Below are 144,179 nucleotides of genomic sequence, written 5' to 3'. Positions count from 1 at the left end.
TTGCTGCAAACTGCAAAATTTAATATTTTTATGGCTGAGTAATATTCAATTATATACATATCTTCTTTATCCATTCATCTGTCGATGCACACGTAGTCTGCTTCTATATTTTGACTATTGTAAATAACGCTGCAGATAACATTGGTGTGCATATATCTATTTTAATTAGTGTTTTTATTTTCTTCAGTTATATACACGAAAGTGGAATTGTTGGATCATATGGTAGTTTTATTTTTAAGTTTTTGAGGAACTTTCATAATGTTTGCCATAGTGGCTGCACCAGTTTACATTCCCACTAACAGTAAACTAGTTTTTCTTTTCTCCTCATCCTTGCCAACGATTATTACTTGTTGTCTTTTTGACAATAACCTTTCTGACAGGTGTGAGGTGATATATTGTTCTGGTTTTGATTTGTATTTCCCTGATACTTAGTGATGTTGAGCATGTGTTCATGTGTCTGCTGGCTACCTGCATGTCTTCTTTGGAAAAATGTCTATTTAGGTCTTTTGTCCATTTTTAAAATTAGATTGTTTGTTTTTTTTGATATTTAGTTGTATGAGTTCTCTGTATATTTTGGATATAAACCCCTTATCAGACATATTAATTACAAATATCTTCTTGTATTCAATAGTCTGTTTTCTTGTTGATGTTTCCCTTTGCACTGCAAAAGTTTCTTAAGTTTAATTAGGTCTTATTTCTTTATTTTTGCATTTGTTTCCTTGCCTGAGGAGAAGGATCCAAAGAAATATTGCTAAGACTTAGATCAAAGAGCATTCTACCTATGTTTCCCTCTAAGAATTTTATGGCTTCTGGTCTTACATTTATGTCTTTAATCCATTTTGTGTTTATTTTATTGCACAGTGTGAGAAAATGTTCTAATTTCACTGTTTACATGCAGCTGTTCAGTTTTCCCAACATCATTTATTGAAGATACTTTTTCCCATTGTATATTTTTGCATCCTTTGTCATAGATTAATTGATCACATGTTCATGGGTTTATTTCTGGGCTTTCTCTTCTGTTCCATTGATCTATATGTCTGTTTTTATGCCAATAGCATACTGTTTTGATTACTGTAGCTTTGTAGTATAGTCGGAAGTCAGGGCACATGATATCTCCAGCTTTGTTCTTCTTATTCAAGGATGGTTTGGCAATTTGGGGTCTGTTGTGGTTCCATACAAATTTTAGGATTGTTTGTTCCATTTCTGTGAAAAATGCTATTGGAATTTTGATAGGGCTTGCATTAAGCTTGTAGATTGCTTTGGTATTATAAATATTTTAAAAATATTAATTCTTCAAGTCTATGAACATGGTATATTTTTCCATTTATTTGTATTATCTTCAATTTCCTTCATCAGTGTCTTATAATTTTTAGAGTATAGATTTTCACCTCTTGGTTAAGTTTATTCCTAGGTATTTTATTCTTTTTGATGTGCTTGTAAATTAGATTGTTTTCTTGCTTTTTCTGATAGTTTATTATTAGGTTATAGAAAAGCAACAGATTTCCATATATTAATCTTTTATCCTGCTACTTTACTGAATTCACTTATTAGTTCTAATAGTTTTTTTTGGTGGAGTCCTTAGGGTTTTCTATATATAGTAGTATGACATTTGCAGATAGTGAGAGTTTCAATTTTTCCTTTCCAATTTGGATGCATTTTATTTCTTTTTCTTGTCTGATTGCTGTGACTAAGACTTTCAATACTGTGTTATATAAATATGGAAAGAGTAGGCATCCTTGTCTTTTTCCTAATTTCAGAGGAAAAGCTTGCAGTTTTTTTTTTTTTAACCACTGAGTATAATGTTAGCTGTGGGTTTGTTATAAATGGTCTTTATTGTGTCGAGATGTGTGCCCTCTACACAAGCTTTGTTGAGATTTTTCATCAGGAATGGACAATGAATTTTGTCAAATGCTTTTTCTGCATCTATGAAAATGATCATGTGATTTTTATCATTCATTTTGATAATATAATATATTACATTGATTGATTTGCAGATATTGAACCATGCTTGCATTCATGGAATAAATCCCATTTGATCAAGGTGTATTATCATCTTTATATATTGTTGAATTTAATTTCTTAATATTTTATTGAGGATTTTACAAATATATTCATTTGTAGAGTCTTTGTCTGGCTTTGGTATCTGGGTAATAGTGGCCTCATAGAATGAATTTGGGAATATTCCTTCTCTTCAATTCTTTGGAGTAGTTTGAGAAGAATAAATATTGACTCTTCTTTATATGTTTGTTAGAATTCCCCTGTGAAGCTGTCTGGTCCTGGACTTTGCTGGGAGTTTTTTGATTACTAATTCAATTTCTTTACTAGTAACTAGTCTGTTCAGGTTATATATTTCTTTCTGATTCAGTCTTGGAAGGCAGCTGTGCTCACCACTATACCATCAACCCTGCACTTCCTGATTCAGTCTTGGAAGATTGTAAGAATTTATGAAATACTTTCAGATAAATCTGATAAAAGTTGTGCAGAAACTACAAGATATTGCCAAAAGATATTAAAGTAGATCTAATTAATGTAGTGGCATCCCTTGTTGTTGACTGGAGAAAAAGAGGGTTTTCAAAGAGGAACATGAGGAATTTTCAGTAGGTGATGGATATATTGACTATTTGATTATAATGATGGTTTCATAGGTTTATACATACATCAAAAGATCAAGTTGTATAGTTCAAATATGGGTAGTTTATCCTATGCCAGTTATACTTTAATAAAGTTATTATTATTAATTACAATCAGATTTCTTCATTGAAAGACTTGCCTTAATCACTGGAGACCAGAATTCAAAATGCTGAAAATATCCACCCTTTACTGCCAAATTCTGACACTACTGACACTCTTTCAAAGTAGCCTTTGGTGCCATGAGTAAGTGGTAAACTCAGCTTTGGATAGTTGACAATTTATTCTTGTGGTCATTTTGAATAACAACCTTTTGTCTATTATGTACATTGCAAATATTTTCTTCTAGACCAGGGACTGCGAATATTTTAGAGATTGTAGGCTATGTGGGTTTGGTCACAATACTCAAGTCTACCCTTGTTGAAAGCAGCCATCGACAATATGCCAATGATCAGGTGTGGCTGTGTTCCAAAAAAGCTTTATTTACAAAAATTGACAGCCAGTCCATGGGCCATAGTTTGCCAACCTGTCCTAGAATATTGCTTTTCTTTTAACTTTATTTATGGTGCATTTTATCATATAGTTCTTTAAAATTTTGTGGTTGAACTTTTTTTTTTTTTATCATCCTAGGTTTAGTATCTTTCCATTTATAAGACTATGTAAATATTTTTCTATAATTTTCAGCATTTTATATATTTTTTACATTGAAATTTTTGATATGGTAATAATTTATTTGAAACTCTATCTTTTCTCCAATGATCCAACAATGTTTATTAACCATATATTAACCATGTATCCCCACATTAATTTAAAATTTCACATTTTATATAATACATTCTATATATGTGGATTTATTATTGGAATCACTATTTAAGTTCATTATCTTTCTATCCATTTTTATGTTTTTCATTCTAATGGGCTATTTGAGGTTTATGAAAGAGCTACTGATATCTATTCTAAAAAGATTAAACATGGCACACTCTCTCAGATGTTTTATCAGTTATTTAATCATTTTACAGGATTTTTTTTTTAGGTTGACAATAGTATCATCTACAAATATTGAGAGTTTTGTCATCTCTGTAGATAATTACAGCTTCTGTCACATCTCCTTTTTTATGTATTGCTTTGGCCAGAATATTTTCAACAGTAGTGGTGATAGCAGCCTTGCTTTTTCCTATTTGTTATAATTCCTTTAATATTTCTTTACTACAAATGTTATTGGATTTTAGCCAGCTCATAATAATTTTAAGAAAAATTCCTTCTCTTTCTATCCTAATAAAGATTTTAAAAACATGGTTGATATTAAGCCTTAAAAATTTATTGAAATATTTATTTAATAATATTTATGGAGATAATTATGTGTTTTTGAAAAGCTTTGACCTATTGATAACATATGTTCTCTGAATTGATTTCTTAATTTTGAGCCATCTATCTATATTTTTAAATATTTTATATTTGGTTATGTTTTGTTTTCTACTTAATAAACTGTCACATTAGATTTGTATGATATTTTATCAGGCACTTGTGTCTGTATTTTTTAATGAAATTGCTCCACAGTTTTCTTTCTTGTGCTATATTTGCCAAGTTTGAGTATCAAAGGTATGTTAATTTTATAACATGATATGGGAAGTTTTCTACTTATTATTATGGAGCAAAATAATTTTATTATATTATTTGTAGTTTGTGTCTCTGGGTAACATGTATACGTCAGATGAAGACTGTTTTGTTTTTTCTCTTGAGGTTGAAGATTAATTATTTTGACATTGAAATTGAAAGTCTATTTAACTTGAGGAGTGCCTAAGGGATTAACATTTTGCCTGGAATTTTGTTTTTAACTTTTTTTTCCTATAATTTTAGGCCTTGAGAAATAACTGCCCTCTTGATGGTGAGGGTAATTTCAGTATTTAAGAGTCAGGTGAAATGTTAAATATTCATTGAAATATCTTTTGCTAACTCATGGAAATCCTTAGTTGAAATGCTTACATAGACGTTGGTCAAAGTTGACTCAGTCATTTTACTTAAGCCACTTTAAAATGTTGGTATTTTGACTCATTTCAGAGATAGAGGCCTAAGTCCTCTTTTGAACTGGCATTACCTATTTTATTGGAAGGTCTAAGTGTACCCATACATGTTATACTTAAATATGTTTTGATTCTTTGACCTTTGTGGTTAAGTTTTGTTTTGGGTTGTACATTTCAGACCTACAGACCTTCTATATTATCCTGAGAAAAAAAAATTAAGGTGTTAAGGTGAGATAATATGAGATATAAGATACAGGAATTAAATTTATAAAATTAACATTTACTGTACATGTATAACATAATTAAAGAATTATTAGTTAATATAATGTGGTTAATACATGTAATTAACTATACTTGTATGAAAATAATTTAAAGGGACCTACATCCATCTTTCCCTATTATAAATTTTATATATGTAAGAAGTAATGAGAGCTTCCTTATCAAAGGGCAAATTTTAGATATCATTAAGCTTTCAAGAGAAACTTTATTTATGATTTTAAAGTTTCACACATCAATATATGCAAAATAAAATATTTCTTGAAATACAAAATGATTTGAAAAGCAAATATCTTAGTATGCTTCTGTGGCTGCTTTTACTTTGCTGTGATTCCCGAAAAGAAACCAGCAGGAGTTCACCAACGTCTTAGATTTTCGGATATGAATTTTGTCACAGAGTGGTTGATCTCCAAATTTATCATTTGATTTGTATTACTCAGTGAAAAAATTTTCAAAATAAAACAGCCTTTTCATGAAGGGGCTAACTATCTCTGTTCCAGTTCCAATTCTCAGTCTTATCTCCAAAGATTGCCAAGGTATAAGTAGCAGCAAAAAATCAGCAGTACTAACTACTTTGCTACACAGTAACTCTATCTTCGCTTTACAATAGCAACTGACAAATGCTCCATTACTGTCAGAAGGGAACGTTTTAAAAGCATTTCTTAACTACATTCATTGAGGATTTTGAAGGTAATCAGATTTATTTTTCTATTCTGTTTAGTCCTTAATCTATAGTCTTTAGGGATGTGCCAATTATAATTTATCTACTAACTGTTGTGAAACCTGGATAATAAGATAATACAAGTAATTAACAAGGTTTGTACACTACAGAAAGATATTATGTTTCCTGACATATTTAAGCTAATAGAGTGAAGTTACACTGATAAGATTCTATTTCTGTTTCATCCCTGAGGATGATAAGTATTCTTTTCTAATCCTGTTTAGATCAGGATGAAGTTCACTAGTTTATCCCAGACATTTATATATACAAATGAAATGGAGCTTGGTTTGGATTAGCTCTCCAAATCAAGGTTTTCATATAGAGAAGAGCTTTGTGAAGAGAAAATCTCCCTTTGTCTACCAAATCTTTTTCTTGTCTCCCCACTTTTTCTCAGTATAATTGCTTTTTCTTTCTGTTCATCAATCCAACCAGAATAAAATAAGATTTGTTTTCTATTACTCAGTGTTTGGACTAAAACAAGATTGAATTATATAGAACCATAAATAAATTTTCCAATTTCTCTTTTTCATGAATCTAAATCTAGAATACATTTTAATTCTTCTTAAGATAAGGAATAGCCAGTTCTTAAAAAGAGAAGCAATAGCAAAAGTTTTTGAATAAACCGCATTTAGTTAGTCAAAATAGTCCTTAAGATGATTCTGCACTTCAGTGTAACTAGAGTTATTCAGTGTTCAGAATAAGTTGTGGTGCAGAAAGAACTTGAGATCTCTGTAGCCATCCAGGCCAGGGGTTGGGGTCAATGCTTTCCCTTCTGTTGTAGCCTTGATGTCCTTTGCCTCTGAACCTAATATGACGTCAACTGTGGATTTATTTTTTCTTCTCTTTCACGTGGTAGGAAAAATAAATAAATAATAATAAAAGTATGAAAGACAAGTTGCTTACGAATTTTTCAACCTTTTAGTTTCTCTAAGGAGATTCTGATTCTTGCAAATAAATGGTACCCAGTAATACACTTGTCCTTATACCAGTGTGTCCTCAAATAGGGAGGGAAAAAAAGATTTTGTTTTTAGTTAGAAAATAATCTACCCAAACACAGCATCTTAAAATGAAACTAATTTACATCTTCAATACTTTTGGGTTATTGTATATATTCCATTTTAGCATCTTCTTCCCTAGCATCTTTCTTCCTTTTTAATTTTTATGGAGGTTAGACTTTGCTTTAATACATTTTTTACTTAAATAATATAGACATCCCTCCACTCATAGACTTAACAAGGACTTATAAGGTCAATATTTTAACCTTGGTAACTTTGCAACTTACCAACTGTTTTAAAGTCAACATGGCTGCCTCTTTCTTCCCAGGTAAAGAAAATTAGTGATATTTAGACTTTCTGGCAATACATCACTTGAGTGAACTCCATGTGTTTCCTTTTTCAAGGAAAAAGGTCACCTCGTGAAAAGTTATTTCTTTATAAATAGAGTTAATGGTAATTTCTAGGATTTTTAAAAACTCTTTTTCATATTTAATGCTGGTTCAATCCTCCATTGCTGTTTGCTTCTGAACTTGATGAGATGGTTTCTATATGATCTGACAAAAATTAGGAGAGATTTAGTTGAGTTTACAAATGCATGCTGCATGAATTTCTGTTTTATTGGCTATCAGTGTGGGGGAAGAAAAATAATTTTACCTCTTTACCTTCAAAGTTCTTGGTTGAGACCCTTCCCCTGTAATAAAAAGTCATCCTTCTCTTCCTGGTACAGAGAGGGAAACACCCTTACAAATGGAAATGTCCCTTATAAATGTAAATGCCTCTTACAAAAGTGTAACTTCTACCTGAATTTCAGAGCTTTTCCCATAGCGTCTGATTTTTTGTTTGTTTGTTTGTTTTGTTTTTGTTTTTGTTTCTTAATAACAGGTTCAAAGTAATCCTTTTGACCAAGAGATATAATCTGGGGTTGCAAATTCAGCTCCCTTTTACTAGCTCATTTGACAGAGCTGATACACCTGAACAAAGGCCCTTGTTTCTTGATTTGAACAACAACACAATAAACAGTTTCACAAATGAGAATCAGAGGCACAGATTTATCTGTTTGGTAAACCCAAACTCACTTTTAAAACTTTGATCCATGGGATATGGAATCTTTCCTTATTTGATGTAATAAATGTTAACAAGATGTCATAGGATACAGAGTTAAATAAAAAAATCACTACTGTTAATTTCTATTTATGAATGCTTTTTTCATTCCAAAGGTAAATTGCTTTATATATATACACACATACACACCCATGCATCTTATGTTATTTATTATATTATTTTTATATTACTATGGTAAATCAATAATCTTATGTTTTTGTTAATTGCAATGCTTGGAAACTCCTCTGTGCAAGAGGACTTTGAAGAGCAATCAACATTTAAATGGAACTAAAATTGTGAAGTCCCAATAAGGTAAGACAAGTTGATATAAAGAATAAATGAAGATGACTCAGATGGATCTGATAGGGTCAATATTTTTATTTCTTTGTAAACAGTTTAAGAGGGTAGGTGGTTAAGTGATGATAATGACAACTGAGCACGAGTGCTTTAACATTCTCCCCAGGGTGACTAAATTTTAGACAGGGCCCTGACCTCCTTTTTCTTAGAGGATTTACTTTAGAAAACTTGTAATTATAAATACTTTTTCTGGCCAATTTAGATATATGTAAGACTTCTTAAAAGATTCTTGCTAATTTTACAACCCAGGAATGCCTTTCCCAAGGACCTAGGACCCATCCATTTAAAATGTAATCATCAAGAAAATAGCACCCCTAACCTCCCTGTCTACCTTCAATGGGAGCAAATTAGCAAACACAGATGGATTAATCAAAGAGATTTGCAAATTCAGGAATAACTCAACCTGTTTAACACTGCCCATTGATCAACCTTCCCCTCCTAACATCCTCCAGTACTTTTCCCCTAGTTACTCCAGCACTTAAAAACCCTCTCCCTTTTGTTTTAGTGAAGTTAAGTTCAGGCCAAATTCTGTCCTCTTTCCTCTATTGCAATAACCTTGCATCTTAGTCAGTTCATGCCATCCTAACAAAATAGACTAGGTGGTTTACACAGTAGAAATTTATTTCTCATGGTTCTAGGGGCTGGGAAGCCCAAGATGAAGGTTCCAGCAAGTAGGCTCTTGTTCTGGCTTGCAGATGGCTGCCTTCTCCCTGTGTTCTCACATGGAAGAGAGAAAGAGCAAACAAGCTCTCTGATGTCTCTTCTTAAAGGGCACTAATTCCTTTATTAGGGCCCTACCCTCACAACCTCATCTAAACTTAATTACTTCCCAAAGGACCCATCTCCACATACTGTCACACTGGGGATTAAAGTTTCAAATATGAATTTTGGGTACCTTGAATAAAATTCAGTTCATTGTACCTTTTTTTTTTTTTTTGTGGTATGCAGGCCTCTCACCACTGTGACCCCTCCCATTGTGGAGCACAGGCTCCGGACGTGCAGGCTCAGTGGCCATGGCTCATAGGTCCAGCCGCTCCGCAGCATGTGGGATCCTCCCAGACCGGGGCACGAACCCGTGTCCCCTGCATTGGCAGGCGGACTGTCAACCACTGTGCCACCAGGGAAGCCCAGTTCATTGTATCTTAAATAAAATCTTCCTTACTGTTTAACTTTGTCTAGTTCAATTTTTGCTTTGATACAACCAACTGGCAGAATAGAGCAATTTTTTCATAGATGAAAATAATCCTTCACTACCTGTTCTTGGTGTCACATTGAGAAGAGAGTAGGCAAAGGAAAGAGATGCACTGTGCTTTTCTCGGGTATTTTATATTTTCCATAGGTAGGGCAATTCTTGAGTAAAATTATGAAGAAGAACATTTTCTTTGGTGACCATTCATCTCTCCTCTTTCATTCTACTCTTCTCTTGTATTCACTCCAGTGGGAGGGAGGTGAGAAGTCAGGAATCAAAAATAAATAAATAAATAAATTTATTTATTTATTAAAAAACAAATCCCAAAGATTCTGGAACCTTTTAGTATTCTGATTCTTATCCTGTCAGACCATAGAACATGAAAATAACAGGATACACAGAAAAATACACCATAGATTTTCTATCTCTCTCTTTCTGTTTTTCTCTTTCACATTCTCCCTTGTTTTCCCACATGATTCTCTCTATCTCTCCTAGACCAGAAATAACAAAAAATTCTCTCTCTCTCGACTTACTTGTAGAGCAGTGGTTCTCAACCTTGGCTCCACTAAAATCAATAAGGAGATTAAAAAATTCCCTACCTGCACTCTAGACCAGTTCTATCAGAATCTGGGTGGGAATCAAATGCCGCAGGATCCGAATAAGCAGCTAAGATTGAGAAACACTGCTTAGAGATTAGCCAAATCTAGTCATCCTCCAGCCCTCACCTCTTTAAGAATTTACCTGAGAGAGCATGAAGGGAGTGGAAGTTAACCCAGTTCCCATTTTAATAGGATGTAGCCTTTTGATAAGTAACAACAAAGACACTTTCATTTATTCTTCTGAGTGGTTGTTGGAAACCCATATCTCCCCTCTAGAAAAAGTCTTTAGTGACAAAATAACAACTGTATATTGACTTTAACTACTAATTATACCAGTTGTCCACTTTAAAAATCTCTTCTCTTATGCTTACATAGTATCATACTCTAAATTTGTTTTTAAACCATCATGTCTTCATTTCACATTGGAATAAAGTGAGTTTTTGAAACCTGCAAAAAAACAAAAAGGAATTGCTCCCTTCTGTAGCTTCCTTTATCAGCAAAGTCATTTGTAGTCCACGTGTTTGCTTTAAAGTTTTGCTTATGATCCAACTTTCATGTCCCCATAAAGCACAGAATTCTCTTATTATCTTTCTCCTGAATGTTTAGCTGAGTACGTATTTATGGCATTACTTCAGTATTCACAGAAGGCTATGATGAGTAGGTAAAAACCATGCTTAATGTATAAATGTTGACAAAGCTAATGGATAGGTATTATAATATTGAATACATTTTCAAATATTTATTAATCTTTTTGAAAATATAATTAGGATGTCTATAGCCTGACTTGTTTCCTATGTGTCATCTCTTTTAATATTAATATGCAGTATAGAAGCACTTATAAGTAAAATGTACATTTCTTAGTGTTTATTTCTTCAAAGAATTTAATGTGTTCTTGAGTATTTACTTATCTAGCAAAAGTTTGATAATATTAAGAATTATAAAAATTCCTGAATCAGGTTTAAGAATTTGGAGAAATCACTGAAGAATGTACAAGTAACACCACAATGGAACAGAAAGATAGTCAAAGGCTCTTGGAAAATATAAGAATGGTTAGAAATGGAACAAAGAATGAATACCTTAACACTAATCAAATAGAAGTATAGTATGTGAACAATCAATAAGCTGCAATAAATTTGGAAATGCATAATCTAATAAATATATTTTAAATTGTTAGTACTGTACATAGAATAAATATTTTACTAATAAAAACTCTTAATATATGCTAGAATTAAGTATTTCTCATCTGGTACCAGTTGCTTTGTTTAATTTTTTTCTCCTGCACTCCTTTTTTCTACAAGAGTTACTGATTTGTGATGTGAGGTTATTGCTATTCTATTCTAAAATGAACACAATTTTGCTTTTTGATTGCTCTTTGTTGTGCCTATTTTCTATCCTCCTGACCTTTGCTAGCCACCCTGTTTTTTATCCCTTATTGTCATTTTCCTTCTTTTTAGGCAAAACTATTGTGGCCTTGGACTGGAATTACAAATTCTCCAATGATTCCTGGAGGAAGTATGCAATGTAAGAGACTTCTCCTCTCCTTTTTATGAGAAAACTCCTGGCTATTCTAGGTATTCTCCTGTTGGTTACAGTATGATACCAACTTTGTGAAAAAAATCAAATAAGCTTCCTCTTATTGGACATACATTATATGCTAAGCAGAGTTACACCCATACATGAGGTAAGGGAGACGGTTATGGGTAGAGGAAGCTACAAATTTTGTTGCAGCTAGTTTTAGCTATCAGTAGATCATAGAACATTCAATGCTGCTCTCACAACATCTTCTCCATTAGTAATCTTTGAAAAATTTTAATATAATGTGGAAGAATTTGCAAGGAAAGTCAATGTTATTTTTAAAAACAGTGAATAAATTAGTGTTTAGTACTTGCTTCTGGTGAAGTGAAAGTATCTCAGAGAAAATACAGACACTCAATTGTTAAAGAAGAAGATGATATCAATATAATATTTATTTATTTCAACTATTGAGGTATAGCTGATTTACAATGTTGTGTTAGTTTCAGGTGTACAGTAAGTAAACTCCACACTGTTCTCCATAGTGGCTATACCTATTTACCTTCCCACCAACAGTGTAGGAGAGTTCCTTTTTCTCCACACCTCTCCAGCATGTATTATTTGTAACCTTTTTGATGACGGCCATTCAGACCAGTGTGAGGTGATATCTTATCGTAGTTCTGATTTGCATTTCTCTAATAATTAACGATGTTAAGCTTCTTTTCATGTGCCTCTTGTCCATCTGTATATCTTCTTTGCAGAAGTGTATACTTAGGTCTTCTGCCCATTTTTTTGATTGGGTTGTTTATTTTTTTGATATTTAGCTGTATGAGTTGCTTGTGTATTCTGGAAATTAATCCCTTGTTGGCCACATCATTTGCAAATACTTTTCCCCATTCTGTAGGTGGTCTTTTTGTTTTGCTTATGGTTTCCTTTGCTGTGCAAAAGCTTTTAAGTTTAATTAGGTTCCATTTGTTTACTTTTGTTTTTATTTTCATTAATCTAGGAGATGGATCAAAAAAGATCTTGCTGCAATTTATGTCAAAGAGTGTTCTGCCTATGTTTTCTTCTAGGAGTTTTCTAGTATCCAGTCTTATTCTATTTAGGTCTTTAATTTATTTTGAGTATATTTTTCTGTATGGTGTTAGAGAATGCTCTGATTTCATTTTTTTACATGCAGCTGTCCAGTTTTCCAAGCACCACTTATTGAAGAAACTGTTTTTTCTCCATTGTATATCCTTACCTCCTTTGTCATAGATTAATTGGCCATAGGTGCATGGGTTTATTTCTGGGCTTTCTATACTGTTCCATTGATCTATATTCTGCTTTTGTGCCAGTACCATACTGTTTTTATGACTGTAGTTTTGTTGTATGGTCTAAAGTCAGAGAACCTGTTTCAAACATAAAATTTAGAAAGGAGAGGTATTTATGGATTTAAGTCATAATTTTTTTACAAGAATAAATACATTCAAAGTTATCAAAAGCAACAATAGTGTTTTAATGTTGTAAATGGGGTTGCTACATTCCTTAAAGTTGTGAAACAGAATTTTTTTTTTAAACTTGATTTTTATTTATGTAAGTTTTCAACTGACTATTTTCTACTCAGTTAGGCCATAGAACAAGTCTCATTAAATTTGAAAGGACTGAAATCACATAAATTATGTCTTCCAAGTATAATGGAGTGAAATCAATAAAGATATTTGGTAAATTAAGAAATTTGTGGAAATTAAACAGTACACTCCTTCATGACTAATGAGTCAAAAAGGAAATCACCAGGGAAATTAGAAATACCTTGAGGTAAATGAATGCAAAACACAATATGCCACAAATTATGGGATTCAATGAAAGCAGTACTAAAAGGGAAATTTAACACCTATATTAAAGAAAGAAGAAAAATCTAAAATCAATAGCCTTACCTTTCACATCAAGAAACTAGGCATATTTAAGATAGACAACCAACAAGCACCTACTGTATAGCACAGGGAACTCTGCTCAATATTCTGTAACAACCTAAATGGGAAAAGAATTTCAAAAAGAATAGATACATGTATATGTATAACTGAATCACTTTGCTGGACACCTGAAACTAACACAATATTGTTAATCAACTATATTTCAATACAAAATAAAAAATTTTTTAAAAAGCTAAGCAAAAAAGAGCAAACTAAATCCAGTCACATGGAAGGGAAAAAGTAATAAAGATTAGAAGGGAAATAAATGAAATAGAGAACATAAAAATAATAGAGGAGATAAAAAAATCAGAAACTGATTTCTTAAAAAGATCAACAACATTGTCAAAGATAAAACAATCAAAAGTTGATTTCTTAAAAAGATCAACAACATTATCAAATTTTTGGCTAAATTGACCAAGAGAATAAGAGAGAAAACTCAAATGACCGAAATCAGGATGATGAGACATCACTACTGGCCTTACAGAAATAAAATGGTTTATAAGGGAATATTGTGAATAATAACATTAATAAATTAGATAACAAATAAAATGGGCAAATTTCTAGAAAAAACACAAATTACTGAAACCAACTCTAGAAGGTGATTTTGGAGTTTTTCCAACTCATTCCATGAGGTCAATATTATCCTGACACTAAAGCCAGGCAAAGTCATCCCAAGAAAAGTACAGAACAATATCCCTTATGAATATAGACACTGTCAGGGAGAAAGAAATTTTCCTCTACTCTTCCAGGTTCTTCTGGCTAGTCTAAGTATTAAGTTGACATGAGATAGATTAGAAGGAGAAAATCAAACAAAAGTTTAATAACATGTATCCATGGGAGAGACCTAGGAAAACAGTAACTTGCCAAATGGCCAACCCACTTACCATAAGTACTACATTTAGCTAAAGACAAAATGAGAATGTTGGGGGTAGCGGTTTGAGACTTCAAAGGCAATTCTTGTGAAGATGAAAAAAGCAAGTGTTTGGTTAACAAATATTTACCATGCAATGAACATGGGACACAGAGTGGAGTCTGATTCTCCCCTGCCAACTCTACCCCAGCCCTAATTCTTTGCAGATATCTCTGGTGCTAGTTCTATTTGAGAAGCAGGCCCTTTATCTAAATTCCTTTAGGCAGTTAGAGAGGTAACAAGAAAAACTTCCTGAGTCTTCTGTTTCTTAAAAATAATCAGGTTAAATTAATCCTCATGCCAAAGAGATACATTTTAGGGTGGCAAATTTTGCTCCCCTACTACACAAAAATATTCAACAAAATACTAGCAAACATAATCCAGCAACATATGAAAATGATAATACACCATAAACAAGACAGAAATGCAAGAGTGGTTTAATATCTGATAATCAATGTAATACATCATATTAATAGAAAAAAGGGACAAAAATCAAATGGTCATCTCTCGGCCTGAAGAAGAGTCATCTGACAAAATCCAACATCCTTATGTGAAAAAAAAATTCAACAAACTAGAAATGGTAGAGATTTTCGTCAATATGATAAATAGTATCTACAAAGCCCCACAGCTAACACTATACTTAATGATAAAACACTGGATATTTTCCTCCTGAGAGCAGGTACAAGATAACAATGTCCTCTCTAGTCACTTATACTCAATATTGTACTGGAGGTTCTAGCCAGAGCAAATACATGAGAAACAGAAATAAAAGTTATCCAGATAGTAAAGGAAGAACTAAAATTATCTTCATTCACAGATGATGTAATTTTGTACACAGAAAATCATAAGGAATTCACTAAACCCATTTAGAACTAATAAGTGAATTCATCATGCTGCAGGATACAAGATGAATATACACATATAAATTGTATGTCTACACACTGCAGTGAACAAGTTGAAAATGAAATTAAGAATATAACTTTATTTACAATAAGCCTCAAAAATATCAAAATACTTAGGAACAAATTTAACAAAAGTAGCACAAGGCTCGTACACTGAAAAATACTATGTTGTTGAAAGAAATTTTTAAAAAGTTCGAAATAAGCTTATATCCCATGTTCATGAATTAGAAGACTTAATATTTTAAAATGAAACTATTCCCCAAATTGATCTAGAGATTGAACAGCATACCTATCAAAATTCCAGCTACCATATTGTTATTTGCAGAAATTGACAAGCTAATCCTAAAATTCATATGGAAACTCAAGGGACCCAAATAGCCAGAATAATCTTGGGGGGAGAAAACCCCAGCAAAACTGGAGTACTCACAGTTCCTGGTTTCAAAAAAAGCTACAGTAATTAATACAGTCATGTGGTAATGGAATGTAGACATGTAGATCAATAGAATAGAACAGAGAGTCCAGAAATGAGTCTTTACATTTATGCTCAATTGATTTTTGACAAGAGTTCATAGACAATACAATGAAGAATAAAGTCTTTTCAACAAATAGGGCTGGGATAACTGGGTATCAGCATGCAAAAACTAAAGTTGGACCCCTCTGTTATACTGTACCAACAAAACAGAACAAAAGCTTAAGATAAATAATAAACCTAATGTAAGAACTAAACTACTAAACCCTTAGAAGAAAACATAGGAGTAAATATATGTGACCAAATATTAGACAATAGTTTCTTAGATATGACACCAAGGGTACAAGCAGCAAAGGAAAAAAAATAGATAAACTGGACTATATCAAAATCAAAAATTTTTGTGTTGCAAATAATACCTCCAAGAAAGTAAACATACAATCTGCAGAATAAGAGAAAATATTTGCAAATTATATATCTGATAAATAACTGGTGTTCAGAATATATAAAGAACTCTTACAACTAAATAATGAAAGAGCCCAATTTAAAGAATGAGACAAGGAACTGAATTTCTCCAGAAAGGTATACAAATAGCCAATAAGCACACAAAAAGTGTGTCATCATCATTAGTCATTGCAGACATGCAAAGTGAACTATAATGAAATACCACTTCACACCTACTGGGATAGAAACAATCAAAAAGGTAGAAAGTAGGTGAAGAAATTGGAATCCTTACATTGCTGATGAAATTAAAAACAGTACAGTGCTTTGGAAAATGGCTTGGCAGTTTCTCAAAAGATAAAGAATAGAGTTAATTGTATGCCCAGCAATTCCTCTCATACGTACATTCCAAGTTAAATAAAAACATATATCCACACAAAATTTGCACTTTACTGTTAACAGTATCATTATTCATAATAAGCGAGATAAGGAAACAACCCAAATGTCCATCAACTGATGAACAGATAAACAAACTATGCTATATCCATACAAAAGAATATTATTTATTAATAAAAGGAGTGAATTACTGATACATGCTACATAATGGATGAACTTTGAAAACATACTAAGTGAAAGAAGCCAATTACAAAAAATAATATACTGTATGATTCCATTTATATGAAAAGTCCAGATAAGGCAAATTAATGGAGGCAAAAAGTAGATATAGTGCCTAGGGTTGGGGCAGGTATGGGAAGGGACTGTAATGGATACAGGGTAGTGGGGTGATGAAAATGTTCTAAATTTAGATTTTAGTGGTGGTTGCACTACTGAATTTAAATTTTCAATGAGTGAACTTTATAAATTATATCTTAATAAAGATGTTAAATATGTCCCTACTGCATAAATGCCTTAATATTTAAAGGTTCATTCCTCTTAATTTCAAAAAAGTTTATTCTTCAGAATTTTTCCAGTTCTATTGAGATATAATTGACATACATCACTGTATAAGTTTGTGTACAGCATAATGAGTTGGCTTACATATATCATGGAATGATTGCTGCAATAAGTTTAGTTAACATCCATCATCTCACATAGATACAAAAAAAAAAGTATTTTTCTCCTCGTGATGAAAACTCTTAGGATTTACTCTTTTAACACATTTCCTATATACCATACAGCCATGTTAGCTATAGCTAACATGTTGTGTATTATATCCTTCTTACTCACTTATCTTATAACTGGAAATTTGTACATATTGGCTACCTTCCTCCAGTTCCTCCTCCCCCCACCCCAGCCTCCCTTAACCACAAACCTGATCTCTTTTTCTATGAGTTTTTTTTCCAAAAATATATTTTTTAATGATTTTACTATGAGAAAAATTTAAAGGTAGTATTCTGGCATATTCAGCTTGCAAAGTGTAACTCTCTTCAAACATCATTTTATGTCTGATGAATTTTTCAGTTACTGCTAGTTCAGTAGGAGGGATATAGCAATTCAAATATATCATTGGTGAGAGTTATGGAAATGACTACTTTGAAATATAGCAAAAAATATATACTTTTACAGGTTGCTATTCAAACTCAAATTCATTTTCATGCATAAATATCTTCCTGATAGCTTCCATACATAGCTTCCTTTTTTCTGTTCAGACTGGCAAATCTGAATCAAATGATCTGTCCACATTTGTAAATTATAGCACAGATTAAAAAAACAAGTTTTTTGACAACATGTAATGAAAGCTCTATTTATACTTCATAATTAACATAGTTATGTCAGTCTTGTAGCTCCATTAAAGCATGTGGATAAAAGAGTATTTTTTCCCTTTTCTTAACAGCTAATCATTTAAGCAAGTGAGTTTAAAAGAAAATTAAAATAAAGAAAAGAAGTTTGGGAGGCTTTATGATAAAAGTGTCAAGTTAAAAGTTTAATTCTTCCTTCACAGAAATGACTAAGTGAAGATGCAAATGAAAATTAATTTGTGCATGTTTGAAAAAGAATTAAAATTACATAGCTAGGCATAAAAGAAAAGTGGCATTTGAAAGAATGTGTGACAAGGAAGGGATCATAGAAATATAAATGGAAGGTTAAATTGTGCAGATAAAGGATGGTAAGTTTTAAAGATGGATTTCATTAAATTTTGAAAAACATTATTATCAGTGAAATTAACATTTAGAAATGTGCTGATCAGATTTCTTAGCAGAACATCCAAGTTCTCTGTGACTTGATCTTTGCTTACCTCTTCAACTTTATTTCCTCTTTTCCCTATACTAACAGCAACAACAGTCATGATGACAGTGTTGACCATAATGACCATTTGCAATTACAAGGTATTTTCCATATGCCAGGAACTGTGGCAAGACTCTATAAAAGGCCATATATATTTTTTTCATCCTTAAAAAAACCTGAAGTGAATACCATTATTTTCATTTTTCAAATTGAAAAAAATGAAGTGTTGAAAATTTAAGTGACTTGATTTAAGTTACACAGAGAGTAAACATCAGAGCTAAGTTCAAATCCAGCTTTTCTGATGCCAAAATCTGTGGCTTCTGGGACTCTCTAAGTATGTAGAACTATTTACAGTTCCCTGAACAAGTCTTATTATTTCATTCCTTTGCACAAACTTTTATTTTGCTGTAATGCTCTTCCTTATCGTTCCCCTGATAGACTGAGACTTTCATCCTGCAAGACCATCTCATGTGTGTTCTCCTCTGTTAAGCTTTCCTTCATTCAACCAAGCAGAATTGATGATACTTTCCTTTCTACTTGCCTGGTCCTGGTCCAAACTGCCAAGGTGCCCTTACCCACTACAGGGTAATTATTTATATACACGCCTGTCTAGAGCACAGTGGACTTTTATAATCGAGTGAAGGGATGAACGAACAAATGCCCTTCCACCAGGAAACGTCAGGCTACTGTGACTAGAAACGTGAAATTACCACAGCACTCAGTGAAAACCTGCTAATTTTAATTTAGCTATAAGGTTTTAGGGCAGGTAAAATAGGGTCACAGAAAGAATTTATTCGCATCAGTGGGGGGTTGATTTATTAGCATAATTCTCTTTTGCTATGTTTTATTACAGATATTCTCTCTGTCACCTTGTCTAACTTCTTTCCTTCTCTCAACTTAGTGTCAATTGTGGATTAAAGACAAGAATATTTTAAAATGGAGGAAACAAGAATATAACAACCTTTTACATATTTGCACAGAATAAAAAAGTTGTTGGTTTGAGACTAACATTTGCCCACTTAGGATTCATACATTTGTGAGCCTGACTAGACGAATGAATGAGCTGGCTGTAAAGGAGCCTTCTTGGAAAAAAAATCATACTAAGGGAGGAAAGCATCAGGCTTCAACACATGACAGTTGCTCCAATTACAATGTCCAATATTCAGAAGAGAGGGAATAGCTTTGATAGCAGAATTCTAGCGCTCAGATTGATCACAATAGGCTCCCTGTTGTCTTTGTATGTGAGTCCTAGGTAGACTGAGGGTGGTAAATACAACCTGAGGAGGTTATTTCATTAAATACTCTGATTGGTATTTGAAGTACATGGCAGACATTTAATGAGAGCCAAGTGCTGTAGTAACAAAAAGGTGAGAGAAGGGAACAAAGAGAGAGACACAGAGATTCCCTCTTTGGGAGAAAGCACGACAGATTTTTCTGTTGTTCTTATTGTTTTTGACATTTCAAGGACTTCTAATACAATCACACTGCTGGAGCAACCAGATGTATCATAAGGATGCAGAGCACCTGGTGGAGGAAGTAGCAGTAGAGTTAGTGGACTTTAGTGGACACAGGACATAGTGGACCTCAAGATCTTAATGAGATTCAAGCTTGCATTTTCTGTGAGAGTTAAAGCAGTTGGTGTGCATGCAACTCTAGGTTTCATTTGGAAGTGGTACATAGACTCTTCTGGATCTTCAGAGATGGTGGGCATTAATAAAGAGAGTTCAAGCTGAAAAGGGGAAAATGGTGAGATTTTACTCTCCCTTTTTTTGGGAGTACCTTTTAAGGAAAAGACTAAAGAAAACAGGATGCCACATGGAAGCAGAGTGTATTTGTTTATATGGACAAATACCTGAAGTAGTGGTGTGGGGGATGGAAGGGAGATGAAAGGCACAATTCAAGTAATTTAGCTGTTCTGACCAGGAACAGATAACTATTGATGATACCATTAATAGTGATAACATGAACGTGGATTGAAGAGGCACAAATTACACATTGCCCTTACCCTCATTCTGCATATACTATTTATTATTTAATTTCAGAAAGAGTTCACATGTCTGGTTATTTTAGTGCAATCTGTAAGATCAAAAGGCCATAGACAGATTTACTCTAATAATAATGGTAATAAATCTTTGCCATTTAACATCTGTTTTACATTTATTAATTGTATCAGTGGCTTTCTTTTTGAAAGAATTTTATCTAAGCTCTCCTTCCTCACATATTTACTTCCTCCGTGTTTTCCTTTTCTACAATGGAATGAAGTGTTAGCATCATGATGTGAAAAGTTAGAGTGATAACTTTAGAAGGTAGTCAGCTAGTTCATTGCACCATTTTATTCCAGTGACAGAGCTCATCTTTGGTGGCTCATCATTAAGTTCCAACAGAAGAATTATTATGTCTTTAGGTCTCAGGACCCTAACCCTGCAGGATTTATTGTTTACTTTAGAGTAGTGACAGAAATCAAGTAATAAATACAGATGAGAAGAGAGAAGCATCTTAAAATATTTCCATCCTATCTTTTTAGGTAATCAGATATCCAATAGTAAAACTTGGGTAAAAGAAAAATAAATGGCACATCACACTCTTAAGAGGCTATATTGAAGATCAAGGGCTTTCAAGTGACTAAAATCTAATGTTTCATTCAGTGGTTTATTCTGACTTGAAAGCATCTCAAATTGGTAAGCACTGTGTCTCGACTGCTTGTGCTCTTCATCATCTTCCTATATCAAATTTTGCATGTTTTAGAAATGAGTTCAGATGCACTGTTGATTAAAAGGCAGACAAAAAATATGGAAGCACAATATTTATTCCATTTAATGTTTTATTTTGTTTTTGGCTCTTTTATCACTGACCGAACCTAAACCCCATCATACTTCATTGAATGCCATGTCTATAGGTGTAGCTCTACAGGTCTACTTACAAGGCAGGCATTGAAATGATGTGAAGATTCTGCTCGAAGGCCATGGAAACAAGGTGTATGCCTGGTATCTTGAACTGAAATCATTGAATATACTTTCCTATATGAAACATAGCTTCATCTGGTACCTGTGTTCTTTAACACTTGGGTCAGTATATTATGAGTTTAAAACAGTTTTAGTGAGCTGTCTTGTAAAACTATTACCACAGGAAAGTATTTGCCATTTTAAACATTGACCTTACAATTGTACTTCGGAGACTTCATTCTCTTATTAATTAGGGGCTTCCTGTATCCTGATTTTAAATTGCTAGCTTGTGTACTTCCTCGCTTTCTTTGGTTTTAATCAATTATTTTCTTCTTGTTCCCTCTTCTATCATGGAAATTATTGTATAGTTTTTAAATGCTTGAAAAAATGATTTGCTGTAAAATCTTAAAGGCTTTCTGGATACTGCATTCTGCTTCTAAGAAAATGAAAGCACATACGCCTTATAATTTAATGACAGTAAATTTTTTTTGTAGGAGGAAACAATTCCCCTTCACTACCTGTTTTTACTTTTGTGCAAGGAAAGCTAGAACTTTATGCAAGCACCTTCTTTACACTTTGGGTATTATTAAGACAATTATGTCCCCTCTGTAGTCATCTCTTCTTCTGGGATAGAGTTGCTAATCTGGAGACAACATGGCATTTATTGAGATGTTTATTAATAGGAAGATGTAATGACTTAAAGACTGGATTCCATGTTTTCCCTTCCTTTTTCACTTTCTATGCACAGAAATGCAAGACCCCTTTCATTTCCTTTCTCCATGTGGTAGTACATCCTGGTGTCTTAGATTTCTGGGAAACAGACTCCTCCAAGGCAGACTTTTGAGCAGGAGGTATACTGAGAAGCAGGATAGGCAGAGGAAGATGTGAAACTATGATGTAGCTGTCTTAGAAGCCTCACCTGAGCCTATGAATCTAGCTGGAAATGGCTCTGCAGAGTTGTCTGAAATCAAAGCAAGTTTTCCAGGCCTTTGCACCTCACTATCAGCCAGTCATTGAACACAACTGCTGGGAGAAAGCACAGTCTTGGACAATATGGCTCTCTTTGTCCAAGAGCAATCCTCAGAGAGAGACTCAACTCTGAACTGTGTGCCACAGGCACTACTAAATGTGAGAGCAATGAGGGTCTGGGTTCTGAAAGGAGGATTCTGGCAGCTCATTGTCCACTACATTCACTGTACTAGAGGCTGCCTGTTCATTCTCCTGTCTCTGTTTCCTATTTAGCTAGACAAGTAAATCAAGCTTGCCATCTTTTCTACGTCTTTGGTTGAATAGATGAATTCTGATCCCGCTTTGTAAACCTGGTCATCTCTCAGTGTACAGACAAACCTAAGCATGAGCATGCCAAGATTTAGTTAGGGTAGCAAATATGATATCCAGCACAAGTGACTTGAATCTCAATCACTTTCTCCAGTCCACCCTTTGACGGAAAGCATTGCACTAAATGTTATAGAGTACTTGCCAGGAAAATGTATTCAATAATTTCTTTCACACATAGATAGTGATACTCATGTAAATTCTGTTTTATTGGAAAGACCATTGTATAGTTTAATGTTACTTTAATATAGTAATTTGTAATTATATTGTGATATTTTCAGCAGTGTTCTGATATTTTCAGCAAAGAATGGTGGTGAAAATCATGGTTTGTGGAGTCAGAGTGTCTGAATTTGGATCCTGATCTCTCTGCTTTATTGCAGTATGAACTTTGAATTCAGTTTATAATTTTTAAATGGACATGAAACAATGTCTATTTCATAGGATAGTTTTCAGAATATGATGAGATTATCCATGTAATAAAATGGCTCCTGACACATAGCTTCTGACACAATGCTGCTCAATAAATACTGGCTAATATATTTATTATCTTCTAAATCATTTTGCTATCACTACAATATGGTTACAAAAATAAACAAAAATTTAGTAGCATGCAACCATAGGCATTGATTTAGCTCACAAAGCTCTCAGCTGGAAGTCAGCTAACCTAGGCTGGGCTTGGCTGAGTGTCTCTGCTGCTCGTGGATGTGTCTCCTCAAGCATCTGTGGATTGATTCTCTTCCATGTTTTCTTCTCTTCCTCCAGGAATCAGAGGGTTTGCCTGAGCTTGGTTTTCTCATGGGGATGTCAGAATGTAAGAGAGCTAACCCAACTGCTTGAATGATTCTCAAGTCTTTGGTTCCATTATACTCACTGACATTTCATTGGTCAAGGTAAGTCACGTCAGTGAAACCAAAGTCAGGAGTGGTGAAATATACTACTTTAGTGGTGGAACTGGAAAGCCACATAACCAAGGGCATGGATACAGATAATGTTAAAGAATTGGGACAATTAGGACACTCACCATATCTCCAATGGCAACAACACAAACCACTCTGGTACTGTCTCTTCCCATAGCTTCATTCCTACCCAACTCAGCCTGCCCTCCTTCCATATCCATTCTCTGTAAGCTCTTCTATAACCTCTTACACTGTACCTTGTGGATCATTTCATCATATCAACAGTTGCTTACAGCCTTGAACCAGTTTTTCCTACATGATTCCCTTTAACTGAGACTTGGCTTTCTCCTAATGTCACGAATTCCTTTCTGTTTCAGGTTCTTCCTTTGAACTCATTCGATGCCAGATTCAGGCAGTATATTCTTTACACCATTCATACATTTTTTTTAAAGGATAATTGTTGACATTTTCCACTTCTGTGTATCTCTTCTCAACTTAGAAGCTCAAATTCACCTTATTCCCTGCCAGCTTCAGAGTTTCAAATCCACTCCCTTGCCTTATGGTCCTTTTGTCCCTATAGTTTCTTAGAACTCCTTTCTAGACTTTCATATTAGGCATTATTCTATTTTGTTTCCCAGTTCTCAGGTTTCTCCTTTGTTTCATGTATGGGACATTTTCTTCCTCTCACCCTGTAAATATAAGGATTCTTTAAAGTTTTGTCTTAACCCTCAACCCATTTTTCCCTTGGTAATCTAATTTGTTCCCACAGGTTAAATTATCATCTCTACTGGATGAGTCTCAAGTTTATGTTTCCCACACTGGCTTCCTTCCCAAGATACAGCACTGAACTTTCAATATCCTCCTGCACTTCTTTATTGTTCACAACTGATCTGCATCTGTTTTGATGACCCCTATTTTCTTTATTCTATCTCAATCTTCCCAGGACATAGGATCAAATTTCATATATTCTATTTATTTTAATATATTTAGTCCTTTCTCTTCTAATCTAATTAAATCTTTCCACACTCTTGTGTATTACAGGGACCTCAAACCAGTCTGACAAGCATCTGTTAATTGCCTCTTCTGTGCCAATCTTTCAAGACAGGGTAGATAAAAATATGAATAAGATATGGACCCAGTAAAAAAAAAAAAGATATGGACCCAGACTTCAAGAAGCTTTATTAGAGGAGGCAGATAAACATTTGGCCATTAAAGAAAAGTAGGGGCCATTCGAGTGGCAAAAGCAAAATGCTGCAGGAACACTAAGAAGCAGGAAATTAATTCTGATATGGGGGTCTATCAGAGTAGCCTTCACAGAGTAGGTGACATTTGAGCTGTCTTTGAAAGATGAGTCAGACATATATTATCCTTAACATTTAAAAGTTTACAGTCTACAAAATGTCTGAACTGTATCAATGTCTGTAACAGGTGCTTTCCTGCCTGTGGGAACATCAGCGACACTCTTTAATATGTTCCTCCCCAGTGCAACAGTATCTCAGAAAAATTTGCCGGGTTTTGCCTTCTGAGTTTCTCTTTGTTCTGAGTCTTGATGTCAACCTTCAGATATGGTGCTTTGGACATTTCCTTTCTTCTTGTGCCTGCTCTTAGTAGATTTCAGTTCCCTTTTACTTCATGTTCTAAAGCTGCTGACAAGAACTGGCTCCTGAAAATCTAGCCACTTGCAGCATCTGAGACTTTTTCTCACTTTGGTTAGGTACACAGGTAATTCTGGGAATAAGACAGAGAAGTAAAGAACAATTGTATGAAACAATGTGGAAGATGGCATTAAAGAGTTTCACAATGTCATGGAGATTTAAAAGAATTCCTCACAAGTATGCCACCTTCTCCCCCAGATAACTCTGGACAGTCTCATCCTGATAGATTAATTTTTTGGCCATAAATATTATCTTTTATGCCTCCCTCTTTGGTTATCACAGAAGAGACTTGTGTCAGTGTATGAATGAGAATATCTACATGTTTATCCATGAAAATTTGCAAGTCTATCCTTACTTTATTTAATATGTCTATCTTTTTTTTTTTTTTTTTTTTTTCCGGTATGCGGGCCTCTCACTGTTGTGGCCTCTTCCTTTGCGGAGCACAGGCTCCGGATGCGCAGGCTCAGCAGCCATGGCTCACGGGCCCAGCCGCTCTGCGGCATGTGGGATCTTCCCGGACCAGGGCACGAACCCGTGTCCCCTGCATCGGCAGGCCGACTCTCAACCACTGCGCCACCAGGGAAGCCCTAATCTGTCTATCTTTTGAACAAGGTGTGTCACCGGAGGTAGTAGTAGCTTACCTCAGATGTCCTAGGCACTGGAACACTGACCATGAGTCAGTCCTAATATTAGCTCTAGCACTGTGCACACACCTGTGTGAGACAGCAATTCCATGGGACCTGAGTGCATGCATGAGGCTCATGCTTCTATGACTGGACTGGGATAATCTGAATCTGAGCTTGCTTGTCTATAAGTAGATATGGTCAGATGCTAAAATGAGAGTAATGACTATCTTAGATCAAATGAGTCTGTAATGGAAAATAAAACAAAATCAAACCAGGTCCAGTGGTAAGAAATAGTGCATTTTGGTGAAATAGTTGGGCAGGAGAGCCTAGGGTGGCTAAAAGTTCATACCAGTATGGATGGAATAGTAGAATTTCCTTCTTCAGGAGCCAACACCAACAGAGCTATGGCAGGGTCAAAATGAGGTTTTGTTTTGTTTTGTTTTCTGTGTTACAAGTTTTCTTATGGACTCAGTATTAAAACAAGTAATTAGATTTTTTTGTTAACTCTCAAAAGAATTACTTTGAATTGAATTTGCAAATGTATTATTTTCTATAAATGCATTGTCCATTGCTATCTTGTAGTAAGACTACATTTGATTAGTGTATAAGTAAATAATTTACCTAGAAATTGCTGTAGTAAGTGCCCAGTCAAAATACATATTAAAAGCTTGTAGATCTAAGCTAGTATGCAAAATATAAAGATTTTTACAAAATGGGCTAAATTATTAAAAATGTTGACAATATTGGAGCTTTGTAAGTAATAAGGGTAAAGGACAAACACAATATCATTATATTAATCACAAATATGAAAAATTTATAAAAATGATAAGCTACAACTCTCCAGAAATCTAATACTAGAGTAATTAGAATTACTGGATCCTAGTCTGTTAACTTTGTTGAAAATAGTCTGGACATAATATTCAAAGCTTTAAATGTGTATCTCAATCTCAATATTTTTACAAATTTAAAAAAGCAGCAGGATCACAAGATGCTACACTCCAAAGACAATTTCCTTTATTTATTTTTTTAAAAATAATTATGAGTTATTTAGAAAGAGACATTTTTGGTATATAATTAGTAGGGCAATATTGACAAGAAGGATGTGGCAAAACACACATGCTGTAATGTGTAAGGAAATGTAGTTCTCCTTAATGAAGCAATTTAAAACAGTAATGGAATTATTTAACAAAGGAAATTTTAATTGCATGCATTACCATAATTCTTCATATTTACTAGATAAATCAAAATATTACAGCTCTGTTTAACAAATAAAATTAACTTTTTCTTTCATCCCTCAGCATGTTTTAAGAATCTGAGAGGTTAGTTTAAAATTGTAAATCCTATGTAAATGGCTAAAGAGTCTGTAGAGATAGAGGGATTACCTTCCAGTACACATATTTATTCAGCACTAGCCACACTTTTCTAAGACCAGGAAGTTTAACTTTGAACTTCTGGGAGACAATAGATTGTAATTGAACATGAGCACCTTTGGAATTGAACATAACTTGGCTTGAGCTTTGAGTCTTTGGCAAGTTATTAAACCTGCACAAGTCTCCATTTCTTCATGTACAAAATGGGGAAACTAATATCTAATTCTTGGTGTTAAGATGTTCTAAATGATATCAGATATTGTGTCTGGCACATAAGGCGCTCAATAAATCAACTGTTCCAATTTTTTTTTTTTTTTTGCGGTACGCGGGCCTCTCACCGTTGTGGCCTCCCCCATTGCGGAGCACAGGCTCCGGACGCGCAGGCTCAATGGCCATGGCTCACGGGCCCAGCCGCTCTGCGGCATGTGGGATCTTCCCGGACCGGGGCACGAACCCGTGTCCCCTGCATCGGCAGGCAGACTCTCAACCACTGCGCCACCAGGGAAGCCCACTGCCACTTCTAATGCTACTATTAGCAATAATTTTTGTTTACTGAGCATCTGTTATGTAATCTGTATTGGGGCAGTGGCTTATATAAACATATTGAGCTATTTTATTGAGCCAGCTACTTTATATTATGTTCTCTAGATATAATTTTAAAATTAAGTTGGTCAGAAAGAAATTTTTAATGCAATTATGTAGATGAGAAATCCATATTTGGCTGGAATAGTACTGATTTCTTTGCTGAAAGACTAAAAGTGTTATAGACCTTTAGAAGCTTTATCACTTCCACTATCTTGTTTGAAATAACATCTCTTTGTAGTTGCTAATAGAGATTTCAGTAGCTCCAAGTAACAGCCGACACAACAAAGGTTCAATTAAATCGTGACTTCCCTGGATTTTCTTAGTAACTGTTAGAGCTGTGACTTAAATTTAGCTATTTTTAACCTTTAATTACAGTTTTCTTTCCCTTATACCATACCTTCTCTCTGCTTGATGATAACTTAGATACATTAGTAACTGTAGAAATATATTTTAAGGATAATGTTGACTAATTTTTTCTCTGGTTTTCTGGAGGTCAGGACAAAGGAGGTATGCCTATAAAGCAGTAGAGAAGGAGTTTAGAGTTTGGGATAAAAATTTTGCTTTTACCAGCTGTGAAACATTATATTGATGGTATTAAGGGTTATTTTTTGAAGACTTAAAAATATGGAAAAAAAAACTATATTTGGAGGAAGATGTGATGAGAATAGGCTAAATGATTCATCCAAGATGTTCTCCTGGCTTAAGATTGTAACACTTTTCATCATGTATATTAACCACTTTCCCATAAATTTCTTTCCATGCCCATGAAAGCAGATTTTGCTTGCCCTCCTTCGCACACTCATACGCCATCCAGACTCATACACCTGCACAGTACAACCCAGACACACATAAACCTACCTTTTAAAATGGATAATGGTAAACCATAGCATCTCCTTGATGCTTATCCTAGGTAAGTTATGTTTGCCTATTACTCAAAACAGTGCTCTGTGATGAAAAGATGATAAAACAGATGAGCAAGTTGGGTAGAAACAAGTTAGATGCTCCAGTACTTAGAGAATGAATAAGCCTAATACTTTTGCTGTGATTCTACAGACAGATCAGCTGATGCAGGAGTTGGCCACTTTGCTTTTCTCTTCAATACAATGAGGTAGAGATTTTAAATTCTTGCCACACACATACTAGGTAATTGAACCTCTTAAGATTGTCACAGGTGAAATGGAATGAAAACTTCTGTCATTGTCATCTTTAGGTTGTCCTTTTCTCTGCATCCTGTGAACTGAAGCTAATAATTTTCTAAAAGAGTTGCAAGTATAGCTATTACTCTCTTGATAACTTGTCTTATCTCTGGAATCAGTTTACCTGTCTTAAATGTGATTATTAAATACTTCCCATGCTGATCAATTTATTTGGAAGATACTGTTTGGGAGTTTGGAAATGTCAGTGGGCATTTCAAAGGTGTTATTTGACCATCTAAGAAAATTTCCATATATTGACATAATAGCATACTTATACTAACAAATGAAAACTATTAAATGTGAAAAGGAGTAATTATTCTAGCAACAATTTACGTTAAATGTTATTTTCTGTTCAGATGGCCATTAGTGATAATCTAGGGTTGTGGTACTCTCAGGACCTATAGAGTTTGCTCAGATTCTCCACTGAGTAGAAATTTGTGGCATTTAACTACTGCATTCCAGAAAGAACTTCTTCAAAAATAAAAACTGAAAATCTTGTGTTTCATAAATGTGTCTGCTCTTGAGCTGTGACTTTTCACCAGAGAGGATGTTCATATTACCTTTAGTTAACTATCTTTGAAAATTTACTTGTAATTCAGGACATAATGCATCTGGCAATGATTCTGCCCAGAGTTACTTGGAGCTTAAAATGGTTTTAAAAATGCTCCCCCTCTACTCCTAATCTGCAGTGTTTAGTTCATTACTCATCTCCCCTTGCCAAACCTAATACTGAGTCCTATCTGATAGGGAGAAATCTGCATAGTGATGGTCTCAGTAGACATTAAAGAATACAAATATCTCATCTTTCTGGTTATTTTTTTTTCATGGTAATATCCGAGCTATTCATTATGATTTCAAACTGACAATTCTATTTTTATTTTTATTATCTTCCTTTGAACTAAATGTATACACATGCCCCTTCTGTGTTTGTTCTTTTAGCTTTATATTGTTTTCAATTACTTTTTGTTTATTGAACGTTCAATGAAGTACAGGTCAACATGATTTGTTTTCTGTAATTTTTAGCCTGATAGGGTCTATACTTCTTTAAGGGAATACAATCTATTAAAAGATATTGATAGATTCTAACTTACTCAGAGAAGACTTTAGATGACTTTAACCAATGAGGTTCCCAGCTAGAATAAACACCTGGTCAGTGTTGAATTTAACTCAAGACATAGGTGGATTCTACTAGATTCCTTAGAAAAAGTCTATTATACTTCATTTTTTTTAAAAAAAAATAACCGTCTTTAGATTATATAATATTCTTTGAAGAATTATAATGCATTTCAAAAGAGGCTCCATCATTCAGAAATTATTCACCCTGCAGTGTTTTACCAAAATCATATGTCTGTGTCATATAGGTAACTTGGCATTAAAATGACAGCACTGCAGTTATCGCTGTGTATATGTATGCAGAGTGAACATAACCAGGAAATATGCACTCTAAGTGATGTACTCAAATGCAGAAATAAGAAATATCGTCTTGCAAGCTTGTCAGTGGTGTGCCGGATGCATTCTCATTTTTCTAATTTATGCTGCTAGTCTATAGCTTCTGTTGGAGTTGACAGTATATACTTGGGAGAATACAACATAAACCAGTAAGCTCTTTCTCTATACAGTAACAGTTTTACTCTGACTTTTTAAGTGGTATAAATCCTGAAAAGTCAAAGTTCTGAGCAGAACCAGGACAGAAATGCAAATAGCCAAACTGTCAAGAATTGTGACGAATCTGAGATTTTACCATACTTGAAGTGAACAAGTTAGCCTACCACCATTTCATGGATACTGGTAGAAGACGAGAGACTCCTCGGCCAGAGACAAAGGACTTTATTACTCACAGTAATAGCCATAGTCTCATCATTTTTTGTGCAAGTTCCCTGAGACCCAGTTTCCAAAAGGAGGTATGAAGAGGGCCAGGTGACACCCGTATATGCAGTGTGTTGTGTTATAGGAGAGAAACCCCAAACTTAGGGAGCTTAAATATCTTATAATGGTCATTAAGCATGCCCACCACTTGCTGTAGAGAGACTTATTCTACTATCCAAGGCTGTTTACTGTACAAATTCTGCATCAAAGGCAAGTCAGTGCCTCTGCTTTTAAGACATGCAGAAATGTAAGAGATCCATGGAGAACTGACACTTTCAAAGGTATTTGTACACATGTGGCTGATTCACTTTGCTGTACAGCAGAAACACAACATTGTAAAGCAACTATACTCCAATAAAAAAAAGAGTCCTTATCCAGAAGAGAAGCTACTTTTTGCCTAGGTTTATCTACCAGTTCCAGTATCTTGTCTGAGAAAGACTCTCTCTTCTATACAGCACCTGGTAAAAGAACTCACTCTCATTTTTCCATCTCCAGCTTACTTCTTAACCCATTTCTGTCTGAAACTGGTTTCACCTACAGCAGAACTTACTTCTTTGAGGATGGACCTTTCCAGCCTTCATTTTTCTTGGTCTCACAGCAAAGTGAGACTTTCTGAAGCAAAGTCTGTTCTTGGCTTCTGTAAAACTCCATCTCCCCCTTCATCACTTCTCAATTGTCTCTGTGCTTATCTCTTCCTTTAAAATCATTGATATCCTTTGTTGTTCTGTTCTTTTGTTTACACACTCTCTGTATGTGACATCACAACACTGATATTGCTGATTGTTCTCAAACTTAGTCCCTGTTCTGAACTCCAGACTCATATTACCACTTGCTTTTTGGATATCTCAATTTAGATGTCTTACTGGCATCTTCATTCACCAGTGCAAACTAAATATGTTAAACATTCCTCACACCCCCAGATCTCTTGACCCTTGGGTCACCTTATTCAAATTCACTCTCTAACTATAAACAGAGGAATAAAATGCCAATCTGATCCTGTCATTCAACTGATTAGAAAACTTTCTTGAATCCACTATCCCTTGAGATAAAATTCAAACCCCACATCAAGGGATAAAGGGACTTCAAATTTGGCCCCGCTGATCTGTTCTACCTCGTATCTGACCACTTTTTAGTCCAGCCATATCATCTCTGTTCTTAGATGAAGTCACTTCTCTCTTTTACCTTAGGACTTCGATACCCACCAGACACTGTCCCACTTACCTTTTGAACCAGACAAAAAGTCTATAGGGAAATTTCTTCAGATTCATCTTCACTGTCCAAGGTACCCCCATCGTCCCCTTAACCTTGTCTCTGAGTACTCATTCCCATGAACAGCAGTTGCTGGTTTAAATTCTGACTGTCCCTCTGCAGTTAGATCTATGAATGCAGGGACTGTTTTTCATCTTGTATATTGTATTCTCTAGGACTGAATACTATTCTGGGCTGAGTGAAGGTTCTCAATAACTATTTTTGAATGCATGAATAAATGAAAGTAAGATCTAGCTCTCTTCGTAGTGAATTATATCTTTATCTTGACAGGCCCAGATACCTGTATTTCTAATATAATAGAATAATGATACCATTTATATAATAGAAATTATACACATATAATAATACAAGTCATTTTTCCACATGATTTTATATGTTTGTAGGTATACATGTTTTATTCAGAGCTGAACAATACCAGTAATATATTCTGGCTTTCTGGCACATGAAATGCTCTCAGTAAATATTATAAGTTTTAATGAATTAATGAAAATAAGAACCAGCCCTTGTCACAGCAAATTTTGTCTTTTTCATGACAGATCCAATTGTATCTACTTCTTACATAATACAATAATGAAAGCACTTCTAGAATAGGAATTACACACATATAACAATGAAGACCATTTTCTCACAGAGCTCTTTATGTATGTGTCTGTGCTTTCCCACAGCTTATAATGTCAGTGACATAATTAGGAACCTTATAGGTGGATAAATAGATATTATCATTTGTATACAGGGTTGAAAACATGTAACTATTTTCTCTGAGGATATTCATGTACATACTTAATCATTTCTTCAGGGTGAGGTTCTGCTGGTGCAGGTGCAATCCTAAATAAGCTACATTTCCCTCTTTGAATATATCCTCAGTTCCTCACAGAATGGTGTGTAAGTCAGAGGAGTTAAGGATCTTATTTTAGAGTTGCTGCTGCCTTCTGTCTCTGATGACTGTTGCTCTTGCAGCCTTCTTATAAGTAGGGTAGAGGAGTAGCAAGCTGTGGTTGAAACAAATTAATACCTCTTATTCTTTCTCGATGAGAGAGGGCAACTGTAGCTGTTTAGTGCAATGAAGGACAGGCAGTGAGACAGCAGAACCTATGGGGGTGGGAGGCGTGATGCTTTCCTTAGACGCAGCTCTTCAGCTCATAAGAAATTGCCCTACAGTTCATGAAGTACTGGTATAACAGGTTATCATTAAGTCCATAGCACTCTGAAGTCTTTTGCGATTATACTAATTAAGTTAGCCTTTTGGCAGCCTCAGTGATCAGAATACTTATGATCTCTTTGTCATATTTTCTTGTGTATGTGTGTATTTGAGTGTGGTGTGTTTCTTGGAAAGTGTGTCTTGCGATTTCAGAGTATTTGTTTATTAGTTTGGAGCTTTTCCACGGCACACACTATGCTTTCCTTTTAGAGACAGTGGTAGTGCTTGCTACATTTGTTTATTATTGCTTTGTAGTTGTGCTTGGTTCAAGCTCTAAAAATATATATATGCTATTATTGCCTCCCAACTTTATTTTTAGCTTCTTAACAATATGCCTGCATTTTGCTCAAAGCTGCCTTTCAGTACACAGGCTTATATAATGTTAAAAGGCAAATAAAGCCAAAAACTTCTCATAATATTCTTAGAGAACTATACCTGCTATTAAAAGAAAGTTACTGCTATTAAAAGACTAAAGTGTCCTTCGATAATGTGTATACAAGAAAACTTATTGATTCTTTGAGGGCACTGTCTATCACAGTATGCTTTCTAATATCATTAAACACATTTTATAGACATTACATAAATTAAAATACTTTCCTTCATCCCTAGAACAGTTCTTGCTCCTTTTATTATAAAATTTGTATTTTATAAAAAAAACTTAATTCATTAATTTGCTTTTTTTTTTTTTTGGCCGCGGTACGCGGGTCTCTCATTGTTGTGGCCTCTCCCGTTGCAGAGGACAGGCTCTGGACGCCGAGGCTCGGCGGCCATGGCTCACGGGCCTAGTTGCTCCACAGCATGTGGGATCTTCCAGGACCGGGGCACGAACCCGTGTCCCCTGCATCGGCTGGCGGACTCTCAACCACTGTGCCACGAGGGAAGCCCCATTAATTTACTTTTTAAAAATTTATTTACTTATTGCAATTGGACCTAACTTGTTCTTGGTTTCAAGCTAACTTTGTATCTTGAAATTACTTGCTGTTTTCCCTCTAGATTAGAGATTGTGTATTTTGGCTTTAGAACCTGGATTAGACTAGCACAAAGGACTGATTTTATCTTTCCATAGCTCTGGTATGGAATCAATTCTGTAGATTGTTTTTATGGGAGGATGTTGACTTAAATTTTTATTTATTTTCAAAGGACTAGAGAGGAACAACATTTATTTAAGAAGCAATTTCTTTCTCATTTGTTTTTTTCTCTGTGTTTTATTGAACTTTATAATTTATAAGGACCATACTTCTGGAGCTGTAGCTTATACTTACACTTATTCAGCATGCTCTCCTCCAGAGTAGGAAAGAGTAGTCAGACAGCTGTTCCTAATGGCAAGTGAAGAGTGAAGAAATAGCAAACAAGCAGAAATAATATTACCAATGCATATAATATTCCCTGGGTTACATTTATTATCTCAAACTTTAAAAGACAGGCATTATCTCCACATTATAAACACTAAGGTTCAGTGAGCTAAATAATTTTCATAAGTGCGTGGAGCTAGTGAGTGGTGTTATGAAGGATGGTGAAGAGAATAGCTGATATATTCACTTCTCAGTAAAGCATGAGCACTTGCCCACAGCTTAATATTAGTCTATTTTCTTTGAAGGAAGCAGAAATTACATACTATTCCTTTTAGAAAAGAAAACATGTAACAGCAACACTTTCAACTGTTTACTCAATAGAGATAGATATAACTGGTTGTAATTTGTACCAAATTTAGCAAAATATCTTTGAATGATAGTGACACAAGTAAAGCATGGGGCAAACTTTGGGTGGGGAGTGGCAACTATTTAAGCATTATAGAAGTTCACAATTTTAATTGACATACTGGCATTCCTATACAAAACTCAAAACATCTTTGTTTGCCTTAGCTCTCAAATATGAATTAAAATGTTGAACGCTCTCATGTGTTCTTAACCAGCACTGTTCTTACTCATTGTCAGCTCATCCATCACCCTTATACTTCAATTTTGGAAAGACACTTAGATCTGCTATAGAAAGAAGGATGAAAATAATCTAATCATATCATATTTTACATAGTATTTTAGTCATATTGCATGTATTTTATCTCTCTAAGTGAATCATAATCCTCTTGAAGACAGGAATTAGGATATTTAAGTGTCTATTAAGGTCTTTCATACAATATTCTCGCAATACATGTACACCGAATAAATGAATTAATGAATCAAGCCAGAACACCTTCTTCAACTTCAAAGCTGTTATAATGACAGAATTAATCCTAAAGGGTCTTGTTTAAAAGGATTCATCAGGTACCTAATAAATATAAGGCATAATATTAGGTACGGATAAGCTTTTCTTTTTATTAAGTACTTTGAATCTCATAATAATCCTACAACGAAAGCACTATTATCACTATCTTATATATTAGAACACTGAGACTTAGAGAGGTTAAACAGCATGTCCAGGGACAACAGTTGAAATGGGAAAAACTTACAGTTTTTCATAGGCCTTTGACTCCAAAACTCTGTCTTTTCAGTTATACTATTAGTGAGTGAAAAGAAAATACCACTAACAATCTAGGGTGCTTAAGTCCTTTAGAGGGAGTGTGTGTGTGTTTCTAATAAATGCTAATGACAAATTCACTTTGGGAAGTCAACAAAATCTAATTTAGTAGAGTCAGTCAAGTATTATTCTCACTTGCTAATTAACTCCTTTGCTTTTTAGACGTCAGAGTTAAATCAGTGTCTAGAAAGTTATTGGTCTAGAATAGAACTGGATGTGGCTGTCGACAGCCTCCACTTTGAACACAAAGGAGAGTTATGGTGAATTTTTCCCTATCTAATTAACAAAGTTTTACAAAATTTATACCTCTCAGTTTGCAGTTTCGACAATCACTTCACTAAAGAATTAAAGTATTTCAAGAACATTTAAAAAATTCTGAGTAGGTAAACAAAGTTTTTTCTTTAACTTTCTGCATTAGGTATTCATTTATTGTTACGTATTCATTCACTCATTGATTTATTTAGCAGATATTGTGTGCTTACTAAATATGTGTTCAGTCTGTTACTCATTTCTTCAGATGGTTAATTAGATAGAAAAAGGAAGCAAATAAGGTACAAAAGTGAGGCAGATATGGGAAAAATTGCTTCTCTAGAAAGGACTATTTTTATGAGGATTATTAACTCCACAACAGAATCTGAGGGAACAGAGTAGTCATCAATCTTTTCATGATTTTCATTTGTTCTATATGTTTCTTTCTTTTCTTTCTTTTTTTTTTTTTAGCGGTACGCGGGCCTCTCACCGTTGTGGCCTCTCCCGTTGCGGAGCACAGGCTCCAGATGCACAGGCTCAGCAGCCATGGCTCACAGACCCAGCCACTCCGCGGCATGTGGGATCTTCCTGGACCAGGGCACGAACCCGTGTCCCCTGCATCGGCAGGCGGACTCTCAACCACTGCGCCACCAGGGAAGCCCTATATAAGTTTATTTCTGCTTGCCAAAACACACTTTCACATATAAAAGTGCCCATGATTACAATATCAATTCTGATTCAGGCTATTTTTTTTTAATATCATTCTTCTTTTCTTCACTTCCCCTCACATTCCTTTACTCCTTTCACACCTTCTTTTCTCCCTCCCCTCAGTTTACTAGTATTTATTGAGTGTTACTATTTCCTAGGCACTGTGGTAAGTTTTGGGGCTCTACAAATGAATAACAATGCTGTCAAGGAGTTCAAAATCCCATTGAGGATACTGACAGGTGAGTAGATAATTACAGTGTGTAATGAGAAAAGTAATAGTTATATGAAAATATATGAATAATCTTCTGTGAGAGAACAGCAAACAAGACACCTAATCTACTTTGGGAAGAGGGAAACCAGAGGGGTGCTGCTTGTGATGTATCTGGAAGCTCAGCGGTAATTCTTCAGGAAGAGAAAGATGATAATGTCAGTCTGCACTAAGACGAATGACTTGCAATCAGAAAACAAGCCTATCATTAAAAACCTTCTTTTGTCATTATCATTGGTAGTTGCAGTGATTCCTTAAAGAGAGGCTTGGAAATTTTGTTCCTAGGTCAACTCATTCCCAATTACGCTTCACGAATAAAGGATAGTAACAAGCAATGACACCTCATCCACTGTAGAATTTTTCCACAGTTTGAATTAAAATGAGTTTTTCAATTTTTGTGGATAATAATGTGCTTGTGGAAGCTGTTAAATAAAGAGACAACATGGTGCTCTAACTGACGTGTGTTTATGAGAGAACAAATGCATTAACTGAAATCTTAACAGCACAATTCCAAGCCTAAGAAGCAACATCTAGATTTCAGGTTAAAACAAGATTAGACTAGGAATTCTAATACAGTCTTTCAACTTTTTATTAAGACCCCAGAAAACTGATGAAAACTTATTAAAGAAATTAAAACTTGCAACAATAAAATTGATTGGCAGTCTTGGAAGGTTTATAAACTAAATGTCAATATAGAGAGAGCAACAAAACAAAACATCATCATCATCGACAACACACACACACAGAAAACAAGCGAACAAAGAAATCAATCCATTATTTTTGCACAATTTGCCCGTCTAAAGAAAACAGCACACCCAGTCAGGAAGTTGGTATTCAGACACTCCAACTCTCTGCCTTCTTCTCTTAGCTTGTCCAAATCAAGCAGAAGGCAAGCAATACCACTTAAGGCTGACATTGACTTTTTAGTCATGGCAATTTCTTGGGTGTATTTATTATCAACCATGCCATTTTCCATCACTCTCCATCCTTCTTGCCTTCATCCTATGACCATTCCTTGGACATTTAATTACTTACTTCCATTACCAAAAAAAACCCCCCCAAAAACAAGACAAATGCCATAGGTTCTGGGAATCCATGATGAGAAAAGCAGGCATCTTGATTGCTATCCTTACAGAGCTAATAACATAGTGTGGGAAAAAATAAGCAAGTGAAAATGCTAGGAAATATGTAATTACTAACAGTGTTGATTCTCTGAAGTAAAAACGCTTGGTGAGAGAAAATGGGAGTGGCCTTTTTTTAATCTCAAAAAAGAGATCAAAAATAACTCCTGAAGTATTTACAAAAATGATCAAGAGAAATTATACAGGCCATAATTTATGACCAGAAAGCAATAAACCTAGGGATTAATGAAAGTTAAATTTGTAATATCTAAACTGTAAAAATTTAAAAAGGTGTTCTCAAATCAACACATATGATCCAGATACACAAAAAAATTAATACCGAAACAGAGTACCTCATAGCCAAAGCAGTTCTTAAAAGCAAATTGTTTATTACAATGACAGAAAATTTATATATTTGACTTTCAAACCAAGGTTTTAGAAAAGGAACAACTACAGAAGACTTAAAGATAAGAAGGAAGAACTGAACTATAAAATTCGAGCTGAAGTGAATGAATCAGAAAACAGGGAAAAGAGTAGATTGAATGAGTGTATCTCAGACCAGATCCTCTGGAGGATTAATTAAGTAGAGACATATTAATAATACAAAAATTTAAAAAACATCATTTCTCACCAAGAGTAATCAAATAAATTTAAGTTCGTGGAATGAGACATGTTCATTCATCAAATCAGAAAAATATAAGTGGGGAAATGCATAAAGTTGATGATGATTTGTTAGTTGGGTATTTTGTACATTTCTAGTGAGAGTATTCAAAGGTACACAGTCTTTCCAGAACACAAGTTTAAGATAATGGAACAAAAGACTTACAAAGATGAAAATGTTAAGTTGCTTGGTTTTATCCACACTACTAATACTAAATACAAAACCAGAAAGGAGGACCATTTTCTATATTCAAGATGTTCGCTGTAGTTTTATTTACAATAATGAAAAATTATGAGCTAAATGTTCAATAATAATGAAAGGATTAAGTAAAATATGGTATATACATACAATGGAATGTGATGATGGCATTCACATTATTTTTATAGGAAAATTTAATAATCTGAAAAATTTATTTTTAGTAAAAATATAGAAGAGAAAAATAAACAAATTATGATTTCAAGTATATGCAGTAGTCTTAGAAAGTCATATGGAATTATTTCTTACTGGCAAGGGTATTAATGATAATTTTCTAAAATTCATTTAACTTTTTCAGTATTTTCAATTTTTTTCATTAAGAACAGTTGACAACTTTATTGTGAGGAAGTAATATTCAGTAAGTTTGCATACCCTTAATTTTTTTTTTCATAATTCAGATAGGATCCAAAGTTTCATTCCATCTAAATAAGAACATAGCAAATGCCATGTGTTTAACATATCAGATCCAGGGACAATGAAATTAGAAGCAGTGGTCCAGGCTGAGTCTGAACAGTGGTCAGATCATGTGTACCATCATATAGCCTTGCTTGCACAAGAGATGGAAAGGGCCCACCAGGAATCCATTTGGCACAAATAAAACTTCCGTAGAAGTGAGGCAAATAGTCTTTTTTTTTTTAATTGAAGTAAAGCTAAATTACAGTGTGTTAATTACTGCTGTACAGCAAAGTGACTCAGTTATACATATAGATTCTTTTTCATATTCTTTTCCATTATGGTTTATCACAGGATATTGAATATAGTTCCCTGTGCTATACAGTAGGACCTTGTTTATCCATTCTATACATACCAGTTTGCATCTGCTAATCCCAAACTCCCACTCCTATACTCTCCCACACCCCTCCCCCTTGGCAGCCACCAGTCTATTCTCTATGTCCCTTATTTTCTTTCTGTTTCATAGATAGGTTCTTTTGTGTCATATTTTAGATTCCACATATAAGTGATATCATATGGTATTTGTCTTTCTCTTTCTGATTTATGCCACTTAGTATGATAATCTCTAGTTGAATCCATGTTGCTGCAAAAGGCATTATTTCATTTCTTATGGCTAAGTAGTATTCCATTGTATATATGTACAACATCGTCTTTATCCATTCATCTGTTAATGGACATTTAGGTGGTTTCCATGTCTTGGCTATTCTGAATAGTGCTGCTATGAACATTGAGGTGCATGTGTCTTTTTCAATTGCAGTTTTGTCTGGATACATGCCCAGGAGTGGGATTGCTGGATCATATGGTGATTCAAATTTTAGTTTTCTGAGGAAACTCCATACCGTTTTTCAAGTGGCTGCACCAATTTACATTCCTACAAACAGTGTAGGAGGGTTCCCTTTTCTCCACACACTCTCCAGCATTTGTTATTTGTAGAGTTTTGAACGATGGCCATTCTGACTGGTGTGAGGTGATATCTCATTGTAGATTTGATTTGTATTTCTCTAATAATTAGCAAAGTTGAGCATATTTTAATGTGCCTATTGACCATCTGTATTTCTTCTTTGGAGAAATGTCTCTTTAGGTCTTCTACCCATTATTTGATTGGGTTGTTTTTTGTTGTTGTTGTCAAATTGTGCGAGTTATTCGTATATTTTGGAAATTAAGCCCTTGTTGATCACATAATTAGCAAATATTTTCTCCCATTCTGTAGGTTGTTTTTTCATTTCGTTTATGGTTTCCTTTGCTGTGCAGAAGCTTGTGAGTTTGATTAGGTCCTATTTGTTTATTTTTGTTTTTATTTCTATTGCCTTGGGAGACTGACCTAAGAAAACATTGGTACAATTTATGTCAGAGAATATCTTGCCTATTTCTATTCTAGGAGTTTTGGGATGTCATGTCTTATGTTCAAGTTTGTAAGCCATTTTGAGTTTATTTTTGTGTATGGTGAGATGGCATGCTCTAACTTCATTGATTTATATGCGGCTGTCCAACTTTCCCAACATCACTTGCTGAGGAGGCTGTCTTTTTCTCATTGTATATTCTTGCCTCCTTTGTCAAAGATTAATTGACCATAGGTGTGTGGGTTTATTTCTGGGCTCTCTATTCTGTTCCATTGATCTGTATGTCTATTTTTGTGCCAATACTACACTGTTTTGATTACTGTAGCTTTGTAGTATTGTCTGAAGTCTGGGATGGTTATGCCTCCTGCTTTGCTATTTTTCTTCAGGATTGATTTGACAATTCTTGGTCTTTTACAGTTCCATATGAATTTTAGGATTATTTGTTCTAGTTCTGTGAAAAAAGTCATAGGTAATTGGATAGGGATTACATTAAATCAGTAGATTGCTTTAGGTAATATGTCCATTTTAACAATATTAATTCTTCCAATCAAAGAGCATGTGATATCTTTCCATTTCTTTGAAACATCTTCAATTTTCTTTATTAATGTTTTATAGTTCTCAGAGTATAAGTCTTTCACCACCTTGGTGAGGTTTATTCCTAAGTGTTTTATTTTGGGGGTTGCAATTTTAAAAGGTATTGTTTTGTTTTAACATTCCCTTTCTGATATTTCATTGTTGGTGTAAAGAAATGCCACTGATTTCTGCATGTTAATCTTGTAACCTGCTACTTTGCTGAATTCAGTTATAAGTTCTAGTGGTTTTTGTGTGGAATCTTTAGGGTTTTCTATGTATAGTATCATATCATCTACATATGATGACGATTGTACCTCTTCCCTCCCAATTTGGATACTGTTTATTTCTTTTTCTTGTTTGATTGCTGGAGCTAGGACTTCCAATACTTTTTTGAAGAGAAGTGGTGAGAGTGGGCATCCTTATCTTATTCCAGATTTTAGTGGGAAGGCTTTCAACTTTTCACCATTGAGTATTATATCAGCTGTGCATTTGTTATAAATAGCTTTTACTATTTTGAGATATGTTCCCTCTATACCTACTTTAATAAGAGTTTTTTTTATCATTAATGGATGTTGAATTCTGTCAGATACCCCCAGTAGCTTATTATAGAACATTAACATGTCACTTAAACAGCTCTGCCCTTCAGTTTTCTCATCTGTATAAATGGAATTTAGTTCTTAGTATTGTTGTAAACATTATGTATGGTAAGCTATGAAAAGCTATGAAGACTAGCATATATTGATGATAACTATCATTATTGTAGCTATTGTAATTATGCAGTGAAATGTTAATTAAATCATTGAGCTGCTGAGCTAATTTTTAAATTTATACCATCTGATGCTTGGAACAACTCCTACAGAACACCTACTGAATGCTGGCAGAAGACCTCAGATTTCCCAAAAGGCAAGAAAATCCACACTTACCAGACTGTGTGGCTGACAGGGTCTTGGTGCTATGGCCGGGTGTCAGACCTGACGCTCTGGGAGAGCAGAGTTCAGGGCATTAGACCACCAGAGACAACCTGGACCCATGTAATATCAATTGATGAGAGCTCGCCTAGAGATCTCTGTCTCAACACTAAGACCCAGCTCCACCCAATGACCAGCAAGCTCCAGTGCTGGATGTCCCATGACAATCAACTAGCAAGAGAGGAACACAACCCCACCCATTAGCAGAGAAGATGCTGAAAATCATACAAAGTTCACAGAAAACCCAAAACGCGCCACTGGATGAAGCCCTAGCCAACAGGAAGACAAGATAGAGTTCCACCCACCAGAACACAGTCACTAGTCCCCTACACCATGACGCCAACACAAGCCACTGAACCAACCTTACCCACTGGGAACAGACACCAAAAACAACAGGAACTATGAGCCTGAAGCCCACAAAAAGGAGACCTCAAACACAGTAAGTTAAGCAAAATGAGAAGACAGAGAAATACACAGCAGATGAAGGAGCAAAGTAAAAACCCACTAGACCAAACAAATGAAGAGGAAATAGGCAGTCTACCTGAAAAGGAATTCAGAGTAATGATAGTAAAGATATCAAAAATCATGGAAATAGAATGGAGAAAATACAAGAAACATTTAACAAGGACCTAGAAGAACTAAAGAGCAAACAAAAAATGATGAACAACACAATAAATGAAATTAAAAATCCTCTAGAAGTAATCAATAGCAAATAACTGAGGCAGAAGAACGGATAAGTGACCTGGAAGATAAAATAAAAGGAAATAACTACTGCAAAACAGAATAAATAAAAAAGAATGAAAATAATTGAGGATCGTCTCAGAGACCTCAAGGACAACATTAAACACACCAACATTCGAATTATAGGGGTGCCAGGAGAAGAAGAGTAAAAGAAAGGGACTGAGAAAATATTTGAAGAGGTTATAGTTGAAAACTTCCATAACGTAGGAAAGGAAATAGTCAATCAACTCCCGGAAGTGCAGAGAGTCCCAACAGGATAAATCCAAGTAGAAACATGCCAAGACACATATTAATCAAACTATCAAAAATTACATACAAAGAAAATATATTAAAAGCAGAAAGAGAAAAGCAACAAATAACATACAAGGGAATGTCCATAAGGTTAACAGCTGAACTTCCAGCAGAAATTCTGCAAGTCAGAAGGGAGTGGCAGGACAAATTTAAAGTGATGAAAGGGAAAAACCTACAACTAAAATTACTCTACCCAGCAAGGATCTCATTCAGATTCAACAGAAAAAACCTTTACAGACAAGCAAAAGTTAAGGTCACCACCAAACCACCTTCACAAGTGCTAAAGGAACTTCTCTAGGCAGGAAACACAAGAGAAGGAAAAGACCTACAATAGCAAACCCAAAACAATTAAGAAAAATGTAATAGGAACATACATATCGATAATTACTTTAAATGTAAATGGATTAAATGCTCCAACCCAAAGACATAGACTGGCTGAATGGATACAAAAACAAGGCCCCTAGGTCAGAGGGTCACTGATGACCTGTCAAGCTCAAGGCTGGACACCCCCAGTACAGGGGTCTCTCTAAACCACATGACGACCTGGAAGCCAGTTGCACGTGGTCAGAAAGAGGTCAGGCCTGAAACAATATCCAGCGGGACATGTGCTCCCCACCCCTGGGCAAAGATACCCCCAACGTTTGGGAATCCTGATGCTTTGATGCCCTGGTCAGGAATCACTTCCTGGTAGACAAGCTGCATACTAGGAGCAGTGACCAGGGCCATGGCCAAGGAAGCAGTTGTGACCCAGCCGGCCAGGGGAAGGACACTCCAGAGATGCCTCCCCAGCCACAATGCCCTCGTTTCCTTAAACGACCACCGTTTATGGGATGTGTTGCAGCCAACGACACCAAAGAACCATCTTCCCACCTAAGCCCAAACTCAGACCAGTGATTTAAAAGCAAATTCAAAGAACGTTCAGCTCATTTGAAACAGAGTTGGGTCTCTGAAAAGGTAAAAGCTCTGGAAGTTGAATTTGGGAAAACTGCCCAGAGCTCAAGAGCAGACCTGAACTTGGCAGGACCTAAGGGCACCAAACAGACCCGTCTTGGCCCGCTGGCCACCCCAGCAGGTGTCCCCAACTGGCCTGAACAAGCCGCCTGCCCCCCTGGCCCGTATCTTTGCCCAGCAGAGAGCTGGGAGTCTCACTCCAGAACAGCCAAGTTTCTAAAGAACCCCCTTCCACTTTAACTAAACTGGAAACCACGGGCTCTTGGGACCCCCTCCCAGAACCACCTCATGAGGGAGAAGCACTCAGGGCAGGGCTGGATGGCACCCACCTTACCCATTTGGTCATTCTATCTGAGAACTGAAATCACCGTGACTGTGAGGACAGCAAGGCCCAGCTGCCATGCACGGGCTCGTGTACCCCGTGGCCACACTGCATGTCAAGCCCCGGGCAGTCACCTCCTCCCTGAAGCCTCCCCTTAGAACGAAGGGCCAAGGACAACCCTCCCCATGACCGAGAAGAAAACAGAAGCTCTGAGACATGGGTGACATCCCTCAGTGAGGACAAACCTCATCCTCCACCCGAGTCTGTTAGTCTAAGAGCCGTGTTCCCAACAGTTCCCTGACCCTTTGCCCAGGGCCAGAGCCCCTGTGCCCAGTGGGGCTCTTCTGTGCAGTGGACTCAGCGGGCCCTCAGCATTTGGGTGACCCTCTGTGCAAATGTGCCAGCCTCAGTGACCACCACATCCAACCGTGTGTAACCCTCGTGATGAACGAAGCTCACACCGCAGGTCATGTTGGGGAGTATGGGATTGACACATACATACGGCTGTATTTAAAACAGATAACCCACAAGGACCTACTGTATAGCACAGGGAACTCCTGTCAATATTCTGTAATAACCTAAATGGGAAAAGAATTCAAAAAAGAATAGATACATGTATATGCATAACTGAATCACTTTGCTGTACACCTGAAACTAACACAACATTGTTAATCAACTATACTTCAATATAAAATAAAAATTAAAAAAATACACATTAAAAAATAGCCCCCTAAATATGCTGTCTACAAGAGACCCACTTCAGACTTAGGGACACATACAGACTGAAAGTGAGGGGATGAAAAAAGATATTCCATGCAAGTGAAAATCAAAAGAAAGTTGTAGTAGCAATTCTCATATTAGAAAAAATAGACTTTAAAATAAAGACTATTACAAAATACAAAGAAGAACACTGAATAATGATCAAGGGATCAATCCAAGAAGAAGATATAACAATTGTAAATATTTATGCACCCAATACAGGAGCAACTCAATACATAAGGAAAATGTTAACAGCAATAAAAGGGGAAATGAACAGTAACACAAAAAGATTAGGAGACTTTAACACTCTACTTTCACAAATAGACAGATCATCCAAAATGAAAACAAATAAGGAAACACAAGCTTTAAATGATACATTAAACAAGATGGACTTAATTGATATTTATAGGACATTCCATCCAAAAACAACAGAATACACATTTTTCTCTAGTGCTCATGGAACATTCTCCAGGATAGATCATATCTTGAGTCACAAATCAAGGCTTGGTAAATTTAAGAATATTAAAATCATATCAGGTATCTTTGCTGACCACAATGCTATGAGACTTGGTATCAATTACAGGAAAAAAAACTGTAAAAAATACAAACACATGGAGGCTAAACCATATGCTACTAAATAACTGAGAGATCACTGAAGAAATCAAAGAGGAAATCAAAAAATACCTAGAAACAAATGACAATGAAAACACGATGACCCAAAACCTACGAGATGCAGTAAAAGCAGTTCTAAAAGGAAAGTTTATAACAATGCAATCCTACCTCAAGAAACAAGAAAAATCTCAAATAAACACCCTAACTTTACACCTAAAACAATTAGAGAAAGAAGAACAAAAAAACCCCAAAGTTAGTAGAAGGAAAGAAATCATAAAGATTTGATCAAAAATAAATGAAAAAGAAAAGAAGGAAACAATAGCAAAGATCAGCAAAACTAAAAGCTGGTTCTTTGAGAAAATAAACAAAATCAATAAACCATAAGCCAGACTTGTCACAAAAACAGGGGAGAAGACTCAAATCAACAGAACTAAAAGTGAGACAGAAGTAACAACTGACCCTGCAGAAATATAAAGGATCATGAGAGATGGCTACAAGCAACTCTATGCCAATAAAATGTACAACCTGGAAGAAATGGACAAATTCTTAGAAAAGCACAACCCTCTGAGACTGAAGCAGAGAGAAATAGAAAATATAAACGGACCAATCACAAGCACTGAAACTGAAACTGTGATTAAAAATCTTCCAACAAACCAATGCCCAGGACCAGATGGCTTCACAGGTGAATTCTATCAAACATTTAGCGAGGAGCTAACACCTATCCTTCTCAAACTCTTCCAAAATATAACAGAGGGAGGAACACTCCCCAAACTCATTCTAGGAGGCAACCATTACCCTGATACCAAAACCAAAGATGTCACAAAAAAGAAAACTATATACCAATATCACTGATGAACATAGATGCACAAATCCTCAACAAAATGCTAGCAAAGAGAATCCAACAGCACATTAAAAGGATCATACAACATGATGAAATAGGGTTTATCCCAGGAATACAAGGATTCTTCAATATACACAAATCAATCAATGTTAACCATATTAACAAAGTGAAGGATAAAAACCATATGATAATCTCAATAGATTCAGGAAAAGCTTTTGATAAAAATTCAGCACCCATTTATGTTAAAAACTCTCCAGAAATTAGGCATAGAGGGAACCTACCTCAACATACTAAAGGACATATATGAAAAACTCACACCCAACATCATTTTCAATGCTGAAAATCTGAAACAATTTCCTCTAAAATCAAGAACAAGACAAGGAGGCCCACACTCACCACTATTATTCAGCATAGCTTTGAAAGTTTTAGCCATAGCAATCAGAGAAGAAAAAGAAATAAAAAGAATCCAAATTGGAAAAGAAGAGGTAAAGCTGGCACTGTTTGCAAATGACATGATACCATACATAGAGAATCTTAAAAGTGCTACCAGAAAACTACTAGAGCTAATCAATGAATTTGGTAAAGTAGCGAGATACAAAATCAATACACAGAAATCTCTTGCATTCCTGTACACTAATGATGAAAAATCTGAACGAGAAATTAAGGAAACACTCCCATTTACCATTGCAACAAAAAGTATAAAATACCTAGGAATAAACCTACCTAAGGAGAAAAATACCTGTATGCAGAAAACTATAAGACACTGATGAAGGAAATTAAAGATGATACAAACAGATAGAGAGATATGCCATGTTCTATGATTGGAAGACTCAACACTGTGAAAATAACTATACTACCCAAAGCAATCTACAGATTCAATGCAATCCCTGTCAAATTACCAATGACATTTTTCACAGAACTAGAGCAAAAATTTCACAATTTGTATGGAAACACAAAAGACCCTGAATAACCAAAGCAATCTTGGGGAAGAAAAACGGAGCTGGAGGAATCAGGCTCCCTGACTTCAGACTATTGTACAAAGCTACAGTAGTCAAGACAGTATGGCACTGGCACAGAAACAGAAATATAGATCAATGGAACAGGATAGAAAGCCCAAAGATAAACCCACACACATATGGTCAACTTATCTTTGATAAAGGAGGCAAGAATATACAATGGAGAAAAGACAACCTCTTCAATAAGTGGTGCTGGGAAAACTGGACAGCTACATGTAAAAGAATAAAATTAGAATGCTTCCTAACACCATACACAAAAATAAACTCAAAATGAATTAAAGACCGAAATGTAAGGCCAGAGACCATTAAATTCTTAGAGTAAAACATAGGCAGAATGCTCTCTGACTTACGTCAGAGCAAAATCCTTTTTGACCCACCTCCTAGAGAAATGGATATAAGAACAAAAATAAGCAAATGGGACCTAAAGAAACTTAAAAGCTTTTGCACAGCAAAGGACACCATAAACAAGATGAAAAGACAACTTTCAGAATGGTAGAAAATATTTGCAAATGAAGCAACTGACAAAGGATTAATCTCCAAAATATGCAACCAACACATGTAGCTCAATATCAAAGGAACAAACAAACCAATCTAAAAATGGGCAGAAGATCTAAATAAATATTTCTTCAAAGAAGATATACAGATTGCCAACAAACACATGAAAGGATGCTCAACATCACTAATGATTAGAGAAATAAAAATCAAATATTCAATGTGATATCAGCTCACACCAGTCAGAATGGCCATCATCAAAAAATCTACAAACAATAAATGATGGAAAGGGTGTGGAGAAAAGGGAACCCTCTTGTACTGTTGGTGGGAATGTGAATTGATACAGCCACTATGGAGAACAGTATGGAGGTTCCTTAAAAAACTGAAAATAGAACTACCGTATGACCCAGCAATCCCACTACTGGGCATATACCCTGAGAAAATCATAACTCAAAAAGAGTCATGTACCACAATGTTCATTGCAGCACTATTTACAACAGCCAGGACATGGAAGCAACTTAATATCCAATGACAGATGAATGGATAAAGAAGATGTGACACGTGTATACAATGGAATATTACTCAGCCATAAAAAGAAACGAAATTGAGTTATTTGTAGTCAGGTGGATGGACTTACAGTCTGTCATACAAAGTGAAGTAAGTCAGAAAGAGAAAAACAAATACCATACACTAACACATATATATGGAATCTAAGAAAAAAAATGGTTCTGACGAACTTAGGGACATGACAGGAATAAAGATGCAGATGTAGAGAATGGTCTTGAGGACATGGGGAGGGGGAAGGTAAGCTGGACGAAGTGAGAGAGTAGCAGTGACATATATATACTACCAATGTAAAATAGATAGCTAGTGGGAAGTAGGTGCATCACACAAGGATATCACCTTGGTGCTTTGTGACCACCTAGAGTGGTGAGATATGAAGGGTGTGATGGAAATGCAAGAGGGAGGGGATATGGGGATATATGTATACATATAGCTGATTCACTTTGTTATACAGCAGAAACTAACACAACATTGTAAAGCAATTATACTCCAATAAAGGTGTTAAAAAATAATAAAATAAAAAATAAGTACATATTTGTTTAGTTAAAAACAAATTATACCATCTGAGCTTTGGTGATTTTTTTCTAAATAATATATATTCTCTGCTTTCCTGACAAATGTATTTTAAATTCATGTGCTGTTTCTGTTCCATTTATACCTGATAAATTGGCAAAAATCATGAGGGTATCAGATGGATTTGAATATTCATTCACAAAAGCTTTGGCCTTGCCTTGAGTTAAAGTAACTTCTCTGAATTGATCTACTAACTTGGCTCCCCTATCAGACTGCATCCTTCCCAGTGGATCTACTTATTTCTCTGTGCTCTAACCAGTTCTTTTATGTGATGCATGTAGAACCTGCTTCCTGTTAAGTACATGCTCATGTGAGACCACATGCGTCTATAATCATATCATTAATACCAGTAATAACTGTTAGAATATAATAACTTCAATTAAAAAAGAATAACTAAAAAATGTCAAGCCCCTGGAGTAGAAGTAAGAATTGAAGAGGGAGAGAGAAAGAAAGTCATACAAAACTCTTCTGATCATGAGATTCCTAATTATTTCTTAAATAACTTCACTTATCAGGAAACTACACTGAGCTGTTATGTAAGAAGTAAATTTTTATTTTATTTAATTATGGTAATTTGGTCTGTTTCTTGTTTGTTAAAGCAACTGGCATTACTCTAAATTATGACCCAGAGTATTTAGAGCCACGGGGTTGAATTTAAACACATACAGAATGAGTACAGATAGAAAAGTGAAGAGGTCTAAGGACTATGTCTAGGGAACTCTAGAATTCAGAAATAGGGAGAAGGAAGAAGATCTACTAGAGGAGACCAAGAAGGAGCTGCTGGTAACTGAAAATAAGTGCCTTTGGTGACATGGAAGTAAAGTAAAGAAAGTGTTTCAAGGATGAGAAATGGTCACCTCTATTAAGTTCTGCTGAGCAGTCAAGAAAGAGGAAGACAGGCAAGTGTTCATTAGGTTTGGCAAGATGGTGTTCACTGGTGACATAGATGAGAGAAGTGATGGGGATTAAAAACTCCCCTGGAGTGTACTAAAGAGAAAACAAGAAGTTTAGAAATAGAAAAAATTGATCAGAGAAATGGGGTGATTGTTGGAGGGATGTGAGGGCAAGGGAAGCATTTTATATACATGGTTTATCATTTATCATGTTAGGATGCCAATGAAAATAATATGTCTGAGAGAGAATAGCTGATGCAGAGGAGAAGACCAAAAATATTTTTCATGTAGTAGAGGCTACACTGCTCTGGATTCATATGGTTCTTTTTGAAAGGGAATGCATTAGATAGCATTTGTTAATATTCCTGAGAGGAGACATCAAGACGGTGGAGGAAGAAGATGTGGAGCTCACTTTCCCCAACAAACACATCAAAAATATATCTACTTGTGGAACAATTCTCACTGAAAGTTAACTGAAAAGTGGCAGAAGGATTCCTGTACAACCAAAGCTGTAAGAAAGATAAACATGAAATCAAGTAGGAAGGGAAAGAAAGATATAAGGTTGAGACCTGTGTCCCTGGGAAGGGACTCAGAGGAAAAAAGAGATTACACAGGTGGATACCTGCCCTGGAGAGTGAGTGGTTAAGCCATAAATTGGGCACCCCTGTCCTGGGGTCATATGCAGAGGAGACAATCCCCCTTGGATGGTTGGAGGACTGCTGGGATAAATAGAAGGGCTGTGGGAAACCTGGACTTGTGAGAAGTATGCACACTGGCTCTCCCCCAGACAGTGCAGACAGGTCTGCTCTAGTGGCTGCTGGATTTCCAAGGACCACTTCACTGTATATCCCAGCCCAAGCTGAGCAAACTCTCCAGTTCTCCTCACTCCATGTCACAGTGCAGCATTGGATCCGGGGAAGCCATAACTGGGGAAGACACTCGACCTTGGGATACAGAGAGAACCTGGTCCCAGGATGGGACCTGGGTAGGGTGGAGACAACCATTGTTGGTGCTTACTTAAACAGCACTCCAGAAGCTGCCCAGATCTCTGATGGCAGCTTCCCCACCACAGTTCAATTCTTGACACACAACAACAGTCTATGTGGGCCTTGGCCAACCCTGTGGAGCAGCTCCAAAACTAGGAGGGGGACTCAGAGGCTGGGGATAACGATTGAGTGAGGGATAAAGGGGACTTGCAACTGAGGCTGAGTCTGAGTGGAGACACAGTCACCTAAACAGGCAGCACATCAGACCTCTGTCTGCGAATGGGCCCCACTTGTTTTAGCACTCCCCTCTACTGAAGCAAGGGTCCCAGCACAGGGAAAGTGAAAAACACACAAAGAGAGAAGAACCTCTTCAGGCGAGACCTTCAGGGCTTCTGCTTCAGGAACTTGGAATCAGACCCTGTCCTCAACAGGGCAGTGATGAACAATTAGCAGAGAGGAAGTCCTGCCTCACACCCTCTAGCCCTTCCTTCTCCGAAAGATATGATTTGCATCCATGTCAGATCCAGTTCTCTCAACAAAAACATTGGACACGTAGTCTGTATAGAGACAATTTTAAATAAGAACACCCCTTCAAGACTGCAATAGGTAAATTCATAAAGACAGAGAAAGTTAAGCAAAATGAAAAGGAAGCAAAACTACTCTGAATTGAAAGAGCAAGGGAAAAACCCTGAAAAAAATGGAACAGAAAAAAACAATTTACCAGATAAAAAAATCATTGGTAATAAATATTGGTGATAAAAATGTTAACTGAATTAGGGAAAGAATTTATGTAAATAGTGAACATCTTAACAAGGAACTAGAAAGTATTTAAAAAAAGACCCATTCAGAAATAAATAATTCAAAACTGAAATAAAAAACACACTAGAAGAAATGAATAGAAGACTAAATGATATAGAAGAATGCAAAAATGATCTGGACGATGGAATAACCAATCAGAACAGCAGAAAGAAAAGCACATTAAAAAAAATGAAACTAATTTAAGAGATCTTTGGGAGAATATTAAGATACCAATATTCTGATTATTGGGTTCCCAGAAGGAGAAGAGAGAGGGAAGGGAAATGGAAATGTATTTCAGAAGATTATGGTTGAAAAATTCCCAAACCTGAAGAAGGAAACATATCCAGGAACAGGAAGCACAGAGGGTTCAGAACAAGAAAAATCCTAACAAATCCAAACCAAGAAGTATCATAATTAAAATTATAAAAATTAAAGTTAAAGAGAGAATTATAAAGGAAGCAAGAGAAAAACAAAGAGTCATATACAAAGGAAACCCCCATAAGGCTGATTTCTCTACATAAATTTTGCAGGGCAGAAGGGAGTAGCATAATGCTTAAAGTGTTGAAAGGGAAAAACATGCAACCTAGGATATTCAACCCAGCCAGATTACCATTTAGAATAGAAGGAAGATAAAGAAATTCTCAGAAAAGCTAAAAATAAAGGAGTTCATCAATGCTAAATCTACTCTAAAAAAATGTTGAAGGGTCTTATCTAAGTGATAAAGGAGTAAGAATCTATAAGAAAGGGAAAACCCAACTAGGAGAGAAAAATATAGAGTAAGGACTGAGGATCAACCACTTAAATAAGCCAGAGAAAAAATTTTAAAGCAACTATAACTACAATAAACAGATAGGGATAAGATGTAAAATATGACATCAAAAACACAAAATGTGTGGGAGGGGAGTAAAAATGTACATCTTTTAGAATGTGTTTGAACTTGAATGAATACGAGTTTAAAACAAATCAATATAATTATGGATCAACATATATGAATCCCATGGCAATCACAAATCAAAAACCTAAAAAAACTTAAGACAAGGAAGACAAGCATACTACCAAAGAAAATCATCAAACCACAAGGGAAGAAACAAGAATAGATGAACAGAGAACTACACTTAAGACAAGGAAGACAAGCATACTACTAAAGAAAATCATCAAACCACAAGGGAAGAAACAAGAATAGATGAACAGAGAACTACACAAACAACCAGAAAACAAGTAATAAAATAGCTGTAAGTACATACTTATCAATAATTACTTTAAATTTCAATGGACTAAATGCTCCAATCAAAATAAAAATAGAATGACTAATTGGGTAAAAAAAAAAACTTTTAATATGCTGCCTACAAGAAACTCACTTCAGGGTTAAAGGTAAAAAACACTGAAATGAGCGGATGGGAAAAGATATTTCATGCAAATGGAAATGGTAAGAAAATGGGAGTAACAACACTCAAATCACACAAAATAGGCTTTAAAACAAAGACTACCAAAAATGATAAAGAAGGCATTATAAAATGATAAAGAAGAGGATATAACACTCATTAGCATACATGCACCCAACACAAGATCACCTAACTATATAAAGCAAATACTACCAGACATAAATGGAGAAATTGACAATAATATGATAATAGTAGGGAACTTTAACACCTCACTTACATTAATGGACAGATCACCCAGACAGAAGATCAATAAGGCAACAATGGACTTAAGTGACACAATAGACTGGTTGGACTTAATAGATATTTATAAGACATTAGATCCAAAAACTGCAGAATACACATCTTTACAAAGTACACATGGAAATTCCTCCAGGATAGAGCAAATGGTAGGCCATGAAACAAGTATCAACAAATTAAAAAATAGAAATTATAACAAACGTTTTTTCTGACCATAAAAGTGTGAAACTAGAAATTAATTACAGAAATGAAAATGGGGAAACACAAACTTGTGGACAGTAAATAACATGCTACTAAAAAACTGTGGGTCAATGAAGAAATCAAAAAATTATCAAGACAAAAGAAAATGGAAACATAGTACTCCAAATTCTGTAGGATGCAGGAAAAAAAGCAGTTCTAAGAGGGAAATTTATAGTGACATAGACCTTCTTCAAGAAACAAGAAAAATCTGAAATAAACAACCTAACTTCCACCTAAAGGAATTAGAAAAAGATCAAACAAAGCACAAAGTCAGCAGAATGAAGGAAATAATAAAGATCAGAGAGGAAATAAATAAAATAGAGATCAAAAGAAAAATAGAAAAGATTAATAAAACTTTATCTTTGTTTTTTTTTTGCAAAGATAAAGAGAATTGATAAATCTTTAGCCAGGCTCACCAAGAAACAAAAGGAGAGGACCCAAAGAAACAAAATAAGAAATGAAAGAGGAGAAAGAACAACAAATATCACAGAGATACAAAGAAAAAAAAACCAAGGGAATACTATAAATAGTTATATACCAGCAAATTGGACAACTAGAGGAAATCACAAATTTATAGAAACATAAAACCTTCTAGGGCTGAATCTGGAAGAAATATTCAATCTGAATAGACTGATCACTAATAGTGAAACTGAATTTGTAATAATGAAAAAAAAAAAAAAAACTCTGAGCAAACAAAAGTCCATTACCTGATGGCTTCACTGGGGAATTCTACCAAACATATAAAGAAGAACTAATACCTACCCTTCTCAAACTATTCCAAAAAACTGAACAGGAGAGAACACTCCCAAAATCATTCAATGAGTCCACCATTACCCTGATACCAAAACCAATGACAGTACAAAAAAAAAAAAAAATTAAAGGCCAACAACTTTGGTGAATATGGATGCAAAAATCCTCAACAAAATATTAGCAAACTGAATCCAACAATATATAAAAAGGATCATATATCATGATCAAGTTGGATTTATTCCAGGGATGCAAGGCTGGTTCAACTTTCACAAATCAATGTAATACACCATATTAACAAAAGGAAAGGCAAAACAATATGATCATCTCAATAGACGCAGAAAAAGCTTTTGACAAAATTCAACATCCATTCATGATAAAAACTCTCATCAAAGTTGGTACAGAGAGAACATATCTCAACATAATAAAGGTCATTTATGACAAACTCACAACTAACATAATACTCAATGGTGAAAAGCTGAAAGTCTTCCACCTAAATTCAGGAATGAGGTAAGGATGACCACTTTGGCACATTTATTTAAAATAGTATTGGAAGTCCTAGCCATAGCAATCAGACAGGAAAAAAAAATGCATCCAAATTGGAAGGGAAGAGGTAAAACTCACTATTTGTAGATGACATGATACTTTATATAGAAAACCCTAAAGTTCCACCCCAAAACTATTAAAATGAATAAGTGAATTCAGCAATGTTGCAGGATACAAGATTAATATACAGAAATCTGCTGTTTTTCTAAGCACTAATAATGAACTATTAGGAAGAGAAATTAAAAAAATAAAATCCATTTTAAAATCACATCAAAAAGAATAAAATACCTAGAAATAAACTTAACCAAGGACATGAAAGACTTATACTCTGAAGTCTATAAAAAACTGATGAAGGAAATTGAAGATGATACAAAGAAATGGAAAGATAGCCCATGCTCTTAGATTGGAAAAATTAATATTGTTAAAATGGCCAGACTACCCAAAGCAATCTACAGATGTAATACACTCCCTGTAAAATATCCATGATTTTTTTTATAGAACTAGAATAAATAACCCTAAAATTCATATGGAGCCACAAAAGACCCCAAACTGCTAAAGCAATCTAAGAACAACAGCTAAGCTGGAAAATTAACCCTCCCAGACTTCAAAATATACTACAAAGCTCAGTAATCAAAATAACATGGTACTTGTGAAAAACAGGCACACAGATCAATGGAACAGAATAGAGAACCCAGCAATAAATCCATGTACCCATAGGCAATTAATCTACAAAAGAGTAGGTAAAAATGTACAATGGAGAAAAGGCTGTCTCTTCTAGAAATGGTGCTTGGAAAACTGGACAACTGTGTGTCAAACAATAAGATTAGAACAGTTTTTCAGATTCTATAAAAAAATCAACTCAAAATAGCCTAAATGTAAGACCCTAAACCATAAAACTCCTAGAAGAGAACATAGGCAGAATACCCCTTGACATAAATCATAGCAAAGTTTTTTTTGATCTGTCTCCTAAGGCAAAAGAAATAAAAGCAAAAATAAACAATTGCATTCTAATTAAACTAAAAAGCTTTTGCTCAGCAAAGGCAACCATCAACTACATGAATAAACAACATACAGAAGGGAAGAAAATATTTACAAATGGTATGACTAACAAAGAGTTAATATATAAAATATATAAATAGCTCATACAACTCAATATCAAAAACCAAATAACCTTATCAAAAAAATGGGCAGAAGATCTGAATAGACAATTTTCCAAGGAAGACATACAGATGGTTAACAGGCACATGAAAAGAAATGCAAATCAAAACAACAATGAGATATCACCTTACACCTATTAGAATGACTATTATCAAAAAGTCTACAAATAACAAATGTTGGAGAAGATGTGGAGAAAAGGGAGCCCTTGTACACTGTTGGGAATGTAAATCGGTACAGCCACTATGGAAAACAGTATGGAGATTCCTCAAAAAACTAAAAATAGAACTACCATATGATCCAGCAATTCCACTCCTTGGTATATCCAGAAAAGGCAAAAACACTAATTTGAAAAGATACATGCACCCCAAGATTCATAGCAACACTATTTATAATAGCCAGGATTTGGGAGAAATCCAAATGTCTATCAGCAGGCAAATGGATAAAGAAGGTGTGCCATATATATATATAAAATAGAATTTAACTCTAGCCTCAAATTTGCAGCAATGTGAATAGAGAATATTTTGCTTAGTGACATAAGTCAGACAGAAAAAGACAAATATTTTATGATATGCCTTGTATGTGGAATCTAAAAAAATTATACAAGTGAGTGTACATAGTAAAACAAAAACACACTCATGGATATAGAGAACAAACTAGTGTACCAACGGGGAGATGAAAGAGGGGAGGGACAAAATAGGGGTATGGGATTAAAAGATACAAACTAATGTGTATAAAATGGACAAGCAATAAGGATATACTCTATAGCACAGGGAATTATAGCCATTATTTTATATTAACTTCTAATGGATTACAATATGTAAAAATCCTGAATCACTATACTATATGCCTAAGACTAACATAATATTGTAAATTAACTATACTTCAATAAAAAAAGACTGGGAAAAAAATTCCTAGCTCATATTAAATGAAGGAAAATATATCCATGTATGGTAATGTGTTTTCCAACTGTTCTCTCTAATTTAAAACAAAAGCATATAAAGGAAAAAGTTTAAGTCTAACTTCTCCAGATACTCCTTATTACTTTTCAAAGGTAATTGCTGTTGACAATTTATTGCATATTCTTCCTTGTTTTTTTTCCTATAAATGTGTGTAAACATTTATTTTATTAATATTCTTATGCACACCCTCCTATGGAATTAAAAAAATAACTCTAGCCTTTAATACACTGTGTTGTATAGCTTGCATTTTCACTTATACTGTGAGCATCTTTCCACTTTAGTACACATATATGTGACATTTTTAAAATTAATGGACTAGTATTCCATATTATGCATATTCTGTGTTAAGTATTCAACTGCTCGTAGATTATTCATATTTTTGAACCAGGTTTTCTATTGATTTAAGTATATTTTCCCATTTTTCATTTTTTCTTTTCTGTCAATTTCATAAGCAAAGTAATTGTGAGATGCATACATGAATATATTATTTTAGTAATATAGAATTTTGAAGGTTTTCTCTTCTCTTCTGCCATTAAAAATTATTGAATGGTTTGATAGTATGATAAATACTCTAGTTCATTATTTCCTGTGAAACAAGTGATTTCATTTTATTCTACCATCTTTAACCAACTTAGCTCTTTAATGGGTTTCTTTTCTCCTGCTATATTTTTATGAACCTAAGATTGAATTTCCTGGCACAGGTATATGAAACATAGTAAACAGAGACCCTCCTTTTGGAAGAAGTTAGAGTTATAGGGGACTCAGGGAGAAGAAAAGTGAAAGTGAGGACTCAGCAAGAACTCAGTAGAAGCCTAGCAGCTATTCCACCTTCTCAACAGGGAGTACTTTTTTTTCCTCATCATCCCAAATGAGAGAGGCACCAGAAATATTAGGATGATAAATGCTTTGAGGTGCCAATATTACTTTCCTTTGATTAGCACCAAAGATGGGAATTGGGGTTGTCCACATTGGATCATGGAGGCAGGGAATTTTCCAGTCCCAGGACCTGATGCATGTTGCCTAGGGAGAACAGTGTGCAAGATGCATAAGCATATTATTGGATTAATATATTATTTTTCATAATAAAAATTTATGCTTGTAAAAAGTTCAAAGACATGAGCCTGAAATTAGACTAGATTAGGATCTTCAGGAACTTGGAGCTAGTCATTTGTTTCTTCTAATACACATGGGCCAGTGATTTAGTCATTTGCTTTCTTTATTATTTTATTAATTTCTATGATCCCAAGGAGTGCACCTGAGATAAATGAGCATCTTATGTCTAGGAGATGTAGCTGCTTTCCCCTCAGGTTTCACTGATCTTGCCAACGTGGCCCTCTGCACTTGGGCCAGGTCCTCTGAAGAATTACAAAGATGGAGCAAAGGTCTTTCCATGACTCTCACTAGAGGAAACATTTCTGTCAGTTAATCAACCAGTATTTTTAGAGTGCCTATGGGGTAGTTTCAAACAGGCAAACCGAAGATGTACAAGATGCCCGGTCTCTACCGTCAATGGCTTACAGGAGCATAAGGCATAAACATGAAGAAACAGAGCATGCAAACAAAAATGAGAATGTCCATGTAAGTTTATAGATGTGTGCTCAGGGGCTCAAAGGGTGGTGAGATCCCTGACAACTGAGCACAGACAGTTTTCAGAGGAGGTAGAATTGGTATTGGGCTTGAAGGCTGGGTCAGCTTCCTTAGGTGGAGACCATGTTTCTGGAATGACATTTACTTAAGTCCCTTTCTTTTTTGGCATCTATACACTTTGAAACTTCTGAAGATATCAATAATACATGCACATTTTAAAAATTAAATAACAAAAAATCTATATATAACAAAATGGGAAAATTGCATTCATCCCACACTTCCCTAAGAAAACCATTAACAGTTAAGAATGCAGTCTTCCAAAAATTTCTGTATATATATAAAAGATTAGGTCCCTCTCCCCAGCCTCCTGCCCATCTCTTCCCCCCACACAACATACTATTTAGAAACAATATGCTTGAGGTTAAGAGGGGAAATTTTACACTCATCCACTGTTCAGTCCAGTTCTGTATGAGAGTTCAAGGAGACAAATTAGGAGCACAACTTTTCTCCAGAGGCCTTGTTCCTTCTCTTCTTGAGCTCTCTCAGGGCCTTCAAATTTCCACCTGAAATAAATTTACTCAAATGGTGTGGGCCACCTTTTTGCTGTGGGGAGATTCTGTTCTGAAAGCAAAATTGGCTTAGACAGAAAACCAGGAGAAGAAAACCTGGCTAAGCTTGAGCCAGGCACAATGAGGGAGTAAAGAGCTTTTCAGACTTAGTTAACAACTGACTGCACTAGCTGGTGATGAGATCCAGCAAATAGAAGGCTCTCCCCTGTCTCACTAGACGACAATCACACCTTTTCTAGAGAACATAACAAGGATAGAGCAGAGAGAGGAGAGGAAGTGTTTATTTCCATATTGCTCCCTAGAGAGTATAAAGAAGTTTCCTGTCCTCTATGTATGATGGAGAATGAGGATGGAGAATGAGGGTTTCATCATAACCCTGTTAGGGAGAGTGAATAAAGGCAGCTGTCCTGTGAACCATTCATTCCCTTCTCTTGGGAAGTAATGACCTTAGGGGAAGGATAAGAAAACAAGTGATGGTCTAATCAACTTGTCAGCTAGACCTCCAGACAAATAGACTGATGATATTTACTAGGAGGAAGTGACCTTATCGATAGAATGTTATCAACAGGATGTCCCTGGCTAAAGGATTTCCTACTGTTAATAAATCCAGAATGTTTGGGTTTATAAGACATAGTTCCCTGGAGAATATCATGTAGGCTACATAACTCTCTGAGTATGAGATAGAGATGTTTCATAATTTAAAATCTCTCAGCAGAGTGGTAATAACCCATATATTCCCACTTACAGGACTCATCTATTATTCTGTTCCAGAGAGCAAGTGTTCCATGTGGCAAGGAAGAACACTAAGAGTCGTGGGGCATGTCCCAGCATTCAGTATGCTTTTTTTTAAAAAATGGGGTAGAGTTGCTATACAATGTTGTGCTAGTTTCCACTGTGCAGTGAAGTGAATCAGGAATATGCATACATATATCCCCTTGTTTTTTGGATTTCCTTCCCATTTAGGTCAACACACAGCATTGACTAGAGTTCCCTGTGCTATACAGCAGGTTCTAATTAGTTACCTGTTTTATACATAGTAGTGTATATATGTCAATCCCAATCTCCCAATTCATCCCACCCCCTCTTCCCCCCTTTGGTGTCCATATGTTTGTTCTCTACTTCTGTGTCTCTATTTCTGCTTTGCAAATAGGTTAATCTGTACCATTTTTCTAGATTCCACATATTTGCATTAATATACTATATTTGTTTTTCTCTTTCTGACTTACTTCATTCTGTATGACACTGTCTAGGTCTATCCACATCTCTAAAAATGATCCAATTTCCTTTCTTTTAATGGCTGAGTAATATTCAATTGTATATATGTACCACATCTTCTTTATCCATTCATCTGTCAATGGATATTTAGGTTGTTTCCATGTCCTGGCTGTTGTAAATAGTGCTGCAATGAACATTGGGGTGCATGTGTCCTTTGAATTATGGTTTTCTCAGGGTATATGCCCAGGAGTGGGATTGCTAGGTCATATGGCAGCTCTATTTTTAGTGTTTTAAGGAACCTCCATACTTTTCTGCATAGTGGCTGTATCAATTTACATTCTCACCATCAGTGAAAGAGGGTTCCCTTTTCTTCACACCCTTTCCAACATTTATTGTTTGTAGATTTTTTGATGATGGCCATTCTGACCAGTGTGGTGATACCTCATTGTAGTTTTAATTTGCATTACTGTAATAATTAGTGATGTTGAGCATCTTTTCATGTGTTTGCTGGCCATCTGTATGCCTTCTTTGGAGAAATGTCTATTTAGGTCTTCTGCCCATTTTTTTGATTGGGTTGTTCTTTTTTTTGATATTGAGCTGCATGAGCTGTTTACATATTTTGGAGATTAATCCCTTGTCAGTTGCTTCATTTGCTTTTTTAACTTGTGTATTTTTTGAAATTATAGTAAAGATTAACACTAGGGAGTATTTCCAAACCCTGTGAGTCTGATTTGATAGTCTTATCCTGTGTATCTACTTGGACATATACTTGTGAAACTCATTTTTCACTAAACAGTATATAGTCTTGGTACTTAGATGTGTTGACCTGTATCATGGATCTCAAGGAGGAACTTCATAGACATGTAGAATCTCAAAGCTACAGAATCTTAAACTGAGTTTCAATGAGAGTCCCAGGTGATTTGGACGCACAATAAAGTGTTAGAAACACTGAATTTCACACTCCTGCTATTGTCAAATTTTTCAGTAACAAAATTTCTTGGTAGTATGGCTTACTCTAGCTGTATCTAGCCAAATTCTTATGTTCCGTTTCCTTTCCAGCACATTACAATCTGACCTTGGTTTCTTCTTGTCAAATTTATCTAGCTCAAATTTTTAGCATGGTTTGACCTAATTAAGTCCCTTTCCATTTTGAATCACTTTCTTCTCTTGCTTTTTGTGCTGGTTCATTTGTCTGCTTTTCCTTCTACTTTTTTGTTTCCTTTTTTTCTCACCTTTTTATCTGAAAGGTGTATAATTGTTGCAGTGTCTCTGGGATTAGTCTTGGATCCTCTTGATTTTCCCTCTATAGCTCTCTGGGTGATTTCATTTTGCTATATAGTTTTATAAAACACTTAAATACTGATTTTTCTGAATTCATATCTCTAACCTAGACCTCTCCTCTGAACTACAGACAATTTCTTCAACTGTCTGTTGACATCTCCATTTGGAATTCTAATCAGCATCCTAATATATTTCAACAAAAATTAATCTCTAAATTACCCCTCTCATCATGCCCACTTACATGGTTTTAGCCCAATATTCCTTAACCCAGTTAGTGGCAACAATATAATCCACCAAGTTAGTTGCCATTGTATCATTGAAACCCCCTTTACCTGAACCCCCACATTCATTTTACTAACAATGTTGAGCCAATTTCACTTCCAAAATGTATCTCAGATCTGTTATTTTTCTCCATTATCTCAGCTACCACCCAGCTGAGGCCACCACAGCTCTCATAATGAACAACCACAGAAATCTCCTAAGTAGTTTCCCTGATTCCAGGACAATAATTTATTACCTGTACCGTAGTCATGGTAAAAGCTACACGCTAAAAGTGTAAATTGGATATGTCACTCTCCTGCTAATAATTCATCAGTGGCTTCACTTCGAACAAAATTCAGATTCCTTTTATACCTTACAGGATTCTACATGACCTGGACTCTTCCTGCCTCTCAGACCCCATGTTCTACTAATTTCCCTGGATCAACAACCTCCAACTTCCTGGAGCCCTCTCTGTTCTCAAGGAACACCACATTTACTCCTATCTCAAGGCCTTTGAGTTTCTTGTTTCTTCTTGCAGGGAATGTTTCCTACTCCTCTATCGACCAACACACACAAAATCACAGACAAACATACATATCTGCATATGAATATGTGTACGTAGATATAGGCACACATGGATAGAGAGACACATATACAGACACTCAAAAAGATGCAGACATATACACAGATACATGGACACACACACACACACGCACACACATGCACACACAGAGATACCCCTAGTCTTTGTAGAATCAGCTTCTTACCATACAGATCTCATTTCCAATATCAAATCCTTGGAGATGTTATCTTTGACAGCCTAGATCTAAGAATTTTTCAGTTGATTTGCTTGGCTTTGCTAGGAAGAAAGTGATTCATCAACAAATCAGGACAATTTAGCTTCTTCTAATATTCATATAGCATTTCACTTTTAAAATCTAAATCTTCTAGCTGAGATCTCCAGAAAATTTATTGAGTAATTGTGATATTTCTGTTCCTGATTTTATTTTATTTTTGCAAAACATGATATTTTGTTGTTCCTTTCTGACAGAAACACTTTCATAAGTTCAGAAAGCATTCTTTTAATGCTATCTTACTAAGAATTTTATTTGGAATAAAAACTAAATTTTATTAAACAATTTCTGGACATATATGGAAGTTATAGTTTTTCTTCTTTATTATGTGTTTCCTAATTTCAGAACATCTTTACATTCTTGCATCTGGATTCTTTTAGTAATTTTCTCTTTAGGATTTTGAAAATCTGTATTAATTAGTGGGATTGAATTTCATTACCACTACTACTACTTCTATTGCTACTACAAATGCCATTGCTATTCTTTTGTAGTTAAGGTTCTGACAATTTTGTAGAATTAAAGGGGGATCTCACCAACTTTTACCATATACTGGGGCAGATTAATTTCCATATTCCTTGAGATTTTCTAGAACTCATCTGGAAATTTTATGATGGGTTTTTAACTATCTTTTCAGTTTCTTCTGTTGTTATCAATCTATTGAAATCTTTAATTTCTTTTTGTCAATATTGATAATTTTTCCTGAAGCTTATGTACTATATCTATATTTTCACATTATTATTATTATTTTTTTTTTTTTGCAGTACGCGGGCCTCTCACTGTTGTGGCCTCTCCCGTTGCAGAGCACAGGCTCCAGACGTGCAGGCTCAGCGGCCATGGCTCACTGGCCCAGCCACTCCGCGGTATGTGGGATCTTCCCGGACTGGGGCACGAACCCATGTCCCCTGCATCGGTAGGCGGACTCTCAACCGCTGAGCCACCAGGGAAGCCCAATATTTTCACATTATTGAAATAAAGTTGTACAGAGCATTTTTCTAAAATGTGTTATACTCCTTTGATTCTATGGTTATATTCCAATTTTCTTCTCTGTTGTCTATCCTGTTGTATTTTCCCAACAATTTTCTTTATCAGACTTGCTAGAATGTTGCATTTTTTAATGGTCTTTTTAGAGAGCTTACTTTTGGTTTTACTTATTGAATCACTTGGTTTTGTTGTTTTCTATTTTAGTAATTTCTGATGTTATCTCAATTCCGTCATCCATTTGTTTTCTTTATGTTTATTCTATTGTTCTTTAACTTTTATGAGTTGCATTCTCAATTACTTTATATTCATTCTTGTTTTCTAACAAACAAAATGCTATAACATCTACATTGGACATTCTTTTGGCTGAATCCTGTGCAATCCTGAATAAGTGCATTCATGAAGTATTCTTATCATTCTGTTTGAATAATTGGTGATTTCAATTTATGGTTAAAATACAATTTGTTATTGCTACATCATCAAATTTATTAAGTGAGTTGCTTATTCTTCAAGTTGATATTTGTCAGTTGACCCCAAACCCCCAAATATCTCCCACTTCTTAAATAGAAAACTTCTCAGCTGTGGCCTGGGGATAGGACACAGCTGCCAGACACTGGACAAGACTGGTTTGTGCAGAATGTCTCTCACGAGTTACCTATGATTTGTTCAGCTCTTACTTCCATTCTCAGAAATTGCTGACTATGATTCCTCACCCCCTTTATTGTCTTTGTGGAAATCAGTACTCATTTCATTGCCCATATTGGGTTGTGGGATTATAAAATTTACCTTATTTCACCATCTGCTTTAGATGTTTTAGAAATTTTGTAATGTTTCTATGTTTCTATTCTCTCTCTCTCTCTCTCTCTCTATATATATATATATATATATACATATATATAACATTATATAATGTTTCTATTATATACTTAAATTTCTCAGTTTGTAAGAATTATCCTCTCTTGCTCTCTTATTTTCTGGCATTCCCTGTCCTCTTTCTCTTTTTCAGCCAAAGAGTACCTCTCCTTTTGCATTTTGTCTTTGATGTGTTTTATTTGAAAATATTGAAAAATATGAAAAGTAAAAATAACTTGTAAGGAGGAAGTGAAACTATCCATTCCATGTCACCAAGCAAATTTTCTAAAAATAATCACTACTAATATATTGGTGTGTATTTTTTCGAATTTTTCCCTAGATGTCTGTTGTCATAAGTATATATGAATAACTTTATATAGGAGTTTTAAAAACCTAAAACCAGGTTATTCTATGCATGTTCACCTGATAGTCTTCTTTTTTCACTTAATGAATCACAAATGCTGTGGTTTTATTTTTAATTAAATCTTTCTTTTGTCATTTCTAATTTGGGCAGAGAGCAGAAATACAACCATGAGTTCACTTACTACCCAGAGTGAGAAACTCTCTTCCTCACTTCCCTCAAGGCTATTTGTGTCTCTTTTTTTTTAGGAAATTTTTATTTTGGGGGGGGCTGCATTGGGTCTTCGTTGCCACATGGGCTTTCTTTAGTTGCGGCGAGAGGGGGCTACTCTTCATTGCAGTGCATGGGCGTCTCATTGCGGTGGCTTCTCTTGTTGCAGAGCATGGTCTCTAGGCATGCGGGCTTCAGTAGTTGTGGCTCGCAGGCTCTAGAGCACAGGCTCAGTAGTTGTGGTGCACAGGCTTATTTGCTCTGTGGCATGTAGGATTTTCCCAAACCAGGGGTCAAACCTGTGTCCCCTGCATGGGCAGGCAGATTCTTAACCACTGCACCACCAGAGAAGCCCTATCTGTGTCTCTTTTTGACAATGAAATATGTTCCAAGACCTTCCAATAGTTGCTCACTACAATCAAATAAATCTACAAGAAAAACCTTTCAGGGAGCTCGGCTCAATGCTCTGTGATGACCTATATGGGTGGGATGGGGGGGGATGGGAGGAGGTCCAAGAGGGAGAGGATATATGCACACATATAACTGATTCACTTCATTGTACAGCAGAAACTAACACAACATTGTAACGAATTATACTCCAATAAAAAAGTAGCTCAAAAAAATAAATTAAATGTAACTTGTATGTGATTAGGAGTAAAGAGCTGAAGGCAAATGACATTTTATCATCCCTCTGATCTAAAGACTGACAATTACATTCATTTGCTTGAGAATTCCTTAAAGTGAGGTTTCAGAAAATAACAAATACCTTGATCATTTAATCTTATGATGAATCTTTCCTTAGAGAAAGTTGTTGAACTTCTAAGTGAAAAGTTAATTTAAGATTTTTGTATCTAACAATAAAAGTGAAACTGACATTTTTTTTTCCAAATTTTTGTCTTGTTTTTGTTTTTAATATGAATCAGGGTTAAAATGACCCATAAATGAATTAAGATGTTTATTTTTCTAGATTTTAGAACACTTTGTGAAATTCATACATTTTTTTTACATTAGAGGTTGTTAGAAGTCAACAATATAACCATCTAGTGTGGTCTTTTATTGTGGGGAAGAGGGATTTCTGACTTGGATGTCCATTTACTGAATGATCACTTACCTGTTTCTGGGTCTTCTTTTATATTCAGTGTTGTTTGTACTTACATTTTCAAATTTTATTATAAATTTGTTTAAAGTAATTAAGAATTTAAAAAATGTCCACTATGTTTGTGGTCTATACCTTTTTCATTGTTAATATTGTTAATCCTTGACTTCCCTCTTCATCAGTCTTACCTGAGGCTTGATATATTTTATTAACCTTTTCATAGAAAAAAAGATTTTGGTTTTGGCTGATCCTTTTTTATTTTTAATATTTAAGTAATTTAAAAACATTTCCTCATTAATCTTTATTTCCTTTTAATCTCATGTGATTTTCTTCAACTTTTCAAACCAAATTGTTTGGTGTTTTTAAATATTAAAAATATCTTACTTGGGCTATAACTTTTACTCCTTAGCCACATTTCATCTTTTAATATATAATATTTTCATTATGATTATTGATCAGTGCTATATTTGTAATTTTTACTTCTAAATGCATAGGTTTCTTTGAGCTATATATTTTGTTATTGCCTTTTTAAAATTCCAGTGATTACATCCCTAGTACTTATTTTATTTTATAGCTAGAGGTTTGTACCTTTGATCCCCTTTGTCATAATACAAAAATATTACATTATTATTGACTATATTCCCCACATTGTACATTTTATTCCTGTGACTCATTTATTTTGTAACTCAGAGTTTGTACCTCTTAGTTTCCCTCACCTATTTCACTCATCCCCATACTCTCTTCCCTCTGGCCACCACTGTTTATTCTCTGTGTTTATGACTCTGTTTCTGTTTTGTTATGTTAGTCCATATTTTTTGTTTTTTAGATTCCACATATAAGTGAAATCTTTCTTTGTATTTATCTTTTTCAGTCTGAATTATTTCACTTAGCATAATACTCCTCAGCTCCATCCATTTTGTCACAAATGGTAAGATTTCATTCCTTTTTTATGGTTGAGTAATATTTCATTGTACATATATACCACATCTTCTTAGTCCATTCATCTATTGATGGAGACTTTGGTTGCTTCCATATCTTGGTTATTATAAATAATGGTGTAATAAATATATGGTGCATATATATTTTTGATTTAGTGTTTCTACTTTCTTTGATAAATACCCAGGAGTGGAATTGCTGGATCATATGATAGTTCTATTTTTAATTTTTTCTGAGGAACCTCCATACTTTTGCCCATAGTGGCTGCTCCAATTTATATTCCCACCAACAGTGCACAAGAGTCCTGTTTTCTCTACATCCTCACTAACATTTATTACTTGTTATCTTTTTGATAACAGCCGTTCTGACCAGTGTGAAGTGATATTTCATTGTGGTTTTGATTTGCATTTCCCTGATGATTAGTGTCTCACTATATTAATCATTTCAGATATTGTTATTGACTTTCAACTATATTACATTGTGATCAGAGAATATGGAATTTGTTGAGACTTCTTCTGTGGCCTAATTAAAACAGGGACTATGTTTATAAATATCATCATATATATTTCAAAAAATGTGTTTCTTTATTGGTGACAAGTTTTACTATTTAGCTATTAGATTGACCTCTAATTTTTCCCTTTCTTTTAAAATTGAAATATAATTGACATATAGCATTGAATTTGTTTTAGGGGTATATTCTTATTTAATGTTTGTTTTTATGATTTATAAACTTCAAAATCTCCCACAGTGATAATTAATTTCTTTCTTTATGTTTTAGCTTTCTATATGTAATAAAATGTTGCAATTGAAGAGTTGATTAGGCATAAAAGACATGCAAAGTTTCAATTCTAAATAACAATATAAGGATTTTCAAAAACAGAGGTTGAGAATCTGTTCTAGGACTTTTGAACTTCCTTACCCACTTCTAGGATCTAAGAGGACTGAGAAAGTGGAGAAGAGGTGAATTTATGAGCAAATATCTTTGGAGAAATCTCAGAGTTCTCTCCCATCTCTGATATTGCTGATGTGAGTTGGGTGGAAATGTTCTTGTCCCCTTAGCTCAAGTCTGTAATTTTGGTTCAGTAATTTTGAACCACATTCTCAGCTGTTGAGTGGCAACGAATACAGATGCCTGAGGAAGATCAAGTGAACTGTTGTGTGAGATCTGTCTCCTAACTGGAAAACTTAAGACAGTGAAAGTGTGATGTCTAGTGGTTTGAGGGCACAGCCAGGAGAGTGAAATCATGCATAAGATTGACCAGTTCTCCCTAGGGGATGCAAGGAAAATTTACAGAGGACAAATGCGGCAAGATTAAATGAGTCTGAGTTGGGGATGAAGACATCCACCAGGTCCAATAAACACAATGGAAATGAGGTGAAGTACCAGATGCCTAGTGGCTGGGGGACCTTTGAGGAGATAAGTGAGAATTTTTCTATGCCATTAACTCACTTCCTTCCTTAGACCTCCAGAGTACAGCCTTTGTTGGAAGCAACAGTAGCTGCTACAAAGAGGAAAAAATGAACAAAATTAGTGATAAATGGCAACTAATGAAACAGATTAAGCAGTATTAAAATAATTATTAGCAAATTCATATGGCAGAGACAGTAGTAAGAACCTGGAGAAGGTTCAGAGGTAATAAAGAAAAGATCAATATGAAGAAGAAAGAAGGAAGAAAAGGAGCTATTATTTATTAAAAACTAAGTACATTACACATACAAATTAAAAAAAATATTTATATTAGAGTATAGTTGATTAACGATGTTGTACAAATTTCAGGTGTACAGCAAAGTGATTCAGTTGTACATATATGTGTATCTATTCATTATTAATTTCTTTTTCCATGTAGGTTATTGCAGAATATTGAACAGAGTTCCCTGTGATATACAATAGGTCCCTGTTGGTTACCCATTTTAAATATAGCAGTGAGTCTATGCCAATCCCAAATCCTAATCTATCCCTCCTCCCCGCACCCTTCCCCCTTGGTAACCATAAGTACGTTCTTTAAGTCTGTGAGTTTGTTTCTGTTTTGTAAATAGTTCATTTGTGTTATATTTTTAAGATTTTGCATATGAGCAATACCATATGATATTTGTCTTTGTCTGACTTACTTCACTTAGTATGATAATCTCCAGGTCCATCCATGTTGCTGCAAATGGCATTATTTCATTCTTTTTTAATGGCTGAGTAATATTCCATTGTATATACGTACCACATCTTCTTTATCCATTCCTCTGTTGATGAACATTTATGTTGCTTCCATGTCTTGGCTATTAGAAACAGTGCTGCAATGAACATTGAGGTGCATGTATTCATTCAAACCATAGTTTTCTCCAGATATATGCCCAGGAGTGGGACTGCTGGATCATATGATAGTTTTATCTTTAGTTTATTAAGGAAGCTCCATACTGTTCTCCATAGTGGCTGTACCAATTTACATTCTCACCAACAGTGTAGGAGGATTCTCTTTTCTATATACCTAATCCAGCATTTATCATTTGTAGATTATATGATCATGGCCATTCTGACCGGAGTAAGGTGATGCATCATTGTGGCTTTAATTTGCATTTTTCTAATAATTAGTGATGTTGAGCTTCTTTTCATGTTTTTTAGCCATCTGTATGTCTTCTTTGGAGAAATGTCTATTTAGATCTTCTGCCTATTTTTTGATTGGGTTTTTTGGTTTTTTGATATTGAGCTGCATGAGCTGATGTAAATTTTGGAGATTAATCCCATGTCAGTCTCAACATTTGCAAATATTTTCTCCAATTCTGTGGGTTGTCTTTTTATTTTGTTTATGGTTTCCTTTGTTGTGAAAAATATTTTAAGTTTCATTAGGTCCCATTTGTTTATTTTGCTTTTATTTCCATTACCTAGGAAATGGCTCAAAAATTATTGCTGTGATTTATGTCAGAGAGTGTTCAGCCTATGTTTTTCTCTAAGAGTTTTATAGTATCCAGTCTTGCACTTAGGTCTTTAATCAATTTTGAGTTTGTTTATGTGTATGGTATTAAAGAAGGTTCTAATTTCATTTTTTTTACATGTAGCTGTCCAGTTTTCCCAGCACTATTTATTGAAGAGACTGCCTTTCAACTATTGTATAATCTTGCCTCCTTTGTTGCAGATTAATTGACCACAGGTGTGTGGGTTTATCTCTGGGCTTTCTATCCTGTTCCATTGATCTGTTTTTATGCCAGTACCATACTGTTTTGATGACTGTAGCTTTGTAGTATAGTCTGAAGCCAGGGAGCCTGATTCCTCCAGCTCAGTTTTTCTTTCTCAAGATTGCTTTGGCTATTTGGGGTCTTTTGTGTCTCCATACAAATTTTAAGATTTTTTTGTTCTACTTCTGTGAAAAATACCATTGGAAATTTGATATGTATTGCAGCAAATCTGTAGATTGCTTTGGATAGCATAGCCATTTTCACAATACCATTTCTTCCATTCCAAGAACATGGTATGTCTCTCCATCTGTTTGTGTCATCTTTGATTTCTTTCATTGATATCTTATAGTTTTCTAAGTACAGGTCTTTTGCCTCCTTAAGTAGGTATATTCCTAGGTATTTTATTCTTTTTGATGTGATGATAAATGTGATTGTTTCCTTAATTTCTCTTTCTGTTCTTTTGTTGTTAGTGTATAGAAATGTAATAGATGTCTGTGTGTTCATATCGTACCCTGCAACATTACCAAATTCATTGATGAGCTCTAGTAGTTTTCTGGTAGCATCTTTAGGATTTTCTGCATATATTATCATGTCATCTGCATACAGTGACAGTTTTATACTTTCTTTTCCAATTTACATTCCTTTTATATCCTTTTCTGTGTTTATCCTGGCAAAGACTTCCAATAATGTGTTGAGTAAAAGTGGAGAGTGTGGACATCCTTTTCTAGTTCCTGATCATTGAGGAAATGCTATCAGCTTTTCCACATTGAGCATGAGGCTAGATGTAGGTTTGTCATATATGGTATTTATTATGTTGATGTATGTTCCCTCTATGTCCACTTTCTGGAGACTATTTATCATAAATTTATGTTAAATTTTGTCAGAAGATTTTTCTGCATCTATTGAGATGGTCATATGGTTTTTATTCTTCAGTTTGTTGTCATATGTATCACATTGATTGCTTTGCAGATATTGAAAAATCCTTGCATCCCTGGGATAAATCCCACTTGACCATGATAATCCTTTTAATGTGTTTTTGGATTTGGTTTGCTACTATTTTGTTAAGTATTTTTTCCTCTATGTTCATTAGTGATATTGGTCTGTAATTTTCTTCTTTTGTGGTATCTTTGCCTGGTTCTAGTATCAGGGTGAAGGTCACTCATAGAATGACTTTGGGTGTGCTCCTTCCTTGGAAATTTTTCATAATAGTCTCAGAAGGATAGTTGTTAACTCTTCTTTAAAACTTTGATAGAATTTGCCTGTGAAGCCATCTGGTCCTGGATTTTGTTTGTTGGGTGTTTTTAATCACAGTTTCAATTTCAGTACTTGTGATTGGTCTTTTCATATTTTCTATTTCTCCTTGGTTTGGTCCAGGGAGATTGTACCTTTCTAAGAATTTATCCATTCCTTCCAGGTTGCCCATTTTATTGGCATATAGTTGCTTGTGGTAGTCCCTCATGATCCTTTGTACTTCTGTGGTGTCTGTTGTAACTTCTTTAAACAAACAAAAAAAATATTTATTTACTTTTGCCCACATTGGGTCTTCATTGCTGTACATGGGTTCTCTTTAATTCGGAGAGGGGGGGCTGCTCTTCATTGTGGTGCATTGGCTTCTCATTGCTGTGGCTTCTCTTGTTGTAGAGCATGGGTTCTAGGCACGTGGGCTTCAGTAGTTGTGGCATGCAGGCTCAGTCCTTGTGGCTTGCAGGCTCTAGAGCAGAGGCTTGGTCGTTGTGGTGCATGGGCTTGGTTGCTCCACAGCATGTGGGATCTTCCAGGACCAGGGCGCGAACCTGTGTCCCTGCATTGGCAGGCAGAACCTTAACCACTGCACTACCAGGGAAGTCCAGCTTCTCGTTTTTCACTACTAATTTTATTGAATTGAGCTCTTTCCCTTTATTTCTTGATGTGTCTGGCTAAAGCTTTATCAATTTTGTTTATCTTCTCAAAGACCCAGCTTTTAGTTTCATTGATCTTTGCTATTGCTTTCTTCATCTCTATTTCATTTATTTCTTTTCTGATCTTTATGATTTTTTTTCCTTCTACTAACTTTGGATTTTGCTTGTTGTTCTTTCTCTAGTTGCTTTAGGTGTGTTGTTTACTTCACATTTTTCTTGTTTCCTGAAGTAAAGATTGTATTGCTATAAACTTCCATCTTAGAACTGCTTTTGCTGTGTCCCATAGGTTTTGGATCATCGTGCTTTATTTTTCATTTGTCTCAGTATATTTTTATTTCCTCTTTGATTTCTTCAGTGTTTCATTGTTTGTTTAGTAGCATATTGTTTAGCCTCCACATGTTTGTGCTTTCACAGTTTTATTGTCCTTGTAGTTGATTTCTAATCTCATAGTGTTTTGGTTGGAAAAGATGCTTGAAATGATTTGTTTTCTTAAATTTACCGAGGCTTGCTTTGTGACCCAAGATATGATCAGTCCTGGAGAATGTTCCATGTGCACGTGAGAAGAACATGTATTCTGCTGCTTTTGGATACAATGCTATATAAATATCAATTAACTTTATCTAGTCTAATGTATCATTTAAGGCTTGTGTTTACTTATTTATTTTCTGTCTGGATGATCTGTCCATTGATGAAAATGGGATATTAAAATCCTCCACTATCATTGGGTCACTGTAGATTTCTCCTTTTATGGCTGTTAATATTTGCCTTATATATTGGAGTACCCCTTTTTTTGGTGCATGTATATTTACAATTGTTATATCTTTTTCTTAGATTGATCCCTTAATCATTATGTAGTGTTTTTCTTTGTCTCTTGTAAAAGTTTTTTTTCTTTTTTAAAGTCTATTTTGTCTGATATGAAAATTGCTACTCCAGCTTTCTTTTGATTTCCATTTGCATGGAATACCTTTTCCATCCCCTCACTTTCAGTCTGTATGTGTTCCTAGATCTGAAGTAGTTCTCTTGTAGACAGCATATATATGGATTTTTTTTTAAATCCATTCAGCCTGTCCATGTCTTATGGATGGAGCATTTAATCTGTTTACCTTTGAGGTAATTATTGATATGTATGTCCTTATTGCCATTTTGTTAATTGTTTGAGTTTTTTGTTGTTGTTCTTTTTTCTTCCCTTCTTCTTTCGTTCTCTTCTCTTTTGATTTCCTGATTAACTTTAGTGTTGTGTTTGGATTCCTTTCTCTTTTTTTGTGTGTGTTTATCTATTTTAGATGTTGATTTGTGGTTACCATGAAGTTTTGTTATACCAGTCTATATATAAACAAAATTGTTTTAAGTGGCAGTTCTTTTATTTTCAAATGCATTTCCAATATGCTGCATTTGTACTATCTTCTCAAGTTTGCTGGTTTTGATATCATATTTGTGTGTGTATGGTTTCCTATTTTTACAGTATGTTTGCCTTTCCTGGTGAGCTTTTCTATTCATAATTTTATTGTTTCTCATTGTGGCCTTTTGTATTCCACCTAGAGAAGTTCCATTAACATTTGTTGCAAAGCTGGTCTGGTGGTGCTGAATTCTCTAAGCTTTGCTTGTCTGTAAAGCTTTTGATTTATCCATTGAATCTGAATGAGAGCCTTGCTGGGTAGAGTAATCTTGTTTGTAAGTTTTTACCTGTCATCATTTTAAATATATCATGCCACTCCCTTCTGGCCTGCAGAGTTTCTGCTGAAAAATCTGCTGATAACCTTATGGGAATTCCCTATTATGTTATTTGTTGCTTTTCCCTTGTTGATATTAATATTTTTTACTTGTACTTAATTTTTGTTAGTTTGATTAATATATGCCTCGGCATATTCCTCCTTGGTTTTATCCTCCCTGTGACTCTGCACTTCCTGGACTTGGCTGACTGTTTCTTTTCCCAAGTTACAGAAGTTTTCAGCTATTATCTTATTAAATATTATTTCAGGTCCTTTCTCTTTCTCTCCTCCTTCTGGGACGCCTATAATACAAATGTTGGTGTGTTTAATGTTGTCCCAGAGGTCTCTTAGACTGTCTTTATTTCTTTTCATTCTTTTTTCTTTATTCTGTTCCATGGCAGTGATTTCCACCATTCTGTCTTCCAGTTAACTTATCCGTTCTTCTGCCTCAGTTATTCTGCAATTGATTCCTTCTAGTGTATTTTTCATTTCATTTATTTTATTATTCATCTCTGTTTGTTTGTTCTTTAGTTCTTCTAGGTCTTTATTAAACATTTCTTTTATCTTCTAGGTAGGGCTGTGCCTCCATTCTTTTTGCAAGATCTTGCATCACCTTTATTATCATTACTCTGAATTCCTTTTTGGATAGATTGCCTATCTCTACTTCACTTAGTTGTTATTCTGGGTATTTTTCTTGTTTCTTCAAGAAAAGGGATATATTCCTCTGCCATCTCATTTTGTCTAAATTTCTGTGATTGCGGTTTCTGTTCCACCAGCTGCAGAGTTGTAGTTCTTCTTGCTTCTGCTGTCTATCTGCTGGTGGCTGAGGCTGTGTAAGAGGCTTGTGTGGGCCTAATGGTGGGAGGGACTGATCCTTGTTAACTGCTGGGTGGAGCTGGATCTTGTTCCTCTAGTGGGCAGGGCTGTGTCAAGGGTTGTGTTTACCGGGCCACTGTTTGCTCAGGAAGACTTTAAGCAGTCTGCATACTGATGGATGTGTCTGAGTTCCCACCCTGTTGGTTGGTTGGCCTGAGGTGTCCCAGCACTGGAGGCTTGTGGCTGTGAGTGGGACCAGACCTTGGTGAGAAAATGTCAGCCTCCAGGAGGGCTCACGCCAAAGAGTACTCCCCAAAACTATTGCTACCAGTGTCTTTGTACCCGCAATGAGCCACAACCACCCCTCCCTCTGCAGGAGACCCTCTAATACTAGCCCAGTCTAGTAAGTCTGGCCCAGTCTCTTATGAGTTCTTGGTGCATATGAGACCTTGTGTGTGCCCTCCAAGAATTGAGTTTCTGTTTCTCCCAGTCCTGTGGAATTTCTGTGATCAAATCCTGCTGGCCTTCAAAACCAGTTTCTCTGGGCGATCCTCCTCCCATTGCCAGACCCCCAGGCTGGAAAGCCTGATGTGGGGGCTCAGAACTTTCACTCCTGTGAGAGAACATCTGTGATATAGTTATTTCACAGTTTGTGAGTTGCCAACTTGGTGGTTATGGATTTTGATTTTATCATGATGGCAGCCCCCCCATTGTCTTGCTGTGGCTTTTTCTTTGTCTTTTGACGTAGGATATCTTTTTTGGTAAGTACCAGCAGGTTTTGTTTTGTTTTGTTTTATGTTTTTGTTTGTTTGTCTATGGTTGTTCAGCAGTTAGTTGTGATTTTGGTGTTTTTATAAGAAGAGGTGAGCTTACGTCCTTCTGTTCCACGAACTTGTCTTCATCTCCAGGGTTAATATTTTAAAACAAACGATTTTGCTGCTAAGGGGTTGAAGACTCTTGTTTTAGGAAAATGGATTAGAGCAGGTTAAAACTCAGAGAGGATGATGTTGAAACTCAAAATCAGCTTCTTGTAGCACTAGGCTCTGCATACCTTTGCTTCACACCAAGATGGGTTCTCCCTCCATATTACATATATAAATATTGTTGTACGTGTATTCTTTCATTTAATAATCAGTTTTTCTATCCCAGTTATTATTGTATGTAGGAAGCAGAGGCTTACAAACTTTGGAAACAATAGATTTTTATCTAAGCTTAACTATAACAGTTTATTTTCAAGTAACACAGGAATTTGCATAGTAGAAAAGAAAAAAAATATGCAAGATATTAAGGAAGGGAATTTACAAATATACTCTAAGTAAGTTTAGAAAGGGGACTGAAAGGGAACTGTTTTATTCTTGTTTTTATTCTAATTTTACCAGAAATATAGAATTGAGTTAACCATGTCCCTCAATAATAACATGTTAGTATATAATTTCTCCTTGCATAATCTATTTTATATGGTTTTCTTTGTTTAATTTTCACCTTCAGCTCTCATGCTCAACACCTTGCATGGCTCCTTTTCCCATAGACTGTTAGATTTTAAGTTAGTCTTTCCAATCCCCCTTTTACACAATTATTTGCATTTGTTTCAATCTGTGCATTTTTAAAGTGCATTTTAAAAATATTAAGTGCATTTTAAAATGCACTTAATAGTATTAAGTGCATTTTAAAAATAAGTTAATGGTCCTGGCACTGGCATCCTTCAAAGAAGCTCCAGGTGTGGGAGATCAGACTCACCCACCAGGGTGTCCACAGCAGTTGTACCCAAGCCTCACAGCCAGCTTCCCTGGGGACCAAACACACCCACCAGAGTGCCAAATCAATTGAGTCCAACCACAATAGAAGAGCACATATCATTCACAGAGGGGATATCCCTGGAGCACTTGTTTCTGGTGACTGGCAAGATTGCACCACTGGGCCCCACAGGACACCTTCCACATGAGACTACTCTTCAAAGACCTTGAGACATAGCTGATATGCCTAATACACAGAAATTAGCACAGAGAATTATTCAAAAATGAGGAGAAAAAAGAACACCTTCCAAATGAAAGAATACAACAAAACCTCTGGAAATAACTAAACAAAACAGAGACAAACAAGTTACCAGATTAAGGATTTAAAGGAATAATCATAAAGATGGTCACAAAATTCAGGAGAAGAATGCATGAACTCAATTCACACACCAGCCCTAGAATCTCTCAGACCCTAGAGTCAGCTGTGCCAGGACTTAGACCTGCTCACCAGTGATCAGCAGCCTCTGAATTAGGCAGGGTCTGGCAACCAATCAGGTAGGGGACAGCCATACCCACCAGCACACCCATGGTAGTTAGCCTTTCTACAACAGAAGGGCCCATGCAGGCCACATAGGGGATATACCTAGAGCATATAGCTCTGGTGAACAGAGAGGAGTGTGATGCTGGGTCACATAAGATACCTTCTACATATGCCCCCTTTTCCGAGATCAGAAAACATAACCAATCTAACTAATACATAGAGATGTAAAAGAGACTCAGGAAAAATGAGGTAACAGAGGAATATTTTTGAGATAAAGGAACAAGATAAAGCCCCAGTAGAAAATCTAAGGGAAATGGAGATAACAATCTATCCAAGGTAATGGATAAAGATAACGACCATAAAGATGTTCAATGAACTGACTGTAAAGATGTTCAATGAACTAAGGAGAAGAATGAATGAACACAGTGCGAAGTTTAAAAGGATTTAGAAAGTATAAGAAGAAACTAACAGAGCTGAATACTACAATAACTGAAATAAAAAATACACTATATGGAATCAATAATAGATTAGGTGATACAGATAAATGGATCAGTGAACTGGTACACAAGGTAGTGGAAATCACTCAAACTGAACAACAGGAAAAAGGTATTTAAAAAAATGAAGACAGTTTAAGAGACCACTGGGAAAACATCAAGTGTTGTCAGGTGCAACATTTTCATTACAGGGGATGTAAGAATGAAAAGAGAGAGTGAAAGCTACAGAGAACTTATTTAAAGACATAAAGTTGAAAAATTCACTAACCTGGGAAAGGAAGCAGACATCCAGGTCTGGAAAGCACAGAGAGACTAAAACAAGATCAGCCTAAAGATGTCAGCACCTAGACACATTGTAATTAAAATAGCAAAAATTTAAGATTAAGAGAGTATATTAAAAGTTCCAAAAGGAAAAGCAAGTTGTTATGTCCAGGGGAACTCCCATAAGACTATGAACTGACATTTCAGCAGAAACTCTGCAGGACAGAAAGTAATGGCACAACATATTTAAAATAATAATAAGAAAAAAGCCTACAACCAAGAATACGCAGTAAGGCTATCATTCATATTTGAAAGAGAGATAAAGAGTTTTACAGACAAAAGCTAAAAGAGTTCAGAACCACTAAACTGGCTTTACATGAAATGTTAAAAAGGCATCTTTAAGTGGAAAAGAAAAGACCAGAACTAGAAATAAGAAAATTACAAAAGGAAAAATCTCATTGGTAATGGCAAGTATACAGCAAAGTTCAACCACTTATAAAGCTAGTAGGAAGGATAAAAGCCAAGTAGTAAATCATCTATATTCACAATAAGTAGTTAAGGAATACACACAAAAAAAGATGTAAATATGATGTCAAAAATTATATGTAAGAGTGGGATTAAAATTTAAGTTTGTTAAAATGTGTTTGAACTTTAGAAAACAGTGACTTAAAATAATCATGTATATATACAGATAGCTACATACAAACCTCATGGTAACCACAAACCAGAAATCTATAATAGATACACACACATAAAAGAGAAAAGAATTCAAACATAACAGTAAAGATCATAATCAAATCACAAAGGAAGAGAGCAAAAGAAGAAGAAAAAACAAAAAAGAACTACAGAAACAATCCTAAAACAATTAACAAAATGGCAATAATTGCATGCCCATGAATAATTACTTTAAATGTAAACAGACTAAATGTGCCAATAAAAAGACATTTATGAGTCTCGCACCTGCACCTGGGAACTAGGAAGGGCCCTCACCAGTGCTGGCTCTCTTATGCCCACAGCCACCAGATACCATGTGAGCCCTGTTCTCACTGGGACTCCTGTGACCCCGGTCACTGCTGTCTCTGCACCCATTCCTTTCCAGAGGAGACTTGTGTGCTCCAAGGCAGCCTCAGGAGCAGACACCTGTGGGTGACCCACACACAGAGGTGGGGCTGAAGTCGCAGCTTACCACTAGGGGCTATGCAACCAAGGAAGAAAAGCTGAAATCTCTCCTTGCAGCTGTGCAAACTTCAAATTGACATCCCCATGACCAGCTTTGTAAACTCAATAGCTACAGAACATCTGAATGGACAACAAGTGCTCCCACAGTGGGTCTAGCTTTAGCAGCTGTAGACTTTGTGGTAACATACATGTGGGGGTTGGGCCAGGCCACATTCTGAGATACCTCAATATCACACACAGTGGGTCCAGATCCATGATTACTGCAATCCTAGGACCTGACTGCAGTGGATCTATGCTGGTGGCCTGGTGAAAACAACATCTCAGAGACACCAGGGTCAATTGGTATACCCATAGTTAAGGTTGGGTTGAGAGCAGTGTAATCTGAGAGATGAAAGGTGACACAACAGAGCACATCCACAGGTGAACAGCTCAAGAATAGGAATACTCAGTGGCTTCTCTAACAGTGGGAGTGCTCCAATCCCATGTACCTCACACAACAGATCAGAAATACAGTGAAGAAACAGATCTGGGAACCTCTACTACAACAACTAGGGAGCAGAACCCACCTCTGACAGTGACAACCACAGAGCAAAAGGGAGGCCCTGCTCAATATCCAGTGCAGGCTCTGGTCGCAGCATAAGTCACACCTCTTATAAAAGGGATAATGGCCTGCATACACTGAGGAAAGAGATGGCAGATATCTATACTAAAAACAACACTTGCACCAAAAAATGTTAAACACACTGAGACTACACAGAGAGACGTTCCCACATAAAAATAGCCCTCCAAGACAGTCTGAAAGTCTGGCATTGATGGAAGAACCCCGAGAGCATTTAGCCTTCAAGGCCAGCATGTGTTGAGTGCAGGAGCTCCACAGGACAGGGGGAAATAGAGACTCCACTCTTACAGGACACACACAAGATTTCACGTGCACTGGGATCCAGCACAAAGCAGTACCTCCATAGGAACTGGGGCTACTCCTACCTTTGGATCTTGGAGGGTGTCCTGAGGAGGCAAAGGTCAACTATAGCTCACTGTGAGGACAAGGACACCGGGAGTGTAAGTCTGAGGCAGTATTGACCAGGGTGAGCTCTCCTAGAGATAAACATTTTGGCACCAAGACCCAGCCCTACCCAACAACCTGCAGGTTACAGTGTTGGAAAGACTCAAGCCAAACAGCCACCAAGATAGCAACACAGCCCCACCCAGCAGAAGATAGGCTGCCTAAAGGTGTACAGAATTCACAGACAACTAAAAACACACCCCTTGATGTGGCCTTGCCCATCAGAGGGACAAGACCCAGCTCACCAAACAGAGGGCAGGCACAAGTCCCTCCCACCAGGAACCCTGCACAATTACCTGGTCCAAACTCACCCACCAGGGGGCAGATGCCAGAAGCAAGAGGAACTACAGTCCTGTAGCCTGTGGAAAGGAGACCACAAACACAGTAAAAAGACAAAATGAGATGACAAAAAATATGTTGCAAAAGAAGGATCAAGATAAAAACCCACAGGAACAACCAAATGAAGAGAAGATAGTCAATCTACTTGAAAAACTATTCAGAGTAATGATAATAAATTCAGACAAAAAAAATGCACAACATGAGAGTTGTGACTTAAGTTTTATTTGGGGCAAAATGTGGACTATAGCCTGAGAAACAGCATTTCAGATAACTCTGAGAAACTGCTCCAAAGAGGTAAGGGGGAAGGTCAGCATATATGTGATTTTGGTGAAGATGGAGTACATGCAATCAAACACATATTTTTTTGGAGAAGGTCTCATGAGGGTTTCTGCTAGTCATGAGGAGCAGATGTCACCATGAAGACATTTAATACTTTTCTAGATATGAGGAGATGCAAGAATTGGGTGCATAAAATCAGCTCCTGAAAATATCTATCTGAAGATATGTTCTGCCAGTTTTTCTCAGAGCACAGGGTGCCTCATTCCTGATCTCCACCCTGAATTCCTTTCAGGGGATGTTGAAAGTAAGCATCTGCATTGGCACAAAATGTAATACTTGTATAGGTAGATGGCAAGTGCCCATGGCAAGTGCCAATTTGTAGTTGACACAAAGATGATCAAAAGTCTCCAAAAAATAAAGGAGGCACAGATTGAGAAGGTACAAAAAATGTTTAAAAAGGAACTACAAGATTTAAAGAACAAACAAACAGAGATGAACAATACAATAACTGAAATAAAAAAAATACACTAAAAGGAATCAATAACAGAATAACTGAGGCAGAAGAACAGATAAGTGAGCTGGAAGACAAAGTGGTGGAACTCGCTGCCACAGAAGAGAATTAAAAAAAAAAAAAGAATGAAAAGAAATGAGGACAGTCTCAGAGACAACTGGGACAATATTAAAACACACCACCATTCACATTATAGGGGTCCCAGAAGGAGAAGTGAAAGAGAAAGAGCTGCAAAATATTTGAAGGTATTATAACTGAAAACTTCCCTAACATGAGAAAGGAAACTCCAGTCCAGGAAGCAGACAATCTCACACAGGATGAACCCAAGGAGGAACATGCTGAGACACATTAATAAAACTGATAAAAATTAAAGACAGTGAAAAAATATAAATCAACAAGGGAAAAGCAACAAATAACGTACAAGGGGACCCCATAAGGCTGTCAGCTGATTTTTCAGCAGAAACTCTGCAGGTCAGAAGGAAGAGGCATGATATATTTAAAGTGATGAAAGGGAAAAACCTACAAACAAGATTACTGAGGAAGGCTCTCATTCATCTTCAAGAGGAAAATCAAAACTTTATAGACAAGCAAAAACTAAGAGAACTCAGCACTACTAAACCAGCTTTACAACACAAGAGAAGAGAACAAAAGAGGAAGGGAAGAAAAAAGACCGACAAAAAAAAAAAAACCCCAAACAATTAAGAAAATGGCAATAGGAACATACATATCAATAACTACCTTAAGTGTAAATGGATTAAATGCTCCAACCAAAAGACATAGACTAGCTGAATGGATACAAAAACAAGACCCATAGATATGACGTCTACAAGAGACCCACTTCAGACCTAGGGACATATACACACTGAAAGTGAGGGGATGGAAAAAGATATTGCATGCAAATGGAAATCAAAAGAAAACTAGAGTAGCAATTCTCATATCACACAAAATAGACTTTAAAATAAAGACTATTACAAGGGACAAAGAAGAACACTACATAATGTCCTTCAAGGGATCAATCCAAGAAGATATAACAATTGTAAATAGATATGCATCCAACATAGGAGCACCTCAATACGTAAGGCAAATGCTAACAGTCATAAAAGGGGAAATCGACAGTAACACAATAATAGTGGGGGATTTTAACACCCCACTTTCATCAATGGACAGATCATACAGAAAAGTAATAAGGAAACACAAGCCTTAAATGACACATTAGACCAGAAAGACTTTAATGATAACTAGGACATTCCATGTGAAAACAGCAGAATACACTTTTTTTCTCAAGGGCACCTGGAACATTCTCCAGGGTAGATCACATCTAGGGCCACAAATCAAGCCTTGGTATATTTCAGAAAATGGAAATCATATCAAGCATATTTTCTGACCACAGGGCTATGAGATTAGAAATCAATTGCAGAAGAAAAAGCTTTAAACCCACAAACATATGGATGCTAAACAATATGTAACTAAACACCAATTGATCACTGAAGAAATTAAAGATGAGATCAAAAAATACCTAGACACAAATGAGCATGAAATCATGATGATCCAAAACCTATGGGATACAGCAAGAGCAGTACTAAGAGGGAAGTTTCTAGCAATACAATTTTACCTCAGGGAATATGAAAATGCTCTAATAAACAACCTAACCTTACAACTAAAGCAAATAGAGAAAGAACAAACAAAACCAATAGGTAGTAGAAGAAAAGAAATCATAAAGAACAGAGCAGAAACAAATGAAATAGAAATGAAGAAAAGAATAGCAATGATCAATGAAATGAAAAGCTTCTTCTGTGAGAAGGTAAACAAAATTGATACACCTTTGGCCAGACTCATCAAGAAATAAAGGGAGAGGACTCAAATCAATTAAATTAGAAATGATAAAGGAGAAGTTACAATGGACACCACAGAAATACAAATGATCATAAAAGACTGCTACAGCCAAATATACACCAATAAAATGGACAACCTAGAAGAAATGGGGAAATTCTTAGAAAGGTACAACTTTCCTAGACTAAATCAGGAAGTATAGAAAATTGGAACAGAGTAATCACAAGTACTGAAAATGAAACTGTGATTAAAAAATTTCCAACAAACAAAAGTCCAGAACAAGATGGCTTCACAGATGAATTCTATTAAACATTTAGAGAAGAGTTAACACCATTCCTTCTCAAAGTATTCCAAAAAATTATAGAGGAAGGAACACTCCCAAGCTCACTCCACAAGTCCACCGGTACACTGATACCAATAGCAGACAAATATATCACACAAAAACAAAAATTACAGGTCAGTATCACTGATGAAGATAGATACAAAAATCCTCAACAAAATACTAGCAAATCAAATCCAACAACACAATAAAAGGACCATACACCATTATGCAGTTGGATTTATCCCAGGGATGCAAGGATTCTTCAACGTATGTAAATTAAACAATGTGATACACCACATTAAGAAACTGAAGAGTAAAAAGGATATGGTCTTTTCATTTTTTTCAGATTCCATATATATGTGTTAGCATATGGTATTTGTTTTTCTCTTTCTGACTTACTTCACTCTGTATGACAGACTCTAGGTCCATCCACCTCACTACAAATAACTCAATTTCGTTTCTTTTTATGGCTGAGTAATATTCCATTGTATATATGTGCCACATCTTCTTTATCCATTCATCTGTCGATGGACACTTAGGTTGCTTCCATGTCCTGGCTATTGTAAATAGAGCTGCAGTGAACATTTTGGTACATGACTCTTTTTGAATTATGGATTTCTCAGGGTATATGTCCAGTAGTGGGATTGCTGAGTCATATGGTAATTCTACTTTTAGTTTTTAAAGGAACCTCCATAATGTTCTCCACAGTGGCTGTATCAATTTACATTCCCACCCACAGGGCAAGAGGGTTCCCTTTTCTCCACATTCTCTCCAGCAATTATTGTTTGTAGATATTTTGATGATCGCCAATCTGACCCATGTGAGATGGTTATAAAGCAGAAACTAACACACCATTGTAAAGCAATTATACTCCAATAAAGATGTTAAAAAAAAAAAGGGTATGGTCATCTCTATAGATGCAGAAAAAGCTTTTGACAATATTGAACACTGATTTATGATAAAAACACTCCAGAAAATGGGCATAGAGGGAACATACCTCAACATAATAAAGGCCATATATGACAAACCCACAGCAAACATCATTCTCAGTGGTGAAAAGCTGAAAGCATTTCTTCTAAGATCAGGAACAAGATAAGGCTGTCCACTGTGTCCACTTTTATTCAACATAGTTGTGGAAGTCCCAGCCAGAGCAATCTGAGATGAAAAAGAAATAAAATGAATCCAAATTAGAAAAAAAAAAAAGAATTTAAACTGTTACTGTTTGCAGATATGATACTATACATAGAAAATCCTAAAGATGCCACCAAAAACTACTAGACCTCATCAATGAATTTGCTAAAGTTGCAGGATACAAAATTGATACACAGAAATCTCTTGCATTCCTATACACTACAAAGAAAGATCAAAAAGAGAATTTAAGGAAACAATCCCATTTACCATCACACACAAAATATAAAATACCTAAGAATAAACATGCCTAAGGAAGAAAAAGACCTGTACTCTGAAAACTATAAGATATTGATGAAAGAAATAAAAGAACACAAACAGATGGAGAGATATGACATGTTCTTAGAATGGAAGAATCAATACTGTCAAAATGACAATACTATCCAAAGTAATCTACAGATTCATTGTAATCCCTATCAAATTACCAATGACATTTTCCACAGAATTAAAACAAAATATTTTACAATTTGTATGGAAACATAAAAGATGCCAAATAGTCAAAGCTGTATCTATTTACAATAGTCAGGACATGGAAGCAAACTAAGTGTCCATCAACAGGTGAATGGATAAAGAAGATGTGGCCCATATATACAATGGAATATTACTCAGCCATAAAAAGAAACGAAATTGAGTTATTTGTAGTGAGGTGGATGGACCTAGAGTCTGTCATACAGAGTGAAGTAAGTCAGAAAGAGAAAAACAAATACCGTATGTTAACACATATATATGGAATCTAAAAAAGAAAAAGAGGTTATGAAGAACCTAGGGGCAGGATGGGAATAAAGATGCAGACCTACTAGAGAATGGACTTGAGGACATGGGGAGGGGGAAGGGTAAGATGGGACAAAGTGAGAGATTGGCATGGACATATATACACTACCAAATGTAAAATCAATAGGTAGTGGGAAGCAGCCTCATAGCACAGAGAGATCGGCTCGGTGCTTTGTGACCACCTAGAGAGGTGGGATAGGGAGGGTTGGAGGGAGGAAGACACAAGAGGGAAGCGATATGGAGATATAGGTATATGTAGAGCTGATTCACTTTGTTATAAAGCAGAAACTAACACACCATTGTAAAACAATTATACTCCAATAAAGATGTTAAAAAAAGAGAAAAGGAGCTGGAGGAATCAGGCTCCCTGACTTCAGACTATATTACAAAGCTACGGTAATCAAAACAGTATGGTACAAAAATAGAAATATAGATCAATGGATAGAAATAGGATAGAAAGACCAGAGATAAACCCATGCATCTATGGCCACCTAATCTATGACAAAGGAGGCAAGAATATACAATGGAGAAAAGACAGTCTCTTCAATGTGTGGTGCTGTGCAAACTGGACAGCTACACGTAAAAGAATGAAATTAAAACACACCCTAACACCATACACAAAAATAAACTCAAAATGGCTTAAAGATCTAAATGTAAGACTGGATACTATAAAACTCTTAGTAGAAAACAAAGGCAGAACACTCTCTGACATAAATCACAGAAAGAGATCCACCTCCTAGAGTAATGGAAATAAAAACAAAAATAGACAAAAGGGACCCAATGAAACTTAAAAGCTTTTGCACAGCAAAGGGAACCATAAACAAAATGAAAAGACAATCCTCAGAATGAGAGAAAATATTTGGAAACAAAGTGATCAACAAGGGATTAATCTCCAAAATATACAAACAGCTCATGCAGCTCAATATCATAAAAAACAACAACCTAATCAAACAAATGGGTGGAAGATCTAAATAGACATTTCTCCAAAGAAGACATTCAAATGGACAAGAGGCACATGAAATGATCTCAACATCACTAACTATTAGAGAAATGCAAATCAAAACTAAAATAATGTATCACCTCATACCAGTCAGAATGATCATCATCAAACCTCTACAAACATGGAGAAAGCCATAATTCTAAAAGATACATGTATCTAAATATTCTTTGCAGCACCATTTACACCAGCCAAGACCTGGAAGCAACCTAAATGTCCAACTTAAGAAGACATGGTACATATATACAACTGAATATTACTCAGCCACAGCAAAGAATGAAATAAAGCTATCTGCAGTGAAATGGATGAAGCTAGAGATTGTCATACTGAGTGAAGTAAGTCAGAAGTAGAATGACAAATATATGATATTGCTTATATGTGGAATCTAAAAAAGTCATACAAATGAGACTTTTGATGAATCAGAAATAGAGTCACAGATGTAGGAAACTAACTTATGGTTACCAAAGGGGAAAGGATGTGAGGAGAGATAAATTGAGAGATTTGTATTGACATATACTCACTACTATATATGAAACACCTAACTAATAAGAATCCACAATATAGCACAGGAAACTCTCTTCAATAATCTGCTGTGACCTATATGGGAATAGAATCTAAAAAAGAGTGGTTATGTATATATATGTAAAACTGATTCACTTTGTTGTACAGCAGTACCTAACACAACATTGTGAAACAACTATGCTGCAATAAAAATTAATTTAAAAAGACATTCATTAACTATGTAAAAACAAGACCCATCTATATGCTTCCTACAAGAAACTCACTTTATATCTAAAGAGACACATGGACTGAATGTGAGGGGAAGCAAAAAGTTACTCCTTGCAAATGGAAATGGAAAGAAAGCCAGGTTAGCAATACTTTTATAGAGAAAGTACACTTTAAAACAAAGACAAGAGAAAAAGAAGGATATTACATAATGATAAAAAGGATCAATACAACCAGAAGATATAACAGTTGTAACTATATATGCACCCAACTTGGGAGCACCTAAATACATCAAGCAAATATTAACAGACATAATGGGAGAAATTTATGATAACACTATAATAGCAGGGTACTTTAACACCCCACTTACATCAATGGAAAGATCATATATATAAAGCAATATATAGATCATATAGCAAATCAATAAAGAAACACTGTCCTTAAAAGACTCATTAGAAAGATATATGATATATATATATAAAACATTCCATTCAAAAGCAGCAGAATACACATTGCTTTCAAGTGCACATGGAATATACTCTAAAATAAATCATATTCTAGTCCATAAAACAAGTCTTCTTAATAAATTTAAGAAGACTGAAATCACATCAAGCATTATTTTTTACCACAATGGTGTGAGATGAAAAAATCAACAAGAAAAAAGACTGCAAAAAACACAAAATTTGGAGGGTTAACAATATACTAGTAAAAAAGAAAAACACAATGGGTTTATAAATGAGTTGAAGAGGATATCAATAATGACTGTAGACAAAAGAAAAATAAAACACAATGACCCGAAATCCATGGGATTTAGAAAAAGCAGCTCTAAGAAAGAAGCTTATAGCAATAAAAGCCTATCTCTTGAAACATGAAAAACCTCAAATAAACAATTTTACATTTTATCTAAAGAAACTGGAAAAAGAAGAAAAGCAAAACCCAAAGTTAACAGAAAACAAAATAATAATAAAGATCAGAGCAGAAAGAAATGAAATAGAGACTAAAAAACAATAGAAAAGGTCAATGAAACTAAGATCAGGTTCTTTGAAAAGATAAACACAATTGATAAACTGTTAACCATATTCATCAATAAAAAATAGAGAGGAGCCAACTCAATAAAATTAGAAATGAAAAAGGAGAAATTACAATCAACACCATAGAAATACAAAGGATCATAATAGATAACTATGAACAAGTACACAGACAGCCTAAAAGAAATGAACAAACTTCTAGAAATGTACAATCTCCAAAGAATGAATCAGTAAGAATAAAAAAAACTGTAAAGAGAGCAATTACCAGTAATGAATTTGAATCAGTAATAAAGAAAATCTCAACAACAAAAAAGTCTAGGACCAGTTGGCTTCAAGGGTAATTCTGCTAAAAACATTAAGGAGAACTAATACCTATCCTTCTCAAACTCTTCCACAAAATTGAAGAGGAGGAAATTGTTCTCAACTTATTCAAAAGTTTAGCATCACCCTGAATCCAAAACTAGACAAATACACTATTAAAAAAGAAAATTATAGGCCAATATCACTGATGCACATAGAACAAAAATCCTAAATAAAATATTAGCAAGCCAAATTTATCAATTCATTAAAAATATTATACATCATGATCCAATGGGATTTATCTTAGGGATGCAAATATGATTCAATATCTGCAAGTCAAACTATGTTATACCCCACAGTTACAAACTGAAGTATAATAATATTATGATCATCTCAATAGATGTAGAAAATATTTTGACAAAATTCAACAATCTTAATCTTAAAAACTCTCCACATAGTGGATATCAAGGGAACATACCTGAATATAATAAAGGCCATGTGTGACAAGCCCACAGCTAACATCATACTCAATGGTGAAAAGCTGAAAACAATTCTTTTATGATTAGGAATAAGACAAGGATGCCCAGTCTTGCAACATTTATTCAACATAGTATTTGAAGTCCTAACAACAGCAATCAGAAAAGAAAAAGAAATAAAATACATCCAAATTCTAAAGGAAGAAGTGAAATTGTCACTGTCTGCAGATGACACTATACTATATGTATAGAAAATACTAAAGGCACCACGAAAAAAAATATTTGAACATATCAATGAATTCAGGAAACTTGCAGGTACAAAATTAGTATAAGAAATCAGTTGCATTTCTATACACTAACAACAAATTATCAGACAGAGAAAATTTTAAAACAATTTCATTTACAGTTGCATCAAAAATAAAATAACCTGGAATAAATCTAACAAAGGGTGTAAAAAACCTGTACTTGGAAAAATATATCTATGAAAGATATTGAAGACAATGCAAACAAATGGAGAGATAGATCTTGTTCATGGACTGGAATAATTAATGTTGTAAACTGACCATACTATCAAGGCTACATACAGATTTTATGCAATGTCTCAAATCACAAACCAAGTTTTTCACAAAACTGGGAGAAGTCATTCTAAATTTTTTTGAAACATGAAAGAGCCTTAAAAGCCAAAACAATCTTGAGGAAGAATAAAGCTGGAGGTAATACCCTCCCTGAATTCAAACTATGCTGCAAAACCGTAGTTATCAGAAACAGTATGTTACTGGCACAAACACAGACACATCTATCAATGGAACAAAACAGAGAGCTCAGAAAAGAATACACACTTTTATCAACAATTAATCTATGACAAAGGAAGTAAGAATATACAATGGAGAAAAGATTGCCTCCTCAATAAAAGGTTTGGGAAAACTGGACAGCTAAATGCAAAAGAATCAAATTTGACTACTTTTTCATCATACAACAAATGAATTATATATTTTAATGTATGACTTGAAACTTAAAACTCCTTGAAGAAAACATAGACAGTACACTCATTGGCATTGGTTTTAGCAAGGTATTTTTGGCTCTGTTTCTTCAGGCAAGGAAAAGAAGAGAAAAAATAAACAAATGTGACTACATCAAACTAAAGAGCTTTTGCACAGTGAAAGGACTATCAACAAAATGAGAAGACCACCTACTGAATGGAAGAAGATATTTATAAATGAAATATCTGATGTGGAGTTGATACCCAAAACATATATATAACTCATACAACTCAATATCAAAAAACACTAGCAAACAAATTAATGCAGGGACAGAGGACCTGAATAGACATTTTTCCAAAGGAGACAAACAGATAACCAATAGACACATGAAAAGATTCTCAACATCACTAATCATCAGGGAAATACAAGTCACAGCCACAGTGACATATAACCTCACACCTGTCAGTATGGCTATTATCAAAAAGACATCAGATAAAAAGGGTTGGTGAGGATGTGGAGAAAACCAGACTCTTGTGCACTGTTGGTGGGAATGTAATTGGTGCAGCCATTATGGAAAAAAGTATGGATGGTCCTCAAAAAGGTTAAAAGTAGAACTACAATATGATACAGCAATTCCAAACCTGGGTATTTATTCAAAGAAAAGGAAAACACTAATTCAAAAAGATATATGCACCCCTATGTTCATCACATATTGCAGCATTATTTACAATAACCAAGATATGGAAGCAATCTAAGTGACCACTGATAGATGAATGGATAAAGAAGATATGGTTTATATATACAATGGCATATTTCTGAATCATAAAAATATGAAATCTCATCGTTTGCAGCAATATGGGTGGACCTAGAGTGTATTATGCTAAGTGAAATAAGTCAAACAGAGAAAGACAAATACTGTATGATTACACTTATATGTGGAATCTAAAAAAAAATGTACAAACAAAACAGATAAAGACTGATAGATACAGAGAAAAAACAGATGGTTCCCAGAGAGGAGTTGAGGAGATGAATGAAGATGGTGAGGGAATTTCAGAGGTTCAAATTTCCAGTTACAAAATAAATGAGTCACAGGTTAAAAAAAAAAAAAAAAAAGATGAACTCAATGAGAACAACAAAGAGATAGAAAATATAAAAAAGAACCAATCAGAACTGAAGAACATAATAACTGAAGTGAAAAATACACTAGAGGGAATCAACAGTAGATTAGACGATGCAGTGATCTGGAAGAGAGGGTAGTGAAAATCAACCAATCAGAATAGCAAAAGAGAAAAAAAAGATTTAAAAAATGAGAATAGGTTAAGCAACATTTGGGAATTCATCAAGCATACTAGCATTCACATTACAGGGATCCCAGAAGGAGAAAAGAAAGAAAAGGAACATTAAAACCTATATGAGGAAATAATGGCTGAAAATTTCCCTAACCTAGTGAAAGAAACAGACATTCATATTCTGGAAGCACAGACAATCTCAAACAATAGGAACCTAAAGAGATCCACACCAAGACACATTATAATTAGAGTATGAAAATTTAAAGGTAAAGAGAGATCTTAAAAGCAGTAAGAGAAAAAAAAAAGCATCTATGACCTAGAGAACCTCAAGACTATGCACTGATTTTTCAGCAGAAACTTTGTATCTCAGAATGGACTGGCACAATATTCCAAAGTACTGAAAAGTAAAAATTTACTACCAAGAATATTCTTTCTGGGAAGGTTTTCATTCAGAATTAAAGGAGAGATAAAGAGTTTCCCAGACAAGCAAAAGATAAGTTCATCACCACTAAACTAGCCTTGAAGAGATAGGCAAGCTACCTTAAAATGTATTCAGAGTAATGATAGTAAAAAGGATCCAAGATCTTGGAAAAAGAATGGAGGCATGAATCGAGAAGACATAAGAAATGTGTAATGAAAACCAGGATGAAATAAAGAACACATAAACAGAGATGAACATACAATAACTGAAATGGAAAAATACACTAGAAGCAAACAATAGCAAAATAACTGAGGTAGAAGAATGGATAAGTGAGCTAGAAGACAGAATGGTGGAAATCACTACTGTAAAACAGAATAAAGAAAAAAACATGAAAACAAATAAGGACAGCCTCAGAGATCTCTGGGACAACATGAAACACATCAACATTTGAATTATAGGGGTCCCAGAAGGAGAAGAAAAAGAGAAAGGGCCTGAGAATATATTTGAAGAAATTATAATAAAAAGTTTTCCTAACATGGGAAAGGAAATATAAACCCAAGTCCAGGAAGTGCAGAGAATCCCATACAGGATAAACCCAAGAAGAGACATGCTGAGACACATATTAATCAAATTAACAAAAATTAAATACAAAAAAAAAAATTTTTTAAACAACAAGAGAAAAGAACAAGTAACATGATAGGGAATCCACATAAGGTTATCAGCTCATTTTTCAGCAGAAACTCTGCAGGCCAGAAGGCAGTGGCATGATATATTTAAAGTGATGAAAGGGAAAAAACCTACAACCAAGATTACTCTACCCAGCAAGGCACTCATTCAGATTCAACAGAGAAATCAAAAGCTTTACAGACAAGCAAAACCAAAGAGAATTCAGCACTGCCAAACCAGCTTTACAACAAATGCTAAAGGAACTTCTCTAGGAAGGGGAAATGGGAAATGCATACAAAACAAACTACAATAGCAGACAGTGGGAAGATGGCGGAAGAGTAAGATGCAGAGATCACCTTCCTCCCCACAGATACACCAGAAATACATCTACAGGTGGAACAACTCCTACAGAACACCTACTGAAGCCTGGCAGAACTCAGACCTCCCAAAAGGCAAGAAACTCCCCACATACCTGGGTAGGGCAAAAGAAAAAAAGAAAAAAACTGAGACAAAAGAATAGGGACGGCACCTGCACCAGTGGGAGGGAGCTGTGAAGGAGGAAAGGTTTCCACACACTAGGAAGCCCCTTCACGGGCGGAGACTGCGGGAGGCGGAGGGGGGAGCTTCGAAGCCGCGGAGGAGTGCACAGCAACAGGGGTGTGGAGGGCAAAGTGAAGAGATTCCCGCATAGAGGATCGGTGCCGACCAGCACTCACCAGCCCGAGAGGCTTGTCTGCTCACCCGCCGGGGCGGGCGGGGCTGCGAGATGAGGCTCGGGTTTCGGTTGGCGGCTTGAACATAGCCTGAAGGGGTTAGTGCATCACGGCTAGCCGGGAGGGAGTCCGGGGAAAAGTCTGCACCTGCCGAAGAGGCAAGAGACTTTTTCTTCCCTCTTTGTTTCCTGGTGCGCGAGGAGAGGGGTTTAAGAGTGCTGCTTAAAGGAACTCCAGAGATGGGCGCAAGCCACAGCTAAAAGCGCGAACCCCAGAGACGGGCACGAGCCGCGGCTACAAGCGCGGACCCCAGGGACGGGCGCGAGCCGCGGCTAAAAGCGCGGACGCCAGAGATAGGCGCGAGCCGCGGCTAAAAGCGCGGACCCCAGGGATGGGTGGGAGATGCTAAGGCTGCTGCTGCCGCCACCAAGGGGCCTGTCTGGGAGCACAGGTCACTATCCACACCCCTCTTCCGCGGAGCCTGCGCAGCCTGTCACTGCCAGGTTCCCGGGATCCAGGGACAACTTCCACGGGAGAACGGGCCTCAGGCTGGTGCAACGTCATGTTGGCCTCTGCCGCCGCAGGCCCGCCCCGCATGCAGTGCCCCTCCCTCCCCCCGGCCTGAGTGCGCCAGAGCCCCCGAATCAGTGGCTTCTTTAACTCCATCCTGTCGGAGCAAAAAACAGACGCCCTCCAGAGACCTACACGCAGAGGCAGGGCCAAATCCAAAGCTGAACACCTGTGAGCTGTGAGAACAAAGAAGAGAAAGGGAAATCTCTCCCAGCAGCCTCAGAAACAGAGGATTAAAGCTCCACAATCAACTTGATGTACCCTGCATCTGTGGAATACATGAATAAACAACGAGTCATCCCAAATTGAGGAGGTGGGCTTCGAGAGCAAGATCTATGATTTTTTCCCCTTTTCCTCTTTTTGTGAATGTGAATGCTTCTGTGTGAGATCTTGTCTGTATAGTTTTGCTTCCACCATTTGTCCTAGGGTTCTATCCATCCGTGGCTTTTTAAAAAATTTTTTCTTAATAATTAATTTTAATAAATTTATTATACTTTACCTTCGTTCTTTCTTTCTTTCTTTCTTTCTTTCCTTCCTTCCTTCCCTCCTTTAGACAACGAATCATCCCAAATTGAGGAGGCGGTCTCTGAGAGCAAGATTTATGATTTTTTCCCCTTTACCTCTTTTTGTGAGGGTGTATGTGTATGCTTCTGTGTAAGATTTTGTCTGTATAGCTTTGCTTCTAACATTTGCACTAAGCTTCTACCCGTCCCTTTTTTTTTCTAAATAAGTATTTTTTAATTCAATAACTTTATTATACTTTATTTTATTTTACTGTATCTTCTTTCTTCTTTTTTCCTTCTTTCCCTCCTTCCTTCCTTCCTCCCTCCCTCTCTCCTTTCTTTCCTTCTTGCCTTCTTTGCTTCTTTCTTTCTTTCTTTCTTTCTTTCTTTCTTTCTTTCTTTCTTTCTTTCTTTCTTTCTTTCTTTTTCTTTCTTTCTTTCTTTCTTTCTTTCTTTCTTTCTTTCTTTCTTTCTTCCTTCCTTCCTTCCTTCCTTCCCTCCCTCCTTTCTTTCTTTCTTTCGTCATACTTCTACTAATTCTCTCTACTTTTTCTCCCTTTTATTCTGAGCCATGTGGATGAAAGGCTCTTGGTGCTCCAGACAGGACCCAGGGCTCTGCCTCTGAGGTAGGAGAGCCAACTTCAGGACACTGGTCAACAAGAGACCTCCCAGCTACAAATAATATCAAATGGCGAAAATCTCCCAGAGACCTCCATCTTAACACGAGCACCCAGCTTCACTCAATGACCAGCAAGCTACAGTGCTGGACAACCTATGCCAAACAACTAGCAAAACAGGAACACAACCCCAGCCATTAGCAGAGAGGCTGCCTAAAATCATAATAAGTCCACAGACACCCCAAAACACACCACCAGACGTGAACCTGCCCACTAGAGAGACAAGATCCAGCCTCATCCACCACAACACAGGCACTAGTCCCCTCCACCAGGAAGCCTACACAACCCACTGAACCAACCTTAGCCACTGGAGACAGACATCAAAAACAGCGGGAACTACGAACCTGCAGCCTGCAAAAAGGAGAACCCAAACACAGTAAGATAAGCAAAATGAGAAGACAGAAAAACACACAGCAGATAAAGGAGCAAGATAAAAATGCACCAGACCTAACAAATGAAGAGGAAATAGGCAGTCTACCTGAAAAAGAATTCAGATTAATGATAGTAAGGATGATCTGAAATCTTGGAAACAGAATGGACAAAATGCACGAAACAGTTAACAAGGACCTAGAAGAAATAAAGATGAAACAAGCAATGATGAACAACACAATAAATGAAATTAAAAGTACTCTAGATGGGATCAATAGCAGAATAACTGAGGCAGAAGAACGGATAAGTGACCTAAAAGACAAAATAGTGGAAATAACTACTGCAGAGCAGAATAAAGAAAAAAGAATGAAAAGAACTGAGGACAGTCTCAGAGACCTCTGGGACAACATTAAATGCACCAACATTCGTAGTGTAGGGGTTCCAGAAGAAGAAGAGAAAAAGAAAGGGACTGAGAAAATATTTGAAGAGATTATATTATATTCCCTATTATTAGGGAAAACTTCCCTAATAAGGGAAAGGAAATAGTTAATCAAGTCCAGGAAGCACAGAGAGTCCCATACAGGATAAATCCAAGGAGAAATACACCAAGACACATATTAATCAAACTGTCAAAAATTAAATACAAAGAAAGCATATTAAAAGCAGCAAGGGAAAAACAACAAATAACACACAAGGGAATCCCCATAAGGTTAACAGCTGATCTCTCAGCAGAAACCCTACAAGCCAGAAGGGAGTGGCAGGACATACTGAAAGTGATGAAGGAGAAAAACCTGCAACCAAGACTACTCTACCCAGCAAGGAACTCATTCAGATTTGATGGAGAAATTAAAACCTTTACAGACAAGCAAAAGCTGAGAGAGTTTAGCACCACCAAACCAGCTTTACAACAAATGCTAAAGGAACTTCTCTAGACATGAAACACAAGAGAAGGAAAAGACCTATAATAACGAACCCAAAACAATTTAGAAAATGGGAATAGGAACATGCATATCAATAATTACCTTAAATGTAAATGGACTAAATGCTCCCACCAAAAGACACAGATTGGCTGAATGGATACAAAAACAAGATCCTTATATATGCTGTCTACAAGAGACCCACTTCAGACCTAGAGACACATACAGACTGAAAGTAAGGGGATGGAAAAAGATATTTCATGCAAATGGAAACCAAAAGAAAGCTGGAGTAGCAATTCTCATATCAGACAAAATAGACTTTAAAATAAGGACTATTAAAAGAGACAAAGAAGGACACTGCATAATGATCAAGGGATCGATCCAAGAAGAAGATATAACAATTGTAAATATTTATGCACCCAACATAGGAGCATCTCAATACATAAGGCAAATACTAACAGCCATAAAAGGGGAAAATGACAGTAACACATTCATAGTAGGGGACTTTAACACCCCACTTTCACCAATGGACAGATCATCCAAAATGAAAATAAATAAGGAAACACAAGCTTTAAATGATACATTAAACAAGATGGACTTCATTGATATTTATAGGACACTCCATCCGAAAACAACAGAATACACATTTTTCTCGAGTGCTCATGGAACATTCTCCAGGATAGATCCTATCTTGGGTCACAAATCAAGCCTTGGTAAATTTAAGAACGTTGAAATTGTATCAAGTATCTTTTCCGACCACAACGCCATGAGACTAGATATCAATTACAGGAAAAGATCTGTAAAAAATACAAACACATGGAGGCTAAAGAATACACTACTTAATAATGAAGTGATCACTGAAGAAATCAAAGAGGAAATAAAAAAATACCTAGAAACAAATGACAATGGAGACACAACGGCCCCAAAACTATGGGATGCAGCAAAAGCAGTTCTAAGGGGGAAATTTATAGCAATACAAGCCCACGTTAAGAAGCAGGAAACATCTCGAATAAACAACCTAACCTTGCACCTCAAGCAATTAGAGAAAGGAGAACAAGAAAACCCCAAAGCTAGCAGAAGAAAAGAAATCATAAAATTCAGATCAGAAATAAATGAAAAAGAAATGAAGGAAACAATAGCAAAGATGAATAAAACTAAAAGCTGGTTCTTTGAGAAGATAAACAAAATAGATAAACCACTAGCCAGATTCATCAAGAAAAAAAGGGAGAAGACTCAAATCAATAGAATTAGAAATGAAAAAGGAGAAGTAACAACTGACACTGCAGAAATAAAAAAGATCATGAGAGATTACTACAAGCAACTCTATGCCAATAAAATGGACAATCTGGAAGAAATGGACAAATTCTTAGAAATGCACAACCTGCCAAGACTGAATCAGGAAGAAATAGAAAATATGAACAGACCAATCACAAGCACTGAAATTGAAACTGTGATTAAAAATCTTCCAACAAACAAAAGCCCAGGACCAGACGGCTTCACAGGTGAATTCTATCAAACATTTAGAGAAGAGCTAACACCTATCCTTCTCAAACTCTTCCAAAATATAGCAGAGGGAGGAACACTCCCAAATTCCTTCTACAAGGCCACCATCACCTTGATACCAAAACCAGACAAGGATGTCACAAAGAAAGAAAACTGCAGGCCAATATCACTGATGAACATAGATGCAAAAATCCTCAACAAAATACTAGCAAACAGAATCCAACAGCACATTAAAAGGATCAGACACCATGAACAAGTGGGGTTTATTCCAGGAATGCAAGGATTCTTCAATATACGCAGATCTATCAATGTGATAAACCATATTAACAAGTTGAAGGAGAACAACCATATGATCATCTCCCGTTTATAATAGAAAAACCCTGCAGAAAGTAGTCATAGAGGGAACTATCCTCAACATAATAAAGGCCATATATGACAAGCCCACAGCAAACATCATCCTCAATGGTGAAAAACTGAAAGCATTTCCACTAAGATCAGGAACAAGACAAGGTTGCCCACTCTCACCACTCTTATTCAACATAGTTTTGGAAGTTTTAGCCACAGCAATCAGAGAAGAAAAGGAGATAAAAGGAATCCAAACCGGAAAAGAAGAAGTAAAGCTTTCACTGTTTGCAGATGACATGATACTACACATAGAGAATCCTAAAGATGCTACCAGAAAACTACTAGAGCTAATCAATGAATTTGGTAAAGTAGCAGGATACAAAATTAATGCACAGAAATCGCTGGCATTCCTATATACTAATGATGAAAAATCTGAAATTGAAATCAAGAAAACACTCCCATTTACCATTTCAATAAAAAGAATAAAATACCTAGGAATAAACCTACCTAAGGAGACAAAAGACCTGTATGCAGAAAATTATAAGACACTGATGAAAGAAATTAAAGATGATACAAATAGATGGAGAGATATACCATGTTCTTGGATTGGAAGAATCAACATTGGGAAAATGACTCTACTACCCAAAGCAATCTACAGATTCAATGCAATCCCTATCAAACTACCACTGGCATTTTTCACAGAACTAGAACAAAAAATTTCGCAATTTGTATGGAAACACAAAAGACCCCGAATAGTCAAAGCAATCTTGAGAACGAAAAAAGGAGCTGGAGGAATCAGGCTCCCTGACTTCAGACTATATGACAAAGCTACGGTAATCAAGACAGTATGGTACTGGCACAAAAACAGAAAGATAGATCAATGGAACAGGATAGAAAGCCCAGAGATAAACTCACGCACATATGGACACCTTATCTTTGATAAAGGTGGCAGGAATGTACAGTGGAGAAAGGACAGCCTCTTCAATAAGTGGTGCTGGGAAAAATGGACAGATACATGTAAAAGTATGAGATTAGATCACTCCCTAACACAATACACAAAAATAAGCTCAAAATGGATTAAAGACCCAAATGTAAGGCCAGAAACTATCAAACTCTTAGAGGAAAACATAGGCAGAACACTCTATGACATAAATCACAGCAAGATCCTTTCTGACCCACCTCCTAGTGTAATGGAAATAAAAACAAAAATAAACAAATGGGACCTAATGAAACTTCAAAGCTTTTGCACAGCAAAGGAAACCATAAACAAGACCAGAATGGGAGAAAATATTTGCAAATGAAGCAACTGACAAAGGATTAATCTCCAAAATTTACAAGCAGCTCATGCAGCTCAATAACAAAAAAACAAACAACCCAATCCAAAAATGGGCAGAAGACCTAAATAGACATTTCTCCAAAGAAGATATACAGACTGCCCACAAACACATGAAAGAATGCTTAACATCATTAATCATTAGAGAAATGCAAATCAAAACTACAATGAGATATCATCTCACACCTGTCAGAATGGCCATCATCAAAAAATCTAGAAACAATAAATGCTGAAGAGGCTGTGGAGAAAAGGGAACACTCTTGCACTGCTGGTGGGAATGTGAATTGGTTCAGCCACTATGGAGAACAGTATGGAGGTTCCTTAAAAAACTACAAATAGAACTACCATATGACCCAGCAATCCCACTACTGGGCATATACCCTGAGAAAACCAAAATTCAAAAAGAGTCATGTACCAAAATATTCATTGCAGCTCTATTTACAGTAGCCCAGAGATGGAAACAACCTAAGTGCCCATCATCAGATGAATGGATAAAGAAGATGTGGCATATATATACAATGGAATATTACTCAGCCATAAAAAGAAACAAAATTGAGCTATTTGTAATGAAGTGGATAGACCTAGAGTTTGTCATACAGAGTGAAGTAAGTCAGAAAGAAAAAGACAAATACTGTATGCTAACACATATATATGGAATTTAAGAAGAAAAAAAAATGTCATGAAGAACCTAGGGGTAAGACAGCAATAGACACAGACCTACTGGAGAACAGACTTGAGGCTATGGGGGGGGGGAAGAGTGAGCTGTGACAGGGCGAGAGAGAGTCATGGACATATACACACTAACAAATGTAAGGTAGATAGCTAGTGGGAAGTAGCCGCGTGGCACAGGGATATTGGCTCGGTGCTTTGTGACCGCCTGGAGGGGTGGGATAGGGAGTGTGGGAGGGAGGGAGACACAAGAGGGAAGAGTTGTGGGAACATATGTATATGTATAACTGATTCACTTTGTTATAAAGCAGAAACTAACACACCATTGTAAAGCAATTGTACCCCAATAAAGATGTTAAAAAAAAAAAACTACAATAGATACACACACAAAAAAGAAAAAGTAATCCAAACATAACACTAAAGATGCTCATCAAACCACAAGAGAAGAGAACAAAAGAGAAAGGGAAGAAAAAAGAACTACAAAAAAAACCCAAAACAATTAAAAAAATAGCAATAAAAATATCAACACACATGTTGATAATTACTTTAAATGTAAATGGATTAAATGCTCCAACCAAAAGACATAGGCTGGCTGAATGGATACAAAAACAAGACCTGTATATATGTTGTCTACAAGAGTCCCACTTCAGACCTAGGGACACATACAAACCAGAAGTGAGGTGATCAAAAAGGGTATTCCATGCAAATGGAAATCAGAAGAAAGCTGGAGTAACAATACTCATATCAAACAAAATACACTTTAAAATAAAGACTGTTATAAGAAAAAAGGAATGACACTACATAATGGTCAAGGGATTAATCCAAGAAGATATAATTATTGTAAATATATATGCATCCAAAATAAGAGCACCTCAATACAAAGGCAAATGCTAACAGCCATAAAAGGGGAAATCGACAGTAACACAATAATAGTGAGGGACTTTAACACCCCACTTTCATCAATGGACAGATCATACAGACAGAAAATTAATAAGGAAACAAAAGCCTTAAATGACACATTAGAACAGAAAGGCTTTATTGATAACTATAGGACATTCCATGTGAAAGCAGCAGAATACACTTTTTTCTCAAGGGCACCTGGAACATTCTCCAGGGTAGATCACATCTGGGGCCAAAAATCAAGCCTCAGTAAATATAACAAAATTGAAATCATATCAAGCAACTTTTCTGATCATAAAGCTATGAGATTAGAAATCAATTTCAGGAAAAAAAATGTAAAAATCACAAACACATGAGGGCTAAACACTATGTTATTAAATAACCAACAGATCACTGAAGAAATCAAAGAGGAAATCAGAAAACACCCAGAGAAAAATGACAATGAAAACACCATGATCCAAAACCTATGGGACACATCAAAAGCAGTTCTAAGAGGGAAGTTTATAGGAATACAATCTTACCTCAGGAAATAAGAAGAATCTCAAATAAACAACCTAACTTTACAACTAAAGCAACTAGAGAAAGAAGAACAACCAGAACCCAAAATTAATAGAAGGAAAGAAATCATAAAGAACAGAGAAGAAATAAATGGAATAGAAACAAAGAACACAATAGAAAATATCAATGAAACTAAAAGCTGCTTTTTTGAAAAGATAAACAAAATTGATGAACTTTTAGCCAGACTCATCAAGAAAAAAAGGGAGAGGACTCAAATCAATAAAATTAGTAATGAAAAAGGAGAAGTTACAACTGTCAACACAGAAATACATAGGATCATAAGAGACTACTACAGGCAACTATACACCAATAAAATGGATAACCTAGAAGAAATGGACAAATTCTTTGAAAGGCACAACATTCCAAGACTGAACCAGGAAGAAATAGAAAATATGAACAGAGCAATCACAAGTACTGAAATTGAAACTGTGATTAAAATCTTTCAACAAATAAAAATCCAGGACCAGAGAACTTCGCAGGTGAATTCTATTACACATTTAGAGAAGAGTTCACACCATTCTTTCTCAAAGTATTCCAAAAAAATTGCAGAGGAAAGAAATTCCCAAGCTCATTCTGTGGGGCCACCATCATTCTTATTCCGAAACCAGACAAAGATATCACAAAAAAAGAAAATTACAGGCCAATAACACTGATGAACATAGATGCAAATATCCTCAACAGAATACTAGCAAACTGAATCCAACAACACATTAAAAAGATCGTACACCATGATCAAATGAGATTTATCTCAGGGATGCAAGGATTTTTCAATATACACAAATCAATCAGTTTGAGATACCACATGAACAAACTGAGGACTAAAAACCATATGATCATCTCAGTGGATACAGAAAAAGCTTTTGACAAAATTCAACACCCATTTATGTTAAAAACACTCCAGAAAGTGGGCATAGAGGGAACCTACCTCAACATAATAAAGGCCACATATGACAAACCTACAGCAAACATCATTCTCAATGGTGAAAAACTGAAAGCATTTCCTCTAAGTCTAGGACCAAGACAAGGATGTCCACTCTTGTTACTATTATTCACCAAAGTTTTGAAAGTCCTAGCTACAGAAATCAGAGAAGAAAAAGAAATAAAAGGAATCCAAACTGGAAAAGAAGAAGTAAAACTGTCACTGCAGATGACTTGATACTATACATACAAAATCCTAAAGAGGCTACCAGAAAACTACTAGAGCTAATCAGTGAATTTGGTAAAGTTGCAGGATACAAAATTAATGAACAGAAATCTCTTGCATTCCTATACACTAACAACAAAAGTTCAAAAAGAGAAATCAAGGAAACAATCCCATTTACCATCACATAATATATAATAAAATACCGATGAATAAACCTACCTAAGGAGGAGAAAAACCTGTACTTAGAAAACTATAAGATACTGATGAAAGAAATCAAAGATGACACAAACAGATGGAGAGACATGCTGTTATTGGATTGGAAGAAACAATATTGTGAAAATGACTATACTATCCAAAGCAATCTACAGATTTGTTGCAATCCCTATCAAATTACCAATGGCATTTTTCAGAGAATTAGAACAAAATATTTTACAATTTGTATGGAAACACAAAAGATCTCAAATAGCCAAAGAAATCTTAAGAAAGAAAAACTGAGCTGGAGGAATCAGGCTCCCTGACTTCAGATTATACTACAAAGCTACAGTAATCAAGACAGTATAGTACTGGCACAAAAACAGAAATATAGTTCAATGGAACAGGATATAAATTCCAGAGATAAACCCATGCACCTATGGCCACTGAATCTAGATATAAGGCAGCACAACTGGAGGATTAATTCCAAGTTAATGAGCTCATTTTCTTTTCCTAACTTAGAGAAAAGAGCAATAAATAACAGCTCTGTAATAGAAATGGGGAAAACTGTGTAGTCCATAGAATTTTAGAATTGCAAGGCAACTTCAAAGATTATCTAGGTCAGTTCTACCATCTCTCAGACTAGAAAACTGAGGTTTAATTAACTGTCAAGGCTGGCATAGTAGGAGTAGATCAGAGACAACTAGCCAGGATACTCAGTTTACCAATGTTCCTGTTATTAATGAGGGTAAAATTCCCACTACATTTTGTATTCCTTAAATTATTCATCTTTGAATGAAAAACATGAACCGGAAGTAGGTATCCTCTCAACCCCTTATTTCAAGGTCTTTATCATTTTCCTCCTCATTGGTTACAACAATAGCATTTCATCTATTCCCCTTGCTTTCAATCTTGCCCTGCTTCCACCAATTTTCTACATTACCAAAGGAATAATCTTATTAAGACTTGTATTTCTCACATCATTTCCCTGTTTAAACACCTTCAATGGCTTTCAGGAGAAAACAGACTCCTTAGTGTGACATGAAAGTTTCTTTTGTACCAATGTCTGCTCTATGCTATCATTTCATCATTGCTTGATGCTTCTTCCTCAGATACCTAAGCACTTACAGTTCACAAGTCTACCAACCTCTTCTATATCTCGATTCTTTTGCAAAGTCTATCGCCCCTGTCTGATGTACTGCTGCATCTTATTTTCATTAATACCATCCTCTCCCCTCCCCTCCCAGGACCATTTTCCTGGCCAGGACAAGTCTTACCTAAACCACTCAGTCACAATGTTACTTCTTCCATAATGCCTTCCCCAAGCTGTCCTCCAGTTTCCTAGTGCTTTCCAAAGACCCTGGGCTTAACTTGACCCCAGCGATTTTGATATTTATTATAATTTTGCACATTTGGCCACCTCCTTCAGAGCTGGGATAGCTTTCACGACTGATTCCAGTGACTGGTACAATGTTTTGTTGGCTCTCTGATCACCATTTGCCATCAAGCATATTACACTTAAACTTCAGGCCCCTCATTTGCATAAACAGTAGGAAGAAACCCTAGACATGTGTTCTTACAGTCACACTCTTTAGTGGAACTTGAAAAAGTAATTTTTGTATTTATTAAAGGAATCCCTCACCCCCAATTTTGTATATCTCAGGTCCCACAAAACCTGAAATGGTCTGGTAAGATAATAAATGACTATGGAATGAATGAACAGATATACTTTCAACAATGTATTAGCTCTATATTTCAAAAGTGCACCACTTTATGCTAATATGCTTTGTAGATTTGTTGTCTCATCTCTTAAAATAAGAGAATGCTACTTAGTCTCTGCCATTTTCCAGGCCAATTATGATAATAAAACTCTTAAGTACAAGAGTGGAATGAGTGCAGAGCACAGTCCAGTCTTGCCTGGAGAGTTTTGTGTTGGAGTCCCAGCTGAACAAGTGGTTGTCACTGAAAAGTGGTTTTAGGGCACTTCCCTTGGAGTCACTGTGGCTGGTCTCTTAGTGTCATAAGAAACTGTAGAGAAGGCAGAGAACTGACTTGCATGGATTCATTTGCTCATTTATCATATATCAATAATATGTATAAGATGTATATAAATTATGTATATATGTATATATAATTACATAACATGTTTCAATTACTATGAACTTGAAACCTACATTCAAGTAAGAGGACAAAAATAAATAATGAAATAGGTGGTCTTAGACTGAGGTAACAGAAGAAATGGGAGAAATAAGTAGAAATAAATCATTCAAGACACTGAAAGTTGTAGTTTGGAAAATGTTTTTATTCAGGCTGCAGAAGGTCATTGGAGAATTTCAGTTAGGGAAATGGTGAGTGCTGATTTACATTTTTAAAAGTAAATTATCCTACTGTGACAAGAATGATTTCATTGTGGGCAAGAGTAGAGTACATAAGACTGGTTATCTGCTAATATTGAACTCCTAGTGAGACAAGGAGAGCCTGGACTGGGGTGGTGGTAATGGATAGGAAGAAAAGAAAATAGATTTGAGATATATTTTAAAGTAGAGTCAGACAGAGAAAGATAAATATCCTATGATATCAATTATATGTGGAATCTAAAAAATAGTACAAATGAACTTATTTACAAAACTGAAATAGAGTCACAGACATAGAAAACAAACTTATGGTTACCAAGGGGGAAGGGGGGAATAAATTGGGAGATCGGGATTGACATATACACACTACTATATGTAAAATAGATAACTAAAAAGAACACACTGAGTGTGCGGTATAGTGTGGTCTTTGTGAGCGTCCACCATGGTGTACCGGGGCCAGGGCCAGAAGGTGCAGAAGGTGATGGTGCAGCCAATCAATCTTATCTTCAGATACTTGCAAAATAGATCTCGGATTCAGGTGTGGCTTTATGAGCAAGTGAATACGTGGATAGAGGGCTGTATCATTGGTTTTGATGAGTATATGAACCTCGTATTAGATGATGCAGAAGAGATTCATTCTAAAACAAAGTCAAGAAAACAACTGGGTTGGATCATGCTAAAAGGAGATAACATTACTCTGCTCCAAATTGTCTCCAACTAGAAATGATCAATGAAGTGAGAAATTGTTGAGAAGGCAAGTTTTTTTAGGTGTGCTTTTTAGAAGTGTAGTTCTAAAGCATTTATTCATATTGTTTTGCTCACCTTTATGTTATTACCAGATGACAATAAATGGTGTGGGATTGTTTTTTTTTTTAAAAAAACAAAAAACAAACAAAAAAACCCCACACTGTATAGCACTGGGATCTCTACTCAATACTCTAATCAATACCTATATGGGAAAATAATCTAAAAAAGAGTGGATATAGGTATAAGTTTAACTGAGGGTTGATGTAAAGGCAGAAATCAGTGGTGACTTTTCTTTTTTTTTTAATTTGATGGATGATGTTACCATTTACTGAGATGAGGAAACAGCAAATGGGCGAAGTATCAAGATTTCTGTGAGAGTAAAGCAGGTGAGGACTTGTACCAAGTCTGACTCTAGATGGCAAACTTTCAAAATGTTTTACAGAGACAACAATCATAATAGCTATTCCAGTTTTCTCTCAGTTGAGCCTATTCCCCATATATCATATGAAATATACAGAAGGATATTTAGATGATTCTCTCTCTTTTCCTTCTACTTCATTCTGTTAAACATTTAGTGGTATACTCCGTTACAATTCAGCCGCAAGGTCTAGCCATCTCATGATCTCTTACATTCTCTCACTTTCCTTTATTTAAGTCCAACATTGTGCCTTGCTGATTCCAAGTTGCCTATAATTTATGCATGAGATAAGTGAAATTGGATTCCTATAACATGCCAGGGATACTATTGATAAGGAAACAGCAGATACACTCTAAAACAATTAGTGGGATATTAAGGAAAGCTATTACGTAAAAATGCCAAGATACTTATCTTTGGGTTATAGCTATCCCTTTATACCAAATATTAGTTATCACATGGAGGATTTAAAAACTTCTGTCCCTCATGTTGAGTATGGATATTTCTAATACAACACACTTATAAACACACATAGCTATTTATTTATGTCATTCAGTGTGATACTACTCTGATACTCAGATAATGTACAGGTAGAAGAGTCTATAAATACTACAAAAATATTAAATTATTGCATGTTGTAAAGTACTGTGATGAAGATAAAGGTACTATGATATGATGATGTTGTAGCTGTTAATTCAACAAAAAGTTCAATTTATCTGATTATAATTTACTACTAAAGCTTTAGCACTCTTTGAAAACCCCCTTTGCTGACAATAACATTAATGCTGACATGGAGAGGACAAGAAGATGAGAAAGGCAATAGGAAAAAAAAGAAGAAAAAGAAAAGGGGATACAAGGGGTTAATTTTATATCTTTTTGACACTGAACTTTGGTGTGATGGATTAGGGTCCTCCAGAAAGTGTCAGGTTGTCCTCCCATTTCATGACTTTCCCCTTATCCCTTCACAAGATTCTTTCCATATCTCTCTTGGGTCTTTAAGATATTCAAACTTATTTATGTAGGATGTTACAAAGAGACATAGGTTGAAACCAGATTTGTAGTAGAATGTAGATGATTTTAATATTGCCTGCTAGGCTCACCACTTAGATTTGAGTCTGACCACGAGTGTAATTTAAGTGGAAGCCCAGCCTTTTGCTCTACCTATCAGTCCAGCACACTATTTTCCCCTAGCAATTATTTCTGGTTATATTAGTCTAATAAACAAGTTAATGGCTTCCTTGGAAAAATTTCTGCCTTTTTTTTTTCTCATGCATTTCTAAGCTTTTAATCTAAAACCAGACAAAGCTTTATTTCCCAGAACTTAGAATTTTATTTTATTTGAATACTGGAGTAGCAAAGTTGCCAATAATTAAGTCAAAGTTGCCAGTAATTAAGTCACCTTTAGCCAACTTGCGATGTTTCTTCCTCTTATCAAACTCATCACAACTATTTACTTATTTACTTTTTGTACTTATTTTAGGAAAATTTTAGAAACTCAACCATAAAGTTGGCATGTTGAACAGGAATTATACTTTTGATTTGCCACTTAAGAAAAATTGTTTGTTTTATTTACTATTTTTGGCTGCATTGGGTCTTCGTTGCTGTGCACGGGCTTTCTCCAGTTGCGGGGAGCAGAGGTTGCTCTTCATTGCAGTGCGCGGGCTTCTCATTGTGGTGGCTTCTCTTGTTGTGGAGCACAGGCTCTAGGCGTGAAGGCTTCAGCAGTTGTGGCATGCAGGCTCAGTAGTTGTGGCTCGTGTGCTCTAGAGTGCAGGGTCAGTAGTTGGTGGTGCACGGGCTTAGTTGCTCTGCGGCATGTGGGATCTTCCAGGACCAGGGCTCAAACCCGTGTCCCCTGCATTGGCAGGTGGATTCTTAATCACTGCACCACCAGGGAAGCCCCCTGCAACTTATTTTAAATGTAGGAAAATAACCTTAATTTTGTAAACTGTGGCACTTTATTTCCTAAGTTTTTCCTCTAGTATATTAAGGAAAAGTATATTTTTAAAATGTACAGGGGCTTCCCTGGTGGCGCAGTGGTTGAGAGTCCGCCTGCCAATGCAGGAGACACGGGTTCATGCTGCGGTCCAGGAAGATCCCACATCCCACATGCCACGGAGAGGTTAGGTCCGTGAGCCATGGCCGCTGAGCCTGTGCGTCCAGAGCCTGTGCTCCGCAACGGAAGAGGCCACAACAGTGAGAGAACCACGTACCGCAAAAAAAAAAAAAAAAAAATGTACAGCATATTTGCAGAGCATAGTTCCATTTAGCTCTTTCATATTTCTTCCCTGATATCTGGTATCCACCATCTTATTTTTCCTCCACCTTCTCTCAGGCAGCTTATCCTGAGGTCAAACTCTTTCTTGCTATAAGAGAGTCAGCTCTTGAAATCAAAGAAACCAGATTCCATTGTTCTTGTAGTCTTTTTTGTATAAAATTTCTGTGCCTTCAAGGTAAATTCATCCACTTGTGACTCACTGTTTCTTAGTAATGCACCTTTTAACAAAATCCTTACCAAGTGAAGCCCATGCAGTTTTGGTAGTGACTGCCAGAAAGTTCTGGAGAGAGTAAAAATAGATCATGCCCTTCTCCAAAAGAAAGTAGTTGTGTAATTATAGGACCATGTTTCTATTTGTGAAATTTTTCTAAAAAATATTGTTCGACTATATATTTAAATAGGATGTAGCATCTAATACTATATATAAATTCTATATATTTTTCATTTCCATTTTTATATTCTTTGAAACACAAATAAATAGATTATGCTTTTGAAGACCTCTACTTTTATGTCGTGTTACTACTTTTTTTTTTTTTTTTTTTTGTCGTGTTACTGTTTAAATGTCACTGGGTGTCTGTATAGTACCTAAAGGAAATGATCTGTTACCAGGAAGAAGACCAAAAATTGCCTTCAGAAATATCCCAAATCAGCCAAATAATGCAGCATTATTGCAGAAAGAGAGTAAAATGCTACTTCCATTTTTTTAAAAAATCTTCCAAATCTTAACTATTATTCATTGGCATCTCTGCTTAATAAATAATAAATCTTTTTAAAATCATTTGTCTCCATGCTGTTTGGAGACACTGTACAAACACATTTTTAAGCCTCATTTATTCTTTTTACAGTTCATAATTTTTACATTTGAATGCCAGTGATGTCTCCACTCTTCCCTCCTTTATGGGTTAAAGGTTTCTGCAAGTTTTAACTTCATTTTTTAAAAGAATTATCCAAACCTAGAAAGGGTCAAACAATTCACTCAATTTAATAACTACCTACCATGGATTACTATTAAAGAATTATACTTTATTTTTCATTAAAGATAAAAAGTCAAGAAATGTTGAAGCAAAAGAGAAAAGATTTTATATGTGAAAGACAAGGTTACTAGCAGCACTGGGTATTTATTATTCACGAGAGGTTAGTGGGTAAAGGAAAGATAGTGTGGCTATACTTAGCCTCAGCTAACCCTAGTGAGCCATGGGCTTAATGTTATCCCTGAATGTAAGAAGAGACCAGATAGCATACAGATTCATGGTTTTTGTTTTCAAACTAGATGATGCAACTGTTTTTGTTAGTCTTAAGACCGACAATCACTGCATATTCATTCTAGTAAGGCCTCCTCTTGCTCCTAGTTTCCACACTGGAGCATTATAAGGTTGATGACAGAGGATGGACTTAAATAATCTATGGTAAAATTGAACACCAAGAGTTAAAAAAAAAAACAAAACAGAAAAACAAAAACTAACCCAGGGCTTCCCTGGTGGCGCAGTGGTTGAGAGTCTACCTGCTGATGCAGGGGACATGGGTTCGTGCCCCGGTCCAGAAAGATCCCACATGCCATGGAGCGGCGAGGCCCGTGAGCCATGACCACTGAGCATGTGCGTCCAGAGCCTGTGCTCCACAACGGGAGAGGCCACAACAGTGAGAGGCCTGCATACCGCAAAAATCAAAACCAAAAACTGACCCAAATTCTTCAGTACTTAAATACAGAACTGAGAGCAAGAGGGAACTAATCAACTCCCTCTTCCATCTTGTAGGCATTCTGCTATGATTCTTGACCAATTAGTGTATGAAAACAAGGTTCATTTAATGTCTTGGGTGGATGAATCTTTCCCAGGTAGAAATTGCCCCAGTGTTGATCACAAGAAAAATAGATGTAACATAATGGATTCAGGGTCATATCCAAGAGTAGATTTGTTTTCATGATATGCATGTGATGATTATCTCTCATATGCTTTTTACAGTTGTTTTGTAGGTTGTCAACTTAAAGAAAGATGCACAACATAAGAGCTGTGAGTTTAAGCTTTATACAGAGTCTTACTGAAGTTTTCTGGAGAAGCCAGAAGCCAGTCTATATATGATTTTTGGATAGGGAATACATCCAGTCAAGCATACATCTTGGTAAAAGATTACAGCTAATCACAAATAACAGACATCTTAAGTTAATGATTTTAGTGCTTTCTTATGTATAGGAAGGTTCAAGAATCTGGAGTCATTGAAATTCTCCTGGGATGCGCTTCTAACAATCTAAGGGCTTGTTTTTCCAAAGCATAGAGCACCTCATCCTGTTGTTTATACTGATTCTTCTCAGGGTGAGCTGTCAGTGGACAACCTCAACGGGTTATGACTTAACTCTTGTGGAATTGTGTGGTGAGCAATGCTTTTTGTTCTTCTTTTTAACAAAGAAAAAGAAGAACTTTGGGATCATTTTATGAGGCCTACCCAGCACTGATGGAAAATTAGCCTCATTTTTGGGCTCAATTTGAAGTTCAAGAATTCATGTAAAACTTTTATTACTGTAAGAAGTACTCGTTGATCCTACCCAGAAATCTTAAATAGCATCTATATTTAAAATTATAACAGTAATGATTATTTTATATTTACACAGTAATGTGGCATAGAATATATAAAATACCTCTGTGTTATCATTTTCTAAAGTCTATGTTACATAAAGATGAATATTTCTTTATGACTTTTCTGTTAACTATTATAAACCTGTGTGAAAAAACAAGCATTATTATTCTGATAGGGAAAATAAGGCATAGAAAAATGATAATTGACTTGCCTCTGATTACACAGACTAATAACTCATCTGGTTCTGACTCTGGGTACTGCTCTGATTTCATGATCTTAACTAATACTCTAAGACCTCCAAGGCAGGTGGTCATCATTTTATTATTCATTGTTTGGTAATCTTCTAATTAATGTGTTGACTTGCATGCTTATTCAAATGCTGGGAGGAAGATAGTTTCCATTCTTCATCTTTTCCTCTAATGAATCTTTTCCACCTGGTGCTTTTTGCTCTTGACAGAATCCTCAGCTTTCTTAAAGAATTGGTGTCTTTTTTGCTTGGGATGTGGGGGGAGGGCAATTACCAAGTGCCCTCTAGGAATTAGTCTTAGTGTGAACATGGTGGCAGAGGTTGATGACAGATGAAGATGTTATCAGCAGAACAAAGCAAAACAAATAAGATCAAACTCTTTTCTTCATTTAAGGTGTTTAAATTGTTATGAGAAAAAAAAAGAAATTTCCTCCCTGTAAATCTGAAAGAATTAATTGAAAAATTTTCATAATGATGGACAAGGACTGTTATACTCTTATTTCTTACATAAGTTTGGCTACTTGCCCTCTGTTGATTTTCTAAGGTACTCACTTTTTGAACTGTTTGCAGGGAGAGATCTCACTAACACATGCTGGACAAACCAGTTTTTAGCTTATTTGGTATCTAGAGCATTAAAATGTGACATCTGGAAATTATGATGTTGGGAGCCAGTGGAAGCTAAGTGTTTTTCTTTTTCAGTTCACTGTTCTGTTATGTTTGGTTAAAATCTGTCTTTATTTCTAGACTTTAGATTGGTTGAGATTCAATGGGCAGTAGATTTTCAAGTTTCTCATTGATATGATTTCTCATACAATAGATGTTCTGATGCTCGGTCAATGAACTATTATGCCTTAAGAAATAGTTCATGTTTCTCATATTTATTAGAAATTAACCTATTACTTAAGCTCTAGTAAAACTACCAACTACTTCAAAATTTGAAACTTTAAGTTATCAACTTTATTTAGCGTTAAATTTGGAAAATTGTTGCTGTGTTACTTTCACAATAGATTTATTTTAGTGTTTGAAAATAACAGTGATTATTTAAATCTTGTCTTTTTAGAGATAATAAATCTCAAAGATATTAATAGTCTTCTCAAAGTTAAATAGTTGATATCAGAGCCAGACCTAGGGCTTAGTATATCTAATTATACAGGAATTGTCTCCTCAAATACGTTGCATACAGGGTGGTTTTTGGGTTGTTTTTTTTTTTTTTTTGGTACACGCATAAGGAAGAGTTGTTTCCAATACTCTCTGAATGTCCTTAGGGCAGGGACTGTGTCTTGTTAAATTCTGTATACCCAATGCACAAACTTGTGCTTGTCATATAATAGATGATTACTTAATATTTAGTAAAGCCCTCTTGACACTGTTGAATGTTATTATTAAAATATGTTTTTTGGATTGGCAGTTTCTTATAAAGTTTAGTATGTACCTTCTGTATGATTCAGCAATTCCTCTCTTAGTATTTATCAAAAGAAAAAAAAAAGGAATAAGAGGTCCACAGAAAGCTTGTACATAAACATTCTTCATAGCTTTAATCATAATAGCTCCAAACTGAAAATAACCCAAATGTTTATCAACAGATGAACGGATAAACAAATTGTACATTCATATATTCTATATCTTCATTAAAGCAGATGTTTCATGTTGTATACACTTGCTAAAACTCATTGAACTGTATATTAAAAAAAGAGGCATTTTATTATATGCATATTGAATTTCAATAGAGATGAAATAAAAATTATAAATGTAATTTTCTATATCTGATTTTAACAAGTGTAAAATTCTATGGAGTAGTTGATATCAGTATATTAATATCTTCTATTTATATCATAATCTGCAGTTAAATGTGTGAAATCTGTTAACCCAGGCTGGTGAAGACAAGATCTTTTGGAAATATTCTTTCCAATAAGCTTACTTACACCTAATAAGCACATTATCTGATACATATAAATGAGAAATCAGTATAATGTTTATTTTAAAATATTACTCATTGAATCATATACATGGCATTGCTTCTAGTGTGTTCTTGCTTTGATGACTTGCTTAGTTGTTAAATATAGGTAAAGATAGTCACTTTTTCCTTATTTGGGAGATTATTATCTAAAACTTCAAAGCTTCATATTCCTATATTTTTTAAAGCGGACTCGTTGTCTATGTCATGTGTAGTGCCCCAAATTTCCCTACATAGTGAATACAACATTTTCACTTGGATAATGTTAATCTTTCAGGTTTGGAAAGCAAGGAACAAATTACTGTTTTATATATATATATATATATATATATATATATTTGCTTTTAATAACTGGCAATGTCTCACACATATTAAACTGTGTGAGAGATTGCCAGTTATTAAAAGCAAAATTCAGTATGTATTTATCAGTTATATTTAACAGAGCACATAAACTAGGAATTGACAACCTTGGTGAGAAACAATAACCCACTTAGAGAATTTATGTTGATAAAAAATACCTCAACAGACAAAGCATGAGAGGACACAATTTTTCTTTTTAATGTGAATTTTAAAGGTTAATTACATTGTTTGTCTTAGTAAATATTCAAGACTTTATTACTCATAAATACAACCCTTTTAAGAATAAAGTTCATTCTTACTTCCTGTCTCTGTCATCTTATCTCTGGGTAATAAGCTTTAAAACTTGGTCACCTGCTTTGTAAACTAATGTTTTATTTTAATTGTTAAAAAAAACAAAAAATGCCATTTCGGATTTAAAGTCTATCCTTTCCAAAAAAACCATGAAATTACCATGAAGGGGGAGAAAGAAGAAGAAGAAGAAAGAGAAGGACAAGGAGAAGAAGGAGAAAGAGAAAAAAAGGAAGAAAGCTTTGAATTTTTCTGAAATTCATCAGGTTGGCAGGGCCTGAAAGCAGATTCAGGACATTACCTGTAATATATAGAGCGGATTAAGCAATTTTCCTCAGTAATGCTTGGCTTCACCTCCTGTGTGCGAACGGATTTTTTCTAGAAGAAGGCCAATTGAAATCTTCAAACCAGCAGAGTTCCTCTTTTTCTCTATTTCAATTCCTTCCGCTCCTGAGAGCCTGTGATATGCCCAGCGCTGTGAGAGACCTCAGTGTACAAGACATGATTTCTAACCTCAGGCCACTAAAGAACTCACAACGTCTGTTGGAAAAAGGATACAAATACATCATCAGTGTGATAAAAATGATATGAACGTGAACAGAGTTAGTTATGAGCACAAAGGTGGAAATATTTCATTTGAGGAAGACATGATAGAGCCTTGAAAAGATGAGAAGGTATTCACCTGGCTGGTTCAATCCATTCACTTAATTATTCAACAGAAAATGCTGCACCTCTACTCTGCAATGGCTCCTGTATTTGGCACTGGGCTTGCAGGGTTGATCAAAGACCAGCATCATTCCTTACTCCCAGGTTTACAGTCACACAAATAAGTACATTTGCACACTGTGGAAGATACTATGTGTGAAAAGTTCAGGGTGTAATGAGAGTATATAGGGGACTCTTTTGGAGGAACCTGGCAAGAGCATGTCAGGAAAGACTCTCTGAGGAAGCGAGTTTGGGGCTGGGATCCAAAGATAATTTGGAGTTAATTTAGGCATTGGCAGGGAATGGGGAAGAGTGCACTAGGCACAAAGGCTATGGCAGGTGGGTTCATGGCTTATTCATGCAGTGGGAACAATGTGGTGTGGCTGGTGAACAGATTGCAGAGGAGAGGAATGTGAGAGGCCAGAGATGGCTTTAGAGAGTAGATCACCAAAAACCCTATGAACTAGTTAAAGATGTTGCACATTTTCTCAAGAGATTCAAACAGAAGAAATACCTGGACAGATTGCTTTAAAAAATGCTTTTGCTGCAGTTTGAAGAAGCCCCTGTCAGGAAGCTATGGCATTGCATCCACACGAGAGACTTGAACTAGGTAAAGAGAGAGAGAAATGAGGAACAGATAGATTTAAAATTATGAAGTAAAATAAACAACATTTAGTAATGGATTGGCTATGGAGAAAGAGGAGAGAGCCAAGGATGACCCATGAGGTTCTGGCTTGAAGAACTGGATGGACCAGGGCACTGTTCAATAGGGAACAGTGGAAGGAGAACAGATGGGGAGACGCTCAGGGGTTTGGCTTTGAACTGGCTGTTTAGGGTATCTCTGGAACATGCAAGTGAGGACAATGTGAACTGGATATATCAACCTGGGCCTAAGAGTCCTGGACTACTGTTTTATATGTAAAAGTCACAAAAATATGTCTGGTAACTGAAGACCATGGGATGAGTGGAACTGCACAAGGAGAGTATAGAGTGAAAAGAGGAAAGGACAGAAGAATGTGCCTGGAAGGGGATTTGACATCTAAGCATTGTGTTGAGAAAACTGAGTCAGCAAAGAAGAAAGAGAAGGAGCAGCCAGAAAAATAAGGGACACGCGATATCATAGAAGTTAGCAAGGAGAGTGTTTATACAAAGAATGGTCAAATGGGTTTAGTATTGGTGCCACTCATGTAAGATCAGGGCTAAAGATGCCCACTGATTTAAGTCACTTAGAAGTCACAGGTAACCCCATGGAGAATTGTCACAGTAGGGTCATGGGGTTGCAAGCTAGATAGGAGTGGGTTGAATACTGAAAGGAGATTCAGAAAATTCGCAAAGTAAGTGTTAACTAATCTCTAAAAGGATTTGGGTGGGAAGGAATTAGTGTAAATATGGAGTAAAAGAGAGCTTTTACTAAAATTTTAAGGTGCTTTATAGTTTATGAAATAGGTTCACACATTTCTTCTACTCCTATAATCTGTCCACTTACTTCTGGCATTTTGGTATCTTCTTTCTGTTCCTTTCAATTCATACCTTTACTTGTAATACCTAAATGCAACCTTGCCATTGTGTTTACCTAAGACTCCATCCCTCCATTTCAGCTTAAATGTTCTATTTTACTTGGTTGCAGCACTTGTGTGTATCTTGTACCTTTGAATATCAATTCGCGGTTTGACCTACTTTTGGCTTCTGTTTTTCATGCCTTGGTTGACTGAACCCATCAACCATGCCTAGTGCCCCTCCAGGTTTTCCTGGGTCTTTTGTTCTTTGGCACAGTAGCCATGCCAGCTGAGACACTGAAGTGCATGAATAGACTGTCCCTAATGCTTGACATTCCACAATAAGCGTTTAATAACTTTAGGTAAACGATTGTTCTCTTCCAAAAAAGTCAAGTATCTCCACAAATGGTAATATATTAAGCTAATCGAGAATCATCACCTTAAACCACTTTATTTCCCCCTTTTAAATGAATGCTAGCCAACCGTACCTTCCTATAGGTGTTGAGATGCAGAAATAGAATTTTTATCAAGAGAGAAGTTGGAGAGGGTTCAGAGATTTGACTCTGTCACTTCTCTGATACCTCAATATCCTTATTGGTAAATGAAGGAAATAATTATTGTGTATGCTTTTAAGAAGACTGAGATAAAATTAAACCATAATTAATTAATGATTAATAATTATTATCTGAAAGTTGAATGGAATTTGATATTTTTTATTGGGTATGGTGATTTATGTCATATTGATGTTATGTTTTCTTTGCTTCCAAAGCTTCTAAATGGGGCTTCCCTGGTGGCACAGTGGTTGAGAGTCTGCCTGCTGATGCAGGGGACGTGGGTTCGTGACCCAGTCCGGGAAGATCCCACATTCTGCAGAGCAGCTACGCCCGTGAGCCATGGCCGCTGAGCCTGCGCATCCGGAGCCTGTGCTCCGCAATGGGAGAGGCCACAACAGTGAGAGGCCCATGTACCGCAAAAACAAAAAACAAAAAACAACAACAAAAAAACCACAAAGCTTCTAAATGGACATTGCAGTCTATTTTGCCAATGTCTTTACCAGTCAGTGTATCTTGCCATATTATGCCATAAGTGGCATATAAATGGCATAAGCTGAATATAAGACTTTTCCTGAAAGTGTTAGGTCATGTGACAAAATTTCTTGGTAAGTTAAATAGAAAGAGATACTTGTTCCTCCTCAGACCCATGTAATATTGTTCTGACTTTTATAATAATCCATGAAAATAACGTTACTTAAAACAGATGCATTATAATGTACTCTCAAAATGACCGTTTGAGATTAATATGATTTTATAAATGAGTAAATGAAGACTCAATTTCATTATATAATTTGCATGAAATCACCCTACAAGTAAGTAGCAAAGTCAGAAATAAAACCTAGGTTTCCCTAATTCAATTTCTCTGCTCTTTGGAATGTTTTCTCACATGGCCAAGTAGAGTGGAGCCATATGCATACATCAATCACTTTGAATTTGTGGGGTGCTCCTAAACCAGTGCTGGGGAAAATGTGCTCAGTTCTCATGTAAGTGTTCAGAGACCAGCTTAAAATTGTTCGTTAACTTCAAACATGATTTAGCCAAATGCATTAAATAATAGAGGGCTTACTATTTTATTTTTCTTTATTTTGCAAGACAAAAATGTGTGATAGAACACTTCCACATCAGTGTTCTCAGATGATGCTGACACAGAACACGTATGTTCAGCAAGCAGATCAGAGTGTTATATTGCCAAAAAATGATATGGCAGTCTATTTCTAATTTTCAAGAAGGTTAATTTTCTCAGTTATAAAGAAGTTTTTTCTTATTCATAAGCATTTACAGATATCAATTGTTAATTTTTCAAGTTTTATTTTTGCTTCAGTATCTTCTGTAAACTTCTGGCTACAACTTACCTGTGAATGAATGTTAATAAATGGCAAAAACTAAACGAAAACAAATAAGAAAATAACATTAATATTAACAATTTAGGAACAGTTGATTAGTTCCAAAACTGCTTTTTTTTATGAACAAGATTGCTAAGGTTGTGATTTTACATTGCACATTGGTAACAGTTAAATTTGGGGAAAATTGCTCCTGTTCTTACTAAAATATTTTATCATCTCATAGTGTTCCTCATAAGGATATAATGGACCATGAAAAGTAATATCATTTCAAGAACATTACCATCTCAGCCTTGGACCATAGTTTTTATGAATTAACTTGAATAATGCATAAAATACAACATTAGTAAATTTCTCAGGGCAGTTAGTTGTTATTTTACAACTGGCTTTGGATGCCTTAGGGAAATGGTTTAAATTGCTTCTATTATTTTTCACTGCTGCCTAATGAAAAGACCCAAAATTTAGTCTGATAAAACAAAAGTAATTTTATTACTGTAGGGAGTTTAAGGGATTTGTAGGCTGATCAAAGGATAAGAGGTGAGAGAGGTCTATACCTGCGTTATTGGGCTGTGCTTTGACAGGTTCAAACATGGGGGAAATCCCTCACAGCAGGAGTCTGTCCAGAAGCTACTGAGGGGGGTTATGTACCTAGAGTATCTAGGTGATGTTGTACAAGCAGCACAGTGGAAAGTCTTTGAGTCAGAAAGCTCTGAAGAACAGTGGCATCTTTTGAGTCTTTTAACTACAGGCTTATCTTACTTACGGCTGGCAGATGTTGGGTGAAATTTCTCAGGGGTTATGCAAAGCAGGCAGGTTCTAAATGGTTAAAAATCTGCTTGTTTAAGCTATTTTTAAAGCAATTGGTTTTGTAAAAAATTGAACTTGGCACTGGAGGGATTTTGAACTAACAGGTCTCAGTCTGTAGTGAAGAATAAAACAACCTAAGGGCCAAAACAGAGAGGCCATCTTTCTGGCTCATTTATATGACAGTTATGCTTAAAATTCTGAGAGTCAGGACATGTGTCAGATATAGTGAGAATGGCTCATGTCGGCTCTTTGTTGTCTGAGCACTCATCTGGTTAGAGGGGGTTAGATGAGTCAACCGGAGCCTTATATCTGGAGCCTCAGTTCTGTCTGTCAGCCTGATTCCTGGGTTCTTCTCCACATGAGATGTCCTGGGACTGAAATATCCAAAAGTGCTTCTTCAATCAGATTTCACTCATACTTCTGGTGCTTGGTCTTGGGTGTCTTAAATAACTGGGAGCTAGTCAAGTACCTCTGTCTTCCTCCTTCTCTCTCCCTCTCTCTCCATGTGGTTTGTTTTTGGTTCCTCACAGCATGATGGCTTGAAGGTGTAGGGCTTCTTACCAAGTGGCTGGTTTCCCCTAGCCCAAGCATTTCAAGAGATCTATGTGTAATCTACTAGGCTTCTTATGATCGAACCTTGGAAATAACACAGAAACACACAACCATCTCAAAAGCAGATTGTTGTGTTAGCCCATACTCAAGAGGATGAGGTTATCTATATAAAGGAGTAAATACTGGGAGTGATGATTTTTGGGGGGATCCACATTTGGAGACTACTACTACACAAAAATAAATTTCTTCCTGTTACAATTAACATGTTTCCTTGCATTTAATACCTTGATTTTTCCTTTTAAAATTAGTTGGCTAATATATGATTTTCTAACTCTAACAATGTACATGAGAAATATTTATTTAATCTTTACTAAGACACACCACTTTGTATGAGCTGGATTGAACATTTAGTTTGATCTGAAATTGAATTATGTACATTCATACCAGTAGTGAGAATGTATAATTAAGAAAAATATATGAATATTCAAATAACTAGGTATTTTAATTAAGATTGTCTTTCTCAATTTTCAGTTCTATATTATACAATGCCTACAATTAACTTCAAAGAATAAGGAAGACATATTGTCCTATACTAATAAACAAATATCCCAAAGGATATCTCTATTTATATTGGAATTATACTGCTGGCTGAATGAAAATAAAATGGGATTGGAGAAATCATTATAAATTCTTTAGAATAGAAATTATTTGGAATTGAGGGTTGATTGTTTATATTGTATTTGGTATTATTAAATCATTTTAGATCTATTTCCATTTTCTCCTTGGGTTTTCTTATTTCTGTGACGATTTCAGTAAATGCAAAACTATTAAATAGAATATTAACATCAAGATTGATTAGAATTCCTAAAAATTTTCTTTCACTTTGAAAAAATGCAAGGGAATGCTTACCACAGGCACATAAAAGGAAATAATCAAGTGAACTAGCATGAATTAGAAGAAATCCAAATGAGCTATAGAAATATGAAGTGAGAAGTTTTGTGACTATCTGTTACATTTAAATAAACAAACTCTAATCTGTCTTCTAGACATTTATATACCAGTTTACCATGTCTTGTGTTTGCACCAGGAAAATACACTTGATAGCTTTTAAACTAAAAAAGTAACATTGAAAATAAAACACGGTGAGTAATAGGAAGTGTTCAGGCACGTTTGAAGAGAAGTGAATGACATTTCTTAAAAAAAGTAGAATTTAGTTAAGAATTAACTTTGCATAATGATATTTTCTTCTTAACCATTCCTTTGCTAATTTGGTTAAGTGTGACTGAGAATAATCTGCATAAGAGGTAGATTTTAATGCTGACTCTCAGAATAATGGATGAAACCAAAGAAGATCCTATTTCTTCATATTGAGTTTCCGGTAAAAGGGCAGGTGGCATTAGAATCTGAAAATGTCAATTTACATGACTTTATTTAACAACAGGATACCTATGACCTGGATTTTGGCCAGAATTACCCCAAAGTGTGTGTGTGTGTATGTGAGTACAGGCACATATGTGTATGTATGTTTGTGTACTCTCAAAAAACATAATGAACAAAATAAATATTGAAAGAAATAGAATTATTTAAATTATTTGGAAAGAAGCTGTGATATGGGAGAAACTTAGAATGAAAGCTCTAGGTCTGAGTGTATGTTCTATCACTTGCAGACATGTGTTCTTGGGTATGCTATAGAACTCTTCCAACTTTTAGTTTATCTCTAAAATGGGAATATAAATCCATTACAGAGTTTTGATGAGGATTCAATGAATAAGGAGAGAGAAAATTCTTTAAAAGCTCTGAAGCACTAATCAAAATTTATGATACAGAATTCAATTTTAACTTTCATCCACCATATAGAACACTGTTGATGTTTACAGCAGAAACTGCTAAGAGACTGAGTTTGCATTAACATGTTAACACAAGAAATATCAGTGTATCAGCCAATTTTTTTCTGTTACTGAACGTTTATAATGCTGGTTTCCATTACAAGAATACCATTTCAAGGCTGAGGAAAATGCCTTTATTTTCTATGTGTATATAGCTGTTATCTAAATAAAACCGTTATTGCATTGGGTTATTTACATTGATTCAGTTTGCCTTGAGTTTCCATTATGTAAATTTATTCCCCGCACAAAATACTTTGTATGGCAATTGCTTTTTCAATTTAAAAGTTTGTCTCATTTAAATACCCCTCCCCAAGCTCTGATTTTTTTTTTCCTTTTATTAACTTCACTCATTTACAGTTTCTTTTTTTTTCTTTTTATTGGAGTATAATTGCTTTACAATGGTGTGTTAGTTTCTGCTTTATAACAAAGTGAATCTGTTATACATATACATATGTTCCCATATCTCTTCCCTCCTGCGTCTCCCTCCCTCCCACCCTCCCTATCCCACCCCGCTAGGTGGTCACAAAGCACCGAGCAGATCTCCCTGTGCTATGTGGCTACTTCCCACTAGCTATCTATTTTACGTTTGGTAGTGTATATATGTCCATGCCTCTCTCGCGCTTTGTCACAGCTTACCCTTCCCCCTCCCCATATCCTCAAGTCCATTCTCTAGTAGGTCTGTGTCTTTATTCCTGTCTTACCCCTAGGTTCTTCATGACATTTTTTTTTCTTAAATTCCATATATATGTGTTAGCATATGGTATTTGTCTTTCTCTTTCTGACTTACTTCACTCTGTATGACAGACTCTAGGTCTATCCACCTTATTACAAATAGCTCAATTTCGTTTCTTTTTATGGCTGAGTAATATTCCATTGTATATACGTGCCACATCTTCTTTATCCATTCATCTGATGATGGACACTTAGGTTTTTTTCCATCTCTGGGCTATTGTAAATAGAGCTGCAATGAACATTTTGGTACATGACTCTTTTTGAATTATGGTTTTCTCAGGGTATATGCCCAGTAGTGGGATTGCTGGGTCATATGGTAGTTCTATTTGTAGTTTTTTAAGGAACCTCCATACTGTTCTCCACAGTGGCTGTATCAATTTACATTCCCACCAACAGTGCAAGAGGGTTCCCTTTTCTCCACACCCTCTCCAGCATTTATTCTTTCTAGATTTTTTGATGATGGTCATTCTGACTGGTGTGAGATGATATCTCACTGTAGTTTTGATTTGCATTTCTCTAATGATTAATGATGTTGGGCATTCTTTCATGTGTTTGTTGGCAGTCTGCATATCTTCTTTGGAGAAATGTCTATTTAGGTCTTCTGCCCATTTTGGGATTGGGTTGTTTGTTTTTTTGTTATTGAGCTGCATGAGCTGCTTATAAATTTTGGAGATTAATCCTTTGTCAGTTGCTTCATTTGCAAATATTTTCCCCCATTTTGAGGGTTGTCTTTTGGTCTTGTTTATGGTTTCCTTTGCTGTGCAAAAGCTTTGAAGTTTCATTAGGTCCCATTTGTTTATTTTTGTTTTCATTTCCATTTCTCTAGGAGGTGGGTCAAAAAGGATCTTGCTGTGATTTATGTCATAGAGTGTTCTGCCTGTGTTTTCCTCTAAGAGTTTGATAGTGTCTGGCCTTACATTTAGGTCTTTAATCCATTTTGAGCTTATTTTTCTTAAACAACAGCTGGGACTAGAATGACGTATAGGAGTGACTCAAATTTTCTTTTGATCTGGACAAGAGATACATTATATAATTCCTCTAGAAACTTGGTGAATTTGTTAAAGTTCAGCTCATGAATTTACTTGGCTAATATGTCTCTTCAAAAAGACAATCAAGAAAGTTAATATTGAACTCAAAGTCTGGAAATTTCTTTTTCTTTTAGACAAAAGAGGAGAAATCCTGATACAGTTTTTTTTTCCCAAGAGCAAGGAGACACATAACTTTCTAAACCTGTTTCCAACAAAGCTCTATATTTTGAACCTCAGAACTCTTTACTCCAATAAAATCCCATCTTGGAGAGATGAAAACAGGTCTCTATCAGTGCTTCTTGGACTTTAATAAAATCACCTGATAATCTTGTTATAATGACTATTGTGATGTGAGTGGGGCCCAAGTTTCTGCCTTTCTAACCAGCTCCTGGTGGTTGCCACTGCTGCATGCAGGTTCATGGACCACACGTGAGCAGCAAGGCTGTAGCTGATTGGTTCTAAATTTGGCTCAACATTGGACCCAGTGGGGAATTTTTAAAAATACAGATGCTCGGTCCCTCCCTGTCCCAACCTGGGATTCTGATTTTACATGGATGTATCCTGGGTATTATGATTTTAAAAACTCCCCAGGATATTCCAATGTGTAGTCAAGTTTGAAAACAACTGCTCTAGTAAAACCTGTGTGTGTGTGTGTGTGTGTGTGTGTGTGTGTGTGTGTGGAGGAGCAGATGTTATAGATCTGTTTATCTTTACTGGAATTTCCTACATTATAACAAAAATACACTTAAAATCAGATTGTGACTAAAACTATTGTTTGGTAACCTTTTATTGAACATAATATGATACAAATACATTTAAAAACAGATTGTGAGTAGAATTTTTATTGTGTATTTCATTTGATTTAACAATACAACGTGGATGAACAAATACAGAATAGCACTGCTATTGGAAATATGAATGTTCCATGCTTTATTTTACTAATCCTATAATATTAGGCATTTAGGAGAGTTCTTTTATTTTAATATTAAAATAAATAGGGTGATGAATATCATTCATGAAATATTTTTGCACACATTTTTTATTTCTCAGAACAGTAGAGTACCAAGGTTAGGCAACAGAAGCAGTCCAACCTGGTGGGAAGGAGTATTTAAATCACTGATATTGCTTCAAATTGCCTGTGTATGGTGATAATAAAAGCAAACTGGCTTTTAGTCAGCTTTATTATTGTTGCAAATTCTCTACACAAAATGCACATCCTTATTGCCTGTGTCCTGGATGTACTGTTTCCACCACCCTGATTTTGGAATGAATTCTAAAGCCACTGTCTTATAATGAATTTTCATGCTGTATGGAAAGATACGCGGTTTTGCAGGATTCTAGATGTATATCACCATATTTATGCAGATGTTTACACAATTAACATTGCTAATAGCAAAATATAAAAATACACATGAAATGTTTATTTCAAACATTGAGGGTTACTAGTTTTAGTAGCAAAATTTTGGCAAAATTTCAATTTGGCAAAATTTCTATATCTTTTTCTACTACAGAGACTGAACATTTATTGTCTGCAATCATTTGTTTTTTTCTTTTGTGATCACCTAGTTATGTCCTTTACCTGTTTTTCTAATGTTGTTCATATTTTCTTATTGATATGCAAAAACAACTTAGTAAACCTATCATTTGTTTTCTGTCAAATATGTTGAAACTAATTTCTCCCAGTTTGCTTTTGTCATTTATTTTTTAAATTTTTTTATGACATGATTTTCTTTAAGCACAGAAGTTTATGTTTTCTATAGTTTGGTCAAACAATCTTTTCCTTATGGTTTCTTCTGGAGGTGTTAATACCTTTCCTACACCAAGTATATGTAATTAGCCACCTAAGTTTTTTATCCAGAATCCTGAAGGTTTATATTTTTCTTTAGCTCTTTAATTTATCTGAAACAGTTTTGCTTATTGGCATTATTAAGTAATTTATTATTTTAATCCCAAATGTTTAGGTGACAAAACAACCATTTACTACTTTGTTCATCCACTACCCAGTTATTTGATATCACACTTTATTACCTAATACATTAAAACATATATATGTTCCTGAATTATCTATTCTGTTTTATGTTTTCAACAATTTCTTGTGCCAATATTATGTTTCAATTATGTTAGCTTTAGAGTACCCTTTCATATTCAGCAACAATATTTCTCTTTTTCAGATTTCTGTTTTTCTGTAATTATCTTTTCAGAAAAATGAGGAATGTTTTTTTCAGTTTAAATAATATTGTTTTGTGATTTCTATTTATAATCACTACATTTAAAATTTAATATATGGACATTGACAACTGTACACCAGAAGTCTTTCCATCCAAGAATATTTTGTGCATACTCTTTCATTTAAGAATTATTTTCTGATATTCAGGAGAATCAGTTTTACTTGTTTTTCCCAGTTTATGTTTACATAGTCTTAATAATATATGTGTAAAATTGTAGGTATTGTATATAAGTGAATTTGATATTTGTGTGTGTTTCGTGTGTGAGGTGTTGCTATTTGGTCTCTCTAAAAAAAAAACTGGGAAACTCTCTTTTTTATCTATTTCTTTGGAGCTATTCTAATACCCTCATACCAAATCCTTTATAATATGTTGAATAACAAAAATTAAATGATTTTAAGAACAAATACATGTATGCCACAGAGATGAGGAAATTGAGATCCAGAGAGGATGTTTTGCTTAAAATCATAACTTTAGTAAATGTCAAAAGTAACAAAATAGAATAGGAATATAATTAGAGTCAATGGACTGAACCATACTAATTCCAAAGAATTTGTGATTAGTTGGTGACATAAAATGTGCACAAACGAAAGATTCAGGCTAACTTATAAATATATATCGAAATATTCGTTAGCATTTACAAAATAAATGTTTGTTCGGAGTTCATTATAATAGTAAGCAGAACCATGAGGATGTGCTCAGTTAGTTCAGTTTTATGACAAAGTGCCTAAGTCGATTTTTAGCAACAAAGTAGTGAAACAGAACTAATAGCCTAGTTTAATGCACTCTATTTTATGCAGCTTGTTTGGGAATAAAAATAGAAACCTGTAATTGATCTTCTGGAAACTCTTCCAGTTCAGCAATCTGTGAAAAACATCAAAGGACCTTGAAACAAGTATTCAATAACTATGTATTAAGGAGAGAGAATTTCAGTTAATGTTTCACTCTATTTTTTCTAGTCTTTATTTCTCTGCATTTACTCAGACACACAGACCACTGTCACCACCACCATTCATACAGATACAGGGTCATTGATCATTCAAAACTCTTTTGATTCCTGACTTTCATTTCTGTAATTCATGTTTTTTTCTTACTTTTTTTTAACAACTTTATTGGAGTATAATTGCTTTCCAATTGTGTATTAGTGTTTGCTTTATAACAAAGTGAATCAGTTATACATATACATATATCTCCATATCTCCTCCATCTTGAATCTCCCTTCCACATTCCCTATCCCTCCCCTCTAGGTGGTCACAAAGCACCAAGCTGATGTCCCTGTGCTATGTGGCTGCTTCCCTCTAGCTATCTATTTTACATTTCGTAGTGTATATATGTCCATGCCACTCTCTCACTTCGTCCCAGCTTACACTTCCTGATCTCTGTGTCCTCAAGTCCATTCTCTATGTCTGTGTCTTTATTCTGGTCCTGTCCCTAGGGTCTTCAGAGACTTTTTTTTTTTTTTTTTTAGATTCCATATATATATGTGTTAGCATATGGTATTGGTTTTTCTCTTTGTGACTTACTTCACTCTGTATGACAGACTCTAGGTCCATCCACATCACTACAAATAACTCAATTTCATTTCTTTTTATGGCTGAGTAATATTCCACAATACATATGTGTCACATCTTCTTTATCCATTCATCTGTCGATGGACATATATGTTGCTTCCATGTCTTGGCTACTGTAAATAGTGCTTCAATGAACATTGTGGCACATGACTCTTTTTGAATTATGGTTTTCCTCAGGGTATATGCCCAGTAGTCAGAATGCTGAGTCATATGGTAGTTCTATTTTTAAAGAAACGTCCATAGTGTTCTCTATACTGGCTGTATCAATTTACATTTGCACCAACAGTGAAAGAGGGTTCCCCTTTCTCCCAACCCTCACCAGCATTTATTGTTTGTAGATTTTTTGGTGAAGGCCATTCTGACTGGTGTGAGATAATACCTCTTTTTTAGTTTTGATTTGCATTTCTGTAATGATTAGTGATGTTGAGCATTCTTTCATGTGTTTGTTGGCAATCTGTATATCTTCTTTGGAGAAATATCTATTTAGGTCTTCTGCCCATTTTGGATTGGGTTGTTTGTTTTTATGATATTGAGCTGCATGAGCTGCTTGTAAATTTTGGAGAAAAATACTTTGTCAGTTGCTTCATTTGCAAATATTTTCTTCCATTATGAGGGTTGTCTTTTCACCTTGTTTATAGTTTCCTTTGCTGTGCAAAAGCTTTGAAGTTTCATTAGGTCCCATCTGTTTATTTTTGTTTTTATTTCCATTTTTCTAGGAGGTGGATCAAAAAGGATCTTGCTATGATTTATGTCATAGAGTGTTCTGCCTATGTTTTCCTCTGAGATTTTGATCGTGTCTGGTCTTACATTTAGGTCTTTAATCCATTTTGAGTTTATTTTTGTGAATGGCATTAAGGAGTGTTCCAATTTCATGCTTTCACATGTAGCTGTCCAGTTTTCTCAGCACCAATTATTGAAGAGGCTGTCTTTTCTCCATTGTATATTCTTGCCACCTTTATCAAAGATAAGGTGTCCATATGTGCGTGAGTTTATCTCTGGGCTTTCTATCCTGTTCCATTGATCTATATTTCTGTTATTGTTCCAGTACCATATTGTCTTGATTACTGTAGCTTTGTAGTATAGTCTGAAGTCAGGAAGCCTGATTTCTCCAGCTCTGTTTTTCTTTCTCAAGATTGCTTTGGCTATTCGGGGTCTTTTGTGTTTCCATAGAAATTGTGAATTTTTTTGCTCTAGTTCTGTGAAATATGCCATTGGTAGTTTAACAGGCATTGCATTGAATCTGTAGATTGCTTTGGGTAGTATAGTCATTTTCACAATGTTGATTCTTCCAATTCAAGAACATGGTATATCTCTCCATCTGTTTGTATCACGTTTAATTTCTTTCGTCAGTGTCTTATAATTTTCTGCATACAGGTCTTTTTCTCCTTAGGTAGGTTTATTCCTAGGTATTTTATTCTTTTTATTGAAATGGTAAATGGGAGTGTTTTCTTGATTTCAATTTCAGATTTTTCATCATTAGTATATAGGAATGCCAGCGATTTCTGTGCATTAATTTTGTGTCCTGCTACTTTACCAAATTCATTGATTAGCTCTAGTAGTTTCCTGGTAGCAACTTTAGGATTCTCTATATATAGTATCATGTCATCTGCAAACAGTGACAGTTTAGGTCTTCTTTTCCAATTTGGATTCCTTTTATTTCTTTTTCTTCTCTGAAAGCTATGTTGAATAATTGTGGTGGGAGTGGACAACCTTGTGTTGTTCCTGATGTTAGAGGAAATGGTTTCAGATTTTCCTCATTGAAAATGACGTTGGCTGTAGGTTTGTCATATATGGCCTTATTATGTCGAGGTAAGTTCCCTCTATGCCTACATTCTGGAGGGTTTTTATCATAAATAGGTCTTGAATTTTGTCAAAATCTTTTTCAGCATCTATTGAGATGCTCACATGGATTTTCTCCTTCAATTTGTTAATATGGTTTATCACACTGATTGATATGCATATACAGAAGAATCCTTGCATTCCTGGGATAAACCCCACTTGATCATGGTGTATGATCCTTTTAATGTGTCTTGGATTCTGTTTGCTAGTATTTTTTTGAGGATTTTTGCATCTATGTTCATCAGTGATTTGGCCTGTAGTTTTCTTTCTTTGTGACGTCTTTGTCTGGTATTGGTATCAGGGTGACAGTGGCCTCATAGAATGAGTTTGGGACTGTTCCTCACTCTGCTGTATTTTGGAAGAGTTTGAGAAGGATAGGTGCTAGCTCTTCTCTAAATGTTTGACAGAATTCTCCTGTGAAGCCAGCTGGTCCTGGACTTTGTTGGAAGATTTTTAATCACAGCCTCAATTTCAGTGCTTGTCATTGGTCTGTTTATATTTTCTATTTCTTCCTTGTTCAGTCTCAGAAGGTTGTGCTTTTCTAAGAATTTGTCAATTTTTTCCAGGTTGTCCATTTTATTGGCATATATTTGCTTGTAGTAATCTCTCATGATCCTTTGTATTTCAGCAGGGTCAGTTGTTACTTCTTTTTCATTTCTAATTCTACTGTTATGAGTCTTCTCCCTTTTTTTCTTGATGAGTCTGGCTAATGGTTTATCAATTTTGTTTATCTTCTCAAAGAACCAGCTTTTAGTTGTATTGATCATTGCTATTGTTTCCTTCGTTTTTTTTTCATTTATTTCTGATCTGATCTTTATGATTTCTTTCCTTCTGCTAACTTTGGGATTTTTTGTTCTTCTTTCTCTAGTTGCTTTAGGTGTAAGCTTAGGTGGTTTATTGGAGATGTTTCTTGTTTCTTGAGTAAGATTGTATTGCTATAAACTTCCCTCTTAGAACTACTTTTGCCACATCCCATAGGCTTTGGGTCGTCGTGTTTTCATTGTCATTCATTTCTAGGTATTTTTTGATTTTTCTGTGATTTCTTCAGTGATCTCTTGGTTTTTAAGTACTGTATTGTTAATCTCCATATATTTGTGTTTTTTTACAGATTTTTTTTGTCTGTAATTGATATCTAGTCTTATAGCATTGTGGTTGGAAAAGATGCTTGATATGATTTCAATTTTCTTAAATTTACCAAGGCTTGATTTGTGACACAAGATATGATCTATCCTGGAGAATGTTCCATGAGCACTTGAGAAGAAAGTGTATTTTGTTGTTTTTGGTTGGAATGTCCTATAAATATCAATTAAGTCCATCTTATTTAATGTGTCATTTAAAGCTGGTGTTTCCTTATTTATTTTCACTTTGGGTGATCTGTCCACTGATGAAAGCTGGGTGTCAAAGTTCCCTACTATTATTGTGTTACTGTCATTTTCCCCTTTCATGGCTGTTAGCATTTGCCTTATGTATTGAGGTGCTCCTATGTTGGATGCATAAATATTTACAATTTGTATGTCTTCTTGGATTGATCCCTTGATCATTATGTTGTGTCCTTTTTTGTCTCTTGTAATAGTCTTTATTTTAAAGTCTATTTTGTCTGATATGAGAATTGCTACTCCAGCTTTCTTTTGATTTCAATTTGCATGTAATATCTTTTTTCATCCCCTCACTTTCAGTCTGTATGTGTCCCTAGGTCTGAAGTGGGTCTCTTGTAGACAGCATATCTACAGGTGTTGTTTTTGTATCCATTCAGCTAGTCTATGTCTTTTTTTTTTTTTTGCAGTACACGGGCCTCTCACTGTTGTGGCCTCTCCTGTTGCAGAGCACAGGTTACAGATGCACAGACTCAGTGGCCATGGCTCATGGGCCCAGCTGCTCCATGGCATGTAGTATCCTCCTGAACTGGGGCAGAACTCATGTCCCCTGCATCAACAGGCAGACTCTCAACCACTGCCCCTCCAGGGAAGCCCTAGTCTATGTCTTTTGGTGGGAGCATTTAATCCATTTACATTTAAAGTAGTTATCAATATGTATGTTCCTATTACCATTTTCTTAATTGTTTTGGGTTTGTTATTGTATGTCTTTTCCTCCTCTTGTTTTTCCCACCTAGAGAAGTTCCTTTAGCATTTGTTGTAAATCTGGTTTGGTGGTGCTGAACTCTCTTAGCTTTTACTTGTCTGTAAAGTTTTTAATTTCTCTGTCAAATCTGAATGAGATCCTTGCTTGGTTGAATAATCTTGGTTGTAGGTTTTCCCTTTCATCACTTTAAATATGTACTGCCACTCCCTTCTGGCTTGTAGAGTTTCTGCTGAGAGATCAGCTATTAACCTTATGGGCATTCCCTTGTGTGTTATTTGTTGTTTCCCTTTTTGCTTTTAATATTTTTTCTTTGTATTTAATTTTTGATAATTTGATTAATGTGTCGTGGTGTGTTTCTCCTTGTATTTATCCTGAATGGATTCTGTACTTCCTCAACTTGATTGTCTATTTCATTTCCTACATTAGGGAAGTTTTCAACTATAATCTCTTCAAGTATTTTCTCAGTCCCTTCCTTTTTCTCTTTGTCTTCTGGGATCCCTATAATTCGAATGTTGGTGCATTTAATGTTGTCCCAGAGGTCTCTGAGACTGCCCTGAGTTCTTTTCATTCTTTTTTCTTTAGTCTGCTCTGCAGTTGTTATTTCCACTATTTTATCTTCCAGTTCACTTATCCGTTCTTCTGCCTCAGTCATTCTGCTACTGATTCCTTGTAGAGAATTTTTGATTGCATTTATTGTGTTGTTCATTATTGTTTGTTTGCTCTTACTGTGGAGCTGGGTCTTAGCATTGAGATAGAGATGTCTGGGAGTGTTTTCACTGTTTGATATTATGTGGGGTTAGGAGGTGTTTGGGGGACCAATGTCCTCCACTTGGCTCTCCCACCTCAGATGCTGAGGCCTGACACCCGGTCAGAGCAGCAAGGCCCTGTCACTCACACTGCCAGGCACGTGGGGAATTTCTTGCCTTTTGGGAAGTCTGAGGTCTTCTTCCAGCAATCAGTATGTGCTCTGTAGAAATTGTTCCACATGTAGTTGTATTTCTGATGTATTTGTGGGGAGGAAGTTGATTTCCACATCTTACTCCTCTGCCATCTTGAAGGTCCCCCTACTTGGTTAATTTAAACCAAGCCTTACAGGATTTGAAAGCAGTTTCTTGTATACTTATGCAATTAAATTTTAATAGAACACAATGGTGTCCATCTGGATAAGGTGTAATAATTTATCAAACCATTTATAGTGGCAATGTCATTAGAATAAGAATTATGGTTACAAACTCTCCATATCAAAGTAAGTTATTGAACTTTATAGTGTCTCTATAATGTTATGTCTTTCCACCTCAGCCAAGAAAGTATCTTTACAACTAAAAAGTGGCATTAAATCCAGAATTGAATCCATAGAAGGCAAATGATTGATTTGGCAACAGAACTGATAATCCTCCATTTTAGGACAAAACAGAAAGAAGACAAACATTGCTACATTATATTCACTATAGTTTCATTTCCTAAACCTCAGATTATGATTTCCCAAATGAAAAATATATGGTATAAAAATAACCTCTAATTTAGAATTTGATTCTGTTCCATTTTTTGTTCTGTTGACTTGAAAACTGAAAATAATTTGTCTTTAGAAAACCTGGAGAGGATACCTAAAAGCATGATTTTTATTAAAACTGGGTTTTTCTAGCCTCTTGTGCACACTTAACATGGGACTGGAAATGAATTTTTATTAAGGAGTACTTCTACACACATGTACAATATTTGTGGACTTATTAATGTTTTTCTTATTATTTCCTATACTTATTGGAGCTAATGAATAACTTTTAATAACTCAAAGTCTACTTAGTTCTCCATTTTAAACCACAGGTAAAGGAACAGAGTCCCATTTAGGAAGTGTAATATGTTTTAGGACAAAAAATCATTAATATATCAGCATACTCTGCTTTTTAATTTGGAAGTGTCCTTTTTTTTTTTTAATTGGGGTATAGTTGTTTTACAATGTTGTGTTAGTTTCTGCTGCACAATGAAGTGAATCAGCTATATGTATACATATATCCCCTGCCTCATGGACCTCCCTCCCACCCCCCCATCCCCATCCCACCCATCTAGGTCACCAAAAAGCATTGAGCTGAGCTCCCTTCTCCATACAGCAGGTTCTCACTAGCTATCTGTTTTACACATGGCAGTGCACAAATGTCAATCCCAATCTCCCAATTCATCCCCCTCCGATGTCCACATATTCTTTCTCTAAGTCTGTGTCTCCATTCCTGCCATGTAAATAGGTTCATCTGTACCATTTTCCTAAATTCCACATATATGCATTAATACATGATATTTTAGTCTTCTACAATTTCAGAAATAACTCTTTGAATCAGGTGCTTTGAGAGGCAATGAGCAAAGATTTCAAATTTAGGAGCTGTTCCTTTCAGTGTCTTTTGATTATACATATCTAATCCATAGTCATTCCGGCAGGATATGCAAAGATTTAACTTCTTTTATAGACAATCTGCTCTAAGTTACTTTATCAGTATATAAACATTTTGGTTAAGTTGTACATTATCTAGAAACAGTATTTATTGCACTGTTATAGCCCATGAAATATATATGGGCTCATCTACTTCTAAGTTGCTCAAATTTGGAACAAATTGGTTCTTTGCATATTCATCTATTCATTCATATACAAAATCCATTCATTCATTTATCCTAAAATTACTTATTAAAGACACTTATTGAATGATCTCAGTAATTGGAAAATATTAATATACAAAGTACTATGAGGAAATGAAAAAATAAGGCAGGTTAGGAAAGTTGCGATTGTGGCAATTCTAGATAAGGTAACGGTTGAAGACTATTGAAGGGGGAGAGTTACCTGTGTGCAAATCTGGAGGAACAGCATTTTGAGAAGTAGGGAATGGCTTGTACGAAACTCTAACAAGAGAGTGTGTCTGATGTTGTCAAGAAACAGCAAGGAGGCCAGTGTAGCTGAAAAAGAATGAGAATGAGGAGAAGGAGATGGGATCAATAGGTAATGGAGTACAAGATCATATGGAACCTTCTCAGCCATTAGATGGACAATGGCTATCACTCTGAGTGCATTTGAGATAGACAAGCCTTAGATGGATTATTGTGAAGAAATTTTTGTTGGAATCAAAGACAAAAGAAAAAATAGAGATAAAGTGATTAGGGAATTCAGAAAGCAGATGTTGTCTACATTATCTGAGTAGAAAGGACCACAGAGATATGACACCAATTTTCATGGTTCTCTGTATGTAACAGACCTTCTAACAACACCTCAAGTTTTTGTTATGTACATGTGCTTTTTAATTTTTTTTTCTGTCCATAACTCTCTTTTCAAGTATACTCCTTCCTTTGGTGAGCTCATTTATTTTCATAGCTTAGATGAACATTTCAGTGCTGATGATTCTTTAATTTATGATTTCTAACCACCGCTCTCTTCTGGAGACCAGAGGCATAATGTCAAATGACCACTTGGCCTAATTCAGTAGAAATTTGACACTGACACGTTTCACTGAACTAATTGCTAGTCATCTTTCAAGTCTTTGCTTAAATCTCACTTCTCTCTGGAAGGCTTTGACTTCTGTTATACTTTACTATGACAGCCCTCATGTATTTATAGTCATTTGATTAGTGTTGTCTTCTTCACAAACCTACAGTTTCCACAAAAGTAGGAACTACTCCTATATCACTTTTCATTATATTACTAGTGCTTAGTAAATTTTTTTTTTTTTTGACAAACTGGGAGTCTTACTTTCCTATGGGGTTGATATTTTACACATTTTACCATTGAATAGATACTAAGGTTTTTTTAGGTAGTAGTAATTTAAGTAGTAATTTAAAATTAATCAAGGATGTCAAATTTTGTTTAAGTGCTCAGATCAATCAACATAATACAACCCAATTTGCACTATTCCAACTGTATTATAGTTTTAGCATACGTGTAAGCCTAACCTAGAAAAGTAACATCATTGAAAAGGAGAGAGTCATGAAGTGACCACAAAATGGACTTAAATTAAGAGCATGTCTTACCTTCATTTATTCTTACTTCTCTGTAAATGTATCAAGATGGTCCTACCATGCTTTAAAACGTTTTGAAAGGGAAGTACCTTGAATATAATTTTTCTGTTTGATCTCAGTTTTAATGATTGACATTCCAAGAGAGAGAAGGACAGATAAGCTTGTGGATTTTTTTCTCATTTTATAGGGCATTGGGAAGTAGAAGAGCTAAAATATATTATAGAAAATATATTTTCTATATACTGCATGGACTAAAATGCATGGCCTTGGCTTTTATTGTGGGTTGAGATTAAAAAATAACAGAAAAAAAGGGTCAAATGTGAGTCTCAGGTTTCAGTTCAATGGGGAAAAAGAAAACTTAATCCTAGAGATTTCTAGGTATATTAGATGTATGAGATTGGAGCAAGAGAGAGGGATTAGAAGAAGTAAGAGATTAGAATTTGTAGTGTAGTCTTGGAAGTTTACAAATTCATGCCTACATTGGCAGCAAAGGTGTGGTGTTTTTAGTATATACATGGAAAATTGAGGAATGAAGAGATAAGAGATACAAGGCATGTAATGTCCAAGCTCCTTGTTATCACTGACTGATGTTATCACATTATTCTTTTTCTTATGTGGAGTTAATCCAGAGTAGAGTCTGTTATTGTTCAGTCATGCCTTGAATTTCCTCTGTTCTTCCCTGTCTGTAATTAGTGACCTATTAAGGAGCCATTAAGATAATTAGAAGGTATTCACTGCAGTTGTAGCTGAATATAATGTATTAGTTCAGTCATGTTTGCTTCTCTTAAGTATGAATACTACACAAAAGCTGCTTTTGAAGGTTGAAATTACATTAGTAAGTTTAGCCAGCAGGTGTCATATTTTAGCCCATTACTCTATGATTAAATAGTAGTTGTCTGTGTTATGATATAAAATATATAACATTTTTAGCAAAATTGGAAACATATTGAATGATTTGATATGTTGATGATTAAAATTCGGTGAGTTGAAGGTGATTAATAGCTTCTCAGACAGGTCTATTCAAATAATCAAATAACTTTTAGAATGTGAAACACTCCTCCCTAGGAAGTATAATACATTTTATAATGGTAGAAACTTCATGGTTTGTAAATTAAAAATCTATGATATCTAGCCTGGAGTTAAGTGATGCGCATTTGGTATGGCCTATCATCTATTAATTAATACATTGGTGCCCTTCTCTTGTCTTTTGCCACTGTCTGAAGGGATATCTCATTATGTTCTTATTAGCTCCCATTCTGACTCCATGACATATTTTATGGAGCTAACAAAGACTTTAGCAGCATAAAATCACATTTTAATTTAAAAAATATTGACCTTATTTGGTGTGTGCAACAGATATTGGAAACATAAAAGAAGATATTCAGTAACATATAAAAAATATCAAAATCAGTTTACCCTCACCCCTACTATTTAATTACAGTAAAATATTTGATACTGGCCAAGGTAGTCTTAAAGAGTTCCCCTGAGCTTGACTAAATTTTAGCCAGGTTTCTTTCTGACCTCCTTTTTCATTTAAGTTAGAAAACTTGCAATTTTAAATTCTTTCTCTGTCTCTTTGAGATGTAAATCTTCTACAACCCAGGAATGCATTTCTTAAGGATCTGGGAACAATCCCTGGGAAATATAATAACCAAAAAAAAATAGTGCCCCTGTCTTCCATTCTCTGTGGGAACATAGGAGCCTAACATAATAGGCACCAATCAGCAAACACAGATGTCCTAATCACATGTGACCCCTAATATCTTCCAGTACTTAAAAACACTTCTGCCTTTTGTTTCAATGGAGTTAAGCTCAATATATTTCTGCTATTGCAATTGTCTCTTTCCCTACTGCAGTAATCTTGAACAAAGCCTTCTTTGCTTTTTTAACTAGTCTGTTGCAATTTTCTTTTATAATACAGATCACTAACAAAGCACTTAGGAAGTCAGTGCTTAGAACTTAGAACTAAGGCATAGTTCTAAGTGCCTTTGTATGTTAATTAATTTAAATTCAAGGAAACCCTATGAAATAGGCACTGTTATCATTATCCCCATTTAACCTCATCACACAAAGGTGAAATAACTTTCTGGGGGACAGTAGGAAGAAAACAAGACTTATTCAGTCCTTCACTTAATCTTAGCTCTCAGAGACTCTCAGTCCTAAAAATCGTCATTCTTTTCTCTTTCAACTAATGCCATCATCAATTTTTGCAGATTTTGTCATTCATTCACTTGGTCAGTATACATGTATTGACTTCTACTGTGTACCAGTGCTAGGGATAAAATATCAGATAAGACAGACATGACTGCTTATATCATTGAACTTAGTCAGTGAGGACGTGGACAATAAGCAGGCAATTTGAATGCCCTTTTGATAGAGGCAGTAAATGCTGCTCTGCAGCATACAGTCTAGACATCAATGCAGACTTGGTGAGACTGGGAGCGACTCCTACACAGAGAATTAAGTCAAAGAAGGATGAGATGGGGGTGAGTGTTGTAGGATGAGAAAATATCATGTTCAAAGAAAATATCACATTCAGTGCCTAGAGGCAAGAGAGAGCAAGAAGCATACAGGAAATTAAAACAATAACATATGACTAAAACAAAGACTACATGTGCTAAGAGCTGGGGATGGGAGTGAAAGAGAGAGTAAGGGTGTAATGGTAAGTGAAGATACTTTTATGACAAAATGTAAGGTCGTATTAGGAACTTTGGACTTGATCATCAGAGCAATAGGGAGCAATTTGAAGAATTTTATGCAAGAAGTCAAGATCACATTTGTGAGTTTTGAATATTCGCTCTGTGAAAGTATAGACAATAAAATTTTTAAAAATATATAAATTATATTCAATAAAATTTAGATACAGATTGCATGATAGCTAAATTCTATCTTTTATTTAAGAAAATAATTTTAAATAGAAAAAGTTTATTTTAAATGAATCTCTTAAAATTTTATTTTACACATTGGCTGCACCTTTGTAAATAACATTAGGCTTAAGATTACAAAGCCATCTTTGTTAAATAATGCCCAGAAAAATGTGCATCTACTTACTGGCTCAAATTATTCCTAATGTACACAGTTGCCTATTTCCCGTTTGCAATTCAGGTAGTTAATGCTACAATGAGCTCCAAGCAGGTGTGTACATTTTTATAGTACTCTTTCAAAGCAAGGGCCTTTGACAAACGAAGTGTTCTGTTCATGTTAAAATGGTACATAACGTGAAATGTTTTACATTTTGAGATAATTTCCCATTTGCTTCTAATTATCTTGCTGTTGAATAAGCACTGTTCTTTTACAGTGTTTTTTCATAGATATAGTGTAGTTACTTTGGAGCTAGTCAATTTAAATATGCTTATCAAAAAATGTCTTAAAACACCTTTAACATTCTAAATGGTTTCCATTTGGCTATACCCCAACTAGAATTGAAATAGGAAAAAAAAAAGGTTGAAGTTTTAATATTCGTTTGTGTTTTATTAGATTGCAGTGTGCCTGATCCTTTTTATGCTAGATTTCAATTGATGTAAATAAAATTGGCTGTAAATAAAATTGGCTAAGTGACACAGTGCTGAGCAGAAGGGTTGGGAATGAAAGCTCTGATGCCAAATCAACTATAATATTGTAAATCAGCATTAATTGATGCCAGCTGTGTGGTCTGTGTGCTACTTAGTATTATGGGTGAAGAAAGGTGTGGTTACTGTTATTTTAATTTGGAAACTGGAACCGGTTGCCAGTTACTAGGTGTGTGCTTAGTGTTTATTGTACAGAGAAAAGACTTAAGTGGTTCAAGCGGTACAGTGTAATTTGGATTATTAGTGTGAGATGTTTTAGTTCTTTCATAATCACATAGAAGCAAATAACAGACCTGCTATCTAGTTTTATAGCTAACTTTAGGAATATATTATAGATCTCCTTGAAGATGTCATTTATTAATCTTTTATTGCATTTGATCTAAACTGTTCTTAAAAGTCCAAGTACATCGCTGCTTCTTATCTAGCCCTTATTTCTGAAGATTAACTAGTATAATTATAATTAAACTCATTCCAATTTAAATTGGCATAAATCTGGGCTGACCACAAAATTGTTTCTTAAAATGCACACATACACACAATACACTCATGTGTGCACCCACAATATACATATGTAATATTCACATGCACTTGATACCCATACATATGCACATAGCATGCACACGTTCACACCTAACCCAAGAGAATTTCTGAATTAGTTAAAAAATATTATAGTGGCTGTGAAAGTTATTTGCTTACATATTTAAACAGATTTTTAATTGTTGAGTTTGATTTACTTGCAGAGAAATGACAGTTCTAAATTTTCCATTGCCTGTAACATGGGTTTATCCCTGATAGTCTGACTCTGTTAATCTATTTTTTGGTTTAAACAAAGAAAACAGGTCACACAGTTATATGACCATTATTTGCATTGCATTGAGAACCACTTTTATATGATAAATCTATACCTGAACTGATTTAAACATATTGTCCAGTATAGATCAAATACTGCAACAATAGTGGATTCACCATTTAGTTGAGCATCTACTTGAAATCGTTTGATAAGTAATCATGTTTAAGGGAGAAATACTCATCTTACAGTGAATAAGCTGTCAGGGAGGAAGAAATTTTCCCCTACTCTCCTAGATTCTTAAGACTGGTCTAAGAATTAAATTGAAATAGACAGATTAACAGGAAGAAATCAAACTAAAGTTTAATAACATGTATTCATGGGACAGACAGGAAAACTGAGTAACACTGAAATGGTTGAAACCATCACTTTAAATACTATAGATATAGTATTTAAAGACAAAGGATAATGTTGGAGGTAGTGGTTTGGGACTTCAAAGGGGATGAAGGCAATACACATGAAGATGGAAAAGCAAACGTTTGGTAAACAAATGTTTGGTGGTCCATGCAGAGAGGAATTTTAGCAAGCAGGCTTTTCTAGGTTCCTTCCTGTCTACAGACCTAGTTCATACTACAGTTATCTATGGTGATAGCTCTATTCCTGGAAAAGGTCCTCTATCTAAATTCTTTTAGGCAGTTAGAGAGGATGTCAAAGATTCTTCCTTTTGGGCCTTGATTGTCTTCAGCTAAAAATAGTCTACATGCCAAAGAGACATATTTTGGGGTGGCAAATTTTGCTCCCCTACAAAACAAATTAATATTGAACCTTAAGTTTTTGGACCTGTGGCTATTAAATGATGCCACTTTCTTCATTTTTTTGGCTTATAAATACAAATTAAATCTGCTCTGAGCATCTGAGATATTGGTGGAAAATAAAAAAAGAACAAAGAGATTTAGTTCCCAATTAGAAACCTGAAATTGGGTTTGATATTCAGGGATCTCTCCTGTCTCTTTCTAATTCCAATTTAGAGTGCAAGTATCAGAAAAGATGGAGGCCATTATGTGATTACATAAAGTATTATCATTGACCATTTGAACTTGTCTTCTCACCAATTTTTACTTTATAGCCAATTTGTTATCAGTAGTGTTTAAATGGTGAAAGATTTTATTTAATAATCAAAATTACCTGTCTGCTACAACACAAAGAGTGAATCCTAATGTAAGCCATGGGCTTAATTTAATAATAGTGTATCAATATTGACTCATTGATTATAACAAATGTACCACACTAATGCAAAACATTAATAATAGGGGAAATCATGTGTGGGATGGGGAGACAGCTGATACACAGGGAACGCTTTGTACTTAACTGCTCAATTTTATAAATCTTAAAACACTCTAAAAAATAAAGTTTCTTAAATTTTAAAAAAATTAGAAATTCATGAAAATGAAGGGCAATTTTTTTTTTTTCTGTTGTGCCTCCCCTCCCCAATACCTGTCTGGTACCTATTTATTTTCAGAGGGACTTAAATTAACTAGTTGTTAAAATCTGATGATGTTTTGGATTACAAATAATTGGTTTCAAAGTGCCTATTTAAGGTACCCAAAGGCAGAAAGACATTTTGGTATCTCTATTCTAAACTTTTAGCACATTAAAAAAATTCCTTTAAATAGTCATGTGTCTCTGATATGATTATTTCATAAAAAGATGATTATTCCCCAAGGAAAAGCTTATCATATATAATTATTTTTAATTGAAAATGTTATAGCATTGTGATTTCTACTATTATACCAGATGGCCCTGCTTTTCAGATATAAAATTTTAAGATTCAAATTAACATGAAATATGAAAGTTTGTATACAGGATTTGTGGGGAAATTTTAAAAATTCTCTCCTATTCATAGGTAGAATGAATGAAATATTAATTACCAAGCCTACTTTTCCAAACTATCCAACTTTTCTCTCTTTTTACACTTTTCAAGGTAAAGGAGATTTAGCTATTTTTCAATCCAAATAATTCCATCTGTAAATCTTTAACATAATTCAGATAAGAAAACACGTAACTCATATTTCCAGTGCAAAGGTTTTGCCTGTCAATTTACATTAAAACATTTTTCAGTACTATTATCTGTAGGATGAATTTGTTTTTGAAATAACATTGATGTGGTTATCTTTATACTCTTTGTTATTTCAATTGAAATGCAAAATACTAAAATGGTTTGTTTCAAATGTTAGATCTTATAAAGAGATTCATTTGCATTTCAATGTAACCATAAAGAGAAAGAGAGATAGATATTGGGAGGAAGAAAGATAGAATGTAGAAACTATGTATGGTTGCCCTCTTATGTCATCTTTTTAAATAAATTCATGATTTCACTGAACTTTTTTTCTTATATTATTGAATTGCTCCACATGCAAGCATATACACAATAAGCTTAAGGCAAAAAAAACCTCCAAAAAACAACAAAAAAAATCCCTTCTTTCCTTTTGATTAACCTTTAGAGTTTTGCGAAAGAAAAAAATTATTCTGTTAAAATGGTAAGGAAGACTATTCAGGACTACCACAATAGTGGAGAAAGACTGGTTCAACTTTGAATCCAGAAAAGAACAAGCGAAAATTTGTAGCTAAGGAATAGGCTGGGGGTTTGGTGGGTGGAAAAGTACTAAGAAGGTATAACAAAGGCAGGGTGGATTCTTGCTAAACAGACCTTACAGAATTCTTGCTGAAGGCAGGTGAGGGTGATCAGATGTCAAGGTAGGGGATTCTCTCCAAAGCAACTTAGCAGGATTCCTGTTAAAACTGGTCTGTGCAAAGCTGGCAAAGAAGGTGCAGGAAATGTCTTGTCAGTCTTCAGGTGTGATGACAATGTTGATGACCAATTTAAAATACTCACAGAAAATATGAATCTTTTGCTTTTCTCCACAGCTAAAGATAAGCCAAACAATTTTTTTCCCCAGAAAAGTCTTATTGCCTTTTGCTATATATCTTAATTGAAAATGAAAGACACCTGTATTTAGTTCTGTGGTGAAAGAACATTGTTAAAACTTTAAGTTTCTTACTGCTCTTCCATATTGATATTACAGAGGCAAACAATCATTTAGGTATAATTTTTTTCCAAAGGCTTTAAAAATAGGCCAGCTGTAAAGTCAAGCACATTTTATATCAGATTACTCCATTTGAACAGAATGGCTGATTGTTAACCTCTGTCAAATTTGAATTAATCACGTTCGCATTTCCACTTCCATTACTATCTCTGCTGAAAGTTAAAATGTTTAAGTTTATTGTTTAAAAGAATCTATTTAGAATCAAAGCTGATTATTTAATAACCTCAGGTGAAACTTGAAGTATGAATCAAGCATAATGTGAATGAGTACCCGATCCAAAGTTATATGACATTTAAGATACATATAGTATATATGAATATATATATATCAGTTTTTTCAATGAAAACAAAAGTAATACAATAGTTAAATGAAGAAAATTACTGACTCAATAAATATATGTAGGGAAGGCTCGCAGCTGCGTGCAGTTCCTCCAGCCTGAGGACAACGGTTGCCTGGGGCCAGGAAAGCACGGTGCCCAATCTGAGCTTCTAGCTCCAGGTGGGCATCCTCACAGCCTTGTCTCTCGGCTAAGGCCTGGGTTAGAGCCTTGTGGAAGGTCTCTGAGGTGGGGAGAGCTAGGTGGGTGTAAAGGATGTAGATTGCTGTGTGGATGTGGCACAGGTGGTGCAGTCACCCCACTTCTGTGTTGTGCAAAGACTGCAGAGCATGTCAACAGACCTCCATTGTGGCTGCTCAAGAAAGAAACCCAGGAGCCCTCAGTGAATTTACAGACTAGTGAAAGTAATGGCCATTTATTGAGCACCCAAGAATCAGGTGCCACCAAGAGGCAGCACAAACTTGTGATCTCACTCTTGGTGCCTGTACAGCTGCAGTCATTCTGGCATTTCCTAAGATCCTGGATTGACAAATCGATGTGTGGATAAGCTTTTGACCTGACATTTGAACAGAATATCGTTCTTTCCCCCAAACATCATCAATCATGAGGTTGAAAGATAACTAATATCAGCAAAATCAATTCATCCACTTTTAAAAGCAGTAGGCTGAGAACAAGTGAAAAATTCAGGCTGTAGAAAATCTGTGTGGCTGACAGTGTTTTGGTGCTCCGGCCGGGTGTCAGGACTATTTCTCTGAGGTGGGACAGCCGAGTTCAGGACATTGGTCCATCAGAGACCTCCCAGCTCCACCTAATATCAATCAGCAAAACTCTCCCAGAGATCTCATCTTAATGCTAAGACCCAGCTCCACTCAATGACCAGCAAGCTCCAGTGCTGGACACCCTATGGCAAACAACTTGCAAGACAGGAATACAACCCTACCCATTAGCAGAGAGGCTGCCTAAAATCATAATAAGGTCACAGACACCCCAAAGCATGCCACCAGACGTGGTCCTGCCCACCAGAAAGACAAGGTCCAGCCTCATCCACCAGAACACAGGAACCAGTCCCCTCCACCAGGAAGCCTATACAAGCCACTGAACCAACATTAGCCACTGGAGGCAGACACCAAAAACAACGAGAACTATGAACCTGCAGCCAGTGAAAAGGAGACCACAAGCACAGTAAGTTAAGCAAAATGAAAAGACACAGAGTTACACAGTGGATGAAGGAGCAAGGTAAAAACTCACCAGACCAAACAAATGAAGAGGAAATAGGCAGT

At 35.5% G+C, this 144,179-nt stretch overlaps 1 pseudogene; it reads left to right on the top strand.

The window, feature by feature from the left end:
* Nucleotides 1–105,305: 105,305 nt before the first annotated feature.
* LOC149746848 (small nuclear ribonucleoprotein E pseudogene) lies at nucleotides 105,306–106,740 on the top strand (annotated as a pseudogene).
* The last annotated feature ends 37,439 nt before the right edge of the window (nucleotides 106,741–144,179 follow it).

The sequence above is a fragment of the Delphinapterus leucas genome, chromosome 18 (assembly GCF_059928025.1).
Source record: "Delphinapterus leucas isolate spDelLeu-1000000601 "Yukka" chromosome 18, BTC_Dleu_Yukka2, whole genome shotgun sequence".
In the NCBI taxonomy this organism is placed as follows: Eukaryota; Metazoa; Chordata; class Mammalia; order Artiodactyla; family Monodontidae; genus Delphinapterus; species Delphinapterus leucas.
This window is presented reverse-complemented; position numbering and strand designations above follow the sequence as displayed.